At 41.2% G+C, this 114,521-nt stretch overlaps 5 protein-coding genes and 1 pseudogene across 9 annotated transcripts in view; 3 read left to right on the top strand and 3 right to left on the bottom strand.

Moving 5' to 3' along the window:
• The window catches only part of drp2 (dystrophin related protein 2), a 94,637-nt gene extending 79,275 nt beyond the window's left edge, over nt 1-15,362 (top strand). The window contains exons 18-23 of the mRNA XM_073487037.1: nt 837-902; nt 4,265-4,411; nt 7,727-7,979; nt 11,699-11,816; nt 11,980-12,066; nt 12,499-15,362. Of these exons, the coding sequence (XP_073343138.1) occupies nt 837-902; nt 4,265-4,411; nt 7,727-7,979; nt 11,699-11,816; nt 11,980-12,066; nt 12,499-12,518 (691 nt within the window). The 3' untranslated portion in view covers nt 12,519-15,362. The remainder of the gene's footprint in view (nt 1-836; nt 903-4,264; nt 4,412-7,726; nt 7,980-11,698; nt 11,817-11,979; nt 12,067-12,498) is intronic.
• A 14,849-nt stretch (nt 15,363-30,211) lies between these two features.
• On the bottom strand, nt 30,212-41,261 carry taf7 (TAF7 RNA polymerase II, TATA box binding protein (TBP)-associated factor). The gene is made up of 12 exons (XM_073487554.1): nt 40,536-41,261; nt 39,010-39,086; nt 38,844-38,922; nt 37,438-37,571; nt 37,130-37,250; nt 36,969-37,027; nt 36,405-36,477; nt 35,634-35,747; nt 33,946-34,140; nt 31,633-31,745; nt 31,021-31,080; nt 30,212-30,631 (listed from the first exon to the last, which is right to left on the bottom strand). The coding sequence occupies exons 1-12, from the start codon at nt 40,552-40,554 to the stop codon at nt 30,587-30,589; spliced, it is 1,089 nt and encodes a 362-aa protein (XP_073343655.1). The 5' UTR covers nt 40,555-41,261; the 3' UTR covers nt 30,212-30,586.
• Nucleotides 41,262-41,563: 302 nt separating this feature from the next.
• slc9a6a (solute carrier family 9 member A6a) lies at nt 41,564-55,864 on the top strand. Its single transcript, XM_073487431.1, has 16 exons — nt 41,564-41,987; nt 43,046-43,245; nt 44,004-44,081; nt 44,223-44,299; nt 44,438-44,550; nt 45,411-45,516; nt 47,268-47,409; nt 47,900-48,005; nt 48,204-48,292; nt 48,628-48,741; nt 49,006-49,117; nt 49,273-49,426; nt 49,722-49,752; nt 49,836-49,921; nt 51,178-51,283; nt 51,847-55,864. Exons 1-16 carry the CDS (start codon nt 41,696-41,698, stop codon nt 52,117-52,119), a joined length of 2,079 nt encoding a protein of 692 aa, XP_073343532.1. The 5' UTR covers nt 41,564-41,695; the 3' UTR covers nt 52,120-55,864.
• Nucleotides 55,865-60,030: 4,166 nt separating this feature from the next.
• On the top strand, nt 60,031-77,965 carry fhl1a (four and a half LIM domains 1a). Its single transcript, XM_073487576.1, has 6 exons — nt 60,031-60,112; nt 72,807-72,988; nt 74,589-74,766; nt 75,481-75,650; nt 75,819-76,005; nt 77,212-77,965. Exons 2-6 carry the CDS (start codon nt 72,833-72,835, stop codon nt 77,364-77,366), a joined length of 846 nt encoding a protein of 281 aa, XP_073343677.1. The 5' UTR covers nt 60,031-60,112; nt 72,807-72,832; the 3' UTR covers nt 77,367-77,965.
• Nucleotides 77,966-78,012: 47 nt separating this feature from the next.
• map7d3 (MAP7 domain containing 3) lies at nt 78,013-107,597 on the bottom strand. 5 transcript variants are annotated; one of them, XM_073487567.1, is made up of 20 exons: nt 107,529-107,597; nt 99,519-99,620; nt 99,099-99,179; nt 98,720-98,883; nt 98,338-98,449; nt 97,311-97,394; nt 96,502-96,609; nt 95,630-95,731; nt 94,102-94,200; nt 91,429-91,554; nt 88,652-88,791; nt 84,620-84,747; nt 84,302-84,522; nt 82,583-82,712; nt 82,079-82,364; nt 81,932-81,982; nt 81,772-81,853; nt 81,451-81,625; nt 80,736-81,028; nt 78,013-80,648 (listed from the first exon to the last, which is right to left on the bottom strand). In XM_073487567.1, the coding sequence occupies exons 1-20, from the start codon at nt 107,572-107,574 to the stop codon at nt 80,641-80,643; spliced, it is 2,538 nt and encodes an 845-aa protein (XP_073343668.1). In that variant the 5' UTR covers nt 107,575-107,597; the 3' UTR covers nt 78,013-80,640. The 5 variants fall into 5 exon arrangements, with proteins under 5 accessions (XP_073343668.1, XP_073343669.1, XP_073343671.1 ...); XM_073487568.1 differs by having other exon boundaries at nt 88,652-88,767; XM_073487570.1 differs by lacking the exon at nt 91,429-91,554.
• Nucleotides 107,598-109,436: 1,839 nt separating this feature from the next.
• On the bottom strand, nt 109,437-113,069 carry LOC141013037 (uncharacterized; annotated as a pseudogene).
• Between the last annotated feature and the right edge of the window lie 1,452 nt (nt 113,070-114,521).

Below are 114,521 nucleotides of genomic sequence, written 5' to 3'. Positions count from 1 at the left end.
ATCACCAGGGTACTGAATGCTATTTGAGTCCCACGGTCACACAGCGTAGGTGCCTAAATGGACGTTTATCTTTGAACAAGTTTGTTTTCTTCTTCGTACGCTGCCACAGAAGGTAATCATGCTAAGAGTGGTCATTTATGAACTGCAGGCGTCTGTGTAGGTTCAGATTGTGTGCATGCACAAAAACAGACCACGACATCACCTGCAGTATTTTTTAACACAATTAAACTATTTTCCCCTCCTGCAGATGGTGAGACAGCTTAGAGTGAGACAGTCAGAGAGACATAATGCAGAACTAGAAGCGCTGTCCTTGGTCCTGAGAAGCCACACAGCAGCTCACTCACTGCCTCCACACACACACACACACACACACACACACACACACACACACACACACACACACACACAATGGCTGTCCATGGTGCTGGATAACAGCACATTTCTGAAAGACTTTTTTATCGCCTGCATGCTGGCGGACAGTGAGCAGTATTTTATCAGAACTTTATCCTCCCTCCTTGTGGACACGTTTATGGCTGCCACTCTGCAGTCTACATGTTTGTGGACTGCTTGCTGTTCAGTTTCAGTCCTTAATACTAAAAGGCCACAGGTCCTATTCACACTGCTTAGAAGCTAAAGTGTACTGAGTGTTTGTTTGATCTTGTGTTTCAGGAAACATATTTCCCCAGCGTGTGATGGGATAAAACGTGCTGCTTTTGCTGTTTCCTACATTTGCTCCGGCTCATCCACTGTGTCCTGTTTTTCTCTTTTCTGTGTTTGTTTGTATGCATACGTGTGTGTGTGTGTGTGTGTGTGTGTGTGTGTGTGTATATCTACAGATTGGCAGAAATGGAGAGTCAGAATTGTTCATTCTTCACGGATAGCCTGTCTCCTGATGAAAGTCTGTGAGTATGCTGCCACCCCCACACTAACAACTCCCTCATCACAACCACAGCCTTTCACTGGGATTATGTGTGTGTTTTGTGTGTGTGTGTGTGTACACTGTGTCCCCTTGATACCGTGACTGCTTCTGTGTTTACGTGTGTTTCGACTGTTCGGGACAGAGTGGGTAATCGCATAAATAATCAGCCACATAATGAAAATGACCCACAGCGAGCAGCGTGCACACAGTCCCCCTTCATCACGCCTGCTGTGATTGAAGTCTTTGGCTGTGGGTAGATACACAAAGCCCCGCTGAGGAGAGAGAGCCATGTGTGTGTGTGTGTGTGTGTGTGTGTGTGTTTGTAGAAGCTGGCTGAGTTGCGGGGCAGTGGCGAGGTTACAGCTGTGAGAGGAATGAGGGATGTTTGATGTGAATGAGGCAGCCAATACGGTGAGTGTGAAAAGCTGAGAAAGGGCCACATGGACGGAGGGGTTAGGGTCGTTTGAGGTCATGTGTTTGTGTGTGTCTACGTCTTATTTTTGTTGTCCACATCTATGTGGGCTGTTGATGTCGTCTCTATCTTCTCCGAGAGGGTGCACCTTTTTTTGTTTTTTTATCCAGCTTTAAAGTCAAGGTTGCACGCCCAGCAGCTCTGTGCAAAAGTGTTGTCTGGTCTGTTAGAGATCCAGATGTGTGTGTCTGGGTCTGCTCATTATTTCTTTTCAGACGTGTTTTATGTGTGTGCGCTCTGAGATGAGGCTGTGATTGACACCACATTAAAAGCTAGTTTTAGGCTATGACAAGACTTCACTACTTTTCAAGCAGTGCAACACTTTTTCCCACTGACACCTGTGCTTCTTAAGCCTGCTGCAAATGTCTTTGTTGCCATGTGCATGTAACCGGTTTCTAGTTGGGTGGAGCTTTGTCACAAAAATATGTAGTGCATGCACACATAGTGTTTGCATCTGTGTATGAGAGTGTGTTTGTATGCATGACACTTCACTTCTGCCCCTTGTGTGCAGCGCTGCTGTATTCTGCTCCTGTGCCCTTGTATTTCGTTGTTTTTGTTCTGCGAGCCCGTCCGTCTGTCTGTCAGTGATGCTCTGTATTTCCTGCTTCATGGCTCTGTACATGCCGCTGTGCTATCTGTGCCTCCAGCTGGTGTTTGGCTGGCATCACACTGTTTCCTGTCCTGAAACATGCTGCCTGTGTGTGTGTAGCCTTTGCCCTGCAGCTGTGCGCATTGATCCGGGTTCACTGGTGCTGCTCATCACCACGAAATGGTCAGTAAAATTGCAGAGGTCAATAGATCTGAATTCCACATTGGCATTATTTCAAGTTCGTAATATTTATGTGCATAATAACACCATTAAACTCATGCAAAGGATTTGTTTATTTATGCATCAGAAAAGACGTCATGAAGTGTTTCACAAAGAGATAAAAAGCACAAGAGATTAAAAGCATTAAATGCAAACAACCAGCCAAAAAAAAAAAGAAAAAAGAAAGATGAAAAATGAAGCAAAAACAAGTCTAAACAAACGGGTCTGTGGCTGTTTCTTTTAAAGGTGTCAAAAGTGTCTTCAGAACTTAAGTCAAGAGGGACAGAGTTGGACAGTGTCTCCTTTTGTCTTGTGCCTGGAGCGAGGAACAGTTAAGAAACCCTGATCAGAGGACCTCAGACTCCTACTTGTATTATATGGCAGCAGTAGCTCTTTAATGTAATCAGGTGCCTAGCCGTGCAAGGCTTTAAACATGATAACAAGGAGATTGCATTGGATTCTGGATTTGATGTGCAGCCAGTGTAAGGACATAAGGACTGGTGTAATATGAGACCTTTCAGAGGACTTTGTCCGAAGTTTGGCCACAGCATTTTGAGTCAGCATGTTAAGTCGCTCATGTGAGTCCTGCTAAGAAAGGTGAAAAGATAAAATACACATAAATAACAATCATCTTTTGGCACAATGGGCCTAATTTTAGCAATATTTTTCAGAAACAGAAACAAACCATCGCTTAACTTGCTGGTCAAGACTGACAGCCTGACCTATGAAAACAACCAGATTACGGAGGATAAAGAGCCAAGACAAGTTTAACCAGACTTTTGAGCGCAGTCTCATGAGAAAAAGAGATCTCTCTGCTGGATTGGGAGTAGCAAAAATACACGAACATCTTAATTTCCCCAGTACCCTCAGTAGCACCCTGTAAAAACATTTAATAGATTCTCAATATCTGAGAGCAAACACCGTTTCCTCCCTTTTAAATTTTCATCGGAAATGCCTGTGGATAATTTTTGACCCACTTATCGAAAATTGGGATAAAAACTTGATTTACTTAAAGCAACACTGTGTAACTTCCTGGAGAATGATAGGTTATTGCTGAGTCTCATCCCATCCATCCATCCATCCATCCATCCATCCATCCATCCATCCATCTGTAACCACTTATCCTCTGCTGGGCCTGGGGCTAACACTGAGCGATCGGCGGTGCTCGCCATGGACAGGTCCCCGGTTCAGTCTTACTCCCAGGTTGTCAAATATCAATATTATGGGTTAATGGCTCAGGTCCAACACCAACAGCGAGAGAGTCAACATCTGATGACTTGGGAATATGACTCAATCAACTATCTCTCTCCAGAATCTCTTTAAAAGTTGCTGTAATAAAGTAAAAGAGGTAAATAAAAATGCTCAGTTGGATTACAGGAATACCTGTTATATCTGGTTCATTGATGACCCACCGATGCCTCTAAGCCTTCTAAATAACAGCTCGAGAGTAGACAAGATGTGAATCAGTCCATTTTTAAACAAAACCAGTCTGCTTGAGCCTGGCTCATTAATACCTCTGTGATGTATAATCTGGCATTACAATGCAAAGCTATAACTGGCTTTTAACTCGGCTCTGTAAAGGAGTTTGGTTCATAGCCCAAAGCATTACTGCAACACATAAATAGACAAACAGCTGTCTTTCCATTAAAATAATGGCCAAACATTCACAGACGCATTTAATGTGTTTGCAGCCGTAGGTCTGCCCTCATAGATCTGCACATTAAGTTTTCTCTTTCATCGTCAGTAAAGTGTTTATTATTGTTTATATATGAGGATCCACCTTCCATTTATAATACATGTAAGTGTGTTTTTTAATGGTGTGTTAAGCCAAGTTTATTACAGAACATTTAATATTTGGCCCGTGAACCTGGCACAGTGCCTTTGTCACAGTGTCCCGTCCCGTTCTGTCCAGTCTTGCTTGATTGCGTCTCGTCCCCGCCCTGCTTGCCCTGCCTCGCCTCGCTTTGGCCTGTTTGCTGTCCCATGCCGTCCTTGGCTCTGCTTTGTGCTGCTGGTGGCTGTGTGCTGGTGGCTCAGTGTGCTGTCTCCTGTGTGGGGGACTCAGGGATGAAGATCAGTACCTCCTGCGTCACTCCAGCCCAGCCCTGGACCATGACTCACCCTGCGGACAGCACATGCTGCTGGCCCACCTGGAGCACCAGGACAAGGAGCAGCTCCAATGCACCCTGGCACGCCTGGAGAACGAGAACAGGTCTGTTACCCGGAAAACCAAACATGAGTGTGCAGTGAGTCTGGATTTCCATCAGTAAAGCTCCCCAGAAGCATTATAACACAAATGTGTGCGTGTGTGTGTTTATCTGGAGGCATTACAGTCTTTACGGATTATCTGCTGCCATTTGCAAACCTTCTGCAGAGAGTAAACAGAGAGGAAGAAATATTCTGTGTGCATACCTGAGAGCAAAGATGGTACAAAGTACAAATACTTTGTTACTGTACTTAGTACAGTGTTTGTATTTGTTTTTCTTTTGCTCCCTACATTTTAACACAAATATCTGTACTTTCTCCTCCTTATATTTAAAAAAAAAAAAAACAGGCTCGTCACACATTGCATGCCACCTTCCCAACATCACCAGAATGATTTCAGCCTATCGATGCATATCACACATGCAGACTTAGCAAGACGAGACGACGTAAAAGACGTAACAATACACTCACAGACAGAGAGGGAGGCTGGAATGGGGAGAACAGGCGTGTTAGTGTCTCGTATCTGCAGAGACCCTGCAGCCCTCTGCCTGGATTTTCTTATTTTCTCAAGTTTTTGCTGCTCTGGACACGCCCAAAATGTCGGTATATCCCATCCTGGGAATGATAGTCAACAATCAACTATCTTTCTGGTGCGTTTACAAACAGCTCGGACAAATCCTATTCAGTCAACCTTTAAGTTTAATAGTCTTTGAATTAAATTGATATTACATGAGGTTCAGTTAGCTTTTTTCACTTAGCTTTTTGCAGAAAACTTTTTACTTTTATACTTTGAGTACATTTCAGAGCCTGTACTTCCTTACTTTTACTTGCGTAAAGAAGTTAATTGAGTACTTCAACTTGTAGAGTCTTTTTTAACAAGTATCTGTACGTAAGTAAAGAACGTGATATAAAGTCCTAATTTGCGTCCATTCTTCGATAACTTATATTTCTTTAGTGCTGCTGATCAAAAGAATCTCATCCTCATGAATATTGTCCTGTGAAGTCCATCGCTCGCTGTCTGCCAACTTCTTTTGTCAAACAAGTACATAACTTCTTTTGACACAAGACATATTTTCTGTTCTTCCTGCCCGCTTTTGTTGGCTGTGTTTGTTTTCACTATGTTGCTGCCTACAACGTGACAGCATCCCCGGCGTTTTCTGTTTTGTTTTCACGCTAGATTTGAAGGCTCTGACGGTCAGACAAAGCTCAGTTTTTGCAGTGAGAGGCGTCTTTTTTTTTTGTTGTTTTCTAAGCGCGGCTGAACGCAAAAACACAAGGAAAAATGATGATAAACGATACATTTTGAATGAGGGTAAAAGGTTTTACAGTCAAAAGTGAGCAGGTAAATCTGAGGAACCCTCTTCCATTTTATAATACCCAGACAGTAATATTGAAAAGTAACTTATTCCTTTCAAAAGATAGAAACTAGTAATATGTAAGTTTGTTGGTGCCCTTCAGGAAGAAGTAATTATGGATTGATAGAAGTGTAAAGCATCTCTGACTTACATTAGTTCAGATGTTTATGTTTGAATTTGAATGCATTGTGTCCTCGTGGCTGAGAGGGTCGGGTGTTTTACATAAATGAATCAAATTCATTCCTCCTATCCTCTTAATTGGTTACCAGAGGGGACCTTTGTGCGAATGATTCATATGAATAATTTTCTCTTGTCTTCAGTTCGGATGTGACCTTTCCGCACACACACAGCGACACACAGCTGCATCCACACACACACACACACACACACACACACACACACACACACACACACACACACACACACACACACACACACACACACACACACACTTGTGGCCTTTGGGTGTCTGAAACCTTGACCCAGTTCAGTTTTTATCAAAAGTATGAATCCTGGTAGTGTTGTGACACTGCAGTGTTCTCTGTTGTCCTTATTTATGACTACAGTCTGCTGTTGCTCAGTGTATATCCTCTGCTGAGGCTCATATCTGGATAATGAATTAATACCAGAATCAAATAACTTAAATAAAATAACCCTAATCTTCTTCTAAAGATGAGATTAAAAATATGCTTATCATTGTTTTATTAGCTTTCTCCGTCGTGCCTTTTTCTTATTTTATGACAACTGCTTACAAACCTGATTTTGAGCAGATGACTCAAAACATTCAGACGTCTCCTGCAGAAAATGATGGATTACTTCAGTTTGGAGTCTCAGATACCAGAGCTGTAAAATATGGTTTAACACAATTGATTTTCATCTGCTTTCTATCTGTGATTGATGTTGACAGAACCTTAAAGGGGCTCTGTAGAACCTCTGTGTTGAGCTGGAAGCCAGTTTTCAGTTTATGTCAGTGGGATCCATTTCTGAACCTACGTTACCAAGCAGAGGAACATGTGATTATGAGATTAAAAAGATGAAATTGTGAGTTGAAAAGTCTTCTTTATGAGATAAAATGTCATAATTCAGAGACACAAAGTCATAATTCCGAGATGAAAAATTGAAATTATGAGTTGAAAAGTCGTAGTTATGAGATTAAGTCATAAATATGAGATAAAAAGTCAAAATTATGAAGTCAAAATTAAGAAGTATACATTTATACGTGCAGAGCTCATATTTTCTTATTTAATGTAAAAACAGGGGTTTTTGGAAATTGCAGTATTTTGTTACCTTCATTAAAAGTCCACATTGTGTCAAAGGGAAGGGTTACCAGTTCAATGGTTTTCTGCAGAATAGGCTTTAACAAGTTCAAGAAGAAGAGCTATTTAAAGAGAAAAAATAGTTTTATTTTGCAATTATTATTTTTTACACATACATCAGCGGAGTTGGTGTGAAGCCAACGTCAGCAAAACACAGGGGTTGATCCTCTGGACTGCATATAAGAACATGATGACACTGTGATAGTGCAGCTTTTGTTTGTCCCAAGTGAAGGTTATTACTAATTCAGCATTAATAGAACAGCATGATTTTCCAGCACTCAGAGAAATTAAAACACCTTTAGTAATGCGTCACAGCACAGTCAGTTAATGGCCTCCGCGTCGCACACGTATGAGACAGACGACACTGATTTATTGCAGCTTATATGCACAATGAAGATGATTGCTCTCTGCATGGTAAGATGTCAACAATACATTAGCCCCTCGCTGCACTGCTTTTACGGGTTAGTATTTATGCATGTGGTGAAATTATTCTAATTATGTAACTCACAAACATTTGAGCTCATTATGTGTAGGTGCATTCCTGTTTGCATCAGGTGGAAGCTGGATAAATATATGCGGTTGTGTTTATGTGTTCTGTTTGCTGCACCTGACTGTTTTTTTCCCCTCCATCTGTCCTCTGTGGGTCCTCAGGGTGCTGCAGGGCGAGTACAGGAGGCTCAAATGGAAGCACGAGGAGGCGGCGTCAGTTCCCATGCTGACTGAAGCCGGAGAGGGCGGTCCAGGTTCTCCCACGGCGGAGGGGCAGCAGGATGAGGAGCTTCTGGCCGAGGCGCGGGTCCTCCGGCAGCACAAGACGCGCCTGGAGACCCGTATGCAGATCCTGGAGGACCACAACAAACAGCTGGAGTCCCAGCTGCGCAGGCTCAGGGAGCTACTGCTACAGGTACACCTCAGTGAGAGAGCTGAGTCAGAGTGTAGAAACATTTACTGAAGTATTTCAGTTACATACAGTCATCATCCTCTAAGGGGTGGGCAGTTATTTTTCCTTATTTTTCCTGAGAAACCCAGACTGTAGCCAGGGGCCAAACAAATTTTGTTATGCTGTACCTCTAATTTTATCACTAGACTAAGATATAAAAATACTGTGCACTTACTCTTATTTTTCAGCAGTGATTATATTGAAAATCACTCCAAACAGCATGTTATCAAGATGCCTGGGGGCTGAACAATGCCCTGCTCTGCTCTTAGTTATGATAATTTGGGTACCACTTTCTTTCCTTATAATTTCCTATATTTACAAACACAACAACTATGTAATCAGGGACCAATTAGAGGGAAAATGGAGACAAAGAACCTGTTATTTCAGTAAGTTCTATTAATGTGTCGAGTCATTGTTAATTTTTAATGTATTTTTACATATTATTGAAAACTTAAGTCTATATATATGTTGAATTCTAAGTTGGTTTGTAGATGACCTGACCTGTAATGGACTGACCAATGGACACTGCGGTTATGCTAGCTTAGCATTTGGAATTAACTGCAAATATATTACTAATCTGGCTCTATTTTTCCCTATAATTGTTTTTTTCCCAGGAAATTATTTTAAGATTACTTGGAATTTATGAACCCTTAAATTAAAGCATTAGCATAATTACCCCCGAAAAACACCAAACAAATAAATGAAACAAAGGGAGCTGAATGTGAAATAGAATCTGTAAATGTTATTGATGAATATTAAAACTCATAAATATATATGTAGTAGCTACAATTAGCTCCAATATGTTGCTGCTTCTTCTTCTTGCTCAAGAACACAAAATGCCCTTTTATCCCTGCTCCTACCTTAAATGGGACATTATAATAGTACAGGTTTTATTATAATATAAAGGACGATAGTAACAGTTAAAGAAAGCCTTTCATTTTTTTAATTCACTTTGATGGATCAAGAGAGTAGTTAAATAGCATTTGGTTATTTTTAATGGTTCACAGTATTCTGTATTCCCGTGAACCAGCTTTATGTGAGCAGCTGATAGTTTGTGAAACAAAGTGTCCAGCAGACAGCTGAGCCAGTGTTTTAACACCAGAGTTTGTGGAGATAATCCAACATTGAGTGATAAACTTCTTGGCTGCTCACAAGATACAAGGCACAAGGTACAAGATCAGTTATTGGTCATTATACAACACAGGGCAACACTCCTACCACTCAGCTCTGACTTAGATGCCTAGTAGTAACTCTGAGGAGTCATTTAGGAGGTGAAGGACTGGAGCCATTCGTCAAGGTGGAGATGTGTGTACAGTTTCCTGCCAAAACGAGTGTGGGGAATCCCTTACCGTGTGTATAAAGGTGCCTAGTGTTCCAGGTGAAGAAGATGAGCAATAAGGGTCGGAAGATAAACCCACAAGATGAGTGACTGGGGTGTCATATATGTCCTATGACAAAACTTAAAATGAACCTTATCTTTCTTGTTCATTTGAGACATATCTGTCTTCCAGTCTTTCTATCCTAAAATTTTAACCACATAGTATGATATACATCTACTGCAGACTAAGACAGGTTTTAATATTTTTAAGCATCTTAGTATCTCTTCCACAACTGGAGTCCCCCAGGGGTCTGTTCTTGGTCCCGTTTCATTATGCCTCCGCTCCAGTGATAGCCATGGCCATAGGCTTTATGTTTTCAGATTGCACGTCCTTTTCTTGTGAACGCAATATCTCAAGAACGTCCCGAGGGGATTGAAAAGGTCAAGGTCACTGGCCATCTCTCAACAACTCATAATTAAAACAAAGATTTTACACAAATGTCAAACAGGATAAAATTTGAAGTGATGACATTTTATGTCCTGATGTCAAAGGTCGACTTCAATGTGACATCATAATGTTGCGCCGATCCATAGTTTGCCTTATACATGCTAATGTCAACTGAGACATTTAACCAAGATCAGGCGATTTCTTACATTTGCAAATCCAGAGAAATTTATTCACTCCATCAGCAGGCAAAACATTCAGTGCCTGCATCTTACCTAAAACACCTCTGTCAGAGTTTTAACACGTTTTAAGAGAAGCTAACACAGGAAAAAACTATTCTTGCCGCCATTCCCTGGTTACCTGATTGTCTGCTAACTACTCGTAGAAGCGTGATCTCTGCTTGAGATCATCATGCAGTGGCCCCTGAGAGCTCAACGCACTGAGACTTAAGAAAAGACACGCTGCAGAGTGAAAAAGAGGAATTTTATTAATCATTGTAATGAATTCTGAAATAATAAGAATAATAATCATATAAGTATTATTAGATCAGAAATGTCTAAGGTATAGGCTGCAGCAGGAGCTGTGCTGACACTGTAGTGTGTAGTTTGAACAAAGGGCAGCGACAGACACATTCAAGTTCAGTGGTTTTCAACATCAGTAGCACAGAGCTGCACATACATTTTCAAAGTACAAAAAGGCAAAGGTACATGTCAAAGAAATATGTAAAATAACGGTTCTGAAAATGTAAAAAATTGAACTTTGAAAATATGACGTACCAAGATGGAAGGAAATACCAAAAGTGGGAGTATAAAAGATGTACAGTATAGAACGAGTTGAGAAAGAGGATAAGCCTTAAGACACCCTGGAGCATAATGTAAAAGGATTTACTGTAGCATAAAGGGAAAGGTGTGAGAGAGAGACGGCCGGGAGAGTGGGAGCTGACACACGCAGTTACTGCCTTACTATAATAAGAAAGTGTAAATTGTTAGCAGTGGGAGTACCGATGCAAATTGTGCATGCAGGTGATTGAATAAAGGGAAAGGTGCAAAGGGAGTGAGAATGAGAGAAAGACGGACAGGAATCTTCTTCAGGTCAAAGACTGGGAAATTGAGAGTGAAAAAGAGAGCGTGGCAGAGTCGGAGGAGGAACACAGTCCTGGCTTCGTCTTCTCCCTGTACCAATATCACAGTTTCATTTCCTCAAAAAAAGAAATCAGCAAAATCTGCCTTTGTAGTGCGTGGAAATGTGCGTATGTATGAATCTCCCCTCAATCTCTGCAGACAACTGAACTGACTCACCTTTTGAGTATTCCTACAGTGTTGCTAAAAACAAGACTACCAAACAGAATGTGGAGGGTTGTATACGATGGCCCCGAGCGTCATGACAAGGTTACAGAAAAACATTTCAACAACATTTCACAAAGCACAACATTTCAGGAAACACAGCAACATTTGAGAAAACACAACTTTTCACAAAACATGTTTGACAAAGCACAAGTGAAACATTTCTGTATGTTGTTGCTTTTTCTGTAATGTTGTGTTTTGACCTTCTGGGCCACTGTAGTTGTGTATTTGGGAATATAACCGTTCCCAGCCGTGATGCATCTTTGATTGTGATTTCCACCTCTGTCAGTGTGTTTTCTGCAACGCTGCTGTGTGCGGTGCGATTCGCCATCTTTTTTTAAATCTGTCCATCAAAGCACAAATCACAGTAACCTGGTGGTTTTGTGTGGCAGCTGTCGGGCAAAGTTGCTTTTTTATAATGATTCTGCTCAGGGATGCCAGTTGAGGACTGCTGGCTGAGTGCCATTAGCTATCACATTCATTATTATATGAAAGGCGTAATGACTTTCTCGCCTGAAACATGATGGATATGAGCTATTATTTAAAGTGAATGATAATCAGTCTTTCCTAAAAACAGCCCAAAGATGATTCGGAGGCCAACGGATCAGAACCGTCAACCCTGTCTTCTCCTGTGTCTGGAGGGGGTCACCACGGGGAGCCAGCCAGCAGAGAGACCACTGACACTGAAGCAGCAGGTCAGCGACACGCAGATGTGGCATAAAAACATGCTCATTGAATGTGAAATCATGCATCCTCCCCTTCCCATGGCACACTTAACCATTCATAAAGGTGTAATGTTTTGTGTGTGTGTGTGTGTGTGTGTGTGTGCGTGTGTGTGTGTGTGTGTGTGTGTGGCAGGAGATGACATGGAGCATGAACAGGATACAGTGCTGCAGCTCCAGGAGGTCATCGAGCAGCTGAGAAACGTCTTCCCCTCAGAACCGGGTGAGTTTGCCTGGGCTGCACGGATCGCAGCAGCCGCGTCGTCCCACGCTTCGGAGACAGACTCTTTGCTCCTCCATCACCCACGGGAGAGTGAGAGATGGAGAGCAAATATGTACTGCTGTGGGTCGATAGTCGGGGGGGAGGGACAGGGAGATTAAACGGCAGAGAGGAGGAGTAAGATAAAGAGGGACAGTTGTACAGAGAGAGAAGAAGAGCGTCAGTGTCACACACTTTGCAAACTGTCCCGTCGCATTTAAAACGCAATTTGCTGGGCAGTCCGGAGCCTGTGACTTGAACAAAGAGAGGGATTATCATAATTATAGCCTTCTTCGTTATAACCGAGAACATTTTGTCAGGCTTGTGCATGTGTTCCTCAAAAATCGTAAAAAGCTTTCCCCTTCTTCTTTCTCCTCTTCTATTTTCTAATTTCAGGCACCACCTCACACATCTAACCCCGAGTGGCCCTGGAGGGGTAGAGTGAAAGCCTGAAAGGACGCCTGATGGCAGAGGGAGGAGCTCCAGACGGCTGAGGTCAGGCCACAAATCACCGGGCCCTGTGACCACTGCAGCAGCGATGATACCCAAAGCTAACCCCTTACTGGAACTCTGTGCACTAAAAGCCTTTTTCATGCAAACTGCTAAAGGCTCACGCTGATGTCCGTTCGGCCAGGCTGTGTTTGATAACTTCAGTGGCGCAGCCTGACACCATGTTAACGAGCCAAAGGTAGCTAACGTTAGCAGCAGGTCAGGGAGAGACTAAAGTAATAGGGAAATTGCCCAGCCAAGACACTGTGCTTACCAGTATCTGTGTAGTCGTTTGGAGGTGTGAAGCTTTATATCAGTCCACAGCACAAATTGGACCTTCCATGGAAAGAACTTTGAAAAAATGCAAAAAGGAAGAAGAAGAATATCCCCTTGTTTGTCAGAATGCCTGTATCTTCAGTGTTTGTGTTTTCTTTCTCCCTGAATGTTTTATCATGGTTGTTACTTATATTTTTTTGAAGGGAAGTGGTGTGTTGAAGCTTGCTAGCGCGAACTAGATCAGGGGCTGGGCTGACTGCATTTCATGTGGCTGCGTGGTGCAGATTGTCAGGGAGTTGACAGCACCCACAACGAGCTTATTTACTTTGTGAGAATGACACATCATCAGTTAAATCCATGATTTATTTAAGACAGCCAAAGTGCCCGCTAGCAGAGCGCCTCTGTATGCACACACTGTGTTCCTCTAATCCTCTCAAACTGCTTGTCGCTCTCATTGCTCGCCTCTCCTAAGTGAGCCCTTTACGTTCATACAGAACCACTCGCACTCACTGTTCGTGCACACACACACACACACACACATATGCTGCTACATCCTTGCTCCCTATAGACAAAGCACCCTTCCCTCATTTTGCACAAACACACAAATGGCTCCCTGCATGATCAATAACATGCGCTGCGCCGCATCACTAACAAATACGAGGCTTTTTCTGTTTAGTCTCTTTAGCTCGTGGGATTCGGACAAGCTCTCAGTTTTGAGCCAATTTGTATTGTGACTGAAATTGGGTTTTGTTGAGGAAATGTCTGCCGATAAATATCAGCGAGTAGCCGTCTGCTCTGGAATCTTCCCGCTCTCCCGCTGTGTTCAGAGAAAGAAGAGGAAGCAGCTCCGGGCTATAGTGCTGCCAGGCTCAAGCCCTCTCTTTGCAAGGCCAATTCCACACACTACAGAGGGGACAAGGCGCATCATGACGCAGTATTATGCAGACTACATCCTTAATAATCCCCCCTCTCCATGTAGATTTGAAAAGAACAGTAGCTATTGACTCCACATGCGTCATTTTCCCTCGCTAATGCGTACTTAATTGCTTTTAGAGTTACAGAAAGACGAGTGGTTGAAATGGCTTTGCCCTCATCGCGTCAGGGTCATTCTGTTCTAAACATAGCACAGTCAATTAATGCCTTAAAACCAAGCTGAACCCATATATAAAACAAGATAGTCTTTCTGGACATTTTTTTTTTTTCCCAGTACATTCAGGGAAGGAGTTGCATCAGGCGTGGGTTTGTGTGTCTGTCAGTCCCTGGACAGGCTTGTGGTAAATTTAGAGCAACAGGAAAAATAGAAAAGCGTGGATCAGAGCACGTGAGCATCCATTCATTGAAACAAGCTAAATAGGGCTTTTATGGGTGAGCCCCCTGATGCTCGGAGTGCTTGAAGGGCTAAAGATCTGAGACGCGAGGAGGAAAGGTGGAAAAAAAAAATCACTCCATTTATTGCTGGAGGGCAGGTGGGAGAGATCTACTTTGATGTGCCTGCTGGGGCAAAACCTCCAGAAGCAAGACAAGCGATTGCCTGAAACAAGTAATCTGGGGCTCTGCGTGTTTCTCAGCAATTACATTGCCTCATTCTCACCGAAAAGACAGAGATATATACACAGTTAGGAATTCATCTTAATCCTTAAAGCGACACTCTGACCTCACATACATGAGTTTGAAACCCATGTGCTGCACTCATTATGGGCTACCCCTCCAGGCACACAGCGCTCACATTTTGACAGCGTCCTCCTCCGCACTCACTGCCTGTTAGTTTGGATACTGTTGCTAAGGGAGCTCTCCCCAAGGACGCACTTCTACAGGTTTGTGAATCGGAGAGGTGACGTGCCGCTCATCATACAAATGCTAATAGCCTTAAGGGAAGCAACTTCCACTTCCACCTCCACTGAAGCCTGCCAGTTTGCGTAGCTGCTCGAGATAATCATCATTTGTTGAATCCGTCTTAACAATTCGTTTCGGTTGAAGCTCTCTCAAGTCAGAACAAAGAGCAGCAGCTCGGCTCGTGGGTGAGAAAAAAAAAAACAAAACAAAAAAGCCATGACAAGCAATGTTTATTCATAGACATTTATTTATTGGTATTCACACATCTCATTACACATTGATGATCACCCGCCGGCCTCTTATCTACATACTCTTGTACGTGCTGAATGATGTAACAGTGACAGAATGTGTAGAAGAATAGACGAGCAGGCTTCCCCCACAGGGCTGCATGTCAACATTTGTCGCATGTATTTTAAGACAACACAGACGAGGCCGATTGAAATGAACACACCAGGTGGTTAAATGATAGTTACGTTGCCAGACATGGTTTGTCCCCGTGTTTCACTCTTCACTCGCCGTCTAAATTGACTTCGATGGCCATCCGGCACCTGTGTGATCATCTCTTTGAGGTCTTGATACATGTACAAACTTCTATACTAGCAGTGGCTCCCTATATTCCACAGGCACACTAAAAACATACCCTGCTCTCTCCGTGTGATTGAACGAAGGCTCTCCACAGAGGCAAGAGCCACCCCCTACCCCCGGCCCTGCCTCCTCAGAGGATGCTGCTATCGCTCTCCAGACTCCTGTTACTGCATGTAGCCAGCCAGCACGTTCATCACTCTCCTGCCTCCACGTCCTCCATCATGCATCCCAAGCTTGCGTTAAGGACACACGCGCGCTTGCGTGTCACCTCTCACGTGACGGGGCAGTGAATCGCCTAACCTCAAACAAGGTGTTGACAACACTAACACATATAAACACAAACACTCATACCTTACTGGTGAACTGGGGTGTTTTTTTTTTCTCACTTTCTTTATTTTAAATCACCATTAATATACCTCATTAATCATCTCAAATGTTTATCGTTTAATGAGTTTGATTTTATGTTCTTGTCCAGCACTCAAAACACTTCTTGCTGTCTTTTCTCTGGAGTTTTTAATCTGTACGAGAAGTTTTCTGAAGAAAGGCTTTTTACTGTAATAACAAGTGGGTTACTGGCTGCTTTCTACTCTTTGTGTACAGAAATAAAAACTTTGTATTTGGCAAATTCCCTGTCCGCCCGTGCTTTTTTTTCTCCTTCCTGCTTTAGTATCCCTTTGAGAACTGAATAATGAAACTTAACTCAGGATGGTGCCAACTGTGGCTGTTTATATTAATTCCTCTCCTCGTGTTTATATTTGGATTTGAACGTGGCAGAATCAATATTTTCTGTTTAGACTTGAGGCTCGACTTCACGTCTACTCCCTCCATTTTGTTGTTCTTACCCAGTTTACTGATCTATTCATCTCTCTGGCCTCAGCTTGCCCTGCGTCCTTGTGGTGTAGCACAAGACAATTCAAACGTGATGGTCTATTTTTATTGAGTGCCCCCATTTCCTGTTTTGTCATTGGTGGCTTTGTTCCCTTTGCTTGTCCTGCAGCCGCCTGGTGCAGCATTTGATTGGCATTTGACCTTTCTTCTCTTATCGCTGGCTGATCTCTTGCTCACTACATTATCTTCTCCTGTGCTGGTGGGCGCCAGATCGCTATCTTTATCTGCAGCTCGATTATCTGGCGCACCCCGCCCGTCCTCCTGAACCACGACACTCTCGATATTTTCATTATCTAACCCTTCTCCAGTCGCCCTCCCACTCTCGAGCTCTTTATTACTCGGCTCCGCTTTCACATCTGGATTGTTCTCTGCTTCTGCGTCATCCACACCCTCCATCTCAGCAGAGGCGGGTTTCTCTGAGCTCGCTTTGTCTTCTATCTTACTAACTTCTGTCTTCTTATTTTCCTCAGTGGCTTTCTGTGAAAATTTCGTCTTTGTTGCTACACCCTTTGCCTGGCTCCCACCAGGCCCCCACTTGTCTTGCGTTGTATCCCAGTAAGTCTTATTCTGGTGGGCGTGCACGGTTCGCATGCTCTCACCCAGCCTTTTCAGTTCCTGCCGGACGAAGGGTTTGAAATTTGGGTCCAGTTTCTCCACCAAATCAAAGTCCCTCCGAGCTTCATTTTCGTTGCACAAAGCGGCGTGTGCTCGTGCCCGCTGGTACACCGCCTTAAAGTTTCCTGTGGAGAAAAGACAGCGGAGGGGTAGAAGTAACTGAAATATTGACAGGCAGCAGGAAAAGAGACGGGGTCAACGGGACTAAAACTTGGAAGCAGTTAAACCAAAAGTTGAAGGCAAAATAAACTACCAGAGGGAGGATTAAAAAACTGCACTGAACACTAGTGGTGAGACAGGAGGCAGGCGAAGTAGAAGGCTAAAGTTGGAGAGAAGTAAATGAAGGGAAAAGGAAAACATAAGAACTACCATTTCACATCAGCCTCAACTATAAATAATTCAGTCATGGCAGAAACAAAAAGAAAACAATGAATTCATTTTTGACTGTGATGTCCATGGGTGGGTGCCAGGGGAACGAAAGAGAGACTCAGCAATGCAGTTTTGCGAATGTTTGGTTCCTTCTTTCGCGGGTAAACAGAGAGATCAAGGATTGTTGCAGTGTGAAGGCAGGCGTTTGCTGGGGGCCAGGCATTACAAGTACAAGCAACAGATCTTGATATTTTTAAACTAAAAAATGAAGGTGCGTAAGGAAAAACAACAAAAAACAGAGCTTGTTTAAATATACTCTTGTACCTATTTCTATATCAAACGGCGTCTTTTTGTTTCCTCCGCCGCTCTGTCGTCACACTAAAATATATTACCTTTATGCTTCTTGAGCAGCCTGCTGTTGAGCTGCACCACTTGCTGGTATTGTTTGAGCTCCAGCAAGCACTGGCTCAGGTTGAGAGTCAGCGGAAGGCGCACTTTCTCCAGCGACTCCCAGTCATCGGCCTCTTGATCCACCTGCAGAGTACGCAGAGAGGACAGGATGGGTGGGAGGAGGTGGTGGTGATGGTGATGGATGGCAAAGGAAATGTCGAACAGATGAAACAAGAATGAAACAACATGACAACAAAAGGAGAGGTGTAGATGTAACGGTTTGGAGGATTGATGAAGACGATGGAGAGGCGAGGTAAAGGCTACAAGAGGCAGGTTGTTGTGTGGGAAAGGCGTGAGGGAGTTGAGACAGCGAGGTGTGGCAAGAGTGAAGGAGCTCGAGAAATAGAAGAAGAAGCACAGGCGAGCGCTGTCACGGTGATATCTCTGTGGATAGTTAGTTATTCTTGGTGCTCTTTTCTCTGCTCTTAACTCCGCCAGCATACCTACACAGCTGGCAGACAATGACTGATGATTATAGTTTATGAGATGCAATCGTTTTTTTTTTCTTTCTGGCACGTTCAGTCGATTCATCTCGCTGAATGGCTCGAACTGGAGGCTGTTAATGTGTTCGGCATCAATCTTGACGTCCATCTGGACAATCACTGTCGTCACAAAAGGTTTAAAGGTGCAGTATGTAAGAATGAGCCATCTGTCGAATTCATACTTCAGACAAATAGGGAACAGCGTATCAACAGAGTAAATGATTCCTGTTGCTCCCATTAGCTACTTAGCTCAATTAGCCATGCAGCTAGCAGACTGTGAATTGCTAGCTGACTGGTCGATGGGAGGGGTAGGTTTTCAGGACCAGGGTGAGGGGCACCGAGTAGCAGATCCTGACGGAGAGCGGTGCTTGAAACGGACAAAGACATGACGGGCCCACACGGGGAGGTCGGCTATCAGTCAGCGCTCAAATCCAGAGGCCTGAGCTATTCTGTGAGACTACTATACAGGATAGACCGGGGCTAGCTGGTCAGCATGCTAACTTCAGTGGATATCTCTGCAACACAATGCATAGACGTCTTTGACATTTAAAACAATTATTTCTTCGGATTAATTTGATAATGTTCGTTATTTTTGGTTATCTTACATATTGCACCTTTAGTTTAACAGAGAAACACTACATTATAACTTTTACACAATGTCACCATATAACCAGTTACACTGACCATATCCTGAAGGACGTCCACATATTCTACGGCCTCCTTGAACTTTGCAGAAGCATCCTCAAAGCTCTTTTCCTTAATGAGGAAGTTTCCTTCCTTCTGCAGCAACATGACCAGTCGTAACATCTGCTGCCAGTCCTTTCCCTCTGTTTTATCTGAAGCGTCTAGACTGATCTCAAAAGAGCTGGCTTCCTCTTCGTTACTTGTTCCCTCGGGTAAGAGTTCCTCTTTCTGACCTTCATCACATTTGGACAGAGATTCTTCTGTACCTTTTTCTTCCCTGGCTTCATCTTTACACTCTGTGGTCACACTTTCACCGTCGTCGTCTTCTTCTTCTTCTTCTTTTCCTTTGCCTTCCACCTCTCCCCCTTCCTCTTCATTTTTATTCTCCTTTGTCTCCAGCATGTTCCAGTATGTCTCCTTCTCCTCCCAATACTTCTTCTTCATGCGCTCTGACAAGGCCTTCAGCTCTCGACTGACGAGAGAGGCCAGAGTGAAGTCGAGCTGGGCCACCATGTTGAAGTCTCTCTTGGCTTCCTTTTCATTCCACACAGCAGCGTGGGCCTTGGCTCTCTTGTAGTAGCCCTTCACACAGTCTGAGGAACAAAAGAAAAACAAAAAACACACACCAGCATAACTTTTAAAAAAGCATGAATAAAAACAGAAGTATTAATGTCTAACCGAGACAAATTCAATAACAGACCTGCTCTGTCTGCTGAAGCTGCGGTGGCAATATGTCTGCATTTAGGAGAGTGTGTAGGTGTGGAGTGTCAGTGTGTGTATTTCTCATCAGTTTGTTTTGCAAACTCAGCGCAACACGCTGCATCTTTATTCCTCGCTAAAGCCTCGTGTCATTAAGTGAAAGTTTGACAATTTGTAAAGTCCTTTTATTTCTCTTTCTGTTAAATATGAAGCTACCACCACTTAGCTTCACACAAAGACTGGGAACAAGGGAGAACAGCCTTTCTCTGCATTTAGATGACTAAATTCACCTCTACAGCTCACTAATTAGCACATTATAGCCTAGCTTGTTTGGTGTTTTTTTTGTCTTTTGTCTAAATAAAAAATGTACAAAATGACAACATGTCTTTTTAGGACTATGCTGGGCAAATACATAATCCGGCACAATACTCCTACTCCTTTATGCTAAACTAAGCTAACTCACTGGTTGTTTGTATCTTCTATTGAACGGACGTGGTATTAGTCTTGCGTGTTTCCAAAATGTTGAACTTAATCTTAAAATACTTGTTGACATGCAACACACACATACTCACACATACACACTGTAAAGGGGCTCATGTGCTAAATTAAGCCTGATTTTCACTGCATGATACGGCTCAGCTTGACTCTACCTGCTTTTGGTACCAGATACTTTTTTCTATTCTGCTTCCCCCTGCAGATAGCCTAGTATACAACAACGTAGGCAGGATTTTTGGTTGATTGTCATATTGAATCCACGCTCTGTTCACTTGTCCAGCAGCTGGGAAACAACACACAGGAGCTTTATTTTGCTGTTGAGAAGCTGCAGCCTTTATTGGCTGACAAACTGTAACCTACACTATACATTTACTGCTAAAATGACAACTTCACCACTAGCCTTGCTCTCTGCTCCGCTTGGAGTCACTGTCACACACGTCTGCACTTTGTCAAATTACCACAGCGCGGTGAGGCAGGATGCCATTTTTTTAAATCGGGGTCAACTCAATAAAAAAATGTGGTTTCTATTGACAGTAGCTTTGCTCGTAAAAATGCAGGCTTTGTGTATGATGTCCCCTGGGCAAAAGTGTTTCACCAGGGTAGAGAAGTCATGACTCTGCTTCTGAGATGCTAGTACTTGGTTAGGTTTAGGCACCAGGAGTGAAACTGGTTAGGATTATGGTAAAAATGTCAGGGTATGCCAATCAGAGGCACCATCACCATCCCAGGAGAAAAGCAAAGTGACGATTTCTCTGTCCTCTGATTTCATATCACCTTTTAGCATCGGCTCACTTATAACCTCAACAGAGGTGATACCAGGTACCAGGTACTATCTATAATTAAAAAAAACAAAAAAAGAGTAAGTAGGGTCGAGCTAAGTTGAGTACTGTGCAAGTACCATGCGGTGGAAACGCTGTTATAGATACCCACTGACGACTGGTGATGATGAGTTTCTCTGATCCTCTGCATTTAATTTTCATCTATGCTAAACCCTCATTCAGCCAATATAAGAGATTTCTTTGTTGCCTCTGGCAAAAGCAGATGCACTGCAGTGAGCCAGCATTGGGTGCTTTTCTGAGGAGCAACTGGGTTGAAGGGATGAAACAGGAGAGCAGAGTGGCTGACTTGAACTGAAACAGACAACATGATATTGATGACAGGAGGAACAACACCAGGGAGAAGATTGCAAGTAAAGTGAAGAAGAAAGGGAGAGAAGAGTGTGAAAATAGGGGTATTGAAACTGAAGCTACAGCTAGAAAAGGATTGGAAACTAAAGAGACTGAAAAGGGGGAAAATAACAAAAAAGGTATGGTGGAGGGATGCTGGTGTGTGTGGGGTGGATCAATCTTGTAAGCCTTGTGGAGAGGGCTCCAGCTTCATGGCTAAAGCTTGAAATGGGCTAGTGGAGGTGCTCAGAAACCCCTGCCCATCATTTTCAGGATACCATTTCAGTCTCATGCTCACTCACAAGGACATGTACAACCTTCCTCCTCCTGCCACACAGACCCGAACACGCACATCTTACAGGCACGCACAATCACAACCGTGCACCCTCCCTCCTCCTGCCAAAACAAATATGAAACTGAAATCCAGGCTGAGGGACCGAGAGTAAAATAAAGACTGCCTCGGTGGCATAATTCATAAGGCTCTGAAGTGCAGGGTGTGCCAGCATTTGAGCTCCTCCAGGATTATATGAGTAGCCATGGATATGACAGTACAATTCCCAGGGCTGCTCCAACTTTAAAACTCTCAGTAATGTCAGCCTCAGCCCTCCTACACACTCTCAGTTAATACACAGCTGCAACATGCAACTACCACTGCCATAAAGCCAGCAGAGGCATCCAACCCTGACCTGTCAGTGTTTTACAACATCCTGAAATTACTGTTTGTCACAGGCTTCATATCCTCGGGTGGGAGTAACTCTGTAGGCTGCAAACCCTCATTTTACACCTCACTGAGCATACTTTTGTGTACTTGGTCACAAAGAATAGTTTGACATTTTTGGAGGTACTCTTAATTGCATTATTGTTTAGAGCTAGATAAGAAAATTGTCACCAATGTCATGTCTGTCAAATATGATGCTGAAGCCTGGGGATGGTTAGCTTAGTTTAGCATTAGGACTGGAAGCAGAGGGAAGCCAGGCTAGCTGGTAGCCTGGTAAGGTAAAAACAAACATGTAACTGTCTGGCTTCATGTAACTGTCAAAACTACAGGCGGGAAAAGGTTAGCTTAGTTTAGCAATAAGATCAGAAGCACAAAGAGCTAGCTGTTTCTCTTCACTTCAAGTCTTTATGCTAAGCTAAACTCACCGTCTCCTGGCTGTAGTTTCACATGCGAAGGTAAGCTTAGCTTAACTTAAACGACTGGAAGCACAAACCCAACGCTTCAAGTCTTTATGCCGAGTTAAGCTTACCAACTCCTGGCTATGAGAGAGGCATCAATCTTTTTATCTCTTGTAAAGAAAGCTTATTAACACATTTATTAAAAAATATGCAATTGTGTTCCATAAAGCTAGGTGACATTGCTCCGTCAACTATATTAAATATGTATTTCAGTGCCAAAAATAAGGATTAAATAGTCCAACCAGGCAAATGTACCTTTATGTTTCTCCAGCAGTTCGTCAGTGTGCTCTATAACTTCATAATACTCCTCCAGCTCCAGCATACACTGGCAGTAGTTCAACTCCAGGGGGACGATCATCCGGCCTAAATTAATGTAGTCTATATCACCCGGCATCTCCTACACGCACACGGACAGATGGAAGAACAAGAACATGATGAATGCCACTGTGTTGCTTGGCATCGCCTACACATATTTTAACAATTTATGTGCATTCTGTTGGTTTAAATGTTTTCATTCTCGTTTAAACGTAACATGGCATGGGACAATGGAGCATCAGCTCAACAGAGCGTTATTAGCAGCTTGCGCTCAGGCCAACTATCAAAAAGCCTCCTTTATCATGATTGTAAATATGTCTAGAGCAGCCATAAATCACTCTTAAAACTTGTTCTCCCTTCAGTCTTCCTCCATCCTTAGACGTCCATCCACCCTCCCTACTGCTTGTTATCAGGGTAACAGTGAAGCAGAGCAAAAAACAAGAAAAACAGGAATATCCCACTGCGAAAGAGCTGCTGCAACATGTCCCAAAAACCTAAAATCCTGAGAAGACCTCAAAATTCACAAGCTTGCACATCATCCCGCCCTCCCTCCTCCATCTCATCTCTCTTCCCCAATCATTCACTCACTTTGGACTGGACTGTTCTCAGCAGCAGGACAGCCTCTTTGTATTTGCTGGCAGCCTCTCTGAATTGTCTCTGCTTGACCAACGCGTTGCCCTGCATGTGGAGACTTGGCACCGTGTGCAGCTTCTCATCCTTTTCCATCATCCACGACTCTCTGTGGTACGACATGGGGTCTCCCACCTGGAAGCAGTGAGGGCGGGAGGAGAGCACAACAGAACAAAAACATCAAACGGAGAAGCAAAACCCAGCGATGGAAGCACACGTTAACGGCTGGATGGGTATAAAATGGCTGCAGTGGTGGAGTACTGTACTTTATACTTCGGCTTCACTACGTGTCAGAGGGAAATTCACACTTTTTATTCCACTACATTTATTTGACAGCATTTATTTTAGCATGAAAAACACCTGACGTGAAATATGATGCATTATTACAGATTAAAGGCCTGCATAAACCCAAGGTAGCTCTCAGTTATGTGCCTGGTTACAGCTGCTCAGGTTGAAGTTATGCAAACCTCTGCTGAGATTTACACAATGGTCGTGAATATCAAGGACAAAGTTTTAACTTGTCCTGCAAGATAATTCTCCACTTTTTTGCTCCTCGTGCCGACTCTACAGTATACGTTCATAGTTATCTCAGTGCCTTTTTATCTGTTACTTAGTTAAAATACTTCATTTTTCACAGTTAGTTTTGTATATATTAACAGTTTACCATTTTTTTTAACCAGATTTTTGTATATAGTGTTTTTGATCCTTGAGATCAATAGGCTAGATAACTGTTAGCGACATTAGCCAGCCACGCGCTAACATTAGCGCTCTTTTTTAGACTCTGTGCTTTGCAGAGCTGCCAAAAATGAAAGTGACCAATCACACCATCTTGAGAGAGCGAGCAGTAAAGCTCCGACCTCAGTGCTGGAGAAGGGATTTGAATCAGGAATCATAGAGAAGGGTGGCTGGTTCTGCTATTATGTGTATATGCAGAGCTTCTTAGAAAGCCAGCGAGGCTAGCTGACAGGCTAACCTCGCAAGTTAAAAACACCTAGTGATTATCTAAATGGTCAAAAAAGCTTAATATACGTCGATTGTGCTAGAGGGGAATAGCTTGTGCGCACAAAATATTATCTTGTGCATATAAGGACAAACAGGGAGGGCATTTACATAATGAGAACTTTTGGATACTTTTAATAAATTTCGCAGGTGATAATTTTGTGCATTTGAGTAGTTTATTTGCAGGACTTTCGCTTACAACAGAGTATTTTTACATTATAGTATTGCTGCACCGAAGAAACTAAGAAAATGACTGGAGTACTTCTGAGATGTCACTCTGTGCAAAGAGAAGTATGTGAACCTATCTGCCACAGGAAAGATGTTAATTCACTGCTACAGCTGCTGGACCCCCTGGTGAGTTTCAAGCTTGTTCTGGATACTATATTACTTCAAAGCTGAATGTCTCAGACAGAGTGGGACTTCACTTTTGTCACTCCTGTCAGTGGATTTTAGAAAATAATGTGTAGGGGTGTCTCCCTTCTAGAAGAGGGTTGCATGAAAAGGTAAATGTGTCTTTTTTTTACCGTCAGCCTACAGACGCTAAAACCCGAGAAAAGCCGGTTATTGAGCAAAGACAGCTGATTGTTCTTCTGTGCTTTCTTCTTCTCCTATTCAGGGTGACGTACAGTGCTTTGCCACTGGTGCTCACCTGCAGCAGCTCCATGATAAATATAAGCGGTTGAGGTGTTCTCATTAGCTCATCCAGCTCTGGGAAACCGGTGGAGTGATAGTGGAACATGTTTCCCATGCCGCACATGTGTCTCTGGCCCTCCAGGGGGTCTTTCCCTTGAGCGATCAGCCTCATTCCCTTGGACACGATAGGGTACAGGCCTGTGTGCTGCAAAATAAACTCATCAACAAAAACATAAACAACAAGACAAAGAAGCACTTAATCATGCTAACCCCCTGGTACTGCCTGCCTGTGACAATCAGGCCTACCAGGAACACATAAGTAATGGCTGCAATTTTACTTGCAAATTACATTTTTTTTTTCTCCAGAAGAAAAACACAACAATTTGCACAAAAAGCACTACTCAGTTTGTGTTTGTAATACAGAGCATGTAGGAGGCTTCAGAGGGTTGATTCATGTGCATACTAATATGGAGTAAAGGCTCCTCTTCTTTGCTCATGAACACCAATTAGGACTAGTTTCTTGGGCCTAATATCTTGGGGAATGTGTGCGTGCGTTAAGTCCGTAAATCAACTTACAACGGCGTCACACCAGAACTCAGCCACCTCTCCAATCCTCATGGACATCAACAGGGTCTCCCAGACCTCCATCTTGAACATCTTTCCGACGAAGATCTCAGCTGGTCTGCCGGCCAGTCGACTGTCATCGATGACCGTTCGCTCGAAGTCGTCCAGCAGCGTCTGGAAATGGAAAACCAGCTGGGGGCAGGAAGAGTTAGGAGGGTGGAGAGTAATCCATGAAACCATTAGTCTCCAACACATCATAATAACCACCACTATAATCACTAAAATGAAATGCTTTATAAACCATTTATTAAGAATTTGTAAAGGCTTATAAACATCAGTTGCAACTTTACAATAAACAATTGCTTGATGCATATTATATTATATATTATAAAGCATTTCATTGTTTGTTAACAATGAAATAGCTATTAAAATATTAATTAGCTATATATTTACCATTTATTAATGATGGCTATATATGAAATGTGGCCTAAAAATGTCTTTATGGTGTACAGTTTGTTCATCCTTTATACTTTAAAACAAATAGAGATCTAGTTTTGTAGAATAATCTGTGGGATTGTTTTTAAAGTACACGAGAGATCCTCACATCTTTTCAAAGACGTTATGAATTTCCCCTCTGAGAGAACTTAAAAGCACTTTTATTTACTGGCTAAGACATTTCTTTTATTTTTTTCCAAAACACAGAACTTGTTTATTAAAGTGTGCAGATAACTAAAATATACAATCCTCTCATTTTTTTAAATAACAGTCAGTGAGGAATTCCTGCCTTCGACCTTTTTATGGATGTATGCTCGCACGTACAGGGTTGGGTCAGATTACTTTGACATGTAGTGTCGGTTACTGAAGACAGATTGGTGGCAATTTTTGTAATTAGAAATGTGATTCATTGGATTACAAAAAAAATCTGTATACTTTTGAATTACCTTCATAAACATGGTACTGGCAGGAACTACAGCAGTACTGTGTAGGCCTGGACGATATTCGGTATCATTGAATATTGCGATATTTCTTTTTAAATATCAAACTGCTGTTATAGCACCTTCAGGCTTTTATTTTGAAAACGAAATGCACGCAGCGCTGTCATGGCAGCAGAGGCAACGCACATCGATATTTGGGAAGTTACTTCAGGTTAATTGGTTAATTGGCCTGATAAGACACAGAAGTTTCTAGGTAGAATGCCAGCTTCCCAATTTAGCAATATTTCGGGTTTAGAGCGGTAAAAATGGCGAGCCAAGGGATTTGAATCAGGCCGCATGTCATCTTTGCCGTACGCAGGTGTGAACTAAACAGGGCATTACTAAAAAAATTGTTCGGCTGGACTCGCCAAGTCAGTAATATCATGTATCACGATATTTGGGTGGGGCAATATCGTGATATAAGATATTGGATATGGCCCAAGCCTATTACTGTGTGTATTGTATAACATCTGGAATGCTGTTTTAAAAAAATTTTAAAAGTGTAATCAAGTAATCCATGACAATGTAACGTTGATCTCATTACACATTCTTTCAAATGTAATCTGGTTATAGGTGCTAATTTTTGGTGATAATAATCCTGATTGCATGTATTTGTTTCTGACCAACCCTGTGCATGTGTATACGTGTGCATACAGTGTATGTATGTTTTCTTCTCCCCTCTTTGACCATGTTCTGTATGTCTGGCATAGAGAAATGAATAAATATGATAGTCATCTATTTTGTCAGCTTTGACAATGTGTAACTGTTGACAATTTTATGATTGTTTATGTGTGCTGTCAAACATTTGAGTCATTTCTGACGACCAACACAAACACGCTGGTATTCAATATGTGTTCAATCTGTTTGTGCGCATATGAAAGACTGTACCGTCACTGTGACTGTACAGTTACGCTGTCCCCTTGTAACCTTCTATTTATAGCTTGACAGATTGTGTACAATGGTCTGATAACTGTGAGAGCAACTGGAGATCACCTCACCTGGGAGGGAACACACACACACCCAATGTACACACTACACACGCACAGGTAAATGGAAATTCACGCTGGCATTGTCATGGAAAATGTTTGTTATGGTGTCCAGGCTCGGTGCCATATGGCTGGATATGACTTGGAAGGGAAAAAAAGTCGGCGACCAGCGGATCAGCGAATGAACAGACACACAGATACGGTGCCAAAAGACATGTTGCAATTTGGTTGACCAAATGTTTGCTCTGTGTGTTAAGTGCCAGAGACAGAATACATTTCCTCACTTCATGAATAATGCAGCAGAATCTAATTGAAGTGGGCAATGCACCAGAGCTAAAAATAGACATTTTCCAGTGGAACATTAATTACATCACAGTGGTGATCATTTCCAATCATGGTGAGTCGGTCAGGTTAACTGTGACCTGTTACCTTTGCCCCAGGTGGAAAGTGTGGCAGCGGTCCTGAGCCTCCGGCCAGAATCTTCTTCTTGACTTCTGGGTGGTTCAGAAGGTATGTCTCCTCCATTGTCTCTCTGCCAGAAAAACTGTGACTCTCTGACAGAAAACTGTGTGTGTTTCAGAGATCTCTTTTTTCCTCTCTAGGTCTGTGTTCTTCTGGTTTTCTAATTAGCCTAGTGGAGAGAGTCTTGCCTGGTTAGCTGCTCTCTGACAGATGGCAGGATTAGGCAGGTGGACACTTTAATCTGAGGAGCTAATCTCTTGCCTACCTCTGCGATTGGTGGGGCAATCCCTGCAGAAAGTAGCAGGAGAGGCAGAGATGACCACCAGGGGCCCGGGATCATGTGTGCGAGAAAAGCCTAGATCACTCTCGAACAAGCTAAGATCATTCTGGAAGGACAGTAATCTGATGACGTGATGATTGGATAGTGACACGGCTGTCCGGTCATGATGGGAGGCCTTTACATCACACAAGAGAGTGAACAACAACTGGCCCTCAAACAGTAACTTCTTAGATTTGACCGCAAGTAATGACTTTTTTCTTGATTAATATTCAGTGGTGTAAAAAGTACTCAAAAGTCATACTGTAAAAGTAAAGATATCATGTTAAAATATTACTTTGCATAAACACTGCTCCTGAAACGCCTCGTCAGTAGTCCGGCCTTTAATTCTGTGACTTCCTGACATCACACTACGTCACCATGTCACACATTTGCATAATTTATGCTGATATTCACGGTAGAAGTGAAGCTAACTGGAAGCTAAAAACATGACAGAACTGACCGGAGACACAGCGAGCTGTACTGGCTCAGGCGTGTGTGGGCTGACCAATCAGAGCAGACTGGGTATTTAGGAGGGGGGGGAGCCTTAAAGAGACGGGAGGTAAAACAGTGTTTCAGACAGAGGAAGAATACAGTGCTGGACAGAATGAGAAAACTGATGCGATTTCTGAGCATTAAAGCATTTAAACCTTATCTGGTAGTGACCCGAAATAAAATAAGGAACCTAAAAATATGTCTCCTTTAAAGTATCTGACATTAAATGAACTTAAGTATTACAAGTACTTTCCTGGCAATAATGTACTTGTATCAAAAGTACAAGTGACATTAAATTATACATACAGTATATTTGCATTTATGTATTAACTGTATATTTTGGGTTAACTGATTATCAGCCTGGCCGATTATCTGATCCATTATACGGCATTTTTCTGATTTTCAAAATCAGTGTTTTGGAGTTTTTTTGTTTGTCAGATTGCAGATAAAAAAAAAAAATCTATTACTTGTGCTCTGATGCAGCAAGTTATCTGCAAAGTAACTAGTAACTTAAGTTCTCAAATAAATGTAACAGAGCAAAAGTACAATATTTGCCTTGCCTTAAAGTATTTAGTTACATTCCATCACTATATTTTGGTCCATCAAATCTCAGTTCATGCCATCACATCCTGAAGCCTAACGTTATGTCATAAAATTGCTTGGGTCGAAACAAAAAGCAGCAAATTCTCACAGTTGAAACACTAGAAATTGTTCACATTTATCCTTGAAAAAAATGATTTTATCAAAATAATTGCAGATTCATCTTCTGTTAATCAAAACTTCAATTAATTGACTACTTATCTCAGCTCTCATTTGAACAGGAAGGACTTGAGTGGGTGACAAACTAAAATAAGATGAAAATCCAGATTCTGATGAGTTGTTAACGCTGCAAATTAACCTGGCAGTTTAAATCAAATAAGCTCAGTGGAGGCTCCACTGAATACACTAGTGAGCAGTAACAAAGATGCAAGTCAGTGCCACAGTCAGCTAGATTTCAACCTAGTTTGAAGACAGTGAAATAACAAAATACATTTCATACGTTTTAATCCCGTGTTAAATATTCACTATCTTTTGTCACTTGCCTTTTTTAAGTAATTTTAAATCAAAATTCTCTCTATTCTCTTTCTGTCAAACTGATAACTCATCTTGTTACATAATTTTATCAATTAAATATGATTTGGGGGTCAACTTGCTCACTGTCCATTATATTAAACCATTAGTTAATACGAGTAGCTTGTTTTGGGTTTTAGCTGTTGAAGTTGTGAGAAACAAAAAATGTGGCTGAGGTGGAAATCTCTCAGTGAAGCCTTGCCCTCCTCCCAATCCAACAACACAGGTCAGGGAGGTGTGTGTGGAGGCCAAAAGTCCTCTGCAGCCTCGAATCTCTTATTACAGAAGATAAAGACTCTCTAACTTCTGTTTCATTGTTTCTGTAACAATTTGAGGAAGGTTCATCCACCGACATCAACCATCAAACAGCCCACTTATATAAATCTCTGCCAAAACGCAATACAAATGACAGTTTCCATTTTTTGACACTTGTGTATCACTGTAATTTATTCTTCATACAGGTAATTAAATACAAAGAGGGTGACCTTGTGTAAAAATTGGCTGTGTACATTTAGCTTACTTAGCTTTTTCACTGTTGAAGCCAACCAAATACTTTAATCATATGGTGAAGAAAAACAAATTTGTCAACTTAGTAAAAAACATTGCCTTTAATACAGACATCAGTATGCTGCATGTGTAATATATGAAAATGATAAACTGAAAGGAATGACACAGCAAGTCAGCTAATAAAGACTCCCTCCTCCCTGAATGAAGGCTCTTCTCCTCCTTCTCCTCTTCCTCCTCTCCTGTGTTTATGTGTGGCTTAAGATGACATGAGGCTGCCCCCTGGTGGTCACTTCTCTATCAGAGAGTCCAGCTGCTCCTGCAGGGAGGCCAGCTGTTGAAGCAGAAAATAGAAGCCGTGATTGATGCCCCCGAACGCCCCGGGGTGTAATTGGAGGGTAAGTGGATGATGATTAACATGTCTTATCACATTAATTTGCAGCCTTCATTTGTCAATACAAACAACTACCCAAGACAGTGGGTGGCCTCAATGCCATAGTTGCAAAAAGGACTCCGCTGTTAGCTGCTGACAAATTAAATTTCACATGATTGAATTTGAACTTTACTAGAAGGCATAAAAAAATATTTGATTTTAAAAAGTACAGCGCCATCAGCTACCATGGTATCTGACATTCTTACAAGATAAATTCATGCAAAGTGCTGAAAGTTGTAGAAATCTCCCAGCGAGCACTGATCCACGGCTTTTACGTAAAGTGTTCTTACCTGCTCCATCTCCCGCTCCTCCTGCTGAATAATCTCGTCCAACAAAGCTTGGAAGCGGTTCTGTGAGAGGAGAGAGACAAACAAGATTTGTTCGAGTCGACACGCTGAGCCTCATTAAATTGCGATGGCTTTAAATGTGTGCCTGCCTGGGCGCTGCTCATGTCACTATCTCCTCCCTGACAGAAAGGCCACTTGGAATGCCAGTCAGAGACAGCTGACCTTTTCCCTGCGACTGTGATAATAACGACTGGAGATGGGGCTTTGACGCTCCCAAAACACAGGGCAATGAGAGCTCTAAATGGCAACGTAAAAAGGGCCATGTCTGCTCATGTTTCGCTCATTGTATTCTCCACTAAAGAGTGCTCAGAAGAACAATGAGTTTTCATGCCATTTTTCCTGCATAGCAATGTGTTAATACCAAAGGGCTGATGGGAGAAATGTAATACTGTGTGTAATCAGCTGTCTTCATCATCACTGCTTAGAGAACTTATGCTGCTTGAAGACTTCTGCCTCAGAGCTCATCTGCATGTTCTTGTTTACGTTTCTGTACATGCAGACCTAGTTTCTGTGTGAAAGAGTGTGTGTGTGAGTGGGTGCGTGTTAAGTGTTTACTTTGAGGGCCTGGTTTTCCACTTTCATGATGAGCTCCTCCTGCTGTTTCTTTCTGGCGCGGGTTTCCTGGAGCTTGGCCTTGACGTTGTTGATCTGCACCTGATATTCCATAACTGCAGGGAACAGCAGAGGGTTCAGATGTTACAACCGCCATAAAAAACACAAACATCATTTACGCTTCTGCTTTGTTGTGCAGTTAAGAGCGAACAGAAAAAAACCTGTGGAGAGATGATGATGTGACTCGCAAAGCCATGAGGGCAAGATATGCACCTTAGCTTGCTGAAACACAAGGATGCCTCCATTTCAGTTTGACAAATTGCAGTTAATGGGAACAACAAATCCATTTAGAAGGACGTGAGCCAGCAGGCCGAAGCACTAAAAGACGCAACTAAATCAGACTGCTCTGGGCTCCACAGAGGGTTCTCATTAAATCCAGCCAAAGTGATAGCATCTTGCAACAACCTGTGGCTCCATCACCATCAACTATCTTCCAAACTAATTGTATCCACCCCCTATTCCCCTCCAACTGACTCTCAATAGTCTGATACAGCCCATCTAATATGCACTATCAAGCAAGGAGGAGTCCCTGCAGACCCATTTATTACAACTCTACAGCACTGTCAGACTCCAACACATCTGCAGTAGCTCTGCTGCTGTTACAGTGGAGCTGACCGGTAGTGCTGCTGACTGACAGCTCAGTGTATGTAGATAAGGAGGCATTGAGCTGTCAGACTGGACAGCTGTCTGAGCCAAACGCTGAGCCACAACACCTGTCAGGCTGGTTAGCCGAGAGCTGTCAGCGTGGTGCATCTCCGTGGGCGAGGACACAGCACGTGTGTTTAAGTGTAAGTAGGGCTACTCATTTGAGGTAGTGTGTGTGTGATGTCTGACCTAGAAAACTCAGCTCTGATTAGAAGTCCAGACACCTGGCTGAGGTTATTTTTGACCTCTGCTTTGTAAGTATCTGAGGGGGTTTGATTTAAATATATGTCCGACTGTGTCAGGTCGACAAGTTGGTTTTGAAATCAGCATGTCGTGGTCTACGGCTACGACTTAAAAAATGAAAGACTGGGGTTGTGCCGGGTGACTCGGCTGAAAGAATCAGCATTCACACAGAGGTGCTGATGCAAGTTGCAAGCACAGCACGAAGGATTGCATAATTCTAATGCTAGACTTACTTTATCCATGTACATATACACACTTTCCAGAATAGCTTATACAAGCACACATGCTCAATTTAAGAACAGATGTACACACCATAGGGACATACGTCTATAGATCATATATTACAGAGCTTCTATGTGTATTTCATTCATTATATTCAGACACTTTCTTCTTTCTTCTTCTAAACTGGAAACAATTTGTTAAGTGATGTATTCAAATACTACACTGTGTCAGTAGGGCTGCAACTACCAATTATATTTTTAACAACTAGTTTGTCAATTTTCTTTTCCCATTTAGTCACTATTTGGTGTATAAAATGTTAAAAATAGTGGAAAATCCTGATCACACATCCCCACAGCCAAAGGTGACATCTGAAATCTTCACATTTGAGGAGATTTTGACCACAAACTAGCAACGTCTTTACAGGAGGCTCCTGAATTTAGGATTTAACAGCAGATGTTGATGTTTGCAGATGTTTTATGAGGAAGGAAGTGCACTCAGCATGTTTATTAGACCTTACGGATAAACACAAAGTGTTTTGGTGAGAAACTTAATGTTAATAGAAATTGTGTTTGTTTACTCCACAGGACACCTTTAAGCCTGCAAATATTCAGAATATTTCTTGATGAAGGACTTAAACAATAGCTTGTTTAATTGTTTTTGGCTCTACATCCCAGGAACATAAAATCCATAATTGCTGATATGACATGGTATGTACTGATATGCTTCAGTGCTTTTGTAGTTCAACGCCATCTACAGCAGGAGACTATAAAGTAATTAAAAATGTTCTCATACGCATTTTCACATGCAGTCCTCCCAGTCACTGATGGCTGACGGATGTGGTACTGTAAAACCCATCCAATTACCACAGTGCTAATGAATGTTGCGGAATGTTGCCAAATTTCATTTACTTTTGACAATGTCATTAGCTAGCAAACTATGCTAGCCCTAAAGTGGAAGAATGACTCCAATTGCTTTCGAACAGGAAGAGAAAGAAAATGGGTGGGGCAGCATAAGGTAAATAAATATAACATTTTTCATATTTCAATAAGCTTTTCATACAATCACCAATCTTCGTCATTCTGTAAATTTTCATACAAATTTCATACAGTTTTCCAGGTCTGTGTAGAAACCCTGATATCCTCTTACCTATCTGGTTGTTTCTATCACTTTCATGCTGTGCAGAGTCGGACTCGTTGAGTTTGTCTTGGAGCTGTCGGACCAGATCATCCTCTGTGTCCATGATATTCAGGTCCTCGTCCTCGTGCCGGTCCCCTTCGTCTTCCTCATCCTCACTGGAGCTGCTTATGTCGTTGAAGATCTCCCTCAGCTCGTCACGCTGGGCTGGCCATGCGGAAACGCACATTAGTGTTATTAACATGGACACAAAGATGGAAAGGAGCGAGATGCAAACACATGCTTTGGTTCCATCTAGGTCAGAGAGAGTACAGGCTGGTGGAAAACATGAGAGAATGTTAAGGATATGGCCCTGTGTGTAACATTAACCAGGTAGGATAAATGTGGACACCCAGCTTCCTTACTTGTGATATTTTGAACAATATTATCTCATATAGCAAACACAAACTGTGTTCTCCAACACGCAGCAGATAAGTGGTTCTTTTTTCCCCTTTTGTTCTTGAAATCACTTTGTTACAACACTGCACCATCTCAGAGTATTATTAGTCATGCCACTCATGCACACACACCGCCCACCTAGGCACCTATAAGTGTCAGCACACTTGCACTGTGCACCTAGGTGCTAGGTAGGTCTTCTTGTGAGTCTAGAGGCAAAAATTATCTAAGGGCCAAGGAGTATCTTATGCTTGGGTGCGCTCTATTTCCATTTCAAACCACTGGGGCAGAGGCTATCAACAGTGACAAGAGTGGTGTGCATGTTTGAAAATTAGGAGGGAAACCTTTACTGGTGAGAGGAGAGTATAAAAGAAATCCCTGTACAGCAGTCAGGTCAATCTCAAGAGCTATCAGTGCCTTTTCAACGCAGCTGCTCCCTAAGAGTTTGACCAGCTGATTGCAGGTATGTCAGTATCAACATGCGTCGGCCGATAAGTAACAAGAAATACTATTCCAATTTTTTTTTCTTAATATGACAGAAGATAATATTAAAAGGTTTTTTGTACATAAATCATATGAATTTGTACAATCTAATTTGAGCTCTTTCAAAGACGGTGTAATGAAGGGCTGATTGACTTTAAAACTGTCTTAAATCCATCATTATTCACATTTAATAATGCATTCAATTAAAGAAATGCAAAAAATACATCTGGGACAATTGAGAGCACTGACAAGTTTATTTTCTAGGGTAAAATGTCCTACTTAGGGAATATCTTGGTCCTGTTCCTAAATAGATTTAAGGGTTTCCTTTCAAAAATGTTTATGCTATTATGTAAAATCCTGAAGATCTATAAGATCTGTAAGCTACCAATTCCAGTGCTCCCGGTGACGGCTTATACTACCAAACAGGCCAAGTGATGAAAAATGCTAGAAGAAAGAGGCAAAGAGAGCTTCCTCGGGGGGTCATGCAAGTGTGGTGACGTAGAGAGAAGGGAGGGGATTAATAACTGCAAAACGGACAAGAAGTAAGCTAAAATGACAACAATGCTACAGCAGCTTTAAGTTTTTAAACTTTCAAATAGCAATATCTGTATCTGCAATGTCAATCGAGTTTTATTGTTTTGTGTTTATCATGTGGTCGAGGTAACAATACAGTACATACTCCTTTTTGCTGCTCTAACAGACTGGGGGTGCCAGCATGCTAATGAAGCCCACCAAAATCATTATTCCTCATGATTTACTGATGAAAAACATGTTTCTCTTACCAGAGGACCCATGACCCATCTTGTGCCCCGAGGTGCCAGGTGAGGAGTCCAGGTTAGCCAGAGAGCCGTGTTGATCTGCTTCCTTGGACTCATCCTCATTTATGATTTCATACCCTGAACATCATGGGTTAAGGCCATTATACTCTCTGAAGTCCAACACTAAAAGACTTTGAAAACTCTCAAGATTCCACAAACTCGTCTTTGAAGTAGACTTGAAAGATCATACCCCTCAACTTTACCATTCATTAGTGTGTCGTGTGTATGTCGGCTGCTGCATGCAAACGCTGCAACTATAATTAGAATCCAGCTTCACTGTGACCGACTAAGCAATGATAATGAACAGTCCATCTCAATTAACACACAGCAAGCAGCCACTCAAAGTGGCTCCGCTGTGCTCTTATTCTGTCAGGCGAGTTTAGAGTTTCATTAGAGCGCTAATAGCTTCCTTGCAAAGTGCATCTCGCTCACAAAGACATTCAACAGAGTCAAGTCAGGTGAGCCGGGCAGGAGTCAGAACACCCACTTGGGTGTATGATCTACTGAATTAGGATTTTAGGGGTGTGAGGTTATGTTTGTCATAAAAAGAAAAAAAGAGTCCTAACTATTTGATTCTTCTTGAAAGCTAAAGTCACTGCTCAGGGTTAGCTTCCCATCTGATTCTAATTAACATGCTGTTGCTTGTTGTTTTGCTTGGTTACACATCTGGTTAATTAGCTCTTTAGGCTTTGAAAAATGACCATGAATAGCAGTTGTAGGTGTCTAAAAGGATACGGACGCTGACAGCCTCAGCGTCTGTGCTCAGCAATCTCTTCACCTCCTTTTCCACATCAGGAGATTCAATGTACTGTGAAGAGAGAGAGAGAAAGAGGTTGGGTAACATGTAGCGTTAGCCTCATCTCTCTCACTTTCTTTCTTTGTCTCTCTCACACACTCACACTCACATACAAAAGGCAGCAGCTGGTCACATGCCAGGAAGCACATTAGCGATTAAAAACAGAGGGGGCCAAATCAATATGGCTCGGCTCTGCATCTTCAAGAAGATTTATTCCGAAGACAAAGTAGAAGTGTAGTGTTCTAGCACACTCGCTTTCACTTTGATCAAAGCAATAGTGAAATTGCCTTCTTTGCCTGCCTTCGGGGCAAACTAAGATTGAAAGGCTTTATTTATATGTAAATCTTGGTTTTCACTTTCACCACAGCTCCTATTTTATGAAATGTAAATGTCTTGTTGGAGCAGAGCCGAGGAAAGCGATGGATCATCAGACAGGATGCTAAAGAGACGGATGGGAAAGTGGAGGTGGGGAGCTGAGGGGGGAAATGAAAAAATGTCAAAACCTTCTTTTTTGCAGTCTTTCGAAATCTTCTCTTGCGAGTGTTCTTCAGAGGGCAGGTGACTGGAGACCAAAACAACAGGATTAGTGAAGTCAAAATGGCTTAATAAGCCGTGGAGGCCAAACCGTGCTTCCTGAATTGCGCGTAGATATTTGTCTCCTTACTGCCGTGGTTCCAGACGAATTTCTTGTCCTTGTCTTTGTCCTTCTTCTTGCTCTTGGGGTCGGTGCCAGTTGGCTCCTCTAAAGGAGGGTAAAGGTCTCCATCTAGTGTACATACCAGCATCTAATACACGGAGGCAAAAAATGAATGAATCACTCTGCATTCTGCTGACTAGTGTTGTACTACAGTATTGTCAGGAACAAGAAAAGTAGAGACAAGACATTAGACAATTGTCATCCTCAACGTTCACAATAAAAAATGTATCCAATGAAGATGACATCCTAGATTTTATGCCACTGTGGTGTTTTACCTGGCAGACATCAGCGGTCTTATAAAATGTCTTCTTGTCCACCGTTTTCAGAGACTCGATCATACATGGCAGATCCACCAGTTTGCAGGCCAAAGGGACACGGTCCACTCTCACTATGCCATGACGACCATCAGCTACAAATAAGAGGAACAACATGATTGCTTATAATGAAATGATGTGTGTGAGAAAAGATAAATACTACAATTAGGACACTGCCGTCACTGTTAACTTAAGCAGAGTACAAGTGCAGGTGCAAAACATGTTTTTTTCCAGACATATATAATTTAAGACTCAATCTGACTCCATTTGTATTCATATATGGATCAGGTCTTTTCTTTCTCTATTTTGATTTTGCTTGAGACTGACATTGTGATATTTTGGTTTTCTACAATATATATAGCGATATGAAAAAATACAGGAATTTCCTCCAAATAACTCGAATAGCTCTATTTGGAAAAAATAGAGCTTGTAGAATGATGATGATTCTTCTGATTTGAGGCTTTTGAGGCTCACAACTATGCATCCAAGATCCACTGAATCGGACTAAATTATGCAATATTTGACAGATGTCTCTTGTAAATGAATCATGGAAAATGAGAAACATGCAAGTTGTAGCACGACATGTTTGACTTGACATTGCACATGCACACATTGTGATGTCTATGCTAAAACGATATGCTGTGCAGCCTTAATATCCTTTATAAAATCATGTACTTTGCCTCATCCTTGCTTGTGAATGACTGAGCATTTCCAGGACGCCTCTTTCATACCCAATCATCATACTATCACGTGCTATCAATAGACCTGTTTACCTGTGGAAAGTTACAAACAGGTGTTTTATGACAACTTTCCCAGTGTTTTGTTGCCCCTGTTCCAACTTGTTTGAAACATGTTGCTGGCATCACATTCACAATAAGCATATATTTACAAAAATCAAAGAAGTTAATGAGGTAAAAACATTGAATACATCATCTTTTTTAATGTTTTCAATTGACTTATGTCAAAAACTGCTTTTTTTAACTTTTACTTATATTACTGCTTTTTTTTTTACTTATGACACTGCTTTTTTAAAATTTATAATACTGCTTTTTTACTTAAATTACTGCTTTTTTAAAACATATAATACTGCTTTTTTAAAAATTACATTATTGCTTTTTTCCCCCTCTTATTTATTATTACTGTTTTAACTAAAGCTCTCTTTTTTTGCTATCCCCTTTTGCTGCTATAATAATGCAAATTTCCCTACTGTGGGACTAATCTTATCTCATCTTTAAAAGGATAAGCAAATTATTGCATTCTGTTTTATTTAAGTTTTACACAGTGTTTAAATCAGTGTTTGAACGGTGATGTCACAGAGTCAGTCAGTCACAAATAAAAGCACTTAGACTACTGATAAACAAGCTTACGGTGCAGCTCAATGGTGAGTCTGTCTTTCATGTTCATACTGCTAGACTGGGCAATCCTTCGTACTGTTGAGGCGTACTCCTGAAAGAGAGAAAAGATGAATCATTTTCAACAGTCACATTACATTTTTAGAGACATGATGAGTTTCAGCATGTGTAACAGTCTCACCGAAGGCAGCCTCAGGACAAACTGGCTCTCCAACTCATAAGGAGCATCCTCCTTATTCTTGGAGCCGGCCTTCCCAACTAGGATCAAAACAGATCACCATGCACAAAACGTTATCAAAACTTGTATCAGATATTCTGTCAATGAAATTTGTAAACTGTGATTTTTTTGTTCTGTTCTGTACATGTGACATCTATTGCATGTCTGTCCATCTGATCCCTCCTCTGTGTTTCTTCCTCAGGTTTCTTCTTCTCTTTATTTTTTAATATGGCAAGTTCTTCCTAACTCTAATTGAGGGTCTAAGGACAGAGGATGTCATTCAGTGAGCAGATTGTAAAACCCACTGAGGCAATGTGATTGTGATTTTGGGCTATATAAATAAAAGTGATTTGATCTTGTAGAATAACTGTCTTGTTGGTTGCTATTCATTCACAAAACTATCATGTAAACAAGATGCTAGAAACACACAGTGATGCAGCTGTACAGATCAATAAACACCATCTGGTTTCAGTATCAAGGAGGGAACTCTTTTTGCTCATTTTTTCATCAACAAAAGTGTTCCAGTATGTGAATGCTCAAATGATCTCCTGTTTTCAACTCATATTTATTAGCTTTTACGGCACTTCCCTCAGACTACGACCTCAACACTAAAATCAAAGTGCACCAAGCACCTGCTGCTAAGAAAAGCAACTTCCCTGAAGAGCATTCTGGAGTAAACTCACTCACAATCCACTTTAATGTCTTTGAATGCTCATCATATTTTTAACTGTTGTCTCTTAAGTAAGCCCATTAATAAGCTTCTTTCACATTTTCACTTGTTTTAGTTGCTTTCTACCTGCATCCTAATATGTCTCTTCTGCTATGCTATTGCATATGTTTTGTCCTTGATATACAGCAAGTACACATTATATCTTCTTGGTATATATCAATTTTTGCTCTATTGCGTAATATGAACTCATCTTATATCTAATATTGTTGAATTGTGATATTGGAGTGTTGACTTTGGATTCCTGGTGGTAAATAATAAAGTAACCAAACTCATACCTCTTCTCAGCCTGTATCACTACACGTAAATCACCCAACACGATCACTACTTCTCTCAAAAGTATTAATTTTATGATTAGTTCAACAAAAGACTTTACCTCTAGTTAACCAACGTTTGCTTTGATACATATTGATACGAATAACTTCTTCGTGTTGCCTATATATATCTGAATAGGTTTACTCTGTTACAGTTTGAGTAAGGGTAACGTTAAGCTAACCTTAATGTAGCAGGGTTACAGCTAACTGCGTATGATGCTACAGACAATCCTGGTTAAAACAGCTACAAACTTTAAATTCTGAACAGTTGTTCACATCTGGAAACAACCAAATTCTGCTAATTTTGTTCCGTTATGTTGTTTTTAATCGCAACTCATTCATTCAAACACAAACTGCCCGAGAAGAGGCGGCGGCATGTTTACAAAACAGCTAGCTATCGTTAGCTTAGCGGCTAGGCTACATTAATAGCAAGGGGCTTTTAAACGTACCTTTGATTTTAGACGTCATCTTCGTGTATGTTATTTGGACGGCGCAGCTGCATAAATGTGCTTAAATTATAAAAACAACACACAAAAAGGAAAGTATGTGTACGCTGACGCCACTTTGTTGTCAGCTACACGAAGCAAACAGCGACGACCGAGACGAAAACACGACTGATTGAGTAGATGCTTGCTACATTCAGGTTCTCCTCGGAAATTGTGCTTCCACCATCCCAGCACCCTCGACACGGTACAGGTAGTGGTACTACGCTTGCAGACTACTCGTGTTCAGAAATCCAACTTTCAGTGTAGCTCTGTTAAATAAAATTATTCTGATATGATAGGTGTGTGTATTTTATTTAAATTGTTGGTGAATGGTGATGTTGTCATGTGAAATGTACTGACTCTAAATTGTTAATTTCCGATAAACTGGAAGGTACCACTCATTCCCGCCTCTGCATCGCGAGACTAGCCAATAACCGAGTTTTGGTTTAAAAAAGGGTTTTTTATCAAACAAACACATATTTAGTAAAATATTAAAATTGTAGTTAGCTGTTTTAGCATGGCTTAGTTGTACTGCTGGGGGGAGAACAATATAATGCCATATTTCCCAGGGCGTTTACAAAAACGCCCTGGGAAATATGGGATTTCTTTTCTTTTTTTTTTTCTCTACAAAATCATTTTTAGTAATCATTAAACTTTTAACTTCGCATAATACCCGAGTCGATCAACATTACAGAAACAGATAAGAAATCTTTTCATCTCACTTCCTGTTCAGAGTGGTAAAAATGTGAGATTTCACAATAAGAGTCCTCAGTTAGAACTAGCATTGTGAAGTAAGGTAATGCAGCGTGTAAAACAGCGTAATCTATATATTTCTTTATTCACAAGTAGTATAAATTATACACAATACGTAAAGCCAAGATGTGTCGTTTATAGTTGATTTAAACAAGCAACCTGACGCTACGGTGCTTTTAAATTGAAATAAACATCGAACACTTTCTGGAAAAAAATAGTTTTCACTTCCGGGCCGGAATTGATTCCTCTGTTGCTGTCGTCTTTCTGCTCTGTATTCCCCCCTCCTCCTCCCAGTTCGTGCATAATATTTGCCCAAAGTTTGCTGTTTCCCCTCGACGACACCGGAGCATTTGACTGGCGAGCGGCCGAAAATGGTGTTTAAAGTGACTGTCAACAGCGCCTGGAGGGCAACGAGGACGCTGTGGTTGCTCGTGCTGGTGAGCCTGTCTGTGTGCATCTGTGTGTGCCGAGCATCATCACCTCAGGAGGACAGTGCCATGGAGAACATCGTTACCGAGAAAAAGGCTGAGGAGAGCCACAGGCAGGACAGCGCGGACCTGCTCATCTTCATCCTGCTGCTCACCCTCACCATCCTGACCATCTGGCTGTTCAAACACCGGCGCTTCAGGTTCCTGCACGAAACTGGACTGGCGATGATTTATGGTGAGATGCTGAGAGACGTCATCAGTGTCGTTACTTTCATGTGGTGCCCGTGATTAGATGTTAGATGGTTGGATGTCAATGCCAGGCCTCATTCTTCTTTCTAAGCCAAAAAAAAAAAAAAAAGAAGCTTATTAAGGACAGTATGAACACCTTGTCTGCACCCTGCACGACTCACAAGCATTAAGTGCTTGTGGCCCCCCACTGTAGCGTTCATTTACACTTCCCTAAGGCCAACAATTGATGTGCTTGAAATGGAGCAGGATGCACAATTTGTGGTCGACTGTTTCCTCCTTCACTAAAAAAACCCTCCCTAGGTCTGATAGGACAAACACTAACACTAACTTGCCTGTGACTGCTCTTTACTTTCAGTTCTTACTTGGGTATGACACGGTGGCACCTCTGGAGAGTTGTCAAATTTCATATCCTTAAAATAATTCTCTGAGCAGTGAGTATGAGTAAGTTGGTCACGCTGTAGTGGAGTCATGTTACTTTTTATATCTGCAATGATTTAGTCAAATATTTGCTAGCACACCCGTAGGTGTTCTTACTCACCTTAGCTCCCCTGCTTGGCTGCGGTAGTAGATCCTCCTGCTTTCAAGTGAAAATGTCTGATATGAAAAAAAGTTCAACTGGACATGCACTAACTGTGCCTGATTGACACCTCCTCACTTTCTGGTTAGTTGTGTTGCTCCTGTGAGGGTGTGAAGTCGCATGTTATTATCTTGGTAAGTGCGTAGTGTTTGTTCGGTGAGCTCATGTCATTCCAGGCATAGCTCCACTCGGCTTCATCCAGATTAAGGGCACAGTGGCTCAACATGTTTTATTTTGGAGTTATATTCCTGAAGGTGACCAAAAACTGGGCTCATGCCCTTTAGCTTCACTTTGTGAGGCTAAAAAAAAATCTCCTTTTTCTCCATCCCTCCCATCCCTCAATTTAAGCACCCCCCCACATCTCCTTGTGACATCTCTTCATTGATTTTAGCCTCCTTGTTGCAACAGTAATCAACTCTGCCCTTTGTGTCCTGTTTGTCTTGCCTCTTTTTAACCTCTTCCCTCAGGCCTACTTGTCGGCGTGGTCTTGCGCTACGGCATCCACGTTCCTCGGGACATCAGCAACGTCACGCTGGGCTGCCCCGTTAATGCCAGCCCCGCCACTCTGCTGATCAACATCAGCGGAAAATACTACGAGTACACTCTGAAAGGAGAGATCAATGCCAACGAGGTGGACAACGTGCAAGATAATGAAATGCTGCGAAAGGTACAGGCCATCACGGCACAGGAAGTTGCGAAGGGCCATCATTGATTACATTTGTCATACTCATGCTGAATGTTTGTTCTACAGTTCATGTTGAAGCTGTGTAATATACTGGAGAGTTGAAACAATCAATATATCAATTGATTAATCAACTATTTTGCAACCTTCATGTCCTTAGTGAAATATTTCATTGGCTGTTGTATCTTTTATTTACCACAAATTCTCCACATTAAATGTATTGAATATATCTTCTATTTACGGATCTGCAATCTAAAGCTGGATAAAAAAAAAACACTTTTGTAAAAAGTTTTCAAAATGTTAAGAAAGGAGTATAAGTTATGGTGAGATCAGTGGCAGAAGGATGCTCTCAATGAAAGAGAGAGCTGCTTGAACTTTTTGGAGCCGTGACTATTATAGACTGTTATTCTGTGGTCGTGTGCTGGTGAGATTCACACCCGAAAAACAAGAACTGTGTAAAGAAAGTGCCACAGAGGCTGCGTTCTTTCAAGTTGTTCCATTGTTCTTCACTGTTTGAGGTTCGTTCACCACACATGTCATCTATTACGAATTAAATCCACAACATCTCATAAAGACAACATTTAATACAGCTAATATACTGTTCATGTCCCTGTGTACAGAAGCTGTCCCCATTTCCCAACAGTGTTTTGTTGATTGTTCTGGAAGCGACTTTATGATGTCCCAGATGTGTCATTTTTTGTGATTGTATTATGATCCTGTGTGTGTGTGTGTGTGTGGCTCAGGTGACCTTTGACCCTGAAGTGTTCTTCAATATTCTCCTCCCACCGATCATTTTCCACGCTGGCTACAGCTTGAAAAGGGTACAGTAGTTTTTTAGGCACTCTCTCTTATGCTGCTTAAAAACTAAATGCTTGTTAATGTCAAAGCAGACACTTTAGTAAAATTAGTTACACTTAATCCTTCAGACGATTATTGATGTGTTTAATTGTTTTGTCTTTCAGAGACACTTTTTCCGTAACATGGGATCCATCCTGGCCTATGCCTTTCTGGGAACAGTTATTTCCTGTTTTGTCATTGGGTAAGATTATTAATTCGCTACGAAGAAAAAATAAAAACTATTATTCTGATTTGTCACATTTCTAAAGTGCCCATGATGGCAATAATATCAGTGTTGATTTTTGATGACATGCTAATCCACCGGCTGTTCCTCCGTCAGGTTGCTGATGTACGGCTGCGTGATGCTCATGAAGAAGGTGGGGCAGCTGGGTGGAGACTTCTTCTTCACCGACTGTCTGTTCTTTGGAGCCATCGTCTCCGCCACAGACCCCGGTGCGTACACTTGCAAAGCTTTTCCTGTGTAGAGGTTACACTAATTATAAACCGGATTCAGTTTTTATCTCTTGAATTGCTCAAAGCTTGAAGTTCATGGAGTATAAGAATAACTGAGGTCATACTTTTTCACATTGATTAATTCTTTGAGGTGGGACAACCCCAATTCCAAAAATATTTGGATGTTTTGGTTCTTCTGACTTTGCATGTTGCAGGTATCAAATCACAATTAGGGTATATTTACAAAAAACAGTTAAGTTTATCAGTTTGAACATTAAATATCTATCCTTCGTTCTGTATTTATATATATATATTTTATTCTTGCGTCTTACTGCTTGTTTTTCTAAATTATTGTAATTGTTGCTAGTTTTAACCTGTTATTCTTTATATCTGGTTTTGTTAAGCTATTTGGGCTGCATCTTTGAGTGAAAGGTGCTATATAAATAAAGCTATTGTTGTTGTTATTATAATTATTATTATTATTACATTTAATATAGGTCCAAAAGGATTTGCAAATCATTGCATTCTGTTTTTATTTACATTTTAAGCAGTAATATGTATGTAAAATATGTAATCAGATACGGTTTTGGGCGGGACATTGAGTTAGACGACAGATTGCTGCATCAGAGCCAAAGTAGCACAATATTAAATTAATTTATTTTATTAGCAAAGAGACAAAAAGACATAGATTCTGATATCGTCCAGGCTGATTACTGGTCCATCTGTAGTATAGAGTTTAGAATTGAAACACAGCACTTTCAACCTGCCTCCATCTTGCTCAGTGATATGTATCATTATTTGGGTCTGTTGTAAAATGAAGGAATATCAGAAGTATTTCACGTGTTTGTTTTGCTCCACAGTGACGGTGCTGGCTATCTTCAACGAGCTGCAGGTGGACGTGGATCTGTATGCTCTGCTGTTTGGAGAGAGTGTGCTCAATGACGCCGTGGCCCTGGTTCTGTCCTCGTAAGTCATCTGTCTTCTTGACAGCACACTCAAACTATGAGTCTGCATCCATCCCAAACCATCCCGAATGTGTACAAAGCTGCTACGTAACTGATTGAGAGAAATGGCGAATGTGCAAGTCATGCCTGTGACCTTTTAACTAATCTGATATCAGCTTCTCATTAGCGCTGTGCTGAACACAAGGTGGTCGCTAAGCTAACGCTCAGTTTTTCTCCTCCTCTACACTGGACTGTTATTATTTCCACAGAATTGTAAATTATAATAGCAGGCAGAGAGGAGGGGCCGGTCCCTGCGGAGAGACTCTGACCATCCCATTGAACGGGTGTACTAAGTAGAGCATGGCATTGTGTGCCTTTGCGGTGCCTTGGGACAGACATGACAAATCACCAGCCATTTGTTTTTCCACTGGCTTATTCAGCTAGAGATGCAGAAGATTTCATTATTTATTCATTTATTTCTGGGTTGTTTTATTTTTACCAGTCAAGTTTTTTGCTGCTGGGAGCCAGCTAAGAACACATTCCTATTATCTTTTGAAGAAACTGTATACACCGAAGCCAAGGCGAGGGCCGGACGCCAGGAATGCTTACAGACAAACTGCCTGGTGATTTGTTTTGTGAGTTGTGTGGACTGTGAGTGGAGAGGGTGAATATATCACTTTCATTCCATTTTATCGCAAAAAGTACTTTGGCAAAAAGAAAAATTGTTTTCTATAATTGCTTTCTCTGACTGACAACTACCCTGCTAAATTTTAAATAACTCTGCTGCGATAAAATGCCTCTCAACTCAGACTGCACTTTAAAATAAAGGAACTTACTTATTTTCCAAAGTTTATTGAGAAGTGTCGTCTTTTTCTTTTAAGTTTGACTTTATTGGGACAGTTCGGTGTTGATACTTTACTGCCAGGGGTCACAAAGTTGCTGTATAAACTGACAGTTTTTATCACATTTTTATTTGTCTTTCAAAGCAGACTTACATGTAGGTGAAGCATCCCCCTATTTGGACTAAATTCTCTTATAGCAAGGATAAAGCTCTGTAGTCAGTTTTCTTGCTGGACCTGCAGAACGTACCTGCAGCATGTAATGATGTTTATCTGGAGAAAACAGTCAGTAAAGGGCAGTAAAGTAAGCCAAAAATACAGCATAACATTTAGTGTTCTTTATTATTTATTGTTCCACTTTTGTAACAGCATTTATGGGACAATTCGTCCGACTCACCGGATGCACCGGTGGTTTGGCTATACAACACAATGGGAACATAGTGACAGGAAGAAATCCTGACATCAGTGGAAACTTACCGGCAGCAATTCTGTCTCAAGGCTTCATTACTAAAAACCTGTACGTAATTCAAGCAATACCACTGCAGTAGACTTTTAAAAGCGAGCCACCTTGTCCTAGGTTGAGTATTAACACTGAACTATCCAAATAGAAAATCTTTGGTTCCAGCCCTCTTACCTCTACATTGATCCGCTGTTCTTTATCTGAAAGTTTTTTTGCTGTGAAGGCCTACAGAGGCACATCTGAATTTAAGTTCCTGTACAAAGAGACCTGCTACAGATGTGAAATGTGCAGCTATTGACAGAAATATTTGTCAGTATTAGGACTATTTACAGTTCAGGTTAAGCAGTTGTTTCATATTAAACAAATGCTGCCACATTTTCTGTGTGCGGGCTTTAAGTTAAGCTTTGTAAGTTGTTAAGTTTGTGTATAACTCGTCTAGTTCTCATCAAACGATTGTATTTTGTGTTACTTCAGGTCTATCGTAGCGTACCAGCCACAAGGAGACAACAGTCACACCTTTGAGGGCATGGCGATGCTGAAGTCTTTCGGGATTTTCCTCGGAGTTTTCAGCGGCTCCTTTGCTCTCGGCGTGGCCACAGGAGTCGTCACCGCTCTCATATCTTTTGTGTCACTCGTTATTTGTTTTATTTACTTGTACTAAAAGTAATCTTTGTAAAACATTCCTTTTTAGACTAAATGAAAGCAAAGCATAAGCACAGTTAAATTTTTAATTAAATCTTAATTATGTACAATATTGTTAGTAAATATTTCTGTTAATAGTTCTGTCTTCATTAAATAGAGCAAATAGAGCAGTTTAATTGATATTGTTTTTTGTGAAAAGTCTGTAGATAATGGAATATTTTTCCGGTTTGAAGAAATGGGTGACAATAATTTTGAAGGACATTTTCTCCATTAAAATCTGAGTCCATTCAGGACTGCTCCTTGTAACACATCACCTTACTTTTGTGACAAATGAAATTGTTGCACCTATTTTTTCAGGTTCACCTGCCGTTTCTCTGATATTATGAATAACAGATAAAAGTTTAATAGGAGTTCATCTCACAGTGTCTGAGTGTCTTGTTAAACTCCTTGACTGTCGTCCGTACGTGACTAAGTTCACTAAGCTGAGGGATTTCCAGCTGTTGGAGACGGCTCTGTTCTTCCTCATGTCATGGAGCACATTCCTGCTGGCTGAGGCCTGTGGCTTCACAGGTAACGCACACACATACACACTCACTCCAACTAGCATCCACATTATACATGCTCTTGAGCAAGACAGTAAATACTCTTGGAGAAAGCGCAAAATAAGTTTCCTGTGAGGATCAAAAACTTGGTTACGTTGTTGCTAATAATCAGTGGTTATTGATCGTCTAACTCTTGTCTGTCTCCGTCCCTCCTGGTGTGCTGCAGGTGTGGTCGCAGTGCTGTTTTGTGGAATAACTCAGGCCCACTACACCTTCAACAACCTGTCTCCTGACTCCCAGGACAGGACCAAACAGGTCAGACCTGGACGACAGCCACACCACTGCTCTTTCTGGTCTTTTTCAAAATGCTTTAAATTCTGACTTGTGTTCATACTATTATTTTGACAGTAGAAAAAGAGTGCTAAAGGTGGAGCTTATCAATGACAAGGTCAAAAAAACACCGGTTAGAATATTGGTTGATCCCTTTGTGAAACCAGATTTGAGGGAATTATTAAGGAAAGAAAATTGCTGCATTTATTCTATATTGTAAAAAGTAAAATTGCAATCAAAGTCACAAAAGCCAAGTGTTTTTAACTGGTTAACTGTTTCCACATGCACTAAGGTTGCATTGATGTTGTTTTGTGTTGCAGCTGTTCGAGCTGCTAAATTTCCTGGCAGAGAACTTCATTTTCTCCTACATGGGTCTGACCCTGTTCACCTTCCAGAACCACGTCTTTAATCCCATGTTCATCGTTGGAGCTTTTGTATCTTTTGCACGTGAACTACCTGGTGCACACAAATCCTCTGCTTCATTACAACATGTGTCAGTATCAGCGTAGCAATGTGGAACTTCCACTAGTATCAGCACTTTTCCGATGCCAGAAAAGAAAGTTCCCACAGCATTATACCTAACAACCGAAGGCAAGCTGTAATTGATTTAAAGGGGCAGTAAATAGTTTGGCACGGAGTGAGGATGCTTCACTGTCGCTCTGTTTCGTTGTCCTCTCCTTGACCTCCTTCCCTCCCAGGTGGCAGTGTTCCTGGGACGAGCTGCGAACATCTACCCTCTCTCATTCCTTCTAAATCTGGGACGACGCAACAAGATCAGATCAAACTTCCAGCACATGATGATGTTTGCAGGTTAGTGGTTTACTGATAGATATGTATCCTAAACACTGTGAGCCTCACATGGATAAAAAGAGAAAAAACAAAGGCTTGTAAATAGAGATCACATGATCTGTCTTAAAGAATAACTTGCATACTTGTTTGTGTATAACATTCTCTGTGCTCTTCAGGACTGCGAGGAGCGATGACCTTTGCCTTGTCCATCAGGGACACGGCGACATACGCCCGTCAGATGATGTTTTCCACCACTCTGCTCGTGGTCTTCTTCACTGTTTGGATCTGTGGAGGTGGCACGACCCAGATGCTGTCATGCCAGCGCATACGGTACACCTCTCCCTCCCTCACCTCTCAGATCCATCCCTGGGTCAAACTGGATTTACATTTGTTTATAACACTGAAGGGGTTTAACATATTAGGGTATTATGTGTTTAACGCATCTAGTTCACCTTTCAGGTTAAAACATTCATTATAACCTTTTTCTCTGCCCCTTAAAGCTGTTCATATTCAATACGCCCACCTTTACATGGAGCCTTGCTGCTCAGGAACTTGCTAAACGTGGGAAACACGCTTCACAACACTTAAGCAGCTGATTTCCATATTTTTTTCTTTTCTTTAACAGAGTGGGAGTGGACTCTGATCAAGATAACTCTGTAAGTGTGCCCCTCCAGAAATACTTAAATACTGTAATGTCTGTAAGAAAACCTCTAAATCCACGTTTTCCATGTTTGCACAGATGAGTATTACTGAAGGCCCAGAGAGAAGAAGCACCAAACAAGAAAGTGCCTGGCTTTTCAGAATTTGGTACAACTTCGACCACAAGTATCCTTGGAAGTGATTAGTACAAATGATAAGTTTATATTGATGTCATAATCAGCAAGAAAAAAAGATTTTTTTCATTTGTCTGTTCTCAAGTAGTTTGTTTTGTTTGGTTTAAAAAAAAAATGATGTTGGCCTTTGCAGACAGGAAAAAAGGGAAAGAGGCCATGAGACATATTTGCAACCATTTCGGTTTCCTGTTTTTAATAACTTGTTGTAATCTTAGTCACGACTATGATAATGAGTTTGTCACAACTGTTACAAGAGCCAGACACATAGATGATCGGCCTCTGAAAGAAAGCTGCACCTCTGACAGAGGAACTAAAAATAAAAAGGTAAAAGTACAAAATACAACAGACACAACAGAAATCCTCGTCTAGAAATCACTAATTACCAGAACAAAAACAAGAATAGGTCGAATGAATATTTTTGTGATCAATTTTTTTTTCCCGATACTAGAGGTTAGGATTAGTGTGACAGCAAATCATCAGCCTTTACATACATTTATAATACTTGACATTGATCATGTAAACCTAATTATGCAGGCATGGTACATTTGTTTTCCATGTCTAATTTGACAGTCACCTTACAAAAAAGGTCTTAAATCCCCCTCCAGGCTTTAGAGTTTCCCCTCCTTCCTTCCCCCACCCTGAAAGACAACCCCCTCTAAAACAAATACTTAAATAAGTAATATATACATATATGAAACATCAGTTATAAATGCCCAAAACAAACAAATAAACAAAGGACAACAATGTAGCCCATATCTCTGTTATGGTAAGAGCATTTGGCGAGCAACATTATTTCACATCTGGGTTATAGAATTTGATTCGACCTTTTCAGTTGCATTGGACAAGAGTAGAAGCTGAAACCTGGGTTAATATCAAAAATGCAAAAAAATTAAAAAAACTACAACAGCTCTGTACGTTGAAGAAACACTGGTGCCATCAAACATGCTCCAGTTGAGAAGTGACTGCTGTACTTCACAGTGTCAGACAGCAGAGGGAGCAACATGTACAGAAGACAAATGATCCCTTTTATTGGCTGTGAAGTATGAAGGTCATACAGTTTAACGTATTTTCAGTAAATTACTTTAATTTTGATCATTTTACCCTTTTGACCTCAATATAATTTTTTGTTGCTATTCATTAATCACACTTGAGACAAATCTTTCTGTTTGTGTAACCCCACCCTCTCCCTATCTCAGTGCTTGTTTTCTATGTTATTATGTCCTTGACTCAAGCCCCCCCCCCCTCCAGCTACCTGAAGCCCATCCTGACTCACAGCGGCCCCCCTCTCACAGCCACGCTGCCTCCCTGCTGCGGCCCCCTCGCTCGCTTCCTCACCAGCCCTCAGGCATATGAGGTCAGACTCATGCAGGGGCTATTTTTGGCTCAGCTGTGTTTGTTAAGTTTTATATCGTATCAACGGATGGAAAAAAGTCATTCAGATGAGTCACGAAGCACAGAGGTTCAGTTTGAAATGAAAGATTTTGTCTTACTGGGCAGATGAGGGAATATTAAAGGTGCACTATGTAGTTTTGGGAAAGACATTTAATCAGAAGAAAAAGATATTTTTTTTATGTCTAAACAAAGTAAATAAACACAATTTCTGACTGAAAAACAAACTGACCTTAAAGGACAACACAACTGTTTTACTTTGTTTATATTTGGCGGACCCTGCCACCTCTCTAGCTTCAAACAGTTTTTCTGGGGACTTTATTTTCCTCTGAGAACAGCTTGTTTATTCAGTTATGGAAACATTTTTTGAGTTTGTATTGTTACCTCATTAATATTGGAAATATTAAAATTCTGAGCTTGAATTTCTTCTTAAAACAACATAGTGCCCCTTTAATTGGTCAAATGTTCACCTTGTTCAGAGTAGTCCAGTCACTTCCTGTTCTTCATTTTCATTATTCCTCTCACCAGAATGAGTGCCAGCTGAAGGATGACGACTCCGACCTCATCCTGACGGACGGTGACATCAACCTGACCTACGGCGACATCACAGTCAGCACGGACGGCTCAGGTGCCCACACGAGCGGTGGCACGGCCTTTGCCGGTGCCGCCACCTCTGATGACTTGGACAGAGAGTTGACGTACGGGGATCACGAGCTGGTGATGAGGGGCACGCGCCTGGTGCTGCCCATGGATGACTCTGAGCCGCCCTTTACGGACCCCCACCACGGCTTGCGGATGTGAAGACCTTTCACCGGAGACCCAGACAACCGTCCGACTCAAACTGACCCGAGCCATTGAGCAACCGACCAGTACCTGACACTCCGTCTTTCACTGTTTCTCATCCCGCTCGCTTTTTTTCCTTTACAGTCACGTTTTTTCGCTCGCTCTAGTGGCAAATCACTGTCTCTACCTCATTCTTGTTCTGCTCCTTTCCACACCTTTCTGGCATCTGCCATAATTGTAATATAGTCTTTATTTATTTGCAGTTTTTTTTTTTTCTTAGTTCAGCTTAAAGTCAGTCACCTTACTGTAGCATTGCACAGAGGTCTAGCAGCATGTGTTAGTGTGTAAATGCAACCACTAGCTACTTTGTCGGTGTACAGTATATCACAAGAGTACTATAACTTTGATATGCATGCTGAGGATGCTTGTTGTTTTCTTTGTGTGGGAGGTTACGGGCTTTTGTGTTTCGGGTCTGACCTTGAATGTTGCTGCCTTCTCTCTGTGCATCAGAGGCATGCTGACCCAGTGGATAACTTTACTGTACAATTTGTTACAATCAAGTGCCTGGGAAATGTAGTTTTAAGCATGGCAGCCCGTACACGGATCAGCTCTGGGAAGCAGAGCCAGATCAGGGTGGGCGGTCACGCAGTTGTAGTTTTCCTTTGTATAAAAGAAAGAAAAAAAATACAAAAAAAACAAACAGACACCTCTGTCCATAAGGTAGCAATATACTCAGTGGGTGTTTGGGCTGTCAGTTTGTCCTCTCCGCCTGTAAATAGTGTGTAACAATGCGAGCCACTGTACTGATGCAGTGTAACCTGGCAGTGAAAGTCGTGGATCTCTCCCAATGACCTTTGACTGTGACATAGAGGGGCTTTACACCTTATTTTAGAAGCTGATGTTGCTCACAGCAGAACGAAGGGCTGTTGTTCTGACAACAAGATCCAAACGAGTTTTAGCGGAGAAAGCTTAGTGCCATTTCTGTCCTGCATTCGGACACTTTGTGAAAACCGAATGCAGACAACCTTAAAAGTGTTTTGTATCCTTTTTTTGCGACAGAGCTTAAGGACTTTAAGCTGAATCACATTTGTCCTACATATTTAGCTTTTTCAATACATTTTCTATCACAGTTGCGCGTTGATGTCGAGACTTTGGATCAAATTTTAGCATTGAATGAATCTCAGAAATGCATATAGATACATGAATTACACATACAGGTGAAGCAAGTCATTCTTTGAGTTTAATTTTGGCACATCAGAGAATTGATTTTCTCTCATTCTGATTTTGTTAGGGCTGCAACCAGCTTAATCACTATTGATTAAACAATTTTCTTTGTGTAACTGATTAATCGTTTGGCCTATAAAGTGTCTGTTACCAGTGAAAACAAACTCTCATGACAGATAAAATTTCCCAGAACTCAAATTGATATATTTCAAGGGTTATTCTGGTATTTTTAAATATTATATTTTGGTGGTACAAAAATAGATACAAAAATATTTTGAAATCAGTCCAGTCGATTGCCTCAGCTGACAGCTGTGTAACAGGCTGCAATGGCTGCAACGAGGGATGCAACAGTATGAGATCACCGGAAGTGATCCCTACATTAATAGACCTTCTTGTTTTAAGAGTATCCTTTTGTTTAACCACAAACAGCTGTTATATCTCTCCCTTTCAAAGCCACCAGACTACATTGACAAAAACAGTCATTTTACCTCGCAGAACACGGGAGCTGCCGGTCTGCCGCTGCCTCGATCGCTTAGTTATTTGTGTTACTTTGTGTGACTTTCGTGTTTTAACACGTTAGTTTGTAAATGACAAATAACAGGTTAAACTAACTGGACCAATTCAAAAACTTTTTGTACCTGTTGTATAAAATACTGAAATTACCCTTTAAATGTCTTGTTGTGTCTGATCAACAGTTGAAAACCCAAAGAGATTTATGCACAAAATAGCAAATATTTACATTTTAGAAGCTGGACGCAGTGAATTTGAGGCATTTTTGCTTCAAAAATACTTCGACTCAATCATCAGAATTGTTCCCGATTGATTCTTTTGTTGTTGTTGTTGTTGCTGAGCAACTAAATACTTAATTAATTGCAGCCCTAAATTTTATACAATGATGTCCGTAAAATCAGTAAATAAGACAGGGAAAGGCCATGATTATTCTAATCAACTCATTTCAGATATGAGCAGATATTAAAGTTGGTACTGTGGCAGTTTATCATTATGAAAACTGCTAGAATAGAACAACAATCGTTGTTTACATGCTGGATGTTTCTCTCTGCTGTACAAGATTGGGCTTGTGAGGGCTAACAGTTTAAGAGCATGAAGTCTTAAGAATACACACAATTATTAAAAGTTCAGAATAAAACTTGCAGTCTTATTTCTGGATGGGACGAAGGTTTAGTGATCTAATTTGTGTGCGGAGTACAGCAGCTGTTAATGCGGGGTTTAACAGGAAGTGTTGACAGGGCAACACCGTGGCAACGCTGTGTTGACAAGGACAGGAGCCAGAAAACACTCATGAACAAGGCGACGTAGTTAAACACACTGGTTTTGCAGTTCATCCTCTCGGTGAGCCAAAGAGGAAAAAATACATCGCAAAACGGATGCAAGAGAATGAAACTGGTGTCAAAGTAAAGAGCGAAAGAAATAACAGAAAGAGATGCATAGTTAGTGTTTGTGTGCGTGTTCGTGTGTTGGAGATGATACAGAGGTGGAAGGAAGATGTTGCGCTTCCTTCCACAGTTATCTTCTGCTGTGCAGGAACTTCCAATAGAAAGTGTTTTCTTCTGTTTTTAATCAGGCATGCCTCTTGACTCCACATCGGAACCCAGGAAATGAATCGTTCCTTCCGAAATTGTTGTACACTTCTCATTTGTTGTTATTATTGAATTTATTTTGTAGAAGGGAAACAATGATGTGAAAGAAAAACAAAAGAATTTGCACTTCTCCATCCAGAATGTTTTATTGTTTTGCTATGTTGTTTGTTTTATCTAACAGCTGCTTTTATATTATTTACCTTTTTTATTGTTTTTGGAAGGTTGTGGAAAAATGTCAGATGAATGTCAAACAACTCATGTCAGTTTAATGAATCTCGCATCAATGTCCGGTAGAATTTAAGTTTCGAATGAATCCCACATTGCAGTCGAGATGGTTAAAAGTACTTTTTCATGCCTTTGTTCCATCTTATCACTTTACCATTCAGGTACTTTGATGTATGTTTGCAACATCTGAATGCTGATGACTTCTACAGAGCATGAATCATTCATCATTCAAAAACAAAAAAAGAAATATATATATCTATATATACAAGCAGATATGTGTGCCACTGTTCTTCAACTGACACATTAAATAATGTGAAATCTGCAAAAAGCTGATATAGGTTTCGGTGTTTGCCTACTGCTCTGCCAGTATGTGTTCTCTCTCTCTCTCTGTTCTCTGAATGGTGACTCGTGATAGGCTTTGATCATTGGAAATTTTGTCTGAAGTAGCTGACCAAAGAGGCCTGCTGTGCTTTGTGTTTTCAGACAGTCCACTCTATCTTTATACTGCAAATTCTCTGTGTGAATGCGTGGTTTGTGTGCTAATGCCTGCAAGTGTGTATGGGATGTGTGTGCGCGAGCGAGAGAGGAAGACGCTGTGTTGTCTCTCTTCCTCCGTTGTGTTGCAGGTACTGACTGTTTACATCTGTGTAAATATACTCTCACCTGTTCATGTGCGTGCAACGGTCAATAAACAGAAGCCTGTGCTTTTGATTAAAGCCCTCGCTGTAATGGCCTCGTCATTTACCTCGTTTCCTCTTCTAATCGATGTCTGGGGTTGTGTAAGGATGTATCTGTGGAGCTCATGAGATCATCCCATCCACAAGAATTATGAAAGAAGATTAGTGCCAGAAGTGATTTTACTGGAGTTGCATAACTCCAGAAGGGGATTTTCTCATTAGGGTAAGAAGAACAGGTTTATAATCTTCATAGTCTTGAAATATGGCAGTTAGCCCAAGATTACACGCTATTAAAGATTGTTAAATATTCCAGTGGGATAAGGTTAGACTGGGGCTGGATAGTCCTTGTGTTGTGGTTCCCACCAAACGGTCGAAAAATAAACCAGCGAGATGATAAGCAGAAAAAGAGAAAATACACATGCGGTGTTTGTGCTCTAGAAATTGGTTTGTTTTTCAGGCCTCCGAAGGTTTAATAAAAACAATCCGAGAAGAGAAAAACAGTGAGCCGGTCACAACCTGTAGACATATGCAACCTGTCAGGATGATTCACAGGAGACACTGTGCAGGTTTACAGGATTAGAAGGCTGGGATTTAATGATTTAATGTGGGAAAATTGGTGGAAAAATTCTACAAGTTTGGGTACCTTGTCTTCCTGTATTTTAAGATATAATATGTAAGAATTTACCATTAAAATGTAGAAAGTCAACTTAGACCTTTGTCACATATTTTGTTCAAGCTGTGTACGCATATTATCCAAATATGTCCAACAATGTTCAAACCCAGAAAAATGTACTTTAAAAAAGTTTACTCAAGATAACAGTGCGTTTCATTTGGTTGCCCGTCGCTCACTTCCCGTCAGTGTGAGGAAGGATGTTGGTGAATGAGACTAAATTTAACATGAATGAAATAAGATTCGACCCAAACAGCCAGAATACTTTACTATTTATTAATCGTAAGCCAGCGAGCGATGGCACACACTGAGGATGTGTGTGTTTTTTAAATTCAGGTCAACTCTCGCTCAACTCAGCACTCACCAAAGACTCCAGTTCCCTCCCTTCTTTCTCCCCTCTCCTCTCTGTAATGTTTTATTTCCCCTCCAGCTTCAGTCGGCAGTCAACATTACAGCACATAAACACCCGACGATGGAGGTCACGTCCACTGGATCGCTGCTGCAGTCGGGCCGATAAACAGGAGTGAAGATAAATCCACTATTTAATCTCAAAAGTTAAAAGGTAATCTCCACGCTCTCATGCCTTCTGTAAGCAGCTCCAGATCAGCGCAGAGTCCCATGTGACTCCAGGTGTTTATTCCTCCAGAAGGTCTGGCTCTGGACCCGACTCTGTCCACCAGAGCTGGCCGGCTCTGAGCAGCTGAACAGCAGCTCTCCCCACACAACACTCAGTAAACGTCAAACGTGTAACATTTTACAGGGTCCCATGAATTTAATAGAAATTTCAACATTGAGTTTTTCAATAAAATCGATGACATGAACTGGGAAAAGTTTGCACCATTAAAACTACATTTCATTGTGGACGTCTTCCAGATCGATCACCCCCGACTCCCAATCTGATAACACTCCGGACGTGTGAATAAAAAGTGTGCATGAATTATTCTTTGTCGAGAGTTGACTCTGATGTGTCAAACCATCTCCAGCGTGTGACATGAGGGCTGAGTGACTCCCTCTCATGCTGTAATTATTGAATTAATTAACTTTCAAAAAGTTTTATCCGAGGGCACCTTGTGAAAGATGCACCTTTCTCATCTTCCTGTCTTATATTTACATGTTATTCTCACATTTTAATCAAACACTCACAAGAATTTTAAATGATCCTCCATTTCTCTGTCATTTTTTGCTGCCAAAGAGTAAATGAACCAACAAATATCAACTTTTTACCCCTCCAAAATGTAGATATGACAAATTTCACTCATCTATCCGAGATAAAAGGGCTGAGTGGTGTAAATGAGAGAGCCACGCCCTGAGCAGCCCAGACTGATGGCATTTTACTCTCCCAGTTGAGATATCAGGTAACATGTTCCTAATATGGGCACAACTCCCTCCAGTCTGCTCAAGAATGTGTCTGTAGTGGAGTTGGAGTCCAGGGCGGAAATAGTAGTTTTAAAGGGCCACTTAGCTTCAGCCAGAACAGAAATGTCTGATTTCCACTCACTTGACACAGTGTTGGTGTTGATGATCCTTGAAGAACTCTCTCACTCCACTTGATTATTTTACTTATTGCAAGACAAAATCTCTTCTACAACAATAACAGTTTGAGGAAGACATTTACTGCATTGATCCAAGTCTCAAGCAAGTCCAGAGTCATTTTATTCTTGGGCAAGTCAAGTCACAGGTTGTGTCAAGTAAGGTCGGGTCCTTGGTTAAACTGGCAGTAGTCCTTCTTGCCTTAACTTATGTATCCATCTGAAGTCACCTTTCGCATTACAGCACAAAGGAGGCAAGTCTGCAAATGTGCAACCAAAACAGGAAGAGGTATTGTTTTCCTTGGCCACTATCCCCAGGTAACAGCGGAAATAATGTGGAAACTCTACTCCACGCTGATGGAGGAGGCAAAGAAGGTGAAGAGGGAGAGTGATGGTGAGCAGGTGGGCATTCACTCGATGGAGAATCTCCGGTGTTGTGTCGAAGTCTGTTCCCCTGCTGATATGTGTTTCCTCTCACCACCAGGACCTGAGGCGGTTCAAAACCGACATTCTTTCTACTAGAGTAAGTAACAAAACCTAAAAAAAGTTATCTAAAGTCTATATCTGCTTTAAGGTAAGTCAAGTCCCAAGTCAAGTCACTGTTTACCCCCCAACATACGGCAGTCTTACCTGCAGTGTCGGGCCTTTATAAAGAGAAACAAGGCATTAGTGCCCGTCTAATAATAATATTATTTGAAAATGTATCAAACCTGTTCAAAAAACATGACATTGAATTGATTTTTTTATTAGAATTGTGGATATTCAGTGAAATAAATGTAGTCAAACAAAGAACAACTAACTTTATAAAAGCTGATTTATTTCTTAAAGGTGCATTTTGTAGTTTTGGGGAAGAAACTTTAATGAGAAGAGAAAGATCTTCACTGACTGATTCTTTTTATGCCTAAACTAACTAAATAAACTCCTTTTGTTTTCATGACTGAATAAACTGTTTATATTTGGCGGACCCTGCCACCTTTCTAGCATCAAACAGTATTCTGGGGACCTTATTTTCCTCTGAGAACAGCTTGTCTAAAAATAAATACTTCTGAGTTTTTATTATTACCTGATTGATGTTGTAAATATTAAATTTCTTCCCTACAACACATAGAGCCCCTTTAATTTCTTCTCAATCACAGAAATGTTCCCTCCCCATCACTTTAAACAGCCAAAATACAGCAAACTAAGTGAGAGTTTCTTTATAAGTAGATACATACGAGCATAAATACATGGTCAAAAAGAAGAAGACATATTTATGGCATGTAATAAGACGTCCTGCTCCAGATGTTCTGCTCTGGTGTTAGAGCAACAAACACAACGTATGTGACCTCATGACCTTAAAAACCCTCCATTCACATCTGCACCTTGACTGTACCAACACACACACCCTCCCTCTCACACCTCGGTCCTGTTGTTAGATGTTTATCTCTATGGAAGGACACATTCTGGATGGAGTCCTGGCTGTTTAGTCTCAATGACACCCTTGATTTAAAAGCTGGCATCTGCATTACATAACACCTTTAGAGCATTTCATCATCCCTTTGTAATTGTGGTGGATTAACTCTGAGGGTGAAGTTTACAGGCTGCATGCATTTTACTTTGGGTTAAGAAATGAGTCATCTTGATGTAATTCCCCTGTTCATTACCAAAGAAGGAGAGAGTGAGGAGGACAAAAGTGTGTCAACCTTGAGGAGTCGGTCCATCTTTTGTAAGCAGCAGAAACGTTCAAATACAGAGAGGATAATAAATATAAGGGATCGTTCAAGCTGGGATCCCTGCACAGCACCTCGCACAAAAAGGTGATTGTTAGTCTCAAGAGCTCGTTGATGCAGAAAAGTTATGACCTTATTTTCTTCAGGAGTTCAGCGCCAATGAGAACTTTTGAGATCTTGTAAATTCCTGGTTGAGGTCATTGTTTATGAGAGCTTACAGAGGTTTGGCTCATGTCCTGCAGTTTTCTCTTTTTTCTTCTCTCTGCTCCCTCCGTCTTTTTAAAGCTGCGCTGCCTCCGCAGATTTCACCTCCCAGCCAAACCCACCGGACACATTGTTGGTGTCCTCTGAAAGACGCTCATCTGTTCGCTCTGCAGAGGTGAGTCCAAAACAGTCACAGCTGTGCTTTAAAAAATCAGATGATCAGGCGGCCGCTCAGTTAAACTAACAGGTAGTCAGGAGAAGTTTATCACGAGGCGGTTATTTGATCTATTTACGCACAGTCATTATGCGTAATTGCAGCTTTTATCTCATCGCATGAAGGTTTCCGGCAAACTTTCCGTCAGTTACACCACCAGTTTCACAGACGGGGCTCACTAAAAATGCTTAAATGTGCGACAAATCTCTGTGAGTCTTTTAGCCCTCCTAATGGTTTTGGGCACGGTGCTGCTGCGCTGCGCAACAGGTGATGCGCTTTGTTTGGCACTGCAGTGGCACGTACTCTGGAAGATCTATCTACCTACAGTATATTGATGTACAGGTTATTCTTTAGAGAAAGTTACTTCTGAGCTTTTTATTTCAGGAATAAACTAAAGTCTGTGTCAGTGGGTGTTGCTTATACCCAGGGAAGTACTTAAGTACAATTTTGAGGATCTTAATTGAGTATTTCAATTTTGTTCTACTTACACCACCATATTTTAGACTGATTTTTAAAACTTTATTCGCAGCTATATTGTTAGTTACTTTTCATATTTATACTTTACAAACAAAACTATGATTACTTTAAAAAAAAATATGATGTACTGTTACAACCAAAGCCACCGGAAAGTATATAAAGCAGTTAAAATCAGCATGTAACCCAGCCACAACAAGTTACATTACTGAAATATTACTCAATTACAATCACTCGATTAGTTAAAACTCCTGGTATTGAAAAAAATACTTCTCAAATGCTACTCAGAGTATTAGTTACTTTTTAACTGCTGATATTTAATTGCCTTATTGGCTGCAAAAATGCAGGCAAAGGTGTCATGCATACCTAAGTACAAGTAAAAATACAAGACTTATGGGGAAAAAACCCATAAAATGACTTAATTGCAGTCATTTGAGTTGCTGTAATTAGTTACTTCCACCTCTGCTTTACACACTAAGATTTTACAAATAAATGATGCACTTTTACAATCTGACCCACCCAAAAGCAGCCAATAAATATCAGCAGTTAAAAAGTACTCTGAGTAGCGTTTGAGAAGAATACTTTGTACTTTTACTTAAGTATTTTTTCAATACCAGGAGTTTTAACTAATCGAGTAATTGTTTATATACTTTTAGGAGGCTTTGGTTGCAACGGTTCAGTTAAAATCAGCATCTAACCCAACTCCAACATTACAGGGATGTTAATGCATGAGTAAATACAATCCCGTAATATAGATATAAAAATATAAGTCCTGAATGAAGGAATTTTACCCTTAATAAAATATTTCCATAGTGAGATATTGCTTCTTCTACTTAAAGCAACGTTATGTAGAATTTGATATTTTGTGCCATTTGTTGCTACAGAGTGCAACACCACTGTTGTAAATACAGATCCCAGGTCTGTAACAATCTGTCAGGCGTAAAGTAGGTGCTAACTACAAACACAACTCATCACGTCATAACATTGTTATGTGTTGAAAACTTGTGTGTTGAAGTAAAGGTGTGTAACGCTGTGATCCGACCCTCTCACTGAAGTCACACAGTGCAGACACAAGTGACAGAGATGCCATTCGTCCTATTACAACACAGTGTACCGTCAACATGATTTTGAAGCTGTTATTTTAAGGTGGAAAAGTGTCATAATGATGCTTCTTCCATCACTGATTAGCCCATTGTGCAGTATGTGCTATACAGCCAGTATCAATAAAAAGACCTCTTAAATCAGCTTATAATATTCAGTCATGTTGATGCTGCGTCAGGTAGACGTTGATTGAAATCTTGAGGACATCGTTTGTGTTGAACTATTACTATAATGTTTACTGAACCGAATATTTTTTGACCCTCTGTAATGTCTGAATGCACAATGTGGGCTGCAGGACTGGTGTGTCGGCTTGCATCAGTTTCTATGGCTTCTAATCTTGTAGCTCAAACGATGTGCAGTGACATTATCGAAAAGCTGGCGTCCTCATAACAAACAGCAGAGCCTCAAAGGTAACATGCGTGGCTTGAAACTGTGAAAGCGCACATCAGCTTACCGTCTCCTCCCTTCTGGTTTTGGGCAGCTGCCAAACCAAACAGATGATGTCATTAAAGAGACTTGGAGATTACGGTCCTTCCTCCGGCACACTGGACCTCCCTGTGGCTCCAGAATGACTTCACCACCCTTCAAAGCCCATTAAAAACTTTGGCCTTAACCGAGCAATAAATTAAACCACTTTAATATTGAAAAGACTGCTCTGACTCTGCGGCTTGGAATTTATAAATCACTTTTAAGTCAATCCCCTGTAACTCAGTAAGTCTTTTTATTTGAAATTTTTGATGTAAAATCAGCACAAAGGCAGTTACACATCATTCATTCACAAAGCCTGGCATATAGTGTACAATTCATATAAATCTTTAATGAAGCTGTTGTCTGTCAGCGCCTGTGAGGTCTCCTCTCCATCAGACCGACAGCAGGACATTTGGCAACTGAGATCACTTTGTGCCAGCAGTTTTCTTCAGGCGGAGACGGTTTCATCACCTCTTTCATTCTTGCAAATGGAGCACAAAGACAGAGAGTGAGAGACAGACACAGAGGGTGTGTCTGAGAGTAGATGACTGAGTTGATGAAACACATGAAACGGCTCTCAGCAGCCCTGCGCTCTACTCCTAAATAGGCAATGCTGCTTGTTTGTCCGTGTGGGCTGAGCGAGCCGAGTGGATGTCGAACAGCTTCCCTGTCCGCTCCTTTTTTTCTACCTCTTCAGCCAGAGAGAGTCTCAGCTGAACTGCACATGATTACTTGGTGAATAAAGGAGGACGATAAGGAGAAAGAGATGAGGAGAGAGCCACAGTGAGAGAATGAAATAGACTGAGAGGGTCTGATGCCTTATTTAAGAAAAGAAGCCAGTGTATCAAGCAGTGAGGTTGTAGACTGCAAACTAAATACTCCTCGCCTCAGGCTCGAACCGATATGTCGGCGTTGTTCCTGCAACATCATAATAACCATCATTGAAGCTGACCAATCACATTTTTGTGAAAAATGATAAGTGAACAGGATAACATACAGTCTAAATGGGATACAAACCCCAGCCTCCTGACCGAGAGTCCTATATCCATTAAACCACGTCAACTTGCTCCAGACTTTGACACTATTTTTTAAGTTGAAATGACTGTCCAGGAACATCATAATTAATGTTGTTCCCAGAACATCATTAATTATGATGTTCTGGGAATGGCAGCAACAAGGTGGCACCCACAGGAGTCACTTACACTGTGGACCCCCTCACCTCTTGTAAGCATAATTTGTTTAAAAATGTTCTGAAAAGTAGCTTGCTCTCTGTCACCACCTTCATTAGTAAGAGGCTGCTGCTGATTCTGGTGTGAAATTGTGACAAAATCTTAACCCAGATATCTGGGTGGCTATAAATTAGGAAGAAGCAACAGTCGACAATATGTGCAGGAAAACTGTTTTCATTCATTAGATAATAGATGTGATGAGCATAGACCATCAAAGCACAATCTAATCACAAATAAATCGCACATATTGAAGACCATTTTAAAAAAAGAGAAATTTATCTGAGGGTTTATGTCTCCACCACTTGTCAACACAAATTTAACACCCTTGGCGATATCAGATACACCTCGCCTCCCCCTCCAGAACTAGAAAAGGAGCCACTGTTTGGTTTGTCCATTCTGGGCTACTGTAGAAACATGGCAGTGCAACATGATGGACTATTTGGAAGATGACCTGCTCCCTCTGTAGATATAAAGGCTCATTAAAGGTAACAAAACACAATAAAATCCTACACACTGGACCTTTAAGTCTACAAAAATGAATAATAATTTTCCACAAATTATCCAGGTATTATAGCTGTCACATAACAGTAATGGTGTAAAAAAAAACAGTATTTAATTGTTTATAAAGTAGCGTATAAGTAAGTATTTTGTGGGTGCTTAAAAAAATGGCTGCCTCATTTTAACGGACAAACTGCCGAAGTGCTTTCTCGTTGCTCACAGTGGGAGCATAAAGGCAGTGAGATTAAATAAAAGCTGTCTTTCTGTGTCGGAAAACCGAAACTGGGTATCACTTTGACTCTCTGAGGGTCGAGTGACGTGAGTCTTAAGAGAAAAACCTCAACGTAATGTGCACTGCCCATGAAGAATTGAAAGTTTTATCAGAAATATTGTTAAGCACACAATCAGGCTTCTTCTTCCCTCCACACGTCAGAGCAAGGGACTGACTTCTTCTGTGTTTTGAGGCTTGAGTCATGTGAGACCAGTGAGAGGTGAAGTGCTCGCTGGCATACAGTGGAGGCTTTATCTGGAAGTGTTTGTGTGTGTGTGTGTGTGTGTGTGTGTGAGAAAGTGTGTGTCTTTGCAACACTTCAAGCCATATCCGTTGGACAGGAGTGTTAGTGTGTTGATAGAGCTCCCCTCGTGGCCTTTGGTCCACACATGTTTAACCTCAGTGTGTCTGGGTCTTGCAGCCACTCCCTGACTTATTCACTCACTCACTGACCTTAAGTCTGTGTTGTAATACAACTCCGTGTGTGTGTGTGTGTCCTGTTGTCTTGACACTGTGTTTGTGTGTACATGATGAGTCACTGAGTCTCCTGACATTGACAGCTTGGCTCAGTATCACTTGTCTGTCTGCCCGCTAACCAGATTTGAGGGGGTTGGTGAGACACATGGACGTCCAGGGCAAGAGGTCAAGTTGAATATGAGCTCTCAGAAACACACACACACACACACACACACACACACAAGGCTTTTGTTGCTGTTGGTAACAGCGAGGAAAGTGAGGGTGTTTGTTCCAGTCACACTGAGTGATTTCCGCTCATATGTTCAGGAAGTACAGGTCAGACTTCCTGCTTCTCTCTGCCTGCAAACACCAAACTAACCACTTAGAGAGTGAGAGATGATGGGATTGTAGCCAAGAGGCAACACCTACCAAAACATTCATGATGTGCATGTTGCATCTCATGATAGGATGAGTTTCAAAAGCACACGCTGTACTTGAGAGAGAGTATTTTATCATCTGTAGCAGCTACGTATTTAACCTGGATTCCTTCATTTGGAATTTTTTTTATTTTTTTTTTATTGTTTGCAGATGATCAGGAGTTATTTCTGCTCTATTAAAAGCGGCAGGGCTTTGGAGATGGCATGTGGGAAGGTGGGCACTGCATGCCAGGAGTCACTGGGTAGAGTTAACACCATCACAAAACAATACTGTTAATGTGCAGCATGATGGCGTGAAACCAGACGTACTTCATACTCGTGTTGTCAGGAAATCACAACAGGAAGAGAAAATGGATAAACGAACATGCCCTGCAGGTTAAAAAGCTAATTTAACAACTTGTCTAAACAAATGTTACTAACAGTAGTTAGTCATTTTCTGACTCCATCACTGGACTGCGCCAAATCGCACAAAATGCCAATTTCTACATCATGTTGCTTTAATGTGCACACAGTGTTTTCACCCTGCACATACAGTAACATTTTCCTTTCAACTACCTCCCTTTATCCATATGACGCTAATGCTAACTGCCTTTCCACTGGTTCTAGTAACGCTAACCTGAAGGACAGAATTGTGAGCTATTGAGTTATGATAGAGAATATAAATGACTTTAAACACTTTATTCTACATTATGCACTCTTTATTTCTTTGTTGGATGCTGCTTCCCAATAATATTGGACCTCTGATGTATTGGTAACATGTACACACAATTTTACAATCATCATCATTACACCATATGTCTGTTCACAGAGCGCTTTTTCTTTCATTTTCACATCTGACTGTCAAATCCCACATGAAATCTCTGCTGATGGAACCACAGCGAAATGCATCACGGCGAGATATTTAAACAAGACCAATCTAAAAATGGAGGAAATAGAAGCAGGATGAACAGATTTCCTGATGTAACACTGAGGGAGGTTTCTGTAGGCCGGGAGTCATGGCGCCTTCCTGCTCATTAATTAGTCTTTGTGGGTTTTGGAATAATTAGGTGACAGATTATAAAAGGACAAACGTAAGGCTGTGCTCTGTGGTAATGGACCAAATCAAATCTGTAATTACAACCAGCTGCCCTTTATACACAAACACACACAGATACACTCACACACACAGGCTAGCTAACTGTATTGATTTGTTTTGTGTGTGATGTATGAAGACGTTTATTGAATATATTTAAGAGACGAGCCTTCCCTTCATAAACTGAGTGTATTTATGGTTCCTAACTGAGGTTACTGAATTTATCATGAGTCTAACTAAATTATTTCCTCTCTTAGCCGGTCTCCTCAGGCTCGAAGTCTCCTCTCATCCCCATAATGATCCTATATTTCTGTATTTAAGCTCGTCTGACTCTGAAGGCCCAAACCAATCAGAGTGAAGTGCCATGTGGAGCTACATTTGCTCCATTTCAGAAAAGATAATGATGGTCCTGATGGTTTAGATCATGATTGTTAGCTGGCAGTAATAGAAATGGCAATATTAAACAGATTTTCAAGCAGTACTACAGAGAGTTATCATCTGACTCTGCAGCTCTGCAGAACTTTTAGCTTCTTTCAGTTGATTGTTTTGGTTTTCCAGCCCACAACTTTACTGTTTTGGTTCACTCTCATGGCTTTCATAGCGTAGCTTGTTAGCATAGCAACTTTTTTTTAGTGGTAAAATCTCTAAAAATCCATTGTCATCGACGAGCTCAGCACCAAACATCAGACGGACACAATATTAGCAACTCGCCGATGAACAAAGTAGAGCAGTTAGCAGCTAAAGAGACAGATATTTCCCTAAGGAGCTGGTGGAGACCAAAAACAGAGCTAAAAGGAAAGTGAATATTGGACTTGGATGTCCTGAGAGGAATAGGAACCCTGAAGTGACTTTATCTTTATGTGCTGTTTATCTTTTGTGGGCTGACAGGGTTTTTACAATGGCGGTTGCTGGTGTTGGCTCCTGAGATCGACCAATCAAAGTTCCTGTGGTGCTGGGAGGGTACCTACTTTAAAGTTAGAGCTAAAAAAGTTCCTCAAAACGGATTTCTAAGAACTACAATTGTTCACAGTTCTTGTGGTGTGTAAACAATAAAAAGAGGGTTCTCAGAACTGTGAAAGGTTACTCAGATCCAAAAACGCCTAAGGTGGACCTAAATGCAGGAGACAGCAGGCAGGAAGTGCAATGGATATAGTTTTCTTCAGGATCACAGCACACAAGGAGCGGGCAAACACAAAGGAACTCCAGGGAGACAAAACAAAAAGGACTGAACAGAAGACTAGACTAGACAAATTAAACTATCTAACAAGGGGGTGAGGAGCAGGTGGGGTGAGGCGGAGAAACACAGGGGAGGGCAACGAGTGGAAAAACACAAGGAACAGGGAAGGAGCTGATGTGTGGAGAGGAAGCAGACTGGGCAGGAGCACAAGAACACAGGAGGGAAACAGCAAAAGACAGAAAACACATAAAACACAAATAAAATGAAAGTGAAGTGGCGGGATGGTGACAAAGTTTTAGTTATCAAGTTCACAATATGAACATAAAAGGTGACGATGTGTGCGTTTTATGTTCACAACTTGTTTCCAAAGCGTCTGACAACAAAAAAGTATGAGTAACCATATATTTTCAATTTTTTTTAATGAAATTTTTTTTTTTTTTTAAATTTCTTATGTATGTAATAGATGGCATTTTTAAGATGCACATTTAATGCTTTAAAAACATTTCTAAAATTTGACACAATTAGTAACAGTTAACAGTAACAAAGTATAGGTTCTGAAGTTTTACATAGATTTGATTGATAATTGACAGATATCTTATATATCTTAACATTTTGGAACTTTTCATGTCAGAAACATTGAATAAATGTGGATTGAATACCTTAAAGCATTGGTAAAGTGTCAAAATGCAGTTTTTATCTTTAAAAAAAACAGCCATGTGAACTGTAATTTCAGAAATGTTGACTCATATTTAGCTGCAATATATTTTTTTAGCTTTAGCTTTAATTGTTTGTTAGTCTGAGTGGATAGAGTGGAGATGGATGAGGACATTTGATCTCTTTATGTAAGACGATTCATTGTGACTTTTAGCTTTTCTATCAGGAATGCGCTGGGTGTTTCCTGAGGCTTTAAAGGAAATATTCTCTCTTGGAATACAAATCACTGAGATAACAGAGAGAAAAAATCATCACTGACGATCATATTTTTTCTCCCATTCTGAAATATTCTACTAGGGCTCACTTAGTTTGAGCATACACCCCATTATCTTCTGGAAAATATGACATATCCTCTCACACGCAGTGATGAAGATTTGACGAGACACGCTGATATAACACTTTGTCTCTCCTCAGCTCGGTCAGCTATATCAACCCGCTCCTCTTGTGAGTCGTCTGTTTGAGTTATGATGTGATCAACGTGTCATCTGTGCATGTTTTGAACTCTCTAACAAAAAGCTAACTGTCGGGGCAGAGGGAGTATCTGTTATCCCCGGTGGCCATCGCTCACAGCCTCCAGACTGTGTTTTTGTTTTTTCACCTTCTGATGTTACAGCAGTGGAATCCAATCTCTATCAACTAATCTATCCCCTCTGCATCATACTCTCTCTCATCCGCTCTATTCTCTAATGCATACCCTAAAAAGGACAGGAGGGCCCACGGTTGGATGTGGACGTGGGGTCGGGGGTGTGTGCGGGTCACAGAGGGGTATATACAGCCCCCCATAACTTAAAGAGGCGTGCGGTCTCTGGGTTTGACCCTCTGTGGATGCTACTGTCTCCTCCTGTCCTTGCATTTCTTCTCTCCTTCCTCTTTTCTTCCTGACGGGAACCAATCATGACTTACAGACACTCAGGTAAAATTTAACGCTGGATGCTGTAAATTATTGACATTTGTGTTACCAGTAATCACGGAAAAGCTCAGGAAGAATTTCCCTAGATTTCACGTGAATTTGTCTCAGGTGTATGGTGTTACACATCATATTTCTGTCCCGTGATAACCCTGTTTTCAGCTTTGTTATGATGGGTTTTCAGACTTAATCCTTCAGTTTATCTTTTTTGTAAAACTCAACAAATTTTAAGATACATTTTTTTAATTAGACAGCAACAATATGTAACAATATAATCAACTACCAGCAGCCTGTCGCCAGCCGTCATCTTGTGTCTTCATCACTCTTTTCCATATTTATGTCCTTTTTCTGGATTTCTGTTTAATCAAAGTATCTGGCCAGCAGAACAATGTGACTTTGCATGTTCTTAACCGCTTATAATCTTTAATGTTTACCATCCTATTGTTTTAAATCTTATGCTGTTGTAATTTTATTTAAATTAAATTCTATTTTATCTCATCCAATTTTAAGATAAACGATGCACCAAACTTTTTTTGAAGCTGGTCTTGTTGTTTTGATGATGTGTAACACGTTCAAACAGCATCTCTGGCTGAGGGGATTTATTTAATTCCATAATATTTGTGATATTTTGATGCACTCACACAGATTTAAACTTTTTAAATTTAGATATAAACTAAATCACAGACATCTGTTGGTTTTTGTTTTTGTTTTTTTGTCACCAACACCTATCTCATCAGTTTGGTATGCTGCTGCTAAGAGCTGCATTTTAGCGTGTCTTTCTTATATCAAAGGGAAAACGTAAAACATATACTTCGTGCAGTTTCTCCGTGGATTTGGTTTTTTCATTTTAAGGTGCAAAGGTCAGATTTACAGTTACAGTCTTGGGCATGCTGTCCTTACTGTTAAAAAGAGCTTTTTAGAGCTTTTGTTGATGTTTCATTGACTTCAAACAGCCTCTTCCAGTAAAAAATTAATAACTACACCACTTGAATGTCAAAGACTAAAATCTGAAATCGTCCCCATCTCTGGCTGGGGAGATTAAATTAATCCCATCATGCTGTGCTCTTATTGATGCACTGATACAGACAAAACTAAACTACATAATGTATTTTGCAGATGGAACTCAATGCAATGACCACATTGATATGATGGAGTAGATGACTGTAGAGGGGCCCAAAACTCAATCCTTTTAACATAACTGATTAGGATTCGTCTTGGTGAGCTCAGAAATTAAAAAGAGTACGAACAGATGTTCAAACCCGAGCCATTAAAGCCCACACGCACTAGCACCTGTTGGGGGATTAGCAGCGACACGATCGACCCACTTAGATAAAGTTCTTCAAGTGCATGAGTTCAGAATCAAAACATCTACTTTCCTGCCCAATTATTTAAAACCTATCGGGTAGCCTACAGTGCTAAGTAAAGAGTGTTATGGAGGATGTGTGCTGGTTGTTCTTCTCTTAACACTTTTGAGTCTTTCATGAGCTTGTGCTCAGCATTAATAATTTTGATCTGGGTGGATGATTGAACCATTTACTGCAGTCAAACGAATCAGAAATGAGCTGAGCATTTGCAGCTACGTGATGGTCTCATCTCGTAGTCAAATATTCGGAGCTCTCTTGAAATATTCATTTCTTGATTCATGTTGTATAAAGTCTATAGAACAGTCATCTCCTCCTCCATAGTGCTGTGATTATGTTCAAATGACCTGATTTTTAAGGAGGCCTACTTCTAAGTGAACACGTTGTCATTATCCCAGAGAGTTTGGATGATGATCCGCTGTTGATTTGGCTGATATACAGTGTGGGTCTTTGAACACGCACCGCTCTGACTCACCTCTCAAACTGATCTCGCGTTGACCTTTCCTGCTCCCCCAAAGGGACCACGGTGATATAATCCACTCCCCCGCACAGCTGAGTGTCGGTGCATACCACGCCCGCTTGACAGGGGGCAGCTGTCAAGCTGTTTGTGACAAAAGATTAAAGTACTGGACACTGGAGCCACAATAGCTGCATAGTCCCAGTGGTCATCACTCTGCATCCATCTCCACGTGTCCCCGGTGGAAGGTCAACATACTTTTAATAGAGAGGGCATGTCTAAAATAGATCTCTGAGCTGGCTGGGCTTAATAATGAGACCCGAGCATTGTGTGTGTTTGATTCGGTGACTTTTTTAGTCACATTAAATGCTACTAGCGGTGAGTTTAGGCGGAGTGGGGCGTGTCAGGCCTCAGTCCAGTCTTTATCCCTATCTATCCGTCCACACACACACACATCAGGGACACATACCACACTGCGGGAGGCTCATCTCTGTTTACCCCCATCCCACTTGAAATAGCTGCAGCCTCCTATCATCAATATTTTCCTTGTTCCTATGGTTACACGGACAAAATGTCATTCCTCCCATTGTTTCCTCCATCGCTCCTGTTCTACTGAAATGATATTCATCACTCTGACTGTTCAGCTGCTCTCACTGACATCCTGTGTGTGTGTTGTGAGAGAGAGAGGCACTTTAAAGTGATGTAGATAAAGCATAATAATGTCCACTCACTCCACCCTGCACAACAGTTGTTCCAGTAATCTACTCAGTCTGCTCCCAGCGGACGCCGCCCGTGATGCAGGAATGTTGATGAACGAAGGAGCGAGGCAACTTCGGCTTATAGTGTTTACATTAACAGCCAATAAAATGACCCAGACGAAAGGGAGGCAGAAAGAGGGTGAGTCGGGGTGATGTCCTCGAGGTGGAGTTGGGGGTGACGGGGGGAATGAGGCAGACGGTCTAAAAATATGAGCTTTCCAGGGAGAGATTGATAAAAAAGTCTGCAGGCCAGGAAGCACGCAGACAACAAGCAGACATCTGTGGGCTGCTTTTTTTTTTTTTTACATCAGCGACACTTCTCTCATCAGTTTGGTATGCTGCTGCAAAGAGCTGCCTTTCACTGTGTTACTCTTCCTAATATTAAAGGAGAAACTCTTAAAAAAAACAACAACCTTTTCCACAAATTTCTGCTTCGATCTGCTTCACATTTTAGGGTGCAAAGGTCAGATGTACAGTTACAACCTTGGGCGTCACTGTGCTGTTCAAAAAGGAGAATTCAGTCATTATCTACTTACCCTCATGCCGAGGGGAAGTCACAAAATAGCCACAAAATATTTCTGGAGCTTCACAGGAAAAACAGTGTTGCAACGTTCTCCCAAACAACTGAAGTAGACGGGCACTTGTTTTTAAAACTTTACAAAACATCTGAAAGAAAAACATAAATTGGTTCCATACAGCCTCGTAGCGTGCTAACGCTTTTAGCTTAGCAGCTACGGTGAAGATCTCAGCTTAAAAGAGGGTGAAAATAAAGTCTTTTCAAATTGGTTTGGGATCTCGGGGCTTCCAGAGATTAACATTACACTGGACAAGCTGAGTGGAGCCATGTTTTGTTTGCTTTCGGTTGATTTTTTCCCCCATCTACTTCAGTTGTTTAGGAGAATGCTGTAATGTTGTTTTGCTGTGAAGCTCCAGAAATGTTTTATTGACTACAAAACTTCACCTGACTTTTCATCAGTGAGTAGATCTTGACTGAGTTCTGACTTTTGGGGGAACTTTTCCTTTAAAGTCATATTCTGTTCTCATTAAATTCTCATATTGAATCTCCGTCTCCCTTATATCTTTTATTCACATTTCTCTGAGCTGTAAAGCACTTTTAAATCATCTCAATCCATCACTGCTGAATTCTAGCTTTGGCTTGCATTGTTCAAAGAACCATGGGGATGAAGGAAAGGGCAACACTGTCCCCAACTGGTGTCTAAAGGAAACTCATGTAGGAAGGCTCTGCTGTGCTGACAGCCACCTGTGTTTCCTCAGGTCCCAAGAGTTATCTCACCTCCACCATGAGTGAGCGCTTCGACTGCTACTACTGCCGTGACAACCTGCACGGGAAGAAGTATGTGAAGAAGGATGACAAGCACGTGTGCCCCAAGTGCTTCGACAAGCTCTGTGCCAACACCTGCGCCGAGTGCAAACGCCCCATCGGTGCCGACACCAAGGTGAAAACACAGTGTGAGTGACAGACAGAGAATGAATGAGTAAAGGAGGGAGTGACCAAAGCATCAGAATAAACAACACAAAGGCCCACAGGAGACAGAAGTAACTAAGTACATTTACTCAAGTACTGTACTTAAGTATAGATTTGAGATACTTGTACTTTATGCTACTTCTACTCCTCTACAGTTCAGATGGAAAAATTCAATTTTTTATTCATATAATTGATGAATTTAGCTGAGTCACTTTGCAGATTCTTATCATCTAAACTAAAATGTATTATTGTAGATTAACATACTCAACCGTATAAAAAGTAACTACAATTGGATCTATCAATTATTATAATACATTAATACGATATAGATGATTCTACAATGGACCTAAAAAAGGGAAAAAAATGAAGTTAGTTTTGGTACTTTAAGTTTTGGTAATAATTAAGATTTTTAATGCAGGACTTTATATAGTAATAGAGTATTTTTACACTACAGTGTTGCTACTTTTACTTAAGTACACCACCTTAGTGTTTCTTCCATCACTGCCATTTAGATATATGACATTTTGCTTACCTTTTATGACAAACAGAAATGTTTTTTAAAAAAAAAAAAGTAAAGTAATTTCTTTAAAGGTAAATTTAATTATACTCTGTTGTAGTTAAGGTTGTATTCATATATTCATATTCATATACATTAAACAACATATTATTGATCTAATGACACAGATAATTTGATGTCTTTGTAGTCACTCAGCAGTTTTTTAAGTTGTTATCACAAGTCACTTTTAAATGATTGTTTCTTGTAAAAATAGCTGCGTAGGTTTTGGTGACAGCAAATGTTCTTACATTAATACAGATGTGCTCAATGTCGCTGTTCTGTGAGAACCACGTATCTCAAAAAAATCAACTTTCCACAATAATAGTTTCCACAATATAAGAAAGCACTGAGCACTGAATCATGCAAACCTATTCTAGTGGTAACCCAGAATAAAATCATGAATGTAAAAATGAGCATAATATTTCTCCTTTGGCTGAAAACAAATAATCATCAGGTCTTTTGTCTGAGTGGACGTTTTGACTTGTCACTGCATTTCAAAATGTCTTTTAGAAAAGGCCTGTCTGTCTTGAATTTTAATATCTCTCCATTGTGGTTGTCATTAGGGTTAATACAAAAACAGAAGTAAAAGACAGAAAGAAAGCGAGGCTGTTTCTATGTGTGTGTGTTTCCTTCAGTCATCTCTCATCTGTTCAGACAGCTCTCAGTCTGTTACACTACTTGTGTATCATCCTGCAGTGGCCTCTGCTCCCATAATCCTCTCACCACGCAGTCACAGGCTGTTAAAACTGTAAAAAGATGTATTATTACATCTAATGAGGCTTAAATACTTTATATCTCATTCTCACCATCAAAGTCCTCTAACTCCTTCACGGCTCGCCACGTCCCGGTTCACTTCATCTCCACTTTAATGCCTGCCACATGGGCTCGTTCTGTGTTCTGGCCCCGAGCCTCAGTCCACATGATGAGTAAACAAACTCCACTTTAATGAGAGCTCAGTGAGGCACCTCTGCTCACCACGCGCCTCCTCCTCCTCCTCCTCCTCCTCTGTGTTCAGGAGCTGCACCATAAGAACCGCCACTGGCATGAGGACTGTTTCCGCTGTGCCAAGTGCTACAAGCCGCTAGCCTCTGAGCCCTTCAACGCCCGTGATGATGGCAAGATAATGTGCGGCAAGTGTGGCGCCAGGGAGGATGGCAACCGCTGCCAGGGCTGCTACAAGGTGGTCATGCCAGGTGGGTTTACTGTTATATTTTTTTTCTTTTTAAAGGCACAGTATGGAGTTTCTGCCACTAGAGGTCTCTTAATCAAAACAAAACAAAAGACTTGAGTAGTTTGAGAACATGGGAGTTGTTGTCTGCCATTGCTGATGGTGAGTGCGCGCCCCATGTACAGAAGCTGTGTCGTCACTGCAGCAGCCCAGAATCTGACCTGTGGCCCTTTAATAAGGGCTAATAAAGCTATAGCCGCTAATAATAATAAAAGTAATAATATTAATAATGATAATAATAATAAGACTTGTTCATGGGCGAGGTGATGTTTTATGTGCATAACGTTAAGTCACAACTCCAGCAGGGTCCTACAACTCAAAATTTCCCACTCAAATTCAAGCACTTTTCAAGCATTTACAGCGACTTGTATCTGTAGCAAATTTCATGTTTATATACATTAGTATACTCAAAATGAGTATTTCACTTCATCACATTAGATCAGATGTTACTGTGGTAGAAGCAAACAGAATTATGTGTCGTGAAAACATTCTTCAGAAGAGTGACAAAAGTTTTATGTTTCAAAATGTTCCTCCTGTCTGTAAGAAGACTTATATGTTGGATATATTGGGGACAACGTGTTTTCAAGGCCTTTAACCCAAGTGCGGTGACCATGCTGTATGTTGAGGGGCTAGATTGCATCAACTATTGTTGGTTTTATTGAATGTTTATGTTTCATAGGATCCCAGAACGTGGAGTACAAGAACAAGGTGTGGCACGAGGATTGCTTCAAATGCTTTGAATGCAAGCAGCCAATCCGCGCACAGAGCTTCCTGACCAAGGGCGAAGACATCTACTGCGCTCCCTGCCATGACAAGAAGTTTGCCAAGAAATGCTTCCACTGCAAGCAGGTACGAGCACTGATCCTATCTCTGTGTGTGTTTTGTGCTTGTAAAGATATTCATCAGTGTGCTGCTGTTTGCCAGTCTGGAGGAGCTGAAACAGCACAGTGTCCTATTGATGAATGATATTGCGGCCCTGTAGTGTTTGACATCAAAGTGTCCCTCTGACCCTCTCAGGCCATCACCTCCGGAGGGATCAGCTACCAGGACCAGCCCTGGCACTCCGAGTGTTTCGTGTGCAACACCTGCCGTAAACCTCTGGCAACAGTTCGCTTCACTTCCCATGAGAACAATGTTTTCTGCGTGGACTGCTTCAAGACTGATGTGGCCAAGAAGTGCCATGGCTGCAAGAACCCGATCACAGGTCAGGGAAGCATGAACACTCGTTGACATTAGTATGATTTCTGCTGCAAACATGCCAGGATGGTCATGAATGTTCACAGAATGCTTCAGTTCTTCTTCTGGATGTTTCCTGCACGACTATAATCGCATCTGACAGATTATAATCCACAGACAGATGACGAAATAGACCATGAGGCAATGCGGTCATAAGACATAAGAGGATGTGCTGCAACGACAGTACCTCAGATGATTCATCATGACACAGTTTCAGTGTCACACAGCAGGAAAAGCAGATCTTTTGATGACGCTTTATCATTCTTAATCATTATAAAAGTTTCCTAGAGTATGTTATAACAACAGTATGTAATTTCATACAAGTTACAGGAATTTTCAATTTTTTCCAATTCATTTTCAGCATAACTTAGTGGTTTTTAAGGCGGTGCACTGAAGGTTGGCTGCACACGCACCAGTGTGAAATTTATATTCAGGCAAGCATACAATTCATCATGAGGGAACATAAAGTTTTCAACAATAAATGACTATTAAATTGATTATTTGGGGTTTAAACTGAGCTTTTCTTTAAAGAACCTTTCCATTTTCCCTATAAGTAGTATCAAATTACATAATCATTTCCTAGAAATTAAGTTTATTTCATACTCAAAATCTGAAATGAGGTAAAAGTATAAAGAAAAAAATAATAGGGAGTGCAGTAATATACTTATAATGAAAGTGCTTTTTTTTTTAAAGATATTTTATTTTACCAGGAAGGCCCATTGAGATCAAGATCTCTTTTACAAGAGAGACCCGACCTCGGTTGGCAGTTTATTAAAATCCTTCATTGAATCATGAATAAACCAACACATTTGAAAGTCTTCATCAGGGTTTATATCAATACCATGGTTTTCCATTAAAAGAAAGATGGGCAGTCACTTTAAAAAGAGAAAAAAAAGCAGTTAAAAGCATATTTGAAGCCCAGTTCAGCTTACATTACTTTGTTCTGACAGCCACCATCAATACTGTGAATTGTCCACATACTGAGCCTCCACACTCTGGAATTCAAATGTCCTTGTTCAAACAAGCTTTAATTCCAGATTTAAGATCTCAGTTTTTCGTCATTTGAGACCAACCTGTGCTGAATATTGGGACATGTGATAGGAATGTTTAAGACATGAGATCAGGGTTTTGCTTGTTGACGGATGTCCTTCTGTCCGTCTGTCTATCTCTGCAGGGTTCGGCCATGGCACCAACGTGGTGAACTACGAGGGCTACTCCTGGCACGAGTACTGCTTCAACTGCAAGAAGTGCTCCCTCTCGCTGGCCAACAAGCGCTTCGTCATCAGCGGAGAACAGATCTACTGCCCCGACTGTGCTAAGAAGCTGTGAAGAGGATCACTCTTTAAAGGGGAATTACACCAAAACTGACTGTTCATTTGCAAAAAAGAACATATTCTTCTCTTCTGGGAGTTTTTGGGATTGTGAGTTTAAAACAGAACAGAAATGTTGTTCTGTTTCTGAATTAGCACGAGATGTAAGAATAGTCAGTTTTGGTGGATCCTCTCTTTACAAACTCGAAGTTATTTCAACTCAATATGCACTAGCTTGAATCATTTATCTACATATACATTATTGCAACTGGTTTCAGTGCTGGAGACTAACATGGCAACAGAGTTTCTTTTGTGGGATTGTGTTATGCACTAATCTAATCTGTGCAGCCGTATGAGACAAAAGCCTTTTCAGTGCCTTACTGGAATCTTTCAGAGAGAATAAGATGCTCTTTACATGCATACTGCTGCTCATTCATTACCAGCTTTGATTAATAATCTGTTACGCCTCTGAAAGTTTGAGTATGACAATTTTCAAAAGATGTTTAGCGAGTGAATTTCAAATATAAATTAGGTCTTTGAGATTGATGCTGACGTATAAACTGCTCATGTATTCAAGACTTTATGAGTGAAGTTAAAAGAATAAAAAGGAGGAAGTGACGTGACGTGTCTTTATTTGAAAAGAAATTAAAAACAGGTGGAAGGAGTATTTTTTGAAGTCTTTATTGTTTTAACAGTTCGTATCATCTCAGTACACTTTAGATATATTTACAGTACAAATCTTATTTGTGGACAGGGCGTTGTTAGGTTTTGTAAATCCTCCAGAGAAATATGCATATTCACAAAGTTGCCCTGGTTGGGCAGACTGATTGTCGAGGCCGAGGTAAGGACAAGCTTTCTTAGTTGACTGTGATACAATAAAAATACTAAATCTCGATCTAAGGCACCGTTCTATCCTATTGTTATAGACAACGTTGAGGACTGAGAGCAGTCGGCTCCGAGCGAGTCCTCAAAGATGCAGCAGGACCTGGAATAGATACAGTATCTGTTCAAGCAGCAGCAGCAGCTACAACAGCCACCCAACAGGTGCTACTCATGAGTGGGAAAGGTTCGGGTGTAGGCAAAGGTCTTTTTCTTTTCTTCCACACAATTTCACACAACTCTCCTACGAGCCTGCACGGTAAAGCTACTTCATCCTTTAACCATAGCGCCTAATTTGTGACAGTGCAAAGAGTCTCATGTTTTCTAGATGAATAATGTATGAGAGCTAAAAAAGCGGGCAGCTCTGAGAGACACGGTAAATAATGAAGGACGGTTTCTGGGAGTCTGTTACATTCTGTGAGCTTATTAATCAAAGCTAACATCTAAAGCCCCTAGTCCGTATGTACAAAGAGATTTTAGTGAGCAAGCCAGCTGAGAACAAGGCAAAAAAAAAAAAAACAAGGTCCCCAAAACGTCGTGCTTGGACTAGTCAAGCGAGATTTTTATATAACTCATGAAAGAGACAGAAAACAGCCGTGTTATATTTGGTGCCTCGTACTACAAAGGAGTAATCGTTGTGACCTGAGCTGATATGCCTACCAACAACATCCGCACGTCCTTTGACAGAATATAAAACGTATTTTGATGACGTTAAAGCATCATAAAGAGGCTCTTAACATGGGTTAGACATGTTGCTGAGGGCTGTAAATGTCACCAAAATATCAACTTGTTAAGTCTCTGAGAGGCAAAATTCAGGGTCGGGGCGACAGGGATACGGGGCTAAAGAAAGCTCTCAAACATACACACAAATACACACATAATATTTTGAGAAACGTATAGTGGGTCCCCACTTGGCCCCTTGTTTTTCAGAGGCCCTTATGTAAATTTTGGGTTTCCAGGTGGCCCAAACGTCAAAAAGTCCAACAGAAACCTAACTTATAGCACAGTCACATACACAGAGACTTCAATTATCCACATCCTGACGCCGCTCCATCCTACACATGGCTTCATTTGCCTAATACTGATTATATACACAGTACAATAACACTTAAATATATGTAGAAATGTGTTTTCATATATAAACAAACAGCCAAATTTTTTTTTAATATTATAAAAAATAGTTGAAATGCATTAGCAGCTAGTGTGTTGGGAATCTTCGAAGGAGGTTAGTGGGAAATAAATGTAATGAATGCAAGGATGGATGGATGGATGAAGAGGATGTGTGGGTGAAAGTTGAGCTCGAACCGGATAATTGGAAACCTGAATTTTTTAGTTTCAGTGAAGGTGAACATCTGAGCATTCAAGTTCAGAAATGACGCAGCTCTGAATGAAACTAAAGGACTTCACCTGTGTGTCAAGTTACAGTTATGGAGTTAAGTGATGCAAACTAAAATGATGTTAGTAAACATAAATTCTATTTACATATGTAAAACATAACAAAACAACTAAATCAAACTTCACTGAACGTATGAATTCACTGCAGTGTCGTCTTGAATCTCAACACTCATCAAATGTAACAGCTGTGCTCCTGAAGCCCTCTAGTGGCCAAAGAAGGAAAACACACAGTGAGAGAACCTGGGAGACCGGTGTGCATGAAAAATGGGGCTGAAGTGACAGAAATCGCTAAACTGTGCGTGTGTGAGCTTGAGCACAAGTGTTTTAGCATATTCACACTGAAAAATTCAAAGTCGGGAAAAGAATAGTAAGGCCATATTTGCTGGATGCTACAAAAAAGCAGCCGGTCAAGTAAATTTAGATGAATCCACACATGCAAAAACCTGGTATTATTTCCCACCCAGCAGAATGTATTAACCTTCCTTTAAGTCACGATATTAACCTCATGTTCACGTCACACAGCCTCGTGTGCATGTGTCCTGGAATATTCTCATACAAGAGAGAAAAAAAAAAAAGACTAAACATATGATAACAATAATTACAATAACAAAGAAGCCAAAATTAATAAATTACAACAATGCACCCCTGACGAAGACACAACTCTTAAAAAACATCATGAAAATTGGACACAACATAGAAAAAAAAGGAACTAAACACAAGAGGAAGAGGAAAGAGACCTGGATCGAGCATGTTGAAGGAATAAACGGAGTTTCCCTGAAGTATAATGTGTTTGTTTTTTATATATATATAATTGTAATATATCTGTTTCCTCATCATTTAGGGTGCAAAAGTAGCACTTAGGGTGGTCTTTCCGCTTCACCTTGTGCTCCTCCCTCGGGAAGAGGAGGAGGAGAAAGAGGAGGAAGCTGTTCAGAACTGGTAGAGGAGTAAAGGAGCTCAGCGGGACAGGAACAGGAACGAGTGCAACAGTAAGAGGCTTCTCAGCGATGGCTGCAGCATCAAATCTCTGCAGAGACACAGGGAGAGTTATCTGTCTTTGAGAACTCCGAGTCAAAATGTGCACACTGACGAACAAGTGGAACCGACTCCTCACCTGACAGGGCTTCTATGGGTTGATTGGAGGAATGCAGGGGGTTGACGGGGGTTCCCTTGTCCTCGAAGGCTACCCTGGTCCCATCTGAGCTCCCGTCACAGTTAATCAACACCTGGTTACAGTCCTCGGCCTCGATGAGGGGCCGAGTCTTGGAGTGGACGTTGAGGTCAATCAGTTCCTCAAAGCTCCACTGGTTGGATTTACCGTTGAGACCAGACACCAACCCCACCTTGGCGGAGTCCTGCTCGTTCAGGAGATCCGAGCCCTCGACGAGGCGGCCCTTAGGGACCGGGCTGGAAAAGCGAAAGAGGTGAGGAAGATGAGAGGTCAAAAGACAAATCTCTCACAGCACAACAGCACTTTGTCACAGAATAAGAGATGGAGAAGTGACAGGGAGAAATCCACAACAATAAAGGATACAGTTGGTGTTATTCTATAACAAAACCAACAATAGCTGTGTTTACATGCAATTTTGAAGCAAACTTTTAAAAAGTTGCAAAAATAAACAGAATTAACTAGGTTTGGTTATTGGCTACATTATGCATGGCTGTATTCACAGAGTAGAAGAAGAAGAAGAGGTGGCAAACTGGAAACGAGACCAGTTCTTTGCCAACTGCTAAAAAAAATAAAGAATAAAGAAAATAAAGATCACAATTTTGTCAGCAGAACTCTGAGCCCTTTCGGTGTGGGTTTCATTATCTTTCTGAAGTAATACCTCACTGCCTGAGTCTCATCTGTGCTTATGCCGTTGTTGTTCTCCTTGTCGTCTGTCTCTGGTTTTCCGTTCACACTGCCCAGGGGCTCCTCTCGACGTTCCTCCGGCTCACCAGAGGACAGGCCGCACTCGTCTGCATCTGCATCAGCCTCTGCGGTCATGTCATCCACCTGGCCTGCAAATATCAATAGAGCAAACAGAGTCACATTGAGAGTCATGTAAATCCACCCACACAAGTCATTATGTAAAGTATATGTAAACAAACACAAAAATCATGCATTCAGAAATCCTCAACCAAAACTAGAGAATGAGAACGCTTACTCATGGTTTCAGTCATCTCGTCCTCTCCCTCCTCCTCTTCTTCATTCTCCTGTGAGCATTTATCGTCATCGCCTCCATCTCTCTATGCAGGAGACACAAAAAACATGTTAGCATACAACAGACACTATGAGACTTGTAGTGTGAACGGCGGTCAGCTCACCTTGTCACTTTGCTCCCCTTTTCTTGTTCTCTTCATTATCTCTTCAATTCTCTGAAGTGGGAGAACAGAGCATGTTTTTGTCATAAGTCTTGATGATAAAGACACAAATAAAAGAGAAGAATGTCTCCTTCATCAATCTATCCGTACCTTCTTCCTCTCCATTCGTTCTTGCTGGTTCTGCTGCATGATGCGGTCTCTCTCCTGACGGACCCTCTCCGCCTCCTCCAGGGCCTTGGCCTCTGCCTCCTCACGTTCCTTCTGGAGCTCGGCCTGCCTCACTGCTTCCTCTTCTGCCAGTTTCACCCGTTCTTCCTCTGCCAGGCGAGCCTCTTCTTCTTCTTTAATTTTTCTCTCCTCTGCAAGTTTCTTTTCTTCTTCTTGGCGTTTCAGTCGAGCCTCCTCTGCTAAACGCTGCTCTTCTTCCTTTCTCAGCCTGAGACGGTTAAAAAGCAAAAAAATGTCTTGAAAGCTGACAAATGAATAGTTACTTTCTGAAAGAGGATATATAGGAGTTCATTTTCTAATAGTATGGAGTCTTAAAGTCTAAAAACGCTAATCGTCCAATAATTCCCATTAAATGGTTAAAGCTAGTACCTTTTGTATACTATACTGTATGTCACATTCACATTGATAACTTCCAATAAATCTTACTTCTCCTCTTCCTCCCTCTGTATCCTGAGCTGCTCCTCTTTCTCCTTCTGCTCTCGCATCAGTCTGCGGTTCTCTGCCAGGATCTTGGCCGCCTCAGCAGCCGAGTTGGTGCCTGTCGAGCCTTTAGAGTCTGAGGGGAGGAAAAGATGAATATAGAGATAAATTTAGCACTTTATGTTACGTTTACATTCATAGGCGGCTAGCTGTGACAGGGAAAGACAGCAGCAGAACAGAGAATAAAGCAGCATGATACGGAGTTGTGTAACTTTCACATGATCATCTTGTTGCCCTTTGAAAGAACTCTCATTCCAATTATTCTCTGTGAGAAAAAAAAAATCTGTCCACATTTATATCAAAGCATTTATAACTGTAATAACTCTATAGTGCAGTATGTTGTGAATGAGCAGGACAGCTATATGGAAATATTATGATTTTTGTACGAGTCAGGTATTTAATTTGATCGATAAATAAAAAACAAGTTATTTTATCCAGAGTAGTTGCTGTATCATAATATATATTGAGATGATCATATTAAATCAGTGGAGGAGTATTTTACTTTCTTCATGTACTCCTAAACATATATATGAATACTTTAACTGTGTGGTATAACACCATTACTAAGCCATTTTATCTTGGGAGAGCCCGATTTTCTCCAGCAGATGGCAGCAGGAACAACCCCAGAACTGTAACAGGATGTGCCTCCAGCTGGAACTTAATAGGTCTCCTGCTCCACTGAGATTTATTGCAAACTGAGCTGCTGCCACGTCAGTTTGCAGCACACAAACGCACACATTTCGGTATGGTCTGTCAATCAAAACAGATGATAGTGCTCCGTTATCTTAAAAGCACATCGGCTGCTCCTTGAAGCAGAACTAAACCATGATCGCAGTTTGATTAAGGTTTAACACTCATGATCATGAGTTTTTCTTGATGCTGGAAGCAGCGCTGATAACAGAGAGAGGGAGTGGGAGTTCAAAAGGGAACAAGGAGTGTGAGCTTTTTTTCTGGTTAAGTTGGCTGATACAAAAAAAGATGATAACGTTAAAAATAAAATTACAATATCTTTATGTCTTCTATACAGCTTCAGCAGCTCAGCTTACCAAACAAACTCTTTCTTGTTTTCTGCAATTTTAATGAAACACCCTTTCTCTTTAGAGCTGTTTAATTTCCTCCTTTTACAACCGCTGAGCTCTGTATGTAATATAATGTATGTATGAAGTGTAAACAGACCAGGTGTGGACAATGAATACATGAAGAATGATGAGCAAGAAGACCTACATGTATTAACAATCTTTAGTAGCTAGAGAGGAAAGGACACCCACTTATTCAAAGGTAATTATTTGGAACAAGACATGACTTTAATCTTTTCTGGGTGTGTAAGTAGGTTTGGACATGCTTCAGTGATATTTATCTAAGATGAAAAAGATTTCATTTCGTCTGCCTGGGTTCACTTCCCTCTCTGAAATTGACAGCATATCTTGATGCACCAGTGCAAACATCCTGGTCGCCAGAATAATGATCAGTCTCGGTAAATATTGGTCCTGACAGATTAAAACCAGGCAGCTGTCTATGTTCCTTTAATAGTCTTCCTTTAATATGGAGATTTATTACATGATTTGTACTAATATGAAACTCCTTCTCCAGTGAGCTTTAGAGATATTATAGTACAATAAATCATTTCAGCTGTGAACTGCATTCTTATCACTGAGAATTGCTCACCATCTTTGTCTTTGGTCTTGCTGGAGTCAGACGACTGTGGAGACACAGCCTGGACAGGACACAGATCCTTGGACTTGGAGTCCCTCTTCCTCAAGGTGGGGGGTCCTGTTGGAGTGAGAGCTGGTTTCTGGATAGGTGGGGGCTTGGCTGACGCAGGCTGGGGGGATGGGGGACGTTGTTTCATTGCACCAGGTGAGGGCGGGCGTGTCTTGGAATTTTGCCTGTGAGGAGGTATTGTGTTTTATAGTTAAATAAGAAAGAAAGGCCGCATCCAAACTCTCAAATGACTTTAAGTTTAGGAAAGGTTTATAGCCTTACTTGGATGCTGCTGGGGAGGGGGTCCTCTTTGGGGCTGGATTGGGGGCTGGAGATGGTGAACGGTTTCGCCCCAGGGGAGAAGACGGGGAGGCGGGACGTTGCCCCCCAGGCGATAAATGCTTGTCCTTCTGTAGAGGTAAAGAGGTAATTCATGACTATCACTTAACTCACAAGAAACCCTTACAAACACCTATTTACCTATGAAAATATGTCGACATTGATTTAAATATCTTTGCGTCATAAACAAAACAGTTGTAAATCATGTAACTAAGTTGTGTTTTTATCAAAAAAGGATGAGTCCACAAACATAATAATTATTCACTACAACCTGTTCTATGATAGAGCTGCTGAATTTAGAACTCGCAATATGGCCAAGAGCAATATCCAAATAGCAGAAGATGGATTTTGATAAAGGGAAAAATTTCTGACAAAACAACATCATAATGAGGTACTGTAGTGTTGCAGAGACGTCCCGGGCTACAGATCGTGTTCATCAGATGACAGAAAACGTGTTTGTTTGGTACAGACTCCAAAAAACCTTACATCATTATGATTTTTATGATCATTCCCACCAATCATGAATCGTAACTGTTTAATCTTAATATCTGTCCAAATAATCACAATATGACATTTTAGTCATATTATGCAGCCCTAGTCTACGCCAGTGTTTTCCCAACATTTTGGCTTGTGACTCTGTAAAATGAAGAAGAGGGTGTTTACTGTAGTCCCTCGCCACATCTCATGGCCTTGATGCGGACATGAATTGGAAGCCCTTAAAACAAACCGAAGCAAACAAATTAATTTTCCTTCCAAGATTAAATCGTTTAAAAGCAGCCATTCACAAACTTAAGAATGACTTGGCCCAATTTGAACTCAAAAAATTCTTCTGGGGCCCAACTCTGATCGACACATGAGACATTAAATATTTCCCTAAAACTAATGAAAATAACACCTAATTATTTACTTTTAAAAGTAAATATGTGATCATAAACATTTTTTGGTAATGTTTTTACTATCTATTCATTATAATTGACCGCTCACAGCCCATCTGCAGTAGCTTTGGGAACCACTCGTTTTAGTATTTCAGAGACCCTCGAAATGGTGAAAGTATCCAGCGCTACAGCGGTTCTAATTTAATCCATTAATCATGTGATAATACCTAATGTTGATCTTGGTCTGATACTTTAGGTTTGGAGCCACTGGTCGACACAACTGAATTATCTTTACATTTGCACAGAATCAGGAGCTTCTGTTTAAAAAAAAAAGAAAGAAAAAGAAATGAAACCTCAAAATCCTGAAAGAAATAAACGAAGAAAAAAAAAAGGTACCCATTATATAAAAGAGCAACTGTAACTAAAATGTTAATAGACCATGTAACTCCTTTTTAAGCTGCCGTCCTCTGTGTCTTTCAGTTTCACTGGCTTTTCAGACAGTGACGCAATGCTGGTGTGATGGAGGCCATGGGTCAGGTTTTAATTCATCTATTTTTAATGTCCATGTGCTATGTTTGGCTCTACAAACACACTGACAGAGTGCACAAGGTCAACCATGTGACACTCAGACAGACACAAATATACATTACTGTCCCACCTCAAGCCAAGTAAGTTAATTAAATATTGTACATTTTAAAAAAGAAGAATATTTTTTGCTATTGTATTTAACTTTATTAGCTTTGGTGACTGCGTGATAATCATTCTCTTGTGAGGACGGGAAGGAAAAACAGGACAGTAAACAGGCGACCGGTATACGGTTTCATAACAGGGATGAGACATTCATGAATTCATCTCTAATTTCCCTCATAATCATTTGTAAAAAGAAATATCCCAGCTCAGGCAGCCCGACACAGCTGACTTGAAAGATACAATTTAACTGAGGTGTGATGCAATGCGATAAGCTGTGAATTTCAATTATCTCCACACCAATCTGTGCATGTGGAGGGGAGAAGACAATGGAATGATGAGGAAAGTCAAAAGGCTTTTGACATTCGGCCCCAGGGTGAAGGGTGGGGTCTGCTTTGCATGGCCTGATCTGCCCATAATCAGGCTACTGTTGATCTCTTTGTCTCAGGCTGTGACAATGAGTCCCTTCACAGCCACAGAGGAAGCTGAAGACAAGCAGGTTATGAGAGACAGCCAGCTACTATGAGCCATCAAATAACACTATCTGAGACATCAGTTATAGAAAGCAGTAAGTAGGATAAAGTGATAGTGATATACGACCGTGTTCATAAGAGAGTGAGCAGCAAATGTCAAAGAACAGCTGGAGGAAGAACATTTTCCTATGGTTAGCATCCTGCAGTAGTACTTTGACAGGCAAATTTAGCCGGATATATGCATATAAATCAGAGCCTTTGGTACCATTTACTTATGCATGCTTTCGTGCATTGAAATGCTTTCACTAAGAGGAATTTGTTCTCACTACACAAGACCCACTATTCAGACGGATTCTGGAAAAGGTATCCCTCTCTGCCACCGCAGCCAGGGCAGCAATGATTAATCGATTATTTGTCAACTATTAAATTAATCGGCTAATAATTTGATCACCAAATAATCAATTTGAGTAAATTTTTAAGACAAAAAAAGGACATAAATTCTCTGTGACTGCTTTCTGATTTCTTTACTCCTCTATGACAGTAAACTGAACGTCTTCAGGTTGCGGACATCTTGGGCTTTGGGAAACACTGATCTACATTTTTCACCACTTATGAATATTTTTGGACCGAACAACTGACTGAATGATTGAGAAAATAACTGACAGATAACAGCTTAGACATGTAGCCCAACGTGCTTCCAACAATTAAATCATGTATCAGTTGCTAAAGTGTTTTTTCCCATAAAAGCAAAATATTGCTGGTACTTAAAAGGTTTCACATGGTTTTACAAACACAGCACTATATTTTTTTCCCAGCAATTTGATTCTACCGTATAATATTAGCAAAATCAAAAAAATGCAGTATGTTACTTCTTTCTACAACCAGAATGTCAGAGTTCTCCTGATCCTACACATGCATCAACTTAAATGTATCTATTATCATTCTGTAGTTTGAAGATTAGAAGAATAGAGATACAATTTAAAGCCCTGCATCCAAGTTACTGCATTAGTAAATGCAAACTACCTTACTGACACAGGGCTGCAAGATTACCTAACATGATGCTTCTGCTGAGGGACGCACTGACTTATCGGCCCAACATCGGTACCAGCCAACATCTCCTTGTTGACTGCTATCGGCAAATAAGATTACATTCACTGATCATAGCGGACGATTTTTATCCATTTTGTCCCATCAACTTTGTGGTGGCACATTCATGAGCTACTGGCTCGCCCCTGCCATCAGTTTGCAAGTAGTGTAAAATCTGTGTAAAATGTTATCATTGAGTAGGTAGTTGTATAGCAGGCTAAAAAGGCTTTTGAAGTTACTAAGTTCAGTGAAAAGAGGGTTATATTCAAGGTTGTTTCATACATTTTCTACTTTTTCCAAGATGTAATGAAGGCTGAATGACTTTAAAACAGTTCAGCTATTTTTTTCATTTTTCTCTGACACAAAAGGATAATTAAATAGGAACAACAAAATCAACAGCATCGGCCCATAATTTTACAATCGGTGCATCCCGACTGACAGTTAAAACAAACCGACAACGCAGATATCTGTGCATCCAGTCCTGGCTAACTGTGCAAAAGCATGACTGACTGAAACCAATGAATGAAACACGATCAAGTTGTTTTCTTTGCTTTCTCTTCCAGTACTGTCACAAGCAAACAGACCACTCTGGGAAACAGATTCACACTGTCGGCTACCTCATGTATTGCTGTTTTTCACATATGTATGCTAAGTATGTATAGTTGCAGAGCCATATAAGATAAACTTATTCAATGAGGATACAAAAAGGCAACTTAAGGAGAAGGGAACAGGGAGGCCATTCATCCATCTGCAATGAAAGCTTTCACTTCAGTTGATCATAACAACATCATATCTTTTCAGATTCTCTGTAGGCCAGTGAGGTTAGTCACATGAACGTCAAGAGGTGTTCTCACCATTGAAGGGTCAAGAGCTCCGTCGGCTGACACAGAGGTGGTCATGCCGCTCTTCTGCCGGTCGATGCTGCGGCTGCGCACGGGTCCACGCGGTGGGTGCAGGGGACTGGCAGAGGCTGAGCGAGGACACAGGTGACACTCTGGTAAAGGACACAGTCATCGCAGGGCCAGGGGAGCACAACCAATGGGAGGGGTGATAAGCGGCCGAGTTGGGCAGCAAAGCAGCAAAGAGCGAATGAACCGAAGAATAAAGAGAGTGGAGGGAAAGAGAGAGGGAGAGGAAGAGAGAGAGAAAGGGAGGGCAGATGATGGTTGAAAGAAATGCAGGAGAGGGTTTTTGTGAGGGGATAAGAGCACAAAAAAAGCGATTTGTTAGATTAGGCAGGCAATGGCTTGATTTCTGAAGCTTGTTTGGGCTGGAGATTACTGGAGCAGCAGAGGGCAACAATCTCACAAAAACCCTGACACTCCACAGGTGCAAAAGCCTCAACATGAACAACCCGGAAGCACCACAGCACAGCACACACTACACAAAACCTACCACCAACACAGCACAACACACACTGACAGTGCACACACATATTACACAGATTTATTAGTACACTAAACACACAATTGATATTGATTGTGTTGTATCTTGTGTTCAGTTATAGTCTTTGAGTACTTCCTGCCATCATACTGTAACTCTCCAGACTCCAGATCAGACACTGAATGCAAAGTCTTTATCAGGGTGTATATACAAGTATCAGACACTAAAATGTGATGCTTTTTTAGAGCACCTCTTGATCATTTTTAATTAACTCTGAATGGATTAAAGTAAGATTTTATTGCAGATCATGATTAAAAGCACTCAGGATAAGTTGATCTTGGTGAATTTCCTTTATCGAAATAATTGTGAATTGGTATAATTGTGAATATCTTCACACAAGTGACTTGATTATTGATTTTCTGATATATTTTCTAATTGAGTCAAGGGGAGCTTGCTTCTTTTGAGTAATTCCAATATCCTAAGCCTGTCACCATGGCTGAAAGCTCAGCTCGTACAAACTAAAGAACGACAGAGGGATGCCTACATTGTAGATAAGTATAAAGGTAAGTAATATATACGTGGTACTGTGCAGAAGTAAGTTTTATTGTTAGAGTGAGTTCGGTTAATCTACATTTTGCCAACAGGTAAGTGCAAATATAAAGTTAAAAGACAGCATTAGGTTCAGTGGTAGGTTTAAAGATTTTTAACATCAAAAATGTGGACTTTCATGCAGAAGAGCTTGACTCCATTGGACAAAAAGAAATTAAAATATGGATAAATCAAATTAGATACAATGTTTGTACCAGTCAAGGCTGTGTAAATTCAAATTTAAGACTATTTAATGGCTTTAAGACCTTTAAAAAGGACCTTCAGACACCCTGCATATATCTCAATTTTATGTAAATAGGATGTTTGACAAGGACCTCCTAAATAACTATAAACCTGGAATGACAATGGGTGAAGAGCACTGTCCTTAGCACTGAGATTAAGCGCAACCTTTAGTTGGTAAATACTGTTGTCCACTGGCTATGAGCTTGCTGTGTCAGATTGAGGGATTAGCCATGATAATCCCGAGACCTGGAGAACTCTCCCTGCCACAGCCTGAACACAAATGTGCTCTGTAATTCTGACTGCATACTGAGCAGCTACAGTATGGTGGCTAACTACAAAAATGTACCCTGCCACTGCTGTTGTTGCAGCTGCTGCTGCAGCAAAGGCAGATGTGTCATGTTTCTACTGTGGCTATACTTAGCAGAAGATCTATAGTCACTAATGGGTTTGTAATGGCCGGTCAATAAACACCACAACCTAAAACCAACACGGGGAATCCAGTTGCAGCTTTTGAACGAGTCAGTGCTTTACAGTATGGTTCTTTAAAAAACAGTCAACAAGAAAAATGAGGCATTCATCAGTGTGTGTCAGGAGATTCATTATGGGTGTCTGTGCTGCTTTATGTGCTGTAAATCCCTCCTATCGGAGCATAAAACATACAAAGATAAACAGTTTACTTAATATGTAAAGCATGTAAAGTCATCCAGTGTGACATAAAACCTCACCTAGTTGGCTTCAGAGTATATTTTACTGAAACAAGTCTGTTGAAAATCTTGTGCCAGAATGGAGGCATACTGAATCTGATTAGTGCGACTTCAGTATTCACTGAAAATGCCAGTAATTACCATTTCAGCACTGTGTATTGGTCCTCAGCAATCTGGCCAAACTACCAGAACACATGTGATAGCACAACAGTCTGATTCTGACGTAACAAGAACCAACAGGTAAGCAGCTTAGAGCAAATCTCCCAGCATGGACTCTGAGGCTCCTCAGATGCAAAGAAATGCTCGCAGCCAAGTCAGCACACAACAGCATATTGTGTCAGATCTGAAAGTGCATGTGAGCTGGAGCCGTTTGTGTCTGTCAATATTTACCATGTAACTATGATCTCTCACATGAGTGTACTTTGCTGCAAATAACTACTGTACATAACATAACATAACATAACACAAACAGCTGATCATTACAATAGCGGCTTTTAAACACGGGGAGCTACGACTTCTGTAATTCCACCACCACCAAGAGGCCACCATTCACTTTGTTCCAAAAGGGTAGGGCACTAGGATAAGCTCAGATCTAGTGAAGGAAAGGGATTGGCCTGATTTTCTACTGATAAAAAACAAGGGTAAGTAGGGAAGACCACGCGCTCTGCGTAGCCCTCCTTCCTCTCTGTCAGGGTCTCCTAAGCGGAGGTTACCTGGAGCATCTCTTCCTTCAGCTGACAGGGCGGCGGCGCTCTTGCTCCTAGCTAGAGATGCCTGGGTGGGGGTGAGCAGGCGACTAAGGACCCCTCCGTCCACAGTGCCGGCCGGTGGCCTGTGAGCTACACGGCCGAAAAAAATCACCCAAAGAACACAGGAGAACAGAAAGGCCGAGAAGGAGAAAGTGGATGAGAATGGGGGATGAAGGCAAAACAAAGAGGAGGGAGGGGGGATCAGTTAAATTTAGAAAGGTCACCATGTGATTTAACCAGCAGAAGAGAATCAACATCAACAACCGAAGGTTAAGTCCCAATAATCTTACATGGGCTCCTTATTAACTGTCTTTACACTGTTAACTTTCAGTGACATTCGATAAAATAAGGAGAGCCAGTAAAAGACAGCAAGGAAAGGACACCATGGAAGAGTGCTGAGACTGATTGTCTGGTTACTGAAAATCATTAGTCAAAGTAGAAAATGAGGTCAAATCAATGGTTCCTTGGGGTAGAGGGAGGTGTGCTGATGGGAAAAAAACGAAACATTAGTGAACTTTGAAGACAGCAGAGGAATACTACTGGGTAGAAAGATGAGAAGTGAAAGAACCCAAAGACTAAGGACTCATTCAGACCAAATCAAGCGTTGTGGTGAAAACACCAGTCCTCCCATTCTTCTTGACGAGTGTGTTTAAGGCTAAGGCAGCGCGGACTGCTGAGATTTAATAAAAAATAACAACTAAAAAAAACGCAGCAGCCCTGAGATGAAAGATTAACACAGAATCAACGTTTGGAGAAACGGTGGCCAATCATACAAGTCGGCAATCAAACCGGCTGGTCAACAGTATTATTGTTCAACCGGTTTACACTAAGTTTATAAAATGACAATATAAATATAACCAACTACTATAATACACATAATGGAAGCTTTTTATGCTTTCTTACTAGCACTGGTTGACATGATACATTTGGTGTCAGGTTGAAAAAGATACTGTCATATCCGCCAAAAAGAGACAAATTCACAAGCATTCAGACGTCCACTAAATTGCTCCGAGTTTCCTCAAACAACATCGTACTCCCAGGAGGCTGCACCAGCAGGTTAGGAGAAATACTCAGCAAAATTGTTCTAGATGAAAAAAGCCTCTATGTAAGATTTGTTGATCCCAAGCTGGATGCTGGAAACTGGTCGCTATCCAGGCAGAGTTTACAGACCAAACGATGATGGTGTCTGCCCACACCACTGCACAACCCTGCACTTATTGCCGCAACGCCTGATTTGGTCTGAATGAGGCCTAGAAGTGATAGAGCAAATGATTGTGACCAGGCAGGAGTTCTTTAGATTCTGCAGTGCACACTTTTCTATAGTTAAGATAAAGAAGGTGCAAATTGGATAATAAGGAGGCTGACTATAATAGTCAGTACTGAACAAGTCAGCATATTACGAAAGCACTACGGTGAACTCTTGATTTCACTGCAGAAGCAAAGAGCTCCTGCCTCCATGAAATGGAAGAATGAATAATTCCCCATTTACGCCATTGTTGCTACCTAAGCCACAAAGAAGAATTTATACCAGAAGAAGGGGAAATAGTCTTGATGGGTTGATTTTGGAACATGTCCCTACAGTAAATGCTCGTGCTTCGAAATGAGAGCACAAAGTCACACTTCCCTTTGGAGCCCCTTACTGAGAAGACATCTGTTGTAGACAGACTTGTTTGTTGTTAGCCGATGAGTGCTAGCTCCTGGGGCATGGCAGCTTAGCTCGCTGCTCTGCACCCAGGTATTAAGATGGGTTATTAGTTTGAGATAAGTTTAGAGCTATAAAAACAACGATGTGGGTTAAAAAACTTGAAGAAAATCTTCTTTTGGAGATGAGCAGTGCTAAGTCAGTAGTTGTATTACTGCCTAGGTTAACCACACAGAACAAACATGAATACAGAACAGTGACATTTTGAACAACTCCTCATCTGCACGAAGAGGCCAGCTACAGGACAAACAAAAGCATTTGGTGGTTAATGGCAATACACAGACTGCAGTCAGCTGCCGTGGTCATTTCTGTGCTCTGGGGGTGCTACGGTGGGATGGCACTGACACACACCACACTGAAGCACGAGCACAGCGACTTAAATCCAGCTATGACGTCATCTGGGAGGGAGAAAACAATCAACACTTTGTGACAACAAAACAATACACTGTTAGTGCAGACAGGGAATACAGCAAAACCATTCCTGGGTTGACACTTAAAAAGAAAACAATAAGAAAGGTTAAAACAAGATCAGCTGTCAGTGAGAATCAAGGCACAGTACAGGTTAAAAACAGCAGAGAGGTTAATGCATACATGGAACAAGCAGTGTTTCCAGTTAATCACAGACAAACAGTGCGGAGAAGCTTATCAGCTGCCTAGGGATAATTCAGTGAGTAAGATTTAATCGAAGGAGAACAAGGACTTAAAGAAGGAATACGCAAAAAGAAGAGTTGAAAGATTATAGACCCGTTTAGCTGATGACACTGAATGTTATCCCCGAAACCTCTTAGTAGCCGAAAGTGTTGATAAGCTTTTTAAACCGATGAAAATTCAGAATGAGCAAGCTGTTAGCGTCACAGCAACATGCTTGTTATTCCAAAATGGAGGCCGCAGCGATGTATGAGAACAAATGAGAGCTGATTGTTCATGCTAGCCACCTTGATCATCCGTTGTCCCCTTATCAGGCTTGGAAGGGGTCTGCGCTCTGCCCACACTTACTCGTGTGAGCGAGGAACTTCTCGTCTTCATGGAACGGCCTACGGACACGAAAGTGGAGTTACAGCCAAGCAGGCACTGGGAAGGAGTCAACAAGGAAACCCCAGAGACAGTTTAGAGTCATGTGCACTTCATTTGGCCTTGTGTGAGTCACCGGGCTACTGCAGACAGCAGCTGATGTCCAAGTTTAATAGATGATGCTTAAACACAGAGGAGAGTCGGAACCGTCTGCTTGATGTCTGCTAACTCAGACTACCACAACATTAATACTACAACAAAGGGACCTGTTGTAGTTTTAATAGCTGTGTGTTTAAACCATTAGCATGTGCAAAGTTAGCTTGACATGTGGTTGGCATAGCTACATAGTGTTTTATCCTAGGTTTATATTTTACTATACTGTATTCTAGTTTATTCTTTTGTTATAGTCTATATCCTACAGATACACATGTTATTTATAGAGTATACTAAGGTTTTTCCTTAAACTCTGAATTGAGCTATTATAACTTATTTTGTTATTTGTTGGGTTTTATTTTTCTGATGGCAAATATATCTCACTGCGAGTGTTGATATGTATATTTCAATATATAGGGCTGGGCAATATGGCCTTGAAACAATATCGCAATATTTTTAGGCTTTATCGAGACACACCATATATATGTCATTTAGGGGAGTCAATATTGTGATATTCACGATAACTGTGATATTAAAAAAACGAAATATTGATATTGTGTTAATATTACACATATGATAATATCGATAATAATCCAGAGAAGATGTTCTGCCTAGTGCATCTTTTGGTAATGAGGTAATCTGGTTGCCTTTTCAATAGTAATTGAGTAGTCCATAGTAACTCATCTTTTATGGTTATGATTACAGACTCTTTCCACCTCCCTTCACTTGTATTTTGAGCGTAATTCTTCTGCCATAAAAGAACATTAAAGATAGATTTGATTGCATTTTCTTGTCAAATTTCTAGAGGAATCGCGATAATAGCTTTAGCGTGAATTTGTTTGGTTATGATAATTGTTTGGTGAAAATCCAATATCGTGACAGCCCTTAGAACAAGTAGAACAGTCTGAGACTTTATCAGATTACTTCACTTGTAATGTTATTGTAATGTGTCCTTTAAAACCAAGAAAAACAACTCTTAGACCATATCACAATATAGCGGTGTCCCAAATCTAACACGGTATATAGTCGCAAATAGCGATAACAATATAATATTGAGATAATGCCCAGCTCTAACATTTACTGTGTATTACTGTTCTTCTGCAACGCCTGGATTACCTGCTGCTGTAACACAATAATATCCAAATTTGGGATCAATAAAGTACATCCATCCATCCATTTATCATCCATCTAGCTTTGGCAGAGCTTAATTTATAATAGAACTTATTGAATATTTCCTCTATAATCTGTGTTGGTTTGTTAAGAAAGCGTGGTGTGGGATGGAGAGGGGATCTTTTGCACCTGTCTGTTCCACCTGAAGCTTTTTGCCGTCTTCCTTACTGGCCAGAGCAGCATTGCCATTGCTAGGCAACCGGTTACAAGACGAGCTCCTCTGCTTAGCCCCTGAGAGACAATGATGAAACACCCAGTGGTGAATTTACACAGCGCTCGCTTGTGAAGCGGTTCAAAGTCTCTCAGACTTTTTTAGAAAAAAAATAGAGAAGCCTGGAAAAGGAAAAGCATAAATATGAAATTTGGGAGGTGTACAAAAATCAGTAATATCAAAAAGTAGGAATGATACTGACAGCCCTTAGACACTGTGGAGAGATGTGAATCAGTTGATTGTGTTGATTATTTTTTTCTGCAGAAATCAAATACAATTGTGAATCAAAATATGTGAAGCTTCTACACCACTACGAGTACATTTACTTACAAATCACAAGTTGATGCTAAGGACCCCTTCTGATTCTGAAGATTTGATTCAGTACTTCATAGAGGTGCATAGTGAATGGACAAAGCAATATTGGGAGACCATGCTAATTTCTCATTAGCTTGAACCAGAGACAGAGAGCTAAAGTATTTTTTTTTACCAGTCTGTGCTCCAGTGAGCCTGTGTGTAAAACCCTGGATATGGAGAGCACAGGGGTCAGAGTTCACTCTAGCCGTAAGAGTTGGAAGAGAAAGTGGGTCTGTTCCAGATAATCTACAGATTGTCACCTGGTAGATCTCAATACATTATCATCACTGAAAAACATGAACCTGGCTGATAACAGTTCGTCTGAAAACCTACTTTATTGCTTAACACACAGCACAGGAATGCAGGGAGGTTAGGAGGAAGGGAGGGGGAGAAGGAGTAAACGAGGAAGGAGGGGGAGGGAAGACAGGAGACTTACTTTTGTCGGGAGTTTTGACGAGGGTGGCAGAGGAGGAGGATAGGCGTTTGCTGATGCCAGCCTCAGACGGCTGTTTCAGGTTCATGGTGGATGTGGATCGCTTGTCCACTAGGAGGGAGGAGGATAGACAGACAAGGGAGGCGGGGTTTAAACTGGAGGTTGGCTATTGGGAAAGGCATTTGGGTGCACACAAGGGAGTACAAGGTTCTGCAAGATCTTAATACCCCTAATATGCAATGGGTGGTATGTTGCTTTGATATACCAAAACTAAAAAATATTTCTACTTACATAATATAGCCATTAAACCATGAAAAATACATGATATAAAGTATGAATTCAGACGTCAATATCATGTTTAACATGACAATGTAGACTTTTAGCAAACCACAACAAAGTTGCGGTGGTTTAAGAGCCGGGCATGGCAGTTAGTCAACAACAGATGCTTTTGTTTGACCACTCCAAAGACGGGAGCATCATTGTCATATGATCCGTGCCAGAGAGATATTAGTCCTGTGTTTCATGTCAGGCTTCCATGCGAAGTCGCCCATGTGACCTGGAAGTGTTTCGACGGTGTGAGTGAGTGAAAAAACTTAAAGCTACACTTCCAGCTATTCACCCAGCACAAGGCACATTCAGAACACAGGCCTCATACAAGAAATGGTTAGTGAAAAACTGCCAGTTAGAGCGCAGGTGAGGGTTGGTCGGTGAGGGAAGATGGTGGGAGGAAAAGGTAACCAAGCTATCTGGAGTGCCAGCACCACTTCATGCTGTGTTGCTACATCGGTGAGCAAATTATCAACAAACAAAACCTTGTCGACTCCTTGGTGGCTTTTCTGGCGAGGCAGGGGAGATAACTATTGTTACTGGAGATGAGGCGCCCGCATCAGAGTCTCCTGTGGGAAAACACAGCTCTCAGAGAGGAGCCATAACATACATGATGCTGAGGCACATCCGTCATAGAATGGAAGAGAAAGGAGCTGAAACCTGGTTTGACATGGAGCATTGAGTAGTTACAGTCTTGGCACCAAATTAACATTGACAGTCATCAGCTGGTACTCTACAGACCCATTTACTTCTACGTCACAAACGGTCTGTAGTTTTCTGCAGAACATTGTGGGTTATTGTCTGAGTGTCAAACAGTGGAAGTGATTGTGCAGATGAGTCAAGTGATATCTCATGCGTGTAGTAATGTGACAGACTACATGTACAGTTGTCATTTACATTTAATTCTTCAGATTTCAGTAAACAAAATGTGGATTTTTGAGTTATCAGATTATGTTTTCAGCTTTCACAAAAATAGTTAAGTTGTTAAATTAAGTTGACAAGCTTTAAAAAATTATACATAATGCATTACGGCTCAAATATTACCAAACTAGTGGCTAACAAGGCCTAAAAATGACTTACAGGGATGCAATTCAACACAAATATAATATGACAGGAGAAGTTACTGTTTTGCTCTTAGCTACCAAACTTATAGCAGCTAAATTTTGAGGTATAAAGACACAGTCACCTCTGTCTATTTTTGAATTACAGAGTGAGGACTGCGTCTTTTTCTAAATAACCATGTTTGTCTGAGTGTCATGCAAGTCAATACCAGCCAACTCATCTGGCATCATCAACAATAGCTTTAAACTGCTTTTATGTACATTATGGCTGGATTTCACCAGAACTTGACCACTTTCACGTCTTGTTTTTTCATTTCTGTTGCGTGTGTGGCACTTTTTGTGTATCCTGACTTGCTCTTTCACGACCATGGCAAGTGGATGATGAAAGTCAAATTGAACAAAAGAGCAGAAAGGAAAGGGTGAACTTTTTGGCCAAAGAAAGGGCCTCTACCTGTTCGTCCATCAGAGTCTGTGGACAGTCCTCCCCAGGACCATCTTTTCTGCCTCTGCTCCACACGCTGACTACGCTCCAATGTCCGCCGCATCACTGCTTCGTAGTGCTCCTGCAGCATGACAGGTGCAGAAGGAAGATAAAAATGTGAGTCACTTACAGCAGAGCAACCTTCGTTCCTAAACCTAAAGCAGAGAGGACGGGACCTGACAATATCATAACTTTACTTCAAAGTACAGATAACTGTCCTCATTCAATATTCTCTGTCGTTCCTCTGTTTTCTACTATATAAATGAAACACTGCAATCGAAATTTGTGTTTCTATGTAAATGTCAAATCAACAAGGAGCACTGCTCTGAGGCTCCGCCCATGCTGCATCTACCTTTTCCTCTTCCTGTTTCAGCTTCCTCTTCTCCTCCACAGCCAGTCGTTTCTGCTCCTCCTTTCTCCTCTGTTCATCAACCTTTTTCTGGCGCTCCTCCAACTGACGCTCCACTTGCAGTTTGGCCTTGCGCTCTCGCTCCATAATCTGAGACTCTCGTAAAGCTGAGCGCACACAAAAAGGCAAAAAAGTCAATCATTAGTATGTTGTCTTCTTATGCCAATGAGAAAATTCCTGGTACTAAAATGTAATGATTTCTTTCTTCTTTAAAAAATAGTATATATTCTGTTACATCTACAATTAACAGGGTAAATTTCACATATCACAGGGAAGTTAGGGCTAAAATAATTTCACACTGCAACTAGGATCACCCCCTTACCGTGTTGTTTGTCTGCTTCTTCTCGTCTCTCTTTAGCCACTCGCAGTCGGTCGTCTATTCTAAGTGCGGCACCGTCAATGACTGCAGACACATCCATTTGTATATGTGTTTAAAAGGTAAAACATGTGCAGCAATTTGTATTCATGGGACAAAGGGACGGATTATAATGCAGCATAGTGTTATGAAGGCTTTGAATCAGGCAGGCAGATGTGTTCATGTGACTGTCATTAATGAGCTTTGCCAACTGTTACGGTAATAAGATGATGACTAAGATTTACCTTCATTAAGCCACACTGAGAGGGTGGTGGAAGTATATTGTGTTGCATCTAATGGTTCAGATTATGGAAGACAATAGCGCGGTGACAGGGCAGTATCTGTGAGAACCGATCTGTTTCTGTGTCAAGGTGTGGTGTCATTTACCTGGCTTACACCCCTGAGGTTTAGCTGGTGGGTTGGTTGTAGGTCCTGGACTGTTCCCTGACAGGCTGCGCCGCTCCTCGGCTTGTGCCTGTGCAGCTGCAGCTGTATTTAGGAAACCACAGACCATACACACAGAGAATTAGAGTCACTTCATCTCATGTCTTACAAAGCAGGTATATCAAATAATATCAGGGAGACAGGATTGCTTTTGGTACTCCAAACCAATCAAGTTTAAATCAGCCGATTTTCTCTGTGCTTTGTTTGCTCTCCATAGGAATGCTAGTTCTAGAGAGATCCAACGGATTTGACGCTACAGAACAATCCAGCTATTCAGCCATCTGACATAACCCCCCGCTCATGGTCAACCCTGTAGCCAACCATACACTGCTTTCTGTGACCAGCTCGGAGGCATGGGCTGCTGTGAGAAACATGTCTGGAAACAAACCCTTGTGAGCTTCCTGATATACAGCTCATATGCCACTCCCTAAAACATAAAGCAAAATCAATATAGGACAAATTTCCACATGCACAATCAGCTTCTGCTCTGCTACAGCCACCTTGACAAACCAGAATATCAGCAAAAATCAGCCTCAGGTCTTCCTACGCTTGCAGCTAACTGTTCTATCATAAAATTTCTGCTGTTCTTTTGAGATGTGACTTCTAGCACTACAGAGAGAAAATATTACTGTCCCTGGAGACCATTTTGTTTTAATACTCATACACAAAATTGAGCAATTCCAAATAAAGGCAGGGGTTAGAAACATGCGTTCAAGGTAGCAAAGACATCAACTCGACCGCCAGGACCACCAGGGGGTCAATAGCACATCATGGTTAGCAGCTACAGGGGCAGGAAGGAAGGAAACAGTGAGGACGTGATCAAGCTTTATGAGCCCTGGTATCAGCCTTTTCTCCTGTGTCGGTGTGTATTCAGCATTAAAAGAACTGCTGACAAAGAGGCTAAACTATGGTCAGACATGAGATGTTCACATTATTAATGAACACTTCTGACTGTGGTCTGAAAGTTTCTCACTGTCTCCATCGCTAACATAAAATTCTACCGTCACTATACCCATCAAAACTAATGTGCTGCTTGTGATCTGCATATAATAGTATGAAAATGAGATCAAACTGCAGCGCCTGGGTAGAGCCACACAGTGTAGACTAAAGCCAAACATGTTGTCGCTGGTGTGGATGTTGTGTGGTGTGGAAGAGGAAGAGAACACCATTGCAAGTTGCTTTACATGTTCTGCAAGGGAGAAGCAAATTTTATTAGAGCTATAGGATATAAATCATCCATCTTCGCTTATTACTTCTTAACCTCAGGTGTGCATGAACACTTATGAACTTGTTCTTAAAATTCCCAGATGTGAAATTATCAGTTATCTTATTGGTATCATTTTTCTGGAGGAGAGAATAGATAAGAAATGCCCCATCGGCTCAGTAATGCATGCTTGTGACATGGTGTGCTGAGTCATGATCATATGCGCCCTCCAAGCAGGGGATAACCGCTGACAGTAATGTGACCTTGCTTGGGATCAAGCAAGGAGTTAAAACTGTGACCATCTCTGTCTACACTTAAGAGTGCTGTGTGTTGTTGCACTCGTGCAGGTAAGTACAGCTTCATTTTCAAGCTCTCGTATTTTCACTTTTTAGTTATTCTGACACTACTTCCCTGTAGAACTGTAATTTCTCCCATCCCTCATCAGAAAAGCGATTAACAAACTTTCTGCTACTTCACATGTAATCTCTTTCCACCAGCGATTCACCAGGTAGAATTTCTTGATTGATCAGCTATAAAAAGTAGCAATGCAGCCTTATTTGCCACAGACATCTGTCTCCACAAGAAGTGCCACAGTGAATTGAAACGGTTGCATGGAGGTGCTTATTGGACGTCAAAGTAAGCAACACCTTTTACCATATTAGCTCATGTAAAACTATCATGCAGTGCCCACCACACTGGTCATGGTTTCCCAGCACAGCATCGCGTGCATGTCCTATCTGTATGGAAATTGACTCTGGAAAACAGAGAGGATGACGGGCCCTTCTTACACGAAGTGACACCGACAAATCGAGTCACAATATTCACTTAGCTGACAATAAATCTGCTATGTTTGCACCCCTGAACCAAAGGAAGATTTGTAAGTGCACGCAAGACGAAATAACAAACATAACTGGGTATCTGGATACACATTATAAGAATGGCTATACAACTCTCAAAAGATTTTGACAAAATAATTCTAATAAACTAGCTGTAGAAAAAAAAGATTTCAGATTTACCAGGAGATGGACAGAGCAAAACAGCTGACAATGCAAGCAAATGTGCACTGATTATCTGTATCAGCATTGATGCTCTCCAGTCAAAGAAGCTTATGAGGGTCAAAGTCTGCAGCTAATGCCCAGTGGAAGTATACCGACCACTTCACTTTTGACTCCGTTCTTCGACCCTACCAGTGAGTAGGGCTAAGTACTAGCTCCTTGTTTAGTCTACATTATTAGGGTTTCCTTCTCCTGTTCAGAATGACCCTGTCCTGTGTCACGTTCACTCTCCTCTATGTTCGTGCTGCCTTCATGAAAATTTCCTGCCTGCATCCGTGTCAAGCTGAAGAACGCAAAGCGTCATACAAATGATGAAAAATATTGCTGCAAAGAGCAGGACACACCGACATGAATGAAAGGACAGACGTTTTCTATTTTCACACAACATATATCGCACAGCCCAATTCTGTGCATCGAGATTGTATGAGCGGTGGAAAACATACAATACCACAAAGAACACACTGACCTCAAAGCAAACAAGGAAACCTGCACATGCCCACATTTTTTACACGGCTTGTTCAGCAATATTTAGCATACAATAGTGCTTGTAAACAGTATCACACTGTATGTTTAGCTGACATTATTAACATATGTGTTTTGGGACGGTGAAGAAACTGCTATTAACCTAATGTCAACACAGACATTCCCTTTTACACAAGAGAATAGACAGGAAAAACAGATGGGGCACTGCTGGCGAAAGGAGCTGATCTATATTCAGAAGAAAAAGCAGTCTAATTCTAGCATTAATGAATCACAACCAAAGTAAAAACACAACTATCTCTCCAGAGAAAAAGATGTTAACAGATGCTGGGATATTAAATCTTGTTGACTGAACCGAAATGTTCTGGCCCAGAATCTGTCTCACATCATATCTCACTCTTTTACTCAATCTTCCCTGTTCATATAAAGGCAAAAATAATTATAATAAAAAAAAAAAAAAACACACTGTAACTGTTGCTTAGTGATACAGCAGCTCAGGATGGATGAAGAGCTACTCATCCGTACTCAGGCCTGTATCAGCGAAGACATTGACTGTGAAATGAGATGACTCACTGCTAAATAAAGGGAACAGAGCGGTAAAAGCTTTGAAGGATTACTCATTAGCGTAAGTGTCAATTTACAAGCAACTATTACTTCACATTTGTGTTTTTATCAACAGCAACACCTTCTGAATGAATGATGCTGATACTGCAATCCATAATCAGTAGATCCAGGATACAATCTATTAAGAGGCTGCTCAAACAGTATTAACTTGCATGAAAGTTAGTTTAAGACCCCAAATATTAAGTTTCAACAGTATGACCGTCGTCCATGACATGACAGGATTTAGACTTCAAGCTAACTGCACTCTCTGTTCCTTAGAGGGAAGTAAAAGCAGACAGGAAGGTAAAGGGGCTGAGTAGGTAACAGCTGCTAAGATAAAACATGCACACTCTTTCTTTTGACGCAAGACGCTACTTATGCATAAAATCATCTGTTGTAACAACACTGATGCTGTAACCACACTGACTGCACTCATTGTTCTGTAAGAAGCTAAGTAAGTGCAAAATTAGGCCGAGTCAGAAACGGCACCGTTAAATAAAATCAACACACTCTCCAATGACACACATGTTCAGGAAGAGATTCTGTTAGTCCAACAAACCTCAAGAGAGCCAGGTGTGCTCATAGAAAAGAAAAGAGCCAATCAGAGGAGCTGTCTCCCATCACTCCATCACTATGGAGATTTGCACACATTAGCATACATTAACGCCGCTGCATCAACAGACTCAGCTAAATGCATCAAAAGAAAAGGAAGAAAAATGTTCAAATTAACCTGGTTACTAGTTATATACCTGACCTGGTCGATGGCATTATCGGAGTAAAAGTAGGCAATAATGTCAATCTTTAAGTGGTAATTAATCCAGTTGGTATTGGTGTGGCATATAAATTTATACACAAGGGTCAAGAAACTTTATTTTCACTGTACTGCTGTGCAAAACAACACAATGAAAATACCATGGCAGCCCCTGCTATTAAGGAGAAACAAAATAACAAGAAACAGTGTAAAAAGCTATAACAAACACTATTCTGATTCAGTTTACTGCATCGTCCAGCAGTTTTCAGTAATAGGAGATGTTCAAAAACCACTGGACAACCATTCTGAGTGCAGTAGATATACATATTGATTGGTTGTAGTCCCCGGCAGAGTTATTATAGCAGCAGCAAAGACCACCAGGGGGGCTGGTGATGACAAGGCTGCCCTGCAGGCTAGACAAAAACACCAAACAGGAAACAGGCCAGCCGGCATTACATCATAACACTTCTAGTTGATTGCCACCACTGATCAAATCCTAGTTCTCTAAATAACACGCAAGGTCTTTAGACATTTCTTTTGTGTCATGTTGGGGAAGCAAGAGTGTGTTAGGACTCTTTTCTGTCCCTCTTTAGAGCTGCAGCCTCTACTGTGTCCTGCTGCACGGTACAATTAAGTAGTTTGTTGCACAGGAAGTGTCTGCGCTGCTTAATAAAAGGGTGCACAGCCATTTGCTGGCGAGTAAAAAAGTATGTATGGTTTCATCAACAACCTGAACCAGTAACTAGTTCCTTTTTTTTGTTAATTTTGTCCAAAATCAGTAAAATTGTCTTGTGTAGTAGAGGTCTGCAGTAAAAACATTCTTAGCCATCTGTGGCACAAAGCTTCCCATCGCTGGCTCAAGATTTCAGGCCCTCAGATAACACTGACGCTGATGCACGCTCACACACGTGCGCGCACAAACGCACACACCAGATCTTCTATTGGGATTACACGAGACCTGTTCATGCAAAGGTAAGCCATGGCTATTTGCAGTACTGGGCCTGGCAGGATAATAATGACCCATCCCAGTTTGCTGGGGAGTCAACTCTACCAGGTGGACTGCATTTTCTTGTGGAGATGGACACTTGAAAGGATCTAATTATAACCAAAACCATTATCAATTATAGTCAACAATCCAGTTTCTGCTTGACTCTTTGTGTGGGAAGCTAAAACAGTGCAGGTTTTACAGTGTTCAGATTGTTTTATTGTTGAATCTCTGTGGAGACACATGAAAATGGCAGACAGTGCAAATGTAGTACAGATATTCAATGATAAAATACTAAGTTGTCAAAGTTGACGATATATTACGAATATTCTGGGTTTAATATTTATATACACTTTATTAAGACTATTACACCTGTAATCATTTGGTTTGTAAGCCTTCCTGAACCAAAACAGCCTGCCCTAACAATCTGTGACACATACAATTAACAGCCCAAATTCACATATCTTATCTTTGTACACACTGTTTGTAGCTCAACACATGTAGCACATTAAATCAAAATCCCGGTGTTATGTAGTTGTTGACAATGCAGTGTTTTCCTAGGTTTGTGGAGGACTTAGGTGCATGTATTTTGTGGGGGTTTTGAAGGTCCTTCCACTAAGAAACGCTGGCAATTTTACACCATTTTAGATCACGATTATTACCATATGTGTGTACAAAAAGTTGAAAAACTTTTTTAGTTTTGATGCTCTCCACATTGGTTTTACATTCATCTGGCTTTGGTGTTGTGCCTATGACTTATAATGGCAGGGAAAAACCCAGCAATGTGTGAGCATCACTAACTGAAATTGACTCAAGAACTGGACAATTTTGGAAATTATCCTCAAAGCCATCCCAAGTCTCTGGGCAAAGCTGGCAGGGAACTTGCGAGCATGCTGATGTGTTAAATGTTAGAGAGTGAAATAAAAGAAAAACAAGAACAATCCAAAATGAAGCTAAAGAAATGTATGATATATAAGCATACCAACATAACCTTATGAGCTACACTATTCTGATGACAGACTGACCTTAGTTCATGCTTATACAAACTACCATGCTTTGCTATTCAAATCTTTGGCGTGTGTATGCGAGCGCATGCACACTGTAATACACACTATGATGGTAGAATAAAACAGGGATGGGGCATTTGTTCTAGAACAGCAAAACTAAGTAGACAGATCCAAGAAACTACTGAAATTGAGGCTGGTCCATTTCCTCTTCTGGTTAAATCCAACCAGCTTTGAAATATTTCTCATGCTTTTAATTCTGCAGCAGCGATTGCTGAGCCAGGATCAGGATAACCTTGCAGTGTGACTCGCAGTAGCGCGATCTCCCTTCATAATAGCAGGGTACATTTTCTCCTCGCTCACATTCTTGTGGAAATGCACATGAGCTAGATTCCTGGCGTTATTTTATTATTGTCAGTCCTCTGCTCTGACTGGAGGCAGAGCGACTCCACATCCTTTTTTATTCCTCACAAAGCCGGGATTCAAACACTTCACATCGCTCTGAACTTTGCGGATATTTTCATAAAACCACAAAAATGGGTGGATTTAAATTCCATATTGAAAATACTGAATGGAAACAGGAAGAAGATCAGTACTAAATCGGTCCAGTTGTTGCCAGGAGTAAAACATGCCTACACCCACACTGGGTATGCAGAAAACTCCCTCTTACCCTAAAACAGTAAAAAAAAAAATAAAAAAAAACTGTCAGGCCACCGGCGGCTCGAGTCATAACAAACTGTGCATTCATGCCCACAGATGCAGACACAGTAAACATCCACGTCCAAGTCTGGATGGGGCCAGCTGAGGCGTGGAGTGAGAAGCATTGATGGGAGATTTCAGCCTATTTGCAAAAAATGTACAAGGACTAACTTGTAACACAGACAGGCCTGCTGGTCCAACCAAAACTCTTCTATCACTTCATCAAGAAAAAACAACCACCACAGCTCTTATCAGAGCTCAGTGTCTGACAGCGTCTGACACCCCAGCTTTATCTGAAATTCAGGTCAGACATTGTTATAGTTACCCTCCCTGGAGAGGGGAGGGGGTTGTGCCATATGTCAACATATAAGCATAAATGTAGAGCAATGGATATAAGAGAGAAAAGCACTTTGTATGAGATAGTTTGGAGCAGGAAGCTAAAAACAAAACTGCTGATGTGCTATGAACCGGCTAGAAAAAACAAGCTGGTAACTTCTGTAGGAATCAACTCAGATCGCTTTTTTAACACAAAATGCACGAACAGAGAAGCAAAACTCTTCCTGAAAGGGACAGCAGATGATCACTTTTGACAATAATCCCCGTGTGATGAGCAGCGTTATCTAAGCTACTGACGGGTGCCAGTTACAATGCAGCTAGTTAGCTTGGTTTGCCGAGCAGTTGGAGTCGGTCCACCTGGTTTCATACATTCACACAACAGCAGCTCGTCGGAAAACGTGATTAAAATATAACAAAGCTAAAATAAAGCCAAGCTATGTGGGCTGGGCGCCAGACAAGTAGCTAAAGTCGCGATATGTCAACCGGCTCCGAGCTACAACAACTTAAGCTAACGTCTGCTACAAGTACTTTCTCTGAGTTAAGCTAGCTCGTTTAGCTTTTTCCCCTGAATGTATAAACACGTCGGCTGAATTCAACCCGACTTGTAAGCGTTTAATGCGGGAAGAAGTTGCTGATTTTTTTTTTCCGCATCCATTGTCAGCAGATAACCGGACAGCGAGCTAACGTTTACTAGCCAGAAAAGCTCTGCCGCGTTGCAACACGTTCAAAAAACCCGGCGAGCGGCGGCAGCTGCCAGCAAACACCACGAAGTGATTACCACACTGTGAGACACGAGCGGGGGGAAATACAAACACGGTTGCCAAGATTTTTCTTACCCATTTGGGCTCGCAAGCCTTTGAGAGTCGTAGCACCCTCCGCCATTTCTGTGAAGTTTTCCTTCTCTGTTTTTTTCTAAAGCTGGGGCGCGTAACACATCGCAGCCGGTAGGACTGGACACCACGGGGACGTGGACACCAAAGGCAGGGTGGCGACGGAAGAGGGCTCACTCTGACCCGTTTCGGAAAACTGACAGGAGCGTCGCAAAGCATTCAAAACGCTGCTGTGTGAATGGGAAAGTGTTTGAGATGTGGTCAGCTGAAGCAGATATCTTTTATTTCAAAGATATAACTATGTTTTGACGTTAAATCTGTCGGCACTAATTATTGTTAAAATCAAGGGAGGTGCAAAATTAGCTCTTTTTTTGTCCACTAGCTAAATGTAATACATTTAGCCTTGTCATCACCAGCCCCCCTGGTTGTCTTTGCTGCTGCTATAATAACTCTGCAGTCTGAAGGGTGGACCACAACCGATCAATATGTATATCTGCTGCACTCAGAATGGTTGTCCAGTGGTTTCTGAACATCTCCTATTACTGAAAAGTGCTGGACGATGCAGCAAACTGAATCAGAAAAGTGTTTGTTATACAAAGATGCTTGATTAAAAGACATATATCCATGGTCAGTCATAGTGATGAGGTACAAAGTCATATTTAAGAGATGAAAATTATAATTTTTTTCTTGAAAATGGGCTTCCATAGGGTTTTTGATTTGACATTTTTAAATCACATATCTTTTTAGTTTGTGCAGAACAAATGCAACACCGCCAAGAAGGCCTACATTTTATGAGCTCACTGCTTACATAAAAAAAAAAAAAACTTCAAACATGGCGGAACAAGAAAACTCCCAAGAAAACTGCATGGCGCAGGAGAGGCTGCATCATTCTGCAGATTTCTTCTGCCTGTGTGAGGATTTTAATCACAAACTAAAAAGTGTTTGCAAACCGCAAGCTGTACCTTTGTTGTGAGTTGTAGTGACTCAACTGTAAAATAGACGATCTCGGGGATACTAGCCAAATTGGCTATTGCACACAAGAGCGCCCCCTGGCGCGTGTGGCAGGTGGTGTATGCTATTACATGGAAAAGTTTATCCACAAGAGACACTGGCAACAATTAATAAATTGGTCTTGACACGTCCATGAAACAAGAATGTTCAGTTAAACAAATACAGTACTTTCATGATGTGAAATATTTGACATAAGCCTCCTCAGTTTCAGAGTTTCCAAAATAAACGCAAGATAGGTTTTAAATAACACGGTAAACCTGCTTTTCAGATGGCTTCGACAAAATAGTGATGGTGGGAAAAAAAAGTCAAATCTTACCAGTTTGAGCTTGCTGGAGAATCTGCAGAGCTAGAGATCGAGGAAAATTGTCAGTCGCCAAACTTCTCCCAATGAGAGAATAAAGTTTTTTCTCAGGGCTCAGTGTTCTCTATTTTGCTCTGAACACTGCATCCTCTGTCCTGGTTTGTCTCACATGCTTTAGCCAGAGGGCCTCTCATCTATTTTACATGGTAAACAGGAAGTAACACTGCATGTAGGGTTCAGTTTCAAATGGCCTCAATATTGTGTTATTTAACACTCAAAGCACAAATTAAAACGTCTCCTCGGTATTAATCATTCGTGTGCCATCAATTATAATAAGGAATATATTGAGATGGGACTTGATGAAGCAAATATCCAAACAAATAAAGCACAACAGTGGACAATTAGGTGAAAAAGTGTTCTTTACTCACAAGAAGTTCTTTCATTCGCTCAAAATCAATTAATCTCAGTGAGGAGATTGTCTTTGCGTCCGAAGAATAAGTTTGTGGAATGCAAATATCTATAACAGTGTCATCATGCAAAGTGGGTCAGAACTACTGTATAACAGCTGGAGTCATGGAAACACCTCCGTAGGGTCTAAGTGTTCACTTGATTGCCACAGCCCTGTGAATCCGAGCAACAACTTCAGGATAAGGTAAGAGCACAGCAGTCTGGGCCGGCTGGGGCAACGGTGTGTAGGTGAGGTCCTAGAAGCCTCGGAGATGAGTGATGACCTGAGGCAGGACACCCAGATGTTGCTCCAGTCTTGTTAAAACCAGGAGTCCAGGAGCAGCGACAAGTCCTGGACTGATAGTCGAGTATCTTGATACTCTGACCTGGACAGAGTCAGAACAGTACAAATACAAAATCCAGAGTCTGTTGGAGCTGTGGGCAAAAATTTCCAGGCGGCACGTCACATAAATAATCTTACACCAAGAAATATTGTACAAATTTTATTTGATTTTTAAATATATTTTTTTATTTCAAATGTTCAGATTTTTAGAATTTGTAAAAATATAAATATAATTAAAAACTAGAACAATAAAAAACGAGGTTAATAACTAAATACCTTGAACAATGTAATGCAAGTTAAATGTGAATTACAGGATGGGGCACCCTTTGGTTGCAAATCGTCCACTGGTTTATGTTTGTTCTCTAAATTAACGTTAGCCACTCATGCTCCCTGTTAGCGGTGCCGAGAGAAGCACTGAGACCAGGCACTAGAGAACGCGCATAAATTCACTTCCTTTGGACTGTTTTTGTTGGAAACCAGGAGGACAGAGAATCCTTCACAAACAAATCCACAGTCAAGCAGCTTTAAATAACTCAAACAAACCGTCCACAGGCTTGTGAGAGACTACAATCCGCTCACATAAGGTCAATAAAAAGTTATTAATGCATGTAAATTCCTGCAAATTGTTACATAGAGCCCCTTTAAATAGAATATGTTGGGGTTTGTGCGCACTTAAAGACATAACTGTAACTGTGGGCTGTTAATCATGTTTCAGATCCAGAAAAGATTGTGTAAATCTAAAAATATACAGCTGAAAATCAGTAGTTAACTGGTAGTTACAGCCCTGATTGGTACACAGAGTTTTGATCGATATCTTGGAGTCAGCTTGTCATTAAGTCGTGTCAGTTTTATCAAGAAGTTCACGATTTCTGGCCTACATACGTATTATAAAATTAAATCTATAAGAGTGAAGATTTGACCTATTTTTTTTAAAAAGAAAAAAAAAACTAAGGAAAACCATTGACAGTGAGTTCTGTGGATTATCTGAGATATTTAACTTGTTCTGGAAAGGATTATTTAAATGTCATTTTCCCATGCTTTTGTTCACCACAAATGAATTTCCATTCCTCCAGCTCGGGTGATGGCAGAAGTCTGCTGAAAATCTCAAAACCTCAGCAGAGAAAGCCCAAACTCTCTCCATGGCAAGAGGAGATTATTAGTAATTACATTTGTTTTTTTGTGTGTGATTTGGGTTTGTTGGTTTGTGTGCTGACAAACCGACCACATGAGCCCAGTCCAATGATGTTACTGGAATCACCGGAAAGCAGCATCTCCATTTTTTTTACTGACCTTGGCACTATAAAACACTCTACCTCCTCCACTGAATAGCTTTGCTGTTCCTCCTGCATGATGCTCTTCTCTTTCTGATTGGAGGGCTTTGTGCTGGTGGTGACATTAATCACAAGAGAAGGAGGAGGCACCTCATTCTCCTGACCTCTGGATAGAGAAGAAATTAATGTAAACAACTGCACAGGGATGGTAGAGGAAAAACTGAACGCGCAATCAAGCAGCTTGTACCTCAGGGGATCTTGACGTGGACCAAGTGTCTGTGAAGGGGCCTCTGATTGTTCGGCTGTTCTGGCAGTGGGGCTGGACAAAGGTGTGTGCTGAAGGTCGTCTACAGAAAACAGGGTACCTGCTCTGAGCATCGTATTTTTCTTTTTGAAAATAAAAGGCTGAGACGTCGAACATTTTCGCGTCTAACTCACTGAGTCTCTCAGCAGTCAGAGGGAACACCCAAAGCAGCAGAGCAATGAGGAAAATGGAGGAAGCTGCTGCTGAGCCAATCAGGACCGTTGAAAAGGATTTCTTCTTTTACTCTTTGATTAAACAGGAAGTCAGTAATTGAAGGAAAGAGTTGAAATGAAAAAGTAGCTGCTCACTCTTCTCTTGGGGCTCAGTGACAGCACTCTCTGTGTGGACAACAGTTATAACTTTTCCTTTAAACATCCCTGCAAAATCACCAGTCAATAAAACTATTTATACAAGCTTATTACCATTGTTCGCTCTATGGTTTATCTCTGGGTCTTGCCTACTTTAGAGCCTTGAGCTGTCAGAAGCAAACACTCTTTATTGACTGTGTCATGGCTGTAACAAGGCACACAGGGCCGCTCCAGCTCACCAGTCATGCTCCTGAGTTCATAATACCTGTGCACACAACCACACTCAACACAAACACAAAAGTTCTAGCACGTATCGGGTGATTCGTCTGACTGGTCCTGGGAGGCAGTGGCCACGCTGGGCCTCAGTGACAGGTGAGCATGCTGTCAGGTAGAGGAAAGAAAGTTAAAATGGTGCCATCACTGTAATGTGTCGTGTGTTATCCATGAGAACCAAGCCCTCAGGAACAGTGGCGTAGTGGCCAAACTGTGTAACTACAACATCATGTGATGCACTCGGGCACAAAAAGCCTTTTTTCCCATAAGCTTACATTGTAAAAGAAAGCTGCTGTAAAACTGTGGATACAATACCATTTGGTCCGATATTATGTGGAAAGTGTGGATGAGCCGTACAATTGAATAATTTTATCTCTGTTCAAGTTAGCCGGCTCAGAGGGTGGATGTCTCTAGTGTGCATGCTCCATGGGCCACACGGCACAGAAGACACAGGTAAATCTATACCTGGGAAGCTCAACACTGAGCAGCTTCCATAGGAATCAACAGGGCTCTGCCTCCAACACCGTATCCAGATTTCCCCTGGTTAGATCCATGAAGAGAACTAACTCCCTTTGTAAAGGCCTCAGTCTAAGGGAGAAAAAAACACAACTCTTTTCAGGTGATTATACACATTAACATGAATATTATATTCCATTTCTGCCAATAGATCTCCTAAATCCTATACAGGGGACCTTTAAAGTATAAAAGCAAAGATACATGTTGCACAAAATATGGGATTTTAAGCACTGCAGGTGAGAGGAAAATTTTGTCCCTTTAAACGTCAGTCTACCATGAGCAGAGCAGCACAGAGACAAGCCTCTATTGGTAAAGTGTCCATTGTATATATTTCTTATTGACATGATTTTAAAATTTGATAACACTTCCTGTGTCAAACTTCGGTCACATAATACAAAAAATGTACTTATAAACACAGCTGATACCAAACAAGGAGAGAAAAGCAAAACAAGCTTACTTCTCAAGTTTTAGTTGATCCATATACTGTCGTTCTTTAAGCCGTGTGTCTCTCACAGACTAATCACCAATTTGGAGCTGCCGTCAGTGTCATTTGTCTCCAGACAAGCTGGTAAAGAAGTGGTGGGAAAGGTCTTTGGGGATCCCCTCATCCTGCATCACTTGTGACGCAGGAGAGGATCCCAACCGGACTACTGACCGGTGGACCAATGAATTTGAGACTCTCAGGTCTCCCCCACCTGGGCCACCTCACGTCACACCGTGGCTTCTCACATTCCCTCCGGGGGAACCCGCTTGGTTTGGCTCCGGCTTCTCATGCAGGGAGCAGAGGAGGATGGGAGGGAATTAAAATGCATGAATGAGACCCTTGTTAAACAGCGTGTCTCCAACAAGGACACTCTGTGTGTGTGAGCTTGTCTGCAGGTTGGAATAACATCTTTAATACTACAACCAGTATTGTTTTGCCCTCTCAGGTTCTGACCCCACTGACGAGGGGCATGATGAAGGTGGCACACATGCTGTGAATCAAAAAACTGTTCCCATAATGAGTTGGATGAAATGACACAGTTGTAATATAGTGTTTGACCACCTTGTGGTAGTATGGAGCCATAAAGGACACCAAGATGTCTGGTGTGTGTGTGTGTGTGTGTGTGTGTGTGCGTGCGTGTGTGTGTGTGTGTATGTATGTATAGGTGTCAGTAGGTGTCATTAGGGTTAGCTTATAGACTGTGGAAGTCTATAAACTGTTAGCAGAAGTGCTTATAAATGTCAAACATAAATGCTTTTACAAACAGTTACATAGTCTGATTAATGCTGATAAGCATCATATAAGGACTTTTAAGGCCCTCGTTGTCTATTAACAAACAGTTATTACAAGCACATTAGTATAAAATGTTACCGGGACTTTTTCTTTTTACATACTTGCTTACTTTCAAGCAAGAAACACCTTGTTTTCCACTTGTTTCTGCCATTTTTTTCCACAGTTTACTGTAGACTTTGCTTACTTTTCCGGTCAGTACACGAGAACAAAACACACATGACGTCACACAGAGAAGCCAATTAGATTTGTTTGAGCAGTTATCACTCAGGGATAATTGTAAAGCAAAAAAGAAGCACAAGAATATGACTGAGTGTTTGCAGAAGATTTATGACGGCAGCAAACCAGATATACAGAAGAATCGCACACACACTCACACAAACCTGTTGCGTCGGTCGTAGCCATGAACGTATGTAACCAGCATTTTTAGAGGTGACTGCAACATATGCAGATGATGATTTATTGTTAGGTACAGTACTGATCACAGTAGTGATACATCTGTCTCATCTATTTCTACACAAACAAGGGTGTGTGTCCAATCAGACTATTTCCCAACATCCTGATGTCTTTCTTTAAACTTTTAGAGATAATTGTTCCCATTAAAAGTCTCACTGAGCCTCTTAAACTCTAACACTAAAACCAGGTGCTTCGTGCTGATTTAAATGTCAGAATTAAATGTCAGAATTTTGAGACTGAATTTGCAGAAGTTTCTTGAAGGTTTCAACGTTATCGTGCTTGTTAGGTATGTTTATTGCCAGTGATTAATGAGTAACTCGGGGGACTAAAGGCAGAGGGCGTGGAGGTTCTTCTTACAGAGAAATAAAGTGAAGCTCGGCAGCAGACTCTCAGCTCAGACATCTTCATGTGAAGAGATATCGATCGCTTCATTTCTCACAGCTTTAAGTTCAGATTTGACCGTCTCAAGGACATGACCAGGGTAAGTTGGAGTTAT

Source organism: Pagrus major, chromosome 18 (genome assembly GCF_040436345.1).
Source record: "Pagrus major chromosome 18, Pma_NU_1.0".
NCBI lineage: Eukaryota > Metazoa > Chordata > Actinopteri > Spariformes > Sparidae > Pagrus > Pagrus major.
The sequence above is the reverse complement of the archived record's forward strand: the minus strand, read 5'-3'. Positions and strand labels throughout refer to the sequence as shown.

Excerpts from the sequence above, each read along its gene's own strand:
- taf7 (XM_073487554.1), bottom strand. Across the intron at positions 36,478-36,968 it reads GAAAGACTGCAAAAAAGAAG|TACATTGAATCTCCTGATGT; the intron begins GTTTTGACATTT and ends CTCTCTTCACAG. Across the intron at positions 31,081-31,632 it reads TGGAAAACCAGGCCCTCAAA|AACCGCTTCCAAGCTTTGTT; the intron begins GTAAACACTTAA and ends CTCCTCTCACAG.
- slc9a6a (XM_073487431.1), top strand. The coding sequence starts at position 41,696 with ATGGTGTTTAAAGTGACTGTCAACAGCGCCTGGAGGGCAACGAGGACG. Across the intron at positions 41,988-43,045 it reads TGGACTGGCGATGATTTATG|GCCTACTTGTCGGCGTGGTC; the intron begins GTGAGATGCTGA and ends CTCTTCCCTCAG. Across the intron at positions 44,082-44,222 it reads CTGGCTACAGCTTGAAAAGG|AGACACTTTTTCCGTAACAT; the intron begins GTACAGTAGTTT and ends TTTGTCTTTCAG.
- fhl1a (XM_073487576.1), top strand. The coding sequence starts at position 72,833 with ATGAGTGAGCGCTTCGACTGCTACTACTGCCGTGACAACCTGCACGGG. Across the intron at positions 72,989-74,588 it reads CCATCGGTGCCGACACCAAG|GAGCTGCACCATAAGAACCG; the intron begins GTGAAAACACAG and ends CTCTGTGTTCAG. Across the intron at positions 75,651-75,818 it reads AATGCTTCCACTGCAAGCAG|GCCATCACCTCCGGAGGGAT; the intron begins GTACGAGCACTG and ends TGACCCTCTCAG.
- map7d3 (XM_073487567.1), bottom strand. The coding sequence starts at position 107,574 with ATGGCGGAGGGTGCTACGACTCTCAAAGGCTTGCGAGCCCAAATGG. Across the intron at positions 94,201-95,629 it reads GCTTCAGGTGGAACAGACAG|GCCGTTCCATGAAGACGAGA; the intron begins GTGCAAAAGATC and ends TCGTGTCCGTAG. Across the intron at positions 82,365-82,582 it reads CAGAGGGAGGAAGAGGAGAA|GCTGAGAAAGGAAGAAGAGC; the intron begins GTAAGATTTATT and ends TAACCGTCTCAG.